The following is a 144,179-nucleotide window of genomic DNA, read 5'->3' as shown; positions in this document are numbered from 1 at the left end:
GTGAAAATACACACACACACAGACACAGACACAGACACACACACACACACACACACACACATCAGGAAAGAGGAAGAGAAACCCTCAGCGATCTCTACTACTGAGGGAGAAGAGAGGAAGCCAAAGGGGCCACACTGGAGTTGACTCAACAGGAAGGTGACCATCGTGCACTCATATCTGCCATTCATGATTGTACTTGCTGCTCTGGTTTACCGGCTTGGCCCTCAGCTCCTGGGGCAGGGCCAAGGACAACTATTTGTGAGCCTATAATGGACCATGTAAGAGGAAAAGACAGTACAAGTCCTCAATAAAAAGCACCAGCTTCCGTTTGACAAGCGTTCCAAATAGGGACCACGGGGTTGGGGATTTAGCTCAGTGGTAGAGCGCTTGCCTAGGAAGCGCAAGGCCCTGGGTTCGGTCCCCAGCTCCGGAAAAAAAAAAAAAAAGAACCAAAAAAAAAAAAAACCAAAACCAAATAGGGACCAGTGATAATAGCCCAGAGAGGCTGGCTGAACGATCAGACAGGAACAATCACCCTGACCACCATGAGCCCCAGTTCCTCTTTAGAGAGTTAGGAGAGGATGTTTGTTTTCTTTAGCCACATTGACCTCTCCCAAAAGAATCACGTCTTTATCATCTTGAAGAGTGGGAAGGAAGGGATTAGGACAGGGAGAACTGGCCGACTGGGGCTGTAGAAAGCTAAGAGCCAGTGTGCGAGCCAGCCCCCTAGCCTCTGAGAGTGTGTACGTCTCGTCCAGGCTCTGCTTTTGGTAACGTCATGTTGGTAGTTTGAAATGAACCACATGGGAGTGTTTACACCACGAACATTGGCAGATGCTACAAATCAGGATGCCCCTGACAAAGACCTAGGCAGTTAAATACTCCCCAGCTCACACATTGGCAATAGACCAACCACTAAAATAATCAACATCAGCCCATAAGGTCACTTTTCCCCATGCAGCTCAGTGGTACTCTAGGAGGGGAGAGGCTAAAGAAGGGTATCTGGGGACATGGAAGAGTAGACAACTGTTTTCTCTTTGGCTCTGCAGGCTCACACTCACAGTTAGAGCATTTGCCCTAGCTAGGATTACTAGGTCAGAACTGTAAGTAATGTCTTGAATCCTTTCAGCGGTTCCATTAGTCAGGCCTGCCACTCTTATACTATGTACTTTTATACTAAAGGAGACGCATGACTCCACTGGTTATGAAATGCCCCCCATACTATCTTGGAATGTGCTTAGTAATACAAGTACAAGGATAGTTATTACTGCTGTTTATCATAACGTCAAACCCAGCATTCTATAGTCAGGATGGATCTGTCCCCTAGAACGTTGGGTAAACATTAAAAAAAATCAAACAAAAATGTTTTCGTCCCGCATAGTAGCACATTCCTTTAATAACAGCATTCATGAGGCAGAAACTGGCAGATCTCTATGAGTTTGGGGCCAGCCTGGTCTATATAGCAAGTTTCGGGCTACATAGTGAGACTGTAACTCAAAAACAAATAAGCAAAACAAAACAACTATTTCTATTAGTTCTACCCCAATGTTGTATACTTTAAAAAAAATCCTTCAAGAATAATTCTTGCTGCCTAAATATTCTTGGATGGGTAGCCTTTCATTGGCCAGTAGGCTATTTATTAGGGCTTATACTCTTAGAGAAAACTGTCTTTCCCTCTCCCAGCAGCTTGCCAAAGTGTCATACCCTAGGGTGGGGTAGTATGTTAAATGCCCCTCTCCATGCTGGAGATTTAGTCTGTCTTAGGCTTGCACAGGTCTTATGCATGATGGCACAGCAAATATGAATTTGCATGTACAGTTTTCCTGCTGTGTCCTGAAGACTCCGTTTCCTTGTAGTAATCAGTTGCCTCTGGCTCTTAGGCTCTTTCCATCCTCTCAATGATCCCCGAGCCTGGAGGAGGCAGAGGTGGTACAGATGTTTCCTTTAGTGATGAGCATCCTGCAGTCTCTTGGTCTCTGCACAGTGGCTCGTTGTAGATCACCATGTTAATTTTAAGGAACATTTAAGGATGTGATGAACTGTGTCGTGATAGAATGGTATGTATTACAAGTGAGCTATACAAATTATGCACACGGTTGAAAAGAGAATGGGGCTATGACCAGGAGGCTAGATACGTAGCTCAATAATACAGTGCTTGCCCAGAAATCATGAGGTCCTAGGCTTAATGTCCAGCATTTGAAAAATGAATCTGCTCTCAAACGATGGACATAATTCATCAAACTGTGCTCTTGTAATATACAACATCATTGTGAATATGTGAATAGAGCTACAAAAAGGTTCAAAAATTACATGCACTGTAGAAGATAGAAAGAAAATGGAGTGGTTATTTCACAGTCTAGTGGGTGTGGTGGCACATTCCTGCTGTCCCAGTTACTCCAGTGACTGGGGCAGGGGAGTCCCCTAAGCCTATGAGTTACGAGCAGCATGAGCATCACAGTGAGATCCTGCGTGCCAAAATCAAACGGAGAGAGGGAGGAGGAGGAGGAAGAGGAGGAGATCCTGTGTGCCAAAACTAAAAGACCGAGAGAGGGAGAAGGAGGAACAGGAGGAAGAAAGGAAGAGGAGGAGGAGGAGGAGGAGGAGAAAGAAGGAAGGAAGGAAGGAAGGAAGGAAGGAAGGAAGGAAGGAAGGAAGGAAGGGGAAGAAATCCTGTGTGACAAAGTAAAAAAGGAGAAAGGGAGGAAGAGGAGGAGGAGGAGGAGGAGGAGGAGATCCTGTGTGCGGAAATCAAAAGACAGAGAAGAGAGGGAGGATGAGAAGGAGGAGAAAAAGAGGAAGGAGGAAGAGAAAGAAGAGGAAGAAGGAGGGGGAAGACAAAAGGAGGAAGTGGAGGAGATCCTGTGTGCCAAAATGAAAAGGAGAAAGGGAGGATGAGGAGAAGAGGAAGAAGGAGGAGGAAGAGAAGGAGAAGCAATTGACTGAGGGTGCTTAGCTCTGTGCTGCACTATCAATCTGGAGTCACATTTAGTGTATACCTATTCAAAAATGGCTTAATTCAGGCATGGGTAGCTGGCCAGCAGTTAGGAGCACATACTGCTCTTGGAGAGGACCTTACTTCAGTCCCAGGACCCTACTCAGACAAGTCACAGCTACCTGAAACTCCAGCTCCAAGAGCTCTGACGCCCTCTTCTGTCCCTGCGAGTACCTGCATTCTGATATGTATATAGCTGTACACAGACAAGCAGGTACACATGATTTTTTATAGAATCTTATTTAAGTGGTTTGTTTCCATTTTTAAAACATAAATATTAAACATACATGAATTAATTAACTTGAAAAATGTTCATTTCAAAAACTTTCTCCAGGGCTGGAGAGATGGCTCAGAGGTTATAAGAGCTGGCTACTCTTCCAGAGGTCCTGAGTTCAATTCCCAGCAACCACATGGTGGCTCACGACCATCTGTAATGAGATCTGATGCCCTCTTTTGGTGTGTCTACAAAAGGCTACAGTGTAGTCATATGCATAAAATAAATATATAATCCTTTTAAAAACTACTATGTCCAATTTACAGATGAGAGTGGAGGTTCGTGGAGCTGTAAGGAGAAGCCCAGAACCTTCAGCTGAAAATGGTTCTGACTCCGGGCCTATCCAGGGTAAACCACTAAGTGCATTTAGAGCTTTCACTTGGCAAATTACTGCTTGCCTGGAGAGTTCCCATTTGACCAACAAAGAAAGAGAGAATGTTCAAGTTTTGAACCCATATCTTCTGGCCCCCTGGGGACCCAGAGCCCGGGCTCCTGGCTTGCCATTCAAACATCTCTTCCACCACCACCCAACAAGTACTGTCCCCACAGTAGCCCCATAAGGCGGGGATGGCCTACACTGCTCCACAGGGACGAGACAAGGCAAGGTTTGCTCCAAGGCCTAGAGTCAATTGTACATCTCCCAGAAGACTGGAAGCGCAGGAAGCATACAGAAGCTTGGATGGGGAAGAGGGCTCTGTCAGAGGCTGGAGGCAGCATCTGGAACAGCTATGCCTCTGAAGGAGGCATGCAGTCATTAGCAGGGCTTTGACATGTTTTGGAGCCAATAATTGCATGTTGACTCCACATCCCGCTGTGAGCGGCCACTGCTCAGGATGTAATGAGTATCTTTCCTGTAGAGGCGGGGCATGTTCACGCTCCTCCCTGCCCTCCTGCCGGCCTGCACTGCTCTTACGCTGGCTGCTGGTCTGGTTGGCATTAGTCATGCCTGCTTTCCTATTTTTAGACTTATCCCATAGTCCTAGAACCAGCTGTTCCATGCCACTGTGGGTGAGGACTCTCTGAATGGGCCAAGGACCAGCCTGGTAGGAGAGAGAAGCATCCAATGCAGTCCTCTGCTGTGGCAAAACTCATTTTCTTTTCTCTTTCCAAGACTCCGCCAAGAGATTTTTCTGTCTCTTCCCATCCCCCCTCCAAGGAGCTAGGAAGAAAGAAAAGGAGGAATTAAAAAGATAAGAAAAGAGAAAGATCTGATAGAATACAGATGAACTTGTAGCTCCCACCTATTTGGGTTGTTTTGGGGGGGAGGGGTGGCTTGCTTTTTTTTTTTTTTTTTTTTTTTGCTTTTGTTTTTTGTTTATTTGCTTTGTTTCGTTTTTGAGATGAGGTTTCAAAACCTGTACAGCCTTGGCTATCCTGAAACTCACTGTGCAGACCAGGCTGGCCTCAAACTCAGAGATCTGCTCTCCTTTGCCTCCTGAGAGCTGGGATTAAAGGCATGCACCATCACACCTGGCCAGTTTTATCTGTCTTGCTTAATCTTCCCATTCTGCCTTCCTCAGGAAGCTTTCCTGACAGGGATAAGTCTCCTGACCTCTCCACAGTGCCCTCTCCGGCGGTTCCCTCGGTCACAGCTGTTGTCACATGAGGTATGGAGTCACATGAGGTATGGAGCTCAGCTCCCTCTCCTACATCCTGAGAATGGAGGGTGTGACTTCCTCCTCTAGCAAGATGCCTGGTGTCCAAGATTGGACCAGGGATAGAAAGATATGAGATAAATGCAGATTAAATGGCCAGCTGAAGGAAGAAAGTGATGGATGCTTTAATAGAGTATGAGGGATTAAAAGGGACATGGCAGGACCTTGTTATCCACATACAAGGAACCTGAGACATAGGGAAGGTTTTGTAGGGATGACAGTTCACAAGGGACAAAACACCAGCTCAAAGGAATGATGTTGAAAAGTGAGATAGGGACAGATATGGTACAGGATGGAAATGGCCTTAAGGGTGCGTGGGACGGAGCGCTCTCGTGAGTCCTCTTCATGAGTCTTCTTCACGCCTCTTTCACTCTCACAAAGCCTTGTTTCAGCGGGGGGGGGGGGGCTGGCCGTGCAGGCCTCCCTGTTCCCATCCCATTTCTGCAGCGAGAGGAGATGAAAAAGCTTCGCTTCAGAGAAAGGATCTGAGAGGTTCCCAGAGGAGCCCACACTCTCTACCGAGTAGGCACCAAAGACAGTGGCAGCTTCCAGCCAGCTGAGAAGCAGTTCTCAAAAACACATGGGGACAGCACAGACACAACCCTAGAGTAAGACCCGTGGGGACTGTGAAGCCGCCGCTAGGGTTCCTCACATTCTTGGTGCATTCTGTACTCATCAGCTACTTCCAGCCACACTGTCGTAAGTCTGTGAGGTGAGTGTCAGTTTTACCATTTTACAGATGGGGAAACCTCAAGTTTAGAGGATAAATAAAAGTCCCAGAGAATTATAGGCTCCAGCAGAACACTTAGTCCCATCTTCTTTGGATGTAAGTTAAGAAGCTACAGCTACGAGAGGGTGCGGGTATGCCTGGAGTCACAGAGTCGCTCAGCAGGATGGTCCAGGATTGGAAAGAGAATTCAGTGGTATCTGATTACAGGTGTGCAATAAATGTCTTCAGAGATCTACCCTGATCTTGCTTCTCTTGAACCCACCAACACATCTGTCCTACAACTGTGGGAATAGCTGTGTGTGCGTGTGTGTGTGTGTGTGTGTGTGTGTGTGTGTGTGTGTGTGCACATGATGGTATATAAATAGTCCAGACTACAAGTCAATGAGAAACTTCCCAGAGCCAAGAGACAGGGAACCAGAATCAGAGTCTTGTGTCTGCCACTCCTGACCCTAACTAAGTCATTCTAGCCCCAAGTCTCATGGTCATCAGAAGCCTGGAGACTTTGACGCCAATGATGTTGGGCCACAACAAGAATCAGTCTAATTTTCTGTCAAACGGTGTCCTCAGATGACCCTGATAATCTCTGCAGACTTGTAGTTTTACCGTAGGGTGGTTAGATGCGCTCCTCCTACTGTTCCCATACTGTTTCCAGTGAAGGGAGGCAGGATAGTGAAAGATTTCAGAAGAGAAAGGCACCACTAACAAGCTAGTTCACACATTACTGCCAGTTGCCAGCCCCAGTGACTGCTCCATTTGCTCCTCCCAACAGCAGGACGCACAGGCTTCCTCTTCCAGAAAAAGGAATAAGTGCTCTACCTCGGGGGTGCAGGTTCTGGAGGTGGCAGAGAGGTCAGCATACCCATTTTGTAGATGCACCTTTGGCACTGAGTCCTGCTGCTCCCTAAAAGGCCGAAGGGCAACCTGAGCTTCTCCAACACAGTTCTTCTCAAAGCCTCATAGTCTTTAGCCCTAAGCGCCCTCAGCTCCAAGCCTCTCACACAGAGCTTTCCAGAGCAACTTACAGGATGCCCCTGACCACAGTCAGACCCCTTTCACCGCACCTCTTACCTCTGTTCAGTGATGGTTGCAAATGCAGTTACCTTATCTTGTGGGTCACTGTCCTGTGATCTCTAAATCCCTGCTAATGACCCCATTGTTCTATAGCCAAGGTTTCCTTGCAACCTGTTCCCAAGAACCCCTATCATTGGTGTCCCCTACAGAGGCAGGGCAGATGAGTCCTGAAGTTCAGAGGAGACACCAGTTTCTGAGACAAATTCTGAGCTGAAGGATGGGAAAAGAAGTGAGGGGCATATGAATTGTCCCTACCTGTGTCATTCTTGAGGTCTGTGCATTCCATTGTGTGTGTGCATGCATGCATGTGTGTGTGTGTGTGTGTGTGTGTTTTTGATATCTGTCTGTCTGTGATGCTCAAGATTGAACCCAGGAGTGCATGTGCACTAAGGAAATACTCCATCACTGAACTATATCCCCAGCTCAACTATCAATTCTTTAAAAAAAAAAAACACTTTATTTTTTTATTTTTGATTGTGTGGTTCTATGCACATTGGTGAGGTATGCACAGAGGCTAAGGGAGGGCATTAGATCTTCTCCAGCTGTAGCTACAGGTGGTTGTGAGCCACTCCATCTGGGTCCTGAAAGTCAAACAATCCTGCGAGAGCAGGATGAGTTCCTAACCACTGAGCCATCTCTGCAGCCTCCCAACTATCAAATCCCAACACGGTGATCAGATACAATAAGAACCTTAATGCTTTTGGACTGCAATCATGTGGTGTCATTCTGTGTCAGTCTCCAGTGACCTCCTAGACTGGGACAAGGCAAATCCTCCAGTGCCCCTCATAGCTCTCCTTGCTCCCGCTGCACTGGCCTCCTGGGCTGCTCTAGGAAGACAGTAAGGATCATGCCCTTTTCCACTTCCTCCCTCTGAAGTAGATCCTCCCACCAACTGGAATACTTTCCCTCATATATCCATGTGGGCCCTGCCTTGACCCTTAGTGACCACCCCAAACAAACTTAGGCTGCCCTTTGTGACCCTTCGCTACTGTATTTCTGTTTGTAGTGCCCTTCTGAGACCTATCTGATATGGACAACATTTAAACTATCTCCAAGAAGCTCTTGTGTTTGAATACTTGGTCCCCAGATGGTAGCTATGCTTAAGGAGGTTGTGAGGCCTCTCTGTCGTGGTCTGCATGGATTCCCTCTCTGCTTCCTGGGCCACTGAGACGCAGGGAAGCCATGTTGTAAGCTTCTTATGTCACACATCTCCACTACACCTGTCATGAGGAACTGTATCCCCTGAACCAGGAGCCAAGTTAAACCTCTCCTCTTAAGTGGCTTCTTGTCAGGGATATGACCACAGAACAAGAACAGGAACTAATGTAACAGCATTACCATAAGACTCCCTTTGTTATCTCTGCCTCCTGTCTGTGTGCCCCCACTGGGAGGTAAGCTAAGCTCTAGGGGGCAGGAACTTTCAAGAGCCTCCCCCCATTTTCATGAGTCCTAACCCCACCCCTCTGTTTTATTCCAAACATCTAGCCCAGTGCAGAGCAAGTGCCCAGGAGTAACATTTGGAACTAACTCGCTCATGATGGCATTTATGTATAGGGGCCCATCTGTTCTTCCTGCCTTTTAGCTCAGATGTTACAAGAGGCCTCAGAGTTGGGTGTCTGCCCTGATGCCAAGGTTTCTTGGGGCCTTTGATTCACCTTCCTTTGGGCACACCAGTCGTAAAGGGGAGGAGCAAGTCTGGGGCGGGGGGAGAGCCCTGCCTGCAGTTTGGAACAATATTTGGCTGGGGTCAGGAACTCTGTGGGAAGAGTCCTGGGTTCCAAGGAGCCAAGGACAAAACAGGCCAAGAACTCTTTGCCTTAATTTGTTGCCTCTAAATTCCTCCCAGAAATGAGGCGTGTCAGTCTTCAAACTCTGGGTTTTATGAGGTAATTATAGCGATTACTATAAATCTCCTGTGTGTCGTTTTCAAAGGGGCAATTTAGCGGAGGGACCAGGCACCATTTTCGTTCCTCATTAAGTGATTAGGTTTGTTTGGCAAGTCCCGACACCAATGGCTGGAGGCAAAATCCGCTGGACTTGGTGAGGGCAATTCTGGAGCCTGCTCACAGCTCAGCATCCAGCGCTTACTGCCCCAGCCTCTCAGCCCGAAGGAACTGGGAAGTCCTTTCATTGAGCAAAGGAGGAGGAAACGAACTGCCCATATTACACTCCAGTAGAGCCAGACTGCCTCTCAGAGCTCTTCAGAGCCAAAGTAAACCTTGCCTCCTTTTAACTGTTTCTCGTTTACATTTGACCCTCAACAAAAAGTTGGACTAACACAGTGAGGTACAATGAAAGAGCCACAGTCCTTGCCCCTCAGCTACTACACAGGGCCTAGACATGGCTTCTGGACTTCATGGTAAGAAAACAGGAATAATGTCCCAGACGATCAAACCAATGTGGATTTGGTTTTCTGGGAAAGTTTAGAACAGGAGGCAAACAGGATTAGAGGAGGCTTCCTGGAAGGCATGAGACTTCAAGCAGACCTTGCAAGTCCACTTCAAATTGTCAGCCTTTCGCATCAGGCACTCTTTGGGTTTGTCCCATTTCAGCTGCTACTGTCATCGGTGAACCTTTAAATGAGTTAACCCCACAAACTCTGCCTCCCTCCTGTGTGAAGGAGAACACAACAGCTGCCTATGGCTTCGTAGAGGTGGAGGCTCACAGTAAGAGTTCATCCTGAGGAGGAAACGATGAGTAACCTGTAAATCTATTGTCTTTTTCTAACAACCCTGTTGTTCAATGCCAAGCAACCAGAGCTTCCAGGGACTAAGCCACTACCCAAAGACTATACATGGACTGACCCTGGCCTCTGACCTCATAGGTAGCAATGAATATCCTAGTAAGATCACCAGTGGAAGGGGAAGCCCTTGGTCCTGCCAAGACTGAACCCCCAGTGAACGGGATTGTTGGGGGGAGGGGGTAATGGGGGGGAGGATGGGGAGGGGAACACCCATATAGAAGGGGAGGGGGAGGGGTTAGGGGATGTTGGCCTGGAAACCGGGAAAGGAGTAACAATCAAATGTAAATAAGAAATACTCAAGTTAATAAAAAAAAAAAAAGAAAGAAATACTCAAGTTAATAAAGATTAAAACAAACAAACAAACAAACAAACAAAACCCTGTTGTTAATCGAGATGAGGGAGAGGAAGCTGACCTACTCTTTGGTTCCTGAGATTATGCTGGAATCCCTGGGGGGAAAGTATCCAGAAAATACTTTGTGAGAGACCCAACTGCATCTACATACCAAGTTCCCGTCCCTTAGAGGCTCAAGCAGGACTGGGGGAGTCGGGGGGGGGGGAAGGGTTGAGTAAGAGGAGTAGTTGAGCTGTCCATCACAGCTCAGAGATGAGGAAGACCTGTGCACCTGTGTCTGAGGCTGGATAGGATCCTAAAACATTAGCTTAGAGTGAGGAGCACCAGAGTTTGTGGACCAAAACTTCAGTTGTGGGCTAGTACAAGAAAACTACATAATGGACTGCTCCATAAAAACAGTGTTGACACACGCCTTTAATCCCAGCACTTGGGAAGCAGAGGCAGGCAGATATACAAGTTTGAGGTCAGCCTGGTCTACAGAGTGAGTTCCAGGATAGCCAGGGCTACACAAAGAAACCCTGTTTGAGAAAGAAAGAAAGAAAGAAAGAAAGAAAAGAAAGAAAGAAAGAAAGAAAAGAAAGAAAGAAAGAAAAAAGAAAGGAGGGAAGGAGGAGGGAGGGAGGAGGGAGGGAGGGAGGGAGGGAGGGAGGGAGAAAGGAAGCTAGCTAAGCATTACCGTGTGAGCAAGTAGAGAGCCAGGCAGCAGACAGTATTCCTCTGATTCCTCTGTGGTTCCTACTTCAAGCTCCAGCTTGAGTTTCCGCCCTGGCATCCCTCATAATGGACTGTCACCAGAACTGTAGACCAAATAAACCTTTTCTCTCTCCAAGTTGATTTTGGGCAGAATGTCTTAGGACAGCAACAGAAAAGAAGCTAGAACAGACAGCTACAAACTCACAGTGACCAAGACAGGGTGAGGGAGCGTTGGTAGACAAATCATTGTAAGAAATTTCAGGGCCACAGCAGCAGAAGGAACACTAGACTCCAGCAGGAACACTGGGGTGCCCATGCCTGCTGGGGACACAGAGACAGACAGAGGCAAGAAAGGGTTGTTTACCTCCCCTCGGCTGAGCCAGAATGCAACCTGAGTCTGCCCTGGGAAGATCTGCATGGGCTCTCCAGAGGGAGAGGCTGCGGGCTCCTGAGGAACACAAATGTCCATAGGAGACCATCCATGGGTGGGGAGAGTGGAAGGAAGTTATCTAGTGGCGGACAGGAAGTGCGGTATCAGCTCATACACTTTACACTTGAGTGTGAACTAGCAAAGGTTATTGGAGGAAACCCAGAGTAAGACAAACACCTCCAATGACCTCAGGAAACAATGCAAGAAGCAGAGAAGAGCTAAACATGGATTTTAAAAATTCTGTTAATATCCTCACAGAGGTTCAGTAAGAAACTGGACCCATCAAATAAGAACTATATGGCATGAAAGAAAAAAAAGAAGAAATATCCAAGAATACTCAAAAATAGACACATTTTAAAATTTAATTTAATTTAAAATTTAATACAATGTTTTAAAGGCTAAGTAACCTACCCATGAAACTTACTTTTAAACAGACGGAAGTAAAAGTGGGAGAAAAATAGCTGTATATGGTAATCAGAGATTGTCATCCCCTGCCTGGTGTAATAGTTTTCTATTGTTGCACAACAAATTTACCAGCTAGAAGCTCGAACAGCACTGTTTCGTTCCTCACAGCTCTGCCTGTCAGCATTTGGGCAAGAGCAGCTGGATTCTGCTCACTGGAACCCAGAGGCAGGCTCTTATCTGGAAGCTCGGGGGAAGAGTCCACCACCAGGGTCATGCAACTACTAGCAGAACTCAATTCCTTGGAGGTATGACCCTGCCACCCCTGAGTCCTCCCTGTCAACAGCAGGCCACTTTCTCTCTCCTTGGCACAAGGCCCTCTCCATCCTCAAAGCAAGCAACGGCAGGTCAAGTGCTTCCCATGCCTGGGCCTCCTTGGATTTCTTCTCTCCTGCCAGCCAGAGACCCTTTTTTTTTTTTTTTTTTTTAAAAAAACGGACTCTTACAGCTTGATTGACCACAGTCTGATAATTGACCTTTTGCCATAAAGCAGAATCACATGTTCAAAGGGGACAGGGCTGCATGAGGGTAAGAGCTCCCTGGGCAGAGTTCTGACTGCCACCCTAAGATAACTCCCTCCTTCGAGAACTACGAGGTAAAGGAGATTTAATAGCTGCAGCTGAGGAACAGACCAAACGACATAGGATGTGGAGAAACTCAGTCAAACCCAATGTTGTCTCCTGAGCCATTTAAGTCAAAGCTGAGAACTTTGCCCAGTTGACAATAGAGATGACAGATGCAAACCATGAGGAAGGTTCTGCCTCCTCTGCTGTGTTGAAGATGGAAGGGCAGGTGGGAAAGGCCCGAGAGTAGCCTCCAGCGCCACAGACACCTGATGAACAGCAGTCCGCAAGGAAATGAGGTCCTCTGCCTTTCTGTCAGAAAGAAGAAGCTTGGAGGTGAATTTTTCCAGAGCCTCCAGGAAGAGCCTGAACCAGATGACACCTTGATTTTAGGCTTTGGACACTGTGAAGGGGACCCAGCTGACTCTTCCCAGACTTCTGGCCTGCAGAACGCCAGACAATAAGCAGGTGTTTTAAGTCAATTGTGGTGACTTATTGTGAAGTCATAGAAACCAAATCCCCCAGGGATTTAGCCTTTGGCCTGTGAGTCTCAAGTTTGTCCTCTGCCTATGTCAATAAAAGCCATCCTGGACTGGTGGTTAAGCTCTCAGACCACAGACAGGCAGACCTGGGTCTATGAGGATTGACCAAACAAATACGAGGTTCAATCTTCAACTCTTCTTTCTTCCCACTTCTCTAGAAAGTTCCTCACAGCCGCCCTCTGCCCTGGGTCTGCTGCTGCCTGCCCTGTGGTGCACTGATCCCATGAGCACAGCAGACATCTTTGGAAGGGCATCAGTCTTTTGTCTCTGGAGTTGTGTAGGGCTCTGTCATAAGTGGACTGTGGGAATGTCTCTTAGAGAAGTCCGAGCTACTTAGTGGGGAGGAAGAAGGACTCCTGCCCAAGAATCTGAAAAGCAGAGGTGTCATGGCTTCTTGCCTTCCTGACCCCACCTCGTGTGGGGGTTTTTAAAACTCTTTTGTGTGTGTCTATGATATGCGTGAGTGCTGATGTATGTGTGGAGGTCAAGCAGCCTCACGTGTCCTTACCTTCTGCGTTGGTTTGAATATGCTTGGCCCAGGGAGTGTCACCGTTTGGAGGTGTGGCCTTGTTGGAGTTGGTGTGGCCTTGTCAGAGAAAGTGTGTATCGCTCTGAGTGTTGGCTTTGAGACCCTCGTCCTAGCTGTCTGCAAGTCAGGCTTCTCCTGTTTGCCTTTGGAACAAGATGTAGAACTCTCAGCTCGTCCTGCACCATGCCTGCCTGGAAGCTGTCATGCTCCCACCTTGATGATAATGGACTGAATCTCTGAACTTGTCAGGCAGCCCCAAATAAATGTTGTCATTTATAAGAGTTGCCTTGGTCATAGAGTCTTTTTACAGCAATGGAAACTCTAAGACACCTCCATCTTGTTTCACACAGGCTGTCTTTGTCGTTCATTGCTGTATATGCTGTGGGCCTTGTGCTTTGGGGGGGTTCTCCTGTCTCGATCTCCTTTCTCCCCACGGAGAGCTGGAATCGCGGGTGTGCGTGCTGTCTCGCTAGGCTTCTGTGTGGATTCTGCAGACTCGGATCCTCGGTCTTGCACAGTGAGTGGTTTACTTACTGAGCCATTCCCTCAGCCTCTACCGTGCGTTTAGAAACTGACATTTGTAACCCCGAATCACAGAAAGCCAGGAGGAGAGTGTTGAAGGCCAGAGACCTCTTCAGCTTGATCAGTTGGGGTGTAGCCTGTATTTTGGCTTGGTGTGAGCTTGTTTACTTCACTTCGTTAATGTGTATTAGTGATTCTGGCAGCTCTGCCCTGGAGGAGTCTGGGATAGCTGTTCCCAGACAAGGGTTAGGTAGGAGTCATGTGCTTATCAGGACCTGGTAAATGCATTCATGTAAGGTGCATTGTTCTGCTAGAGGAGACCTTGCTTCCGTGGCCTGTTACAGGAAGAAGATAAAAATACAGGGGACACTGGGAAAAAGTCAGGGTTGGGCGTACAGAGCTCTGTGCAAAAAAACAGAAGAGGAAGGTACAGGCTTGTGTATGCACAGAAACCGATCAGTTTCAGAAAGCGGAAGGTAGACAGACGCAGAATGGACCCTGGGCGCCCCCTCGTGACTACGTTGATAACTACAGCTACCGCAACCTAGACAGCCAGTGCCCAGCTAGCTGACAAAGTGCTTTGCGTATTTCCTATTGTGAGGACCATTCCCTTATCCAGGAAGAGCACCCATGTGATTTGGGGGGGGGGAAGATTTGTGTAAGTGCATTTGTGTTTGGTGTTGTGTGTCTGTGTGCTTTTGTCTGGTGTCTTGAGGGTGTTTTCAAATATGTGCATGCATGTATGTACCATTTACATTTGTACCTTGAGAGTCTATGTATAGGGGTGGTGTGTGAGCTGGGTGTGCAAACACACCCTAACTGCTAGTATGCAAACATGGATGTGTGCGTGCTGGTGCCAAACCCTGCGTGTGTATGGTGTATCCATGGGTCTGATTGCTCGTGGACTTATGTCTGAGTGCATGTGTTAATGTAACTTCTTGGGGCTTGGCTTTCTTTTCTGTTACACATTGAAACGGTTAAGCTCCATAATCTTATTGTTTGTTTAAAGTTTGGTCTTGGATGCAGGCCTGTTCTAGAATAACTAGCAGATGCAAAAAGCATCCATTATGTATTTTTGCAATTAGCCAAAAACCCAGAAACTTTTCTTAAATAACAGACACAATTCTGTGGGTTGCTTATTGCTGGGGACCCACCTCCTAGCCAGCTTGCCCTGGGCCCAGCCCCAACCTAGGCCAAGCCAGAGAGGGTTTTCAAAATGTCCCAAGTGAGATGGAAAAACCCATTAAGGGTTTCAGAATAGAACTCAGGGGAGCTTACAGGGAGGAGGAAGAGAGGGGAGGGGGTGGTGGTAGGGGGGCAGAGCGGGGAGAAGGGTGGAAGGAGATAAACAAGAGGGCAGGCTCAGAAATCCAAAGGGCTTTGTAGAACGGGCTCATATAGCTTAATGGTCACGCAGCTTTCAAGACTGGGCTCTGTCACTTAATCACAGGACACCATCTGTGCTCCTTAACCTCTCACTGAAGACTTTCTGCCGCACCTCCCCACTTACCTTGTGTGCCCCCTTTTCACACAGGGACCTTCCCTCTTGCTATCAGAAGGCTTTGCCATATCCTTCACTTCTGTCTTTTTTTTTGGGGGGGGGGTGCTGTTTCTCCATGGAAGCATACAGTTCCTCTTCTCCATTACAGAGTTACCTCCCAAGCACTAGTAGCAGCGCTCCCAGAAGCCTTTGCTGGGTAGCTGCCCCTGGGAAGCAGAAAGAGAAGCCAAGGGAACGTTTCAGCATTAGGGTTCTTATGAGATGGCACAAATTCATGTGGTACCCTGACCCTTTCCCTACACTTCTTTGGCAAGAGAACTCCTGCGTCCTGGGTCTCGAGAAAGCCTGAGAATATATCTGGGGTTCTGGGGTGGACCTCAGACTCCACTCCAACTCAAACACGATGGCCACTGAACCACAGAGCCTCCAAGCTGGAAGATGGCTTGCTTGTGTCCAGGGTAGAGGAACAAGTCCTTAAGAAGGACTTGAAGAAGCTCAACTGACTGTTGGGAAATCTTATCTTACGTCTTCCTTACACAGCTCATCTGCCCTCAAGCCATGCTCAACACATCCACTCCACCTCTCTTCAGAGTTTGGGGGTCCTCATGCTCTCCCAGCCTTTGGGGATCCTAGAAACTGCTGAATAAGATAAAGAGAGCAACCCGCCATCCCTTTGGCAACTCCTCTAACAAGAGACCATCAGGGGCCTTTCCCCCAGTCCTGGAGCTTCTGCAATGCAGACAAGGTAACAGTTTCGTTTGTGAGCTTTTATTAACTGCCTGCTGACAGCCAAGCCACTCGTTAAGGACCTGATGTACACCAGGCACTTGGTCCCTTGCCCACGAAGCTGCATGACTGTAGGTTTCTAGCATTTATCCCAATCGCCTTTAATATAGAGGCTCTCAGAGTACCAGTGTCACCTAAATGTTTGTAAAAGATGGTAATGCTAATGTGCTAGTAATTCCAGTGCAGGGAGGTGGAGACCAGTGGAGCTTTGGGCTCACCGGTAGCTAGTCTAGCCTTGGTGAGTAATAGGCCAATGGGATCCTTCTCAAAAAGCAAGGTAGACAGCACCTGAGGAAGGATGCCTGTCCTTTGTCCTTCACACATGTGAATCTGCATCACACTCATATATACACTCACACACAGAGACACAGACACATACACAAGAACAGACAGACAGACAGACAGACAGACAGACAGACAGAGCCACTGAGAGAGAGAAATATTTTTGACCATACACTAGATTGACGGTTCAGAAACCCACAGGGTGGGCCGCATTCTGGGTCTGACCATCCCTCACAAAGATTCCATTTGAGAACCACTGGTTGGATTCATCCAAGTAGCCTTAAAATTAAATTAGATTTTCTGGAGGTGGAGCCCAAGGCATTGGCTTTTGTTTTAAACGTGGTTTAAAATACATAAATTCAATAAATGTTCATGAAGTCCTTTTGCACAGTAACAGCGGTTCTGGAGCATCATGGGAAGACTGCTTCGCCTTTGCAAGTCCTTGACTGGAAGGTGGTAGACAAAGCACGCTGGTGCTGGAGGAAGAGCCAGGAGAGCAGGGTTCTCAGCCTAACTCTGCTTCCAACAGTCTGGAGAACCTCGAGGACACTTCTCTTTTCCATTACCCAAAGCTTAGCAGGAATTGTACTGACCCCCACCCGTCAGTAAGAGAATATGGAAAAAATATAACAAGTCTTTTAAAGCATCTTTCCACACTCAATAACTGATCAAGATCTAGCATTTTAGGCTGACTAAAGGGCTCGGCTGGTAAATGCACTTGGTATCAACCTGACAACCCAAATTCAGTCCTGAGGAGGCCCCACACAACAGAAAGAGGACAGCCATTCCCACAAGCTGTTCTCTGACCGCCAGTGTAGATGTAGTGCTCACCCCCACCCAATAACATAATTAATTAATTAATTAATTAATAATTACAAATTTAAAAAAAATCACAATGCTGAGTGCTAGGGAGATGGCTCGGTTCTGAAAAGCACTCCTTGCTCTTTCAGTGGACCTGAGTTCAGTTCCTAGCACCTACTTCAAGTGGCTCACAATCCTGTAAGTCCAGCCCCAGGGGCTCTAACCCCTTCTCTGCCTTCCTTGGACCCCTGCACACATGTAGCATACATGCAAACACATACCCATAAGTTTTTTTTAAAAAAAATTAAAAGAAGTGCCAGCTGAGCATGGTGGTGCATCCTTTGTTAATCCCAATACTCAGGATACGGAGGCAGGAGGATCACCGTGAGTTTGAAGCTATCGTGTTTGTGGTCTACATATGAGCTCCAGACCAGACAGGACTTCATAGCAAAATACTGTCTCAAAACAAAACAACAAAAAGCAAAACAAAACATCACAAAGGTCTAGAGAGAGAGCTCAGTAGGTGAAGGTACTTGCCACTGTCTGATGACCTGAGTTTGGTCAGCAGGACCCACATAGTGAGCTGACTCCATGTGTGCTCTGGCTTCCACACACGTAGCATGGCATGAGCATGCCTCCCTCCATATATTCAGTGTGATCAAAAACAACAGAAACACCACAATGGCCGGCTGCGGAGGGAGATCAGGCTGCCTAGTTTCAATAAATATAGTCATTGTTAAAGCCCTGAGGGTATACTATAATTTTATAAGGTTTCAAGCAGACATTCGCACTAAGTGGTTTCAAATCTAAAACATAAACCAGAAACTTGCCTTTTTATAGCAGAGATTTTCCAAGTCCTAACACAATAATGGTGAAATAGAGGGATGATGGGTCAAACCAAAGCTAGGGCCAGTGAGAAGGCGGGTCAAGCACTTGCCAGGAAAACCTGATGACCAGAGTTCAATCATCGGAACCCACATAAAGGTGGCAGGAGAGAACTGACTCCACAAAGCTATCTTTTGACAATAATAATAATAATAATAATAATAATAATAATAATAATAATATAATTTAAAAAATTAAGATCGATGCGATGTCTGCCAGAATGGAGTTTCCTGGTCATAGTCCCCTTTTCTTTTAACCACTGAGAGTCACATTTTAAGTCTTCCTGAATTGTATGCTAAAAGCAGAATGGAGCTGATGATGTACAAAGTCTGCCTCCCTTCCTATCCCTATATGTTCAACCACTCCCAACCTTCAGGGTCTTCTTTCCAACAAGTGTTTATGGAGGGCTTACTCTGCACTTGGGCCCTGGGAAACAGGGACCTCTAAACTGATGTGGGTTTGTGAGGTTGTTGTTGTTATTGTTATTACTATTATTATTGTTATTGTTACTATTATTATTATCATCATCATTATTGTTATTATCATTATCATTATTATTTTGAAGACAAGGTCTCACCATGTAGCCTTGGCTGGCATGGAATGCACTGTGTAGACCAGACTGTCCTACAACTCACAGAAACCCACCTGCCTCTGCCTCCCAAGTGCTGGAACTAAGGCATGCACCACCATGACTGGCCATAAAACTGATGGTTTTGATTGTTGTATAAACACATTGAACTTTCAAGGAATAAAGAGAACCAAATAAAAAATAAAGGACTAATAATTTTACTCTCCTGGCTCTTAAATCTAGCCAGAAGTTACACACACACACACACACACACACACACACACACACACAAGATCACATCTCACAATAACACAAGAAATGTAAGATCTTTCTTTCCAACAAGATGGGTCAGCAGCAGGCAAAGGCAGCTGCTTCCAAGAATGACCTGACTTGTTTAATCCCCAGGACCTACATGATGGAAGGATACACAGGGCTTCTACAAGTTCTCTGATGACCTATGCTATGGTAGTGTGTGTGTGTGTGTGTGTGTGTGTGTGTGTGTGTGTGTGTGTGTGTGTACACAGCACAACACATAAAAATGTAATAGCTTTTTTTTTTTGAGAGACGGGGTTTCACTATGTAGCCTTGGCTAGCCTCACACTCATAGAGATCTGTCTACCTCTGCCCCTTTCCCTTAAGTGCTGGTATCAAAGTCATGCAGTGCAATATTTTTCACACTTTTTATTCATTCTTTGTGAGTTTCACATCATGCACTCCAGTCCCACTCATCTCCCCATTCCCTTGAATCCACCTTCTGCCCTCGCCACTTCACCCCAGAAATAAAAGCCTGCAAGCAAAAAATGAACAAAACGAAGCATAGGAAATATGTCATCGTTGAAGCTGCAGCATGTCATAGTGTGTCCCATAGTGTACCCCTCCGTCCACACATCTTCACTTGTGAATGTTCCTTGCAATGAGTCATTGGTCTGGTTCGAGGTCTCTGACTTCTATGACACAATTAATACTGGACCCTCAGCAGACTCCTCCCAGTTATCCTGTTGTTGCCCTGTATCATGGAGGTCCTGCAGTTTGAGATCAGCAGCAGGACCAGCCATTTTCCATGCTCCAACAGTTCACAGATGCTGTAGATTTCCGAGTGGGACAACTCAAAGCCCTGGATCTGGGCCTGGGTGTAGCAGAGCTGGTCAGCCCAATTGCTCTCCCTTATCCACACCACCAGGGTGAGCGCTCCAGCACTGCTCTGGCTAGGCCACCCAATGCCACCATTGGCAATAGGAAGGGCCAGCTCTCCTGCTCTCCTGCTCTGGGGCCAGCTCACCCACACCTCCAGAGCCAGCTCCACTGGGCTGTCCAGTAGAGGTGCAGAGATTGGGGACACTCTCCCAAGTGCTTCAACAAGTGAGGGACTGGACCAGCTTTCTTGTGTTCATGCCTCTGGGCTGGCTCACTTGCATCGCCCCCACCATGGCTAGCTCTATCGTGCTGAGGTACAAAGCCTGCTCTCTCACCAGTGAGGGGCAGGGACTTCATGACCTCTGGGCCAGCTATCCTGACTACTACAGGTGGCCAGGGAGGAAAGGTTGCATCACCACTGCACCCACACCACCTCCTGGCAGACAAGTGGCGAGGCCAGCTCTCCAGCACCCACACCCACGGGGCTGGCTCACCTGTGTCTCCTTCACCAGGGACCACTTTCCTGAGTCCTGTAGCCAGTGAGGGGCAGGACTGCTCACCTGCTCTCATAATCCTGAAGTCAGCTCTCTCAACTGCCCCAGGTGAGGGGTGAGGGGGCAAAGGGTGCACCAGTGCCACCACACAGCAGACAAGTGGCAGAGTCAGCTCTCCCCCACTCATGTCCTTGGCGCAGCTCAGCCACACCACTAGGACCAGCCCCACTGTGCAGCCCAGGCAAGGTGCAGGGCCTGCTGTCCTGAGTGGTGCCACAGGTGAGAGGTGGGCCCAGCTGCTGCATGGCCACCAATCCAGATGTGGCCCTCAGTGGCAACACAGGCAGGTTACTCAGCAGTCTATTCCTCTCCTCTCTCGTGTCTGCAGTTCCATCTCCGTCACAACGCTTAGACTTTCTCCACCATACACCTGCACATTGTAGTGGCTCCTGCTGCAGGCGGGCCATGCTGACCTCTGCCCACACAACATAGAGTGGTGGCGAGAATATCTGCAGTGTAATATTAAAGGAAGGGAGGAAGGAAGGAAGGAAGGAAGGAAGGAAGGAAGGAAGGAAGGAAGGAAGGAAGGAAGGAAGGCAAGCAAGGAGCCAGGCATGGTAGCACAGGTCTATAATCCCAGCACTCAGAAAGTAGATGGTAGCATCAAGAAGATCAGAATTTTAAGGCCATCCTTAATGCTACAAAGGAGTTTGAGGCTGGCATAGGCTACATAAGACCCTGATTGTCAGTCAATCAGTCAATCAATCAGTCAATCTATGGGAAAAGGTGGAAGAATAGCAGAGGTATGTGAGGAGGTATAACATTGGCTGTAAGTAGGCAGCACGTAGTAAGATTGGAAGCAGACTAGATGACTTAGGGTTTTATTGCTGTGAAGGGACACCATGACCATGGTAACTCTTATAAAGAAAAACATTATATTGGGGCTGGCTTACAGTTTCAGAGGTTTAGTCCATTATCATCATGGTGGGAAACATGGTGGCACGCAGGCAGACATGGTGCTGGAAAATGAGCTGAGAGCTCTACATCTTGATGAGCAAGTAGCACGGAGACAGTGTGTCACACTGAGCATAGCTTGAACATATAAGACCTTAAAGGCTCCCACCCCACACAGGAACAGGCTTTCTCTAACAAGGTCACACCTACTCCAACAACCTCCTGATAGTGCCATTCACAGTGGACCAAGCATTTAAATACAGGAATCTATGGGGGAGGGGGGATTCCTATTCAAACCACCACACTGGATGAGGCTCAAGGTGAATGCATCAAGTGTATCAGTTCCAAACCCCAACTACTGCTTATAGAGCTCATTAGGCAATTGGCTTAGACTCTTTGGGCCTCACTTAAATCATCATGCAAAAGGAAAACAATTCCAAAGTGCCTCAGAATTGCTAGGAAAACAAAATGAGACCACAGAAGTAAAAGCCAGCCAGCATTAAAGGCATATATTGCTGACTGTGGTAGCTCACACTTGTAAATCCAGCAGGGTAAGACAGGAAGGAGGACTGCAGCACAGGGCGTGCAGGTCAATGCAGTTAGTTCCAGGCCAGCCTGGGCCAGAGTGAGAGCTTAGTTAAAAAACAAAAACACCAAAAACAAAAACAAAGAACTAAAGCAAAACGGCTAGTGGCTCAGTGGATAAAGCGCTTCACATGAGCATGGGTTCAGAGTCCCCAACCCTATGGAAAGCCAGGCATAGTGACAGCCTATGGTTTCAGCACTCCGGAGACCAAACCAGATGAGATCCCTGGGCAAGCTCTGAGTTCAGTAAATAGACTGAAAAATCAGATCAACTTCCAACCTTTACATGCATGTACACACACACATGTACAAGCATCCTCATACACATGAACCCCTCTCACATGGACATGTATAAAATATCCATACATATGGAGAAAAAAGGCATTTCACTCCAAGTGTGGTTAAGAAACCTCTAGACCTTAGTTTGGTAAACTTGTAATGACCGCATACATTTGACGGTTCTATCTTTGTCCCAGCAGCCATTTTGAAAGACCAATTTTTATAAGATTTTGGTGTTATTACCATCCTCTGGAACCAAGCCTCAGGACTGACACCCCTGAAAATTGGCTTGTGAGCTAAAGCTAAGAGGGTACACCCTGAGTGAATGTCATTAGCCTGAGACAATAAATCGAGTCCTATGTGTATATAGCTATTACTTTACCAATTATTTATATACACGTGGTCACATAAGGCAGTGACTTTCCTCTAATTAACTACTTTGAATCAAACTCGGAAATACCCATAAAACGACTCAAAACGCAAAGAGGAATGAAGATAGATGGTGTTAAGATGAAGTACATTCCTCATCCCATTTTTGTTTGGGACAGAACAAGAATGGTGTTTGATGAGTGACAGCAGGACAAGCCAGCCCCAGCAAGGACCATAATGTACATAGAGTGGAACGAAATCTCTCTTGCCCCATGCCATTCCACTCCCCCAGATTTTGTATTTTTCCATTAGCACACAGCAGTTAAGTCTCAAGCCCAAGCCCAGTATTTACCTTCCTTTCTGAAACAGCGCTTATCCACCCTAAGGCTCTAAACAGTGGACAAGGGAAATACTCTGCTCAGCCATGTTGGATAAAGCATGCAACACACCCCGGCTAGGTGAGATCGGGAGTTTCGAGGAAGCTGGTTTTATTGTCCAGATTGTCCTCCTGGGCGCATATGATCTTTTCCTCTTGCCTCAGCATCCTTAGTAGTCAGGATGATAGGCACCTGTCAAGGCACCAAGAGGAGATTGCTCTTTTAACTTGGTCAGTTTTTTATTTTAGTTCTTGTGGTGCTGGAAACTGAACCAGGGCGTAGAGCATGCTGAACAAATGCTCTACCATGGAGTTGTGTCCTGAGGTCAACCACTCAGTCACTCTAAAGTGGAAATACTCTCTCCCAATCTAAAAGCTAGCCAGTTAAATCTTATTTTTCCCCTTCTAAATAATGAAAAGAATCTGCTCATTTAACCCACCATCCCAAATAAGGACAAGGCAACGACAGTCTATGTACTGGTAGTGAGAAAACAGCCTGCCATCTTGGGGACACTTTTGATGCTGTCCTACCAGATCAGACACACAGCATGCCAACTCCTGGCAGCTTGTAAAAACCGCCTATAAACAACTCAGGGTGCGCGGGGCACAGAACTTTATGCTTTCTGTAATTCTGTGCTTTTTAAGTACTGATTGCTGAACCCAGCCAATAGCTTTGCCCTCCGGCCCAGGATGTTCTGAGAATTAGGCAGTTGGCAGGCGGCCAATTCTGCTGCATGCTTAGAGACAAAAGGGTTTAGAGCGCCCAACACAACTTACTGAATTAAGGCATTTTTGTGGAAAATCATCTTAAACTAAGATGTCAGGTGTGACGGTGCATACCTTTTATCCCAGCATTTACTTGGGAGGCCGAGAAAGGCAGTTCTCTTGTGAAATTGAGGCCAGCCAAGGCTACAATGGAGAGACACTGTCTAAGAAAATACTGTAAGAATAAATATTTCCAAAGCTCACAAACATGTTTTTGTTTGTTTGTTTAAGTTAATTCTTTGCTGGCCATTGACAGTGCATGCCTTTAATCCCAGCACTCAGGAGGCAGAGGTAGGTAGATCTGAGTTCAAGGCCAGCCTGGTCTACAGATTGAATTCCAGGACAAACAAGATGATTCTTATCTATATATCTCTGCACATGCAGGGCGGGGTATGTGTGTGTGTGTGTGTGTGTGTGTTAATGTATATCTATTCACACATGGAAGCCAAAGAGGGCACCAGATCCCTCAAGAGCTGGAATTGATCATATAGACAGGCACTGTGCTGGGATTCAAACTTATTATTATTCATGAAGTGCTCTTAATTAGTACTGTTCATGAACACACTACAGGCTAGAATGTGGTAATATATTTGGTAACTTAATCAAGAAAGGCCTCTTTGAAGACAGACTCAATAGAGGGTTTTGCTCTAATGGGCCAGCAGGCAGGGATCTGTAAAAGCTGGAGCCCAGCAGCCTGGAGCTAGTATGGTTAACCTTAGCTTAAAATTCAGTTTGAGTTTCCCTATCTCCCCACAAGAGGCAAGCTGGTGAAACACAGGCTTGGAAAGTACCCAGATCATTACATCATCATCAACAATTACACCTACACCTAACACACCAGCTCCAAGAATGAGAAAGGAAAGGGACAGGTGGTTAGGACCATTGTTTTCCTTTCTCTCTAGCACATAAGCTTCCCTTTTACTGAAAAATGATTAGAATTAGGGAATATTCGATTTAGATGGAGACACAAAGGTGTTAGTGATCACTGAAGTAGGGATAACTGAACCAGTCTGGGGTACACACCTAGGATCACAGCACCGAACAGGAGGGTGAGCTTGAACTACACAGTTAAAACCTGTCTCACAGGACAGGAAAAATAAATGAAATTAACTAACAGAAGATATCTGAATTTCCCTATTAGTGACTCAGAGAGAAAACCAGAAGGCAAAGAATGTGCTGGTGGCACAATTGCGTGTGTCAGTGGGTACCCTTTGAAAATGAATGCCCCAATCTCCAAGGAAGGAATGCTAACTTCCCATGGCCTAATCTTTCAATCAATTGCCATTGTCTCCAGGTACCTCTTGACTGCAAAGTCTAAAATGGCAAGGACATGGCCAGTCCACAAAAAGCCCACATTTGAAGACATTCCCTGCTGTTAATTTCCTTCCAAGAGACAAGCAAAGAATGCTTCCTACAGGTGGTGAAACAGGTTACATGTGCTCTGCCCAGACCAACTCTTGAAGAAATGAGATATTACACAGTTTAAGTCTAGACAGCCAAACACATGGCAGGGTGGGAGTTCTCCTGTCTGCACTCTGTTTGTGCTCAGCACTCGTGTGTTAAATATACTCTTTCATGTCTAATACACTTAAAGAGAACAGAAATCAGAACCAGCAAGGACAGCAAAGGCATCGATCGGCACAGCCTTTATTGGAATTATTTACTCAATAATCATATACACCCAAGACTAGACATGGATATAGCAAGATATAGCAAGGCTCAAGAGTAAAGTCCTTCAAGAATTGCAAAAGCTTCTTAATACTGCATCTTTGATAAACAGAACGACTAAACTAGCAAAGTCAGAAGCATCTCATCAACTCCAAAACTCAATACTGCTAACACATTATCCTTCTTAAAAGGCAAAGTCACTTGTAAGTTAGAAGTTACTGCGGGCTGTTTGTCTGCAAATGCCAGAGAGGTATTTGAGGACACCTAGTCCCCTAAAAACCTGAAGGGTGTTCTTGCAGTCATCAGCAAGAATATCTACATTTCCAGCTGGTGCATTTCTTCACTTTGCATGAACAGGAAGTCTGTAACCTCACTTCATTTCATAGCTGTGTTGATTAACCACAAACAAAACCTCTGCTCCACTGAATTGAAATACCAGACAAAAATTCACTATAATCTTCCAAGAACCAAGACAGACTGAATATAAGTGTGTGCTCAGTACACTACAGTAGAAGGGATACTTTGTTTTTTAATGACAAGTAGTGTTTTGAAAGACACACAGAAATGTATTATTTTTAAAAGTCCATTAACTTGTTACTACTCTCAATAAATTTAAATATAAAATTTAATTATATAAAGTCTGTGTTCTCTTTAACACTATGTACTAAACAGTGTAAGTGCTGAAATGAGGAACATTTAAAGAAATCTATAAGAACCTTAGACACAGGCTGAACAGACAGCTCACTCAAGGGTGAGAAGCATTTGCAGCTCTTGCACAGGACCTGGGTTGTTCCAAGCACCCACAAGGCAACTCACAATTTTCTGTAACTCTAGCAGCAGGAGCTCTGGCACCTTCTGACTTTTGTGGGCACTGGGCATGCACATGGTATGCAAACATACATGCAGACAAGACATTCATAAACATTGTTTAATAAAGAACCTTAGTTACCACTCGGTTTTAGGGATAGGAAATAAAGACCAAAGAAAAAAAGAAAACAAATTTTTAATTTTTTAGAGAAAGAAAATCACTTGGACTTTCAAACTTTATTGAAAAAGCAAGCAGGAAGGGAATCAAACATTTATAAGATATATTTATTATCTTTCTGACCAAAGTGCAATGATTTTTTAAAATCTTTTAAAACAAGTAACCATGAAAAACATATTCCAGAAAATAAAATACAAATGGGATTTTAACCATTAGATTGCTTTATCTAATTTATTCCAACTCTGTATTTAGTCTAAGAAACAAAACAAACAAAAAAAACCTTGAACAAATTATTATTAAAACAAGAACAAATTAGCATAAACTAGTGAATGCGTGTCAAGAGTCTACTTCTAGGAACTATGCTAACATCGGCTGAATGATGACTAGCTCTGTGTCCCAGAGCACAGGAACACAAGTCACTCCTTGTGACCCTTGCCCCACAGATGATGTCAGAAGACAGCTGACAATCCTGCCAGGCTCTGAAGCTCCTGTCCCGACTCAAACCTTGGAACAAAGCCTTTGCACAAGCTGTAGTAAATCAATCTCTACGTTTTAACTTTCGACAGGAAATGGTCAGTCATCTGATAAATAGAACATTGCTAGGAATCCATTTTCTGAGTTTGTTTACTAAACACCTTGAGCAAGAACCAGCTACACATAAAGTTCCTTTAAATTTGGTCCACAAATTCACTTAGCAGGTTGGAAATTTTAAATGTGCAGTAAGAGGAAGTGGAAATCCCAAATCCCAACACACTGCAATTACAAAAGGGATACACATGCATACTAAAAAGAAACTGTCTCCCAGAAGGCACAGACATAAAAGGGATTAAGGGGATAGTCTTTTAACACAGACAAGAATTAGCTGATACCCTTCTTCATTTTGTGAGCACCATAATACCTAAAATGATTTAAACCTGAATTCACTGTGCACTGTGACCACAAATTAAAAAACACATAATTTGTCTTACTATATATTTCTAGACATTAATTGAGATGTAATCTTAAAACTGCCTTAAAAGGGGGCTGTGATAGCAGCTATCAAAGCAATATTCAAGCATGATTTCAAAGATGTCCCAGGGTTAGTTAGCCTTCTTTGTCAAAAATCTTCATAACGTCACCAAAAACCTGTCGGGGAGAAAGACAATTTTAAAAGCAGATATTGTTAAAACACAGTGTAGCATGTTTGAGGTCCTAGGTTCAAGTCCCAACACCCAAATTAAAAATAAACGAAATACAGATAAAAGATTGTACAGCTAAGTTCCTGTTCAAAAACATCAATTTTGTACTGATTTTATTTTTTTTTTCTTTTCTTTTTTTAGGAGCTGGGGACCGAACCCAGGGCCTTGCGCTTGCTAGGCAAGCGCTCTACCACTGAGCTAAATCCCCAACCCCCTTGTACTGATTTTAAACATCATAATTTCTTCCACTCCTTTCACTCTATCAGTAAGTTAAACAAAGCACATAAAGCTGTGAGCTTCTGCCTTCCATTTTATTAAAATGCTTTTGGACTAAATGTGCTTCTTGATGGGCTGCCAGCAGTCTGCTAAAATACAAACTCCAACGACAGAGTCATCCTGACTCTAAATGGCCAAGTGCTCTCTCTCATGTACCGACCGACTCCCTGCTACAGGCAGAAAACAAGAAATCTGCAGGTGACAGATTTGCTCAGTGAGCCCTCCTCAGAGCCTTGCTTTGGCCAGTGATTTCAAGAGAAACGAGACTGAGGATTGGGGAAAGGGAGAGTAGATGAACTTAGAAAGCAGTAGGAGCATCTGCAGGCAGGGACTGACAGACACTGAGCTCTGAGCAAGACAGAGAGAGAAAGCTGCATCCTGGGAAACCTGTACCTCAGGAGCTCTGTGTTCTGTAAGAGAGACCAGCTGGGGCCCTTGGCTATGACGTGCCAGTTGTGCTACAGATTTTAACAATGAACAAGATCCAAATCATTGTACTGAAAATACCAATCTTTCCCTGTTTGAGGAAAGAGGTTTGGAATTAATAAACCACCCACTTCTTGTGAAAAACAGGTCTGATGTTATAAAACCCATTTTAGTCTTACTAAAAAAAAAAAGCACGTTTCACAGTTAGCCTCAAACGTCTTGAAAAGCTAAGTCCTATCGTTTAGAATATCTTTTCTTTATACCTACCCCAGTGATCACGTTTTTTATTTGCTGCAAGGACAAGGCAGATACACTTACTTCATCAACAGACTTAGAAGCGTCTATTTTCTTGACTTTGCCCATTTCTTCATATAGGTCAATAATTGGTTTTGTTGATTCAAGATAAGTCTGAATTCTGCAAAAGAAACAATTATTTCACAGTTGTAGATTAACTGTCCTCCCTCTTGCACACTATAGAAAGGTTGACAAGAGAGTCTGATGCTTTCTCTTTTTACCCAAGACACTGTGCCTATGTGAGAATGACATGTTCTTTTTCTCAACAAAATAGAACAGAACAGAACAACCCGTTCGCACGTGCACACCAGGAATGGGGTGGTAAGGCTGAGGTACCTCTTTTCCAAGCTCTCTCTGTTGTCATCACTCCTACCACTACTTTTTCCCCTTTCAAGACATCGGTCAATACAGATCTAAAGAGACAGAAGTAAAAAGTTATGCTTAAAAATAAGCAGAAAAGAAAATATTTTGAAGAGACTGAAACAGAAAAAAAACCACAAAACATTCTGCATTAAACTGAACGTGTCTAAGTCATTAATCAACATGCAAAATCTTTTTAAATTTAAACATGTGGTACAATTTATATAAACTAGGTTAAATAAGTACAGATCATAGTAAGAATTCATTCATGACTCAGTTTTTCCTGCTGTGTTTTTTTCAAATGGCAATAAAAAGAAGATCTGTGTGGGTATGGCTTCGTCTCTGACATATTATTAACTCATTAGGGATGAATTATGTGCCTCAAACTTTGTACCATTTTTGCTTACTTTACAATAATTCCATAAATATCCAAATATTTGAGTCAACATATTTGAATAAAGCATCTCTTGTTAATCGTGAATACACATTCCTTAGTTATAAAGCTGTGGTAACATTCTAAAGTTAACTTTGAAGAATAAGTGAAAACATATTTTTAAGAGTTGGGAGGAGAGAGCTCCATTTTAAAACAACTCAAAAGCCGTGGCAAGCCTTTAGGAGAGGCACATTTATAATTCAACCTAAGAACAGCCTACTTCCTTAAGGCACTACTTCAGATTCAGGCTGCTGGCGTCAATTGAATACAATTTATAGCATGGTGGTTGTCCAACACAGTCAGGCTTTTTAATTAATGATTCTGAGAAATTTGTTTACTTATTCAAAGGTATGTCTGGGTTTGCTATTAAAATTGTTGGGGGTAGGAATGGAGAATTTATTCTTGCTATTTTCCAAATCATTTTATTCTTGGACAACAAATTCCTCACAATAGTAGGCTTCTCCACTTTTCCAGATCTGTACCTTCTAGTAAACAACACACCATTCCGAGCAGCACACACTTAAGCAGCACTCCAGCTTCATAACCTAACATTACTATATATGATGTTTATCAAAACAAACAAAAAACCAACTTGACTTTTCTTCTATATAGAAAATAAAGCAAGCCTTAGGGTCACAAAGCTACCAATACTGATAGCCCTCAACATTCTATTAACAAGGTAATGCTGTTCTGCCCACCCAATCTAGTCATTCACTGGATATATATGCTGCTGCCAACAGAATATATAAATGAAAAAATCCTTATTTTTCTCTAACAGCTGACCACCTATAGCTGGAAGCCCATGAGGACAGATGAGTATGTGCATTACCTCATTATTACAGTCAAAAAACAGAACAAAAGATACATCTGCTTTCCCATCCATGGTCTTGTTCCAACCCTGAAGGTTGTCTTGATTTCTTGGAAAGCCATCAATCAAGAATTTATTCTTCTGAGCATTGGCAGCCATTGTTTGGTCCATTTCCTAAAAACAGAAAGACTTAGGCTCAATACTGCATCACCAAAGGGCAATTTCTTTCCCTTTATTTTTCTCTCTATGTAGTCCTAGCTGTCCTGGAACTCACTCTGTACACCATGCTTCTGCGTATCAAAGGCACGCACCACCACGCCCAGTTAAAAGACAATTTCTTAGGCAGAAGAGCAGGCAGGTGGCTATTTGCTACTTTCCCCTAAGCCACAAGCATGGACGGTACACAGGGAAACAGCCTAGGCAGAAATGACCAACTTCTTGACATGGCTGCTTCCTGGAGAGACTGTAGATATGTGTTCCCCTATTCTTCTTGTTCCCCCACTTCTGCAGTTTCCATATCTTATGAAATATATCCTGTAGTGTGCATACTGAATGTCCTCTGAAGATTCATGTGTTTGTTAAAAGCTTGGTCTCTGGGGTGGGCCTACCTTCAAGACAGTGGCCTCATTGCTCACTGGAATACACTTCTAAGGATGACTAGGGATCAACATGTCTAAACAGAAGCAGTGGCAGTGCCTCCCTCCCTGTCTTCTGTGCCTTAGCTTACGTGCAAGGCCATGTGCACCACTTATCTCAGAAGAGCATATCGCCCAATGGCATTGTAGTCATTTTAGTTTTTATAGATAGGCTTTATGGTGTTAACTCTGTAATGTTTCTGTTCTGTCCTTGTCCTTATAGCAAGTGTCACTTTATGATGGAGATAGGCAGTTTTGTTCAAACACCATAAGAGTGCACTTGCACAAAATCCTGGCCCTTTTATCTTTTTGCTTCCTGGCCAAGAGGTAGTCTTCTTTACTGTGAGTATCACTGACACCTAGCATCCCTACCAGTGGGCCACAACCATGTCTACTGAACTAAGATGCTAGGACAGTGACAGCTCATCAGCACAGCGCATATGCCTTCTCATACAAGCTAACCTCAGAGCTTTGCTGTAACATCCGTGCCGCTCACATCTCTCCCTCTCTAATCACTGTGCTATTGGAGGAAGCAGTTCTGGTTTTTTGTTTTTCAGATAGGGACTCACTATGTAACATGGTCTGGTTTCCAACTTGAAGAACTAGGGTTATGTGTGTGCACGACTGCTCACTGCTGAAAACACGCTCCTTCTATCGGGGCTCAAATTTACCATAATTCAAACCTAGTAGCTGCAAGCTGGGAAAGCACTCTATTACTGTGCAACATCCCAGTCTTTTTACTTTTTGTTTGTTTATTTATTTACTGAGCAGGATCCCACTGAATTCTCCAGGTTAGCCTTGAACTCAGCCATAGCTCAGGTCAGCCGTGACTAAGATTCCTCTGACCTTAGCTTCCCAAGCCTGTATTACCAGACCTGCCAACTTGTTAGCACTATTAGGACTCAATACCAAAATAAAAAACTAGGAGACAGAGATAGACAAATCTTTAAGTCTGAGACTGGCCTTGTCTACACAGAGAGCTACAGGACAGCCAGAGCTATATAAAGCTTGTCTCAAAAGCAAAATAAGATAAAATTATAAAAATCTCAAGTTAATCATACCTAAATGGCACTGGCTACCTCCGAACACAGACAGCACAAGTGCGACACATTCAGAAATAGTGCGAAAACATATCTCATCATCTTTTTCCAAAGCTAGAACTTATACAGAATATGGGAGTAATATGAACAGTAGATGTAATCTTTAATCTGTCTAAATCCTTGGCAGACTGTGTAAGAGTCATTCTACAACCCACGTGTCTCCAGTTACACCCAAGATTCAATATTGAGATCCATTTACTGCTTCCTTTTCCTAACAATGCAATTCTGTTTCACTAGTTTTGTTATGTCAAAATACCTGTTACGGATTAGTCCTAGGGACCTGCAGGAAAGCACTACCTACCAAGGTAGGGTGTGTGTGAGTGAGTGAGTGTGTGTGTGTGTGTGTGTGTGTGTGTGTGTGTGTGTGTGTGTGTGAGTGTGAGTGTGTGTGTGTGTGTGTGTGTGTGTGTGTGTGTGTGTGTGTGTGTATTTTCAATCTCACATTGAAAATAGCAATGCATTCATGAGGAAAATAAAGAGACTTTAAAACAGAAACGATGAGAACAAGCGTGAATGGGAGTCACAGCAGGAGAGAACACATTCCAGAGAAGGGAGGACAGAGCAGTGGAAGGGAGAGTAACCCCAGCGGGAGAGAACTGTCGCATGCTGGGAAGGATGGGTCCTGGAATCCGAAGAGGCAGATGCAGGGAGACCCCTTCCAGGCCAGCCTGGGATACATGAGGCTGTTTCAGAAACAAAACAACATATACCTATGTGTACGTTAGCTGGCCTTAGACCAAGGCAGAGCATCCTGGCTACTGTCAATTTCTTCACAGTGAAAGCACTTTCCTACACTGCCATTTTCAAAGACCACACTACCTTCCATAATCAAGAAATTTAATAGTCTGGTTTCTTATTATTCAAATGAAGTTGAATTTAGCTTCTTATGTCCCTGGTAGTTTGAACAAGTTGGTGTTTATGCTTCTTACCCTCTTTAATAAACTGATGGTTATCTCAACTGGTACAATCTTTCCTTCTTTAATGTACTTTTCAATAAGTTCGCCATACTGTGAATCTGGATTCTTCCTTTCATCACGAAGAAGCTCTCCTGCAGAAAGGTGTGTGTAGCCATATTTCTGGAACAAAAAACATATAGAAATATCAGCATTCATTCAACCCAGTGACAGGAATATACATAAATTTATGTTAATTTCTATTATAATTTTCTACAATAAAGTAGTTTTGCTTATAGGGTAAATAAATACTAAAAGAAAATTCAAGAGATTTTATATATTCCAGTTTGCTTATTAGTAAACAGACTTATCCTTTTATAACCACGTTTGCACAATGAAAGTACCTCAACATTCATCTAACTAGTCAAAACACTGACATCTCACAGTACTTTTTCACAAACACAATCCAAGTTTAAATGTAAGAATGAAAATATCTACCAAAAATCCGAAACTCAAAACAAAAAAGTCAGTATGTCTAAACTGACCCATATGTCATTTGGGTTTGTGCAAGCGCACTCTTATGGTGTTTGAACAAAACTGCCTATCTCCATCATAAAGTGGCACTTGCTATAAGGACAAGGACAGAACAGAAACATTACAGAGTTAACACCATAAACCTATCTATAAAAATTAAAATGACTACAATGCCATTGGCTGATACACTCTTCTGAGATAAGTGGTGCACATGGCCTTGCACTTACGCTAAGGCACAGAAGACAGGGAGGGAGGCACTGCCACTGCTTCAGTGCAGTAAGGAGACCACAGTCTCAAGGAAAGCCTGAATCATGAAAAGCTTCCCCATATGAATTTACATGTCTACTTCTACTAATGAAAAGAACGACACAACCCACTCTCAAATATTAGGATATTCATATTTAATACATATTCATACAACATACATCACTCTAAATTCTTAAGAGTCCTTCAACGCATTTTTATCTTGTATATATACTTTATAACTTAAGGTTAAGGTGTGAGGCAGCCCACACCATTACCCAACTCTTAAAACTGTTTCCTGGGGGGCTGGAGCGATGGCTCAGTGGTTAAGAGCACTGACTGCTCTTCCAGAGGTCCTGAGTTCAATTCCCAGCAACAACATGGTGGCTCACAACCATCTGTAATGGGATCTGATGCCCTCTTCTGGTGTGTCTGAAGACAGCTACAGTGTACTCATACACATAAAATAAATAAATCTTAAAAAAACAAAAAACAAGTGTTTCTCACCCAGTGTGGTAGTATGTATCGAGGGGCTGGGGCAGGAGAACTCTGAGTTTTAAGGCCATTAAAAACAAACAAACCAACCAACCCCAGGTACTTCAATTGAGTTTTTTAGAAAGCTCCAAATGATCAAAACTATAATGAGCTTTCTGCGGCATCTTCATCCCCATTCTACCTCCTGAAAGGACTGGTTATATTTGTTCCTGCTCATAAAATAGTAACGTAGCAATAATGCTATCAGCAGAGGAAATAAACTCTGAAAAGGTTATTTGCTGCCTGAACTTAGATATAAATTTGGATGAAAATAAAGAAACCGGGTTGGGGATTTAACTCAGTGGTAGAGCGCTTGCCTAGCAAGCGCAAGGCCCTGGGTTCACTCCCCAGCTCCAAAAAAAAAAAAGAAAAAAAAAAAGAAAATAAAGAAACCATAGCATAGCATCATCATGTTTCTATCTCATCCCTGTAAGTGCTTCTAGTAAGAGAATTTATCAGAAATGTTAAAATTGCCATCTGTTTAAAGAACTCCTGCTATTTATTTACAGAAAATAGAAATGTAAAATTGTTCAATCACTTCCACACTGGTTGCTAAATTGCCTGCTTCATCACTGAGCACAGGCAGATGTCTGAAAGTTGAGTACTAAAGGACTTTATGAAAAATGAGTGTGACCTACTCTCCCACTTACTATGTACACTTTTCAAAAGCATTTGCCACTACTGTCCACAAATGATGGCAGCTTCCTGTCACACCTTTTCTGCTGGCTCTTGCTTGGAAGCTCTGCTTGCTGCATGCTCGTCTCTGGCCAAGTGCTTACAGCATATAGTTAATATTGGACAATGCAGAGACAAACAGCTCTACTGACAGCACATGCGCTAGAGAGTGCTCTGTGGTCCTGCAATGTGAACCATACACAGTCAGAAACCTGGCAGGTAATTTACATTATGGTACTCACCATTTCCTGACATCAGAGGACTCAAACTAGCAAGATTATGTATTAGAAAATGGGATTAGATCACTTTCAGAAAAAAAAGAAAACTAGTTATAAATTGGACCTATAGACATATAATATACACATAAACGGTACTGTAAAAGCAACTTTTTAGAGTTTATTTTTTAATTTTATGTTTATATATATATGTGTGTGTATATATATATGAATGACAGTGTAGATCTGTGTATGTGAGTATTGTGCCTGCAAAGGTCACAAGAGTGTTGGTTCTTCTGTAGCTGAAGTTATAGGTGGCTACGAGACTGACAACATGAGTGCTGGGAGCCAACTTCTAGGAAAGCTTAAGCACTGCGGCCACCACCAATGTAAGACAACTTTACAGTCTGTCTGAGAAGCAAGTGGCATTGCCGACAAAGTCAAAGGAGTATATCTCAGCATAGCCATGTCAACACCCTGGGTCTATGTCCCACTTTCTCGTTGACATTCCATTTTTACAATCTCTTAACCAGGTTCATTTTTCTACTACATTCTTCATAAGGATTTTACTGAAGCCATGCTCTAAGAGAATTTCAACATCAAAAAAGTAACCATCATTTACAAACTAGTTACCATGGAACTGGGCTGTTATTAAGTGATGAGTGATGGCAAATCTCAAGAAAGCAAAAATAGATATTTCTGGCCTTAGCCAATTTTTTCTCACATTATTTTTTAGCAAGTAAAGCCTAGTGGTTCTCATATTCATAAGCACAGCAGCTTATAAATCCTATAAACTACAAGGACAATAGCAATTATTAGGTATTATTCAACTAAGATAGTTTTCTAGTGACTAATATCCAAGCCCAATATAGTGAGGGTATCTATCTAAGCTTTAAGATTTCATCTTTGTTCTTCTAGAGGTTGAAAAGAGCTGAAGAGATGTCTTGGTTGTTAAAAGCACTTGCTTCTCTCGTAAAGGACCTGGACTCAATCCCTGGCCCAAGATGGAGACTCGCAACTGTCTGACTCCAGCTCCAGGAGGTCGGATCCCTCTTCTGGCTCCACAGGCACTGCATGAATGCGGTCCACAGACATAACATGCAGGCAAGACATCCATATACACAACTTTTTAAAAAAATATTTATTTATTTATTTATTTATTTATTTATTTATTTATTTATTTATTATGTAAGTACACTGTAGCTGTCTTCAGACACACCAGAAGAAGGCATCAGACCTCACTACAGATGGTTGTGAGCCACCATGTGGTTGCTGGGAATTGAACTCAGGACCTCTGGAAGAGCAGTCAGTGCTCTTAACCACTGAGCCATCTCCAGCCCACACAACTGGGTTTTTTAATCAATTAAATTTTATTTTTAAAAAGCAAAAAAGCCAGGTATTACTTTAGGGTATAATAGCTAAGTTGGCAGAGTGTTTTCTACCATGTGTGAAGTCCATACATCTAACATACAACACGCCATTAAAAAGGCATACTAAAGCACGTGGTGGTGCACACCTTTAATCCCAGCACTGGGGAGGCAGAGATAAGTGGATCTCTGTGAGTTTGAGACCAGCCTGGTCTACAGAGTAAGTTCCAGGACAGCTAGGATGGCACAGAGAACTCTGTCTTAGGGGTGAAAAAGGTATAGTGATACAGGCTTCTAATCTCAGTGCTTAGAGGTGAAGGCAGGAGGATCAGAAGTTCAAGGTCATTCTCAGCTTCTAACAAGTTTGAGGTCAGCCTAAGATATATGGAACTCTGTCTCAAAAAACAAAACAAAACAAAACAAACACAAGGTCAGCTCATGACATGGCTCAGTGGGTAAAGATATTTGTCACCAATCTTGAAGACCTGAGTTTGATCACAGGATCCACAAAGTGGAAGAAGAGAACCAACTACCACAAGCTGTGCTCTGACCTCCACGTGTGGATCGCTGCATGAGCAGGAGTATGTGCAGATACACACGTAAGAAAAAATAAAAAGAAAAAATACATAATTGGGTATAGTGGCACTTACAGTCTCAGCACTCAGGAGGCAGTGGCAGGAGAACCATTCCATGTTTGAGGCTGGCAAGGGCACACAGCAAGACCCTGTCTCAAAAAGAATGACGACAGCCAGGTGCACGCCTTTAATCGAGACAGAGGCAAAAACAAGGATTTCCCAGTTTGAACCAGACGGGTCTACAGAATGAATTCCAGGATAGCCAGGGATACAGAGAGAAACCCTGTCTGTGGAAAAAAAAGGTGGGGGAGGGAGAAAGGGAGGAAAGAGTTTTGAAAAAGAAGTCAGAGAGAAGGAAGAGGAAGAGAAGAAACCAAAGAAAATGAGTTGTAAAGCAACACTTATGAACCAAGCATGACGGTTCAATTTGGAGGATGACAAGTCACCATGGTCTCAGTAAGAACAAAGCAGTACTCTTTAGCACAAGCAGGCAGATGTCAATTTAATCTACTCCAACCACTGAGGCTTAGTCACTGTTTTACTGCTGCGAAGAGACACCATGACTAAGGCAATTCTTATAGAGAAAGCATTTAATTGGGGGTTGTTTTAAAGTTTCAGACGGTCGGTACATAATCAAGACAGGAAGCAGAGAGGCATGGCACTGGAACAGTAGCTGAGGGCTTTATGTCCTGAACCACAGTGAAACCTCAAACTCCTCTCCGCCCCAGTGATACACCTCCTCCAGCAAGACCATACCTCCCAATCCTTCCCTCACAGTCTACCAAGGAACAAGACATTCAAATATAGAGATTATGGATGACACAGTCATTTAAACCACCACACATTTAAAAAAATTTCACTTTTTAAGCAACTGCCTTTTCTTCCTTTCAAATTTTAGATAATGCTGGGATCTGGGACATTCCTCAGTGGTACAATACTTCACCTGGCAGGTGAAAGGCTGTGGGCTCAACCCTTAATACTAAAACCACACACAAAACTTTAAAAATTAGATGTGGTCCTATATAAAAAAAATCAAAATTAAAAAAAAAATTAGGAGAGTTGGTATAGACTTGTAATCTCAGAACCCAGGAACCAGAAGCAGGAGGGATCAGGAGTTTGAAACAAACCTTGGCTCAGTAAAACCCTCTCTAAAAGGGAAAAGAAGAAGAAAAAGCAGAGTTCAAGACACAAATGTTATACCAATACAAGGACTGTGAAAGCAGGAGTATTCCAATGCCTAGTGCCTCCTCTTTCTGTTAATGTAGAGTTTAGAAAGTGACATTAGACTGCTGTGTGAAATGAATCTCCTTAATCTCACAGAAGGAAGACAGCAGGAATATATGCTACACATACAGCTTTAAAGCAGTTGAGCAAATAAAATTACTCAGCATCTAAAAACAAAACCAACACTTCTTGCTGGATATGGTAGCACTTCCCTTTACTTGAAAGGCAGAAGTGTGCTAACTAACCTCTGTGAGTTCAAGGCCAATCTGGGCTACAAAGAGAGAGAGACCCTGTCTCAAAAAACTCCTTCATTATTCCTGTGTAGATGTATGTGGGCGCTTGTGGAGGTCACAGGACAACTTGTGAAAGTTGGTTCTCTTCTCTTCTACCATGTACCATGTACATTCTAAGGATCCAACTTTGGCTAGTCTTGCTAGCAAGCACTTTACCTACTAAGCCCTCTCTGGCCCTCAAAGTCCTTACTATTTGGGGGTCTGGAGAGATGGCTCAGTGAGTAAGTGCTTGTCTTACAAGCAAGAGGACCTGAGTTTGGATCCAAGTACTTAAATAAAAGTGGGGCATAACCATACACAATCTACAATCCTAGCATGGGGACCAGAGAGCAGTCACAGTCTAGCCAAAATGGCAAGCCCCAGGTTCAATAAGAAATCACCTGGAAAACAGTCTTGCACAGGGCATGGTGGCACACATCTTTAATTCAGCACTTGGGGGGCAAATGCAAGAGGATTCTCTGAATTCCAGACAGCTTGGGCTACACATTGAGACCCTGCCCAAAACCAAAACCAAAGCTAAGTCTACCAAAGTCTGCAAAAAGCCTTAAATACTGAGGTTCCAAAAAACTGGCAATACAAATATTTCTGTGCATAACAACAAAAACAAACAAAAACCCCAAAAAACATGAGACACAATAAGAATTTATTTCTCTTGTTTGTTCATATTTTCTGCTTACTCTTTTTTAAATCAACCAGCAGTGACTAGTCAGGAAATATTCATTTGGGAGGGGGACAGTAAGTAGGTCTAAAGCATTCGCTGCACAACCGGATTCAATCCCCAAAGCCCATGGTGCAAGGAGACAACTGATCCCAAAGGTTATCCTTTGATCGCCACAATCAGTCTATGATTCATACGTGGATACTTGTCTTCCTACCACACAGACACACACACACACACACACACACACACACACACACACACACACACACACTAGTAAAGACAGGTGACAGGTGAGATGGCCCAGAGAGTAAAGGTGTTTGCTGCTAAGCCTCAGGACCTAAGTTCAATCCCTAGAACCCATTTAGTGGAAGAAAAAAATCAACTCCAGCAAGTGGTCCTCTGATTTCTGCACACAAGTATATACAAACACATGTAAATTTTAAAATGTAATAAAAATAGTGATAAAACAAATTTAGGAATAAACTTAAAATGCACTGTGTAAGAATTATATGAAGAAACGAAAAGAGAGGGGGCATAAAGCTGGGAGAAAGATATACCCAGGGAATACCTCAGGAAGCTGAAAGGAAGGAGTCAGATACAGTGTATACATGTATGAAATTTTCAGAGAATAGTAAAAAAGTATTGAAACCTATGAAAGATTCCTACTGAAACATTTGTGTTTTTACACATTAGTCTAAAAATATACCTCCTACTGGGTGGAGGCAAAGGGGATGGATCAATGTGAGTTCCAGGCCAGTGAGAGCTACAGTTAGACCCGATAGATAGATAGATAGATAGATAGATAGATAGATAGATAGATAGATAGATAGATAGATAGATAGATAGACAGACATTGAAAATGATTGGAATTTGTCTGTTTATTTTGTAGTGTTGGGGATCAAACCCAAAGCTTCTGAAAATGGTAGGCAAGGGGCTCTGCCACTGAACTACCCACACACCAAACATGTTTGTTTGCTTAAAAAACAAACAAAAAATACTTGATGAATTTATTGACAAGTTTCTAAGAAATAAGCATAAATAGTCAAAATTGGAAATAATATTTACAATTACAAATGAGGACTTGCCTAACTATAAACGAAACATTTTAAAACAGGCACTAACAAAGCAGTTCTGAAACAGAATATATAAACAGTCCAAATGGGAATTCAATGATAGTAACATTAAAACTTAGTGAAGACGGACTGGAGAGATGGCTCAGAGGTTAAAAGCACTGACTGCTCTTCCAGATGCCCTGAGTTCAATCCCAGCAACCACAGGGCGGCTCACAACCATCTGTAATGGGATCTGATGTCCTCTTCTGTAGTATGTCTGAAGACAGTGGCAGTGTACTCACATATATTAAATAAATAAACCTTTAAAAATAAATGTCTCAGTGAAGAAGCAGGTGCAGTGACACGCCCTGTAACCCTAGCACTTGGGACGTGAGAAGAGCCAAGAGGATCAGACTCAGCTTCCTAGTGAGTTTGAGGTCACTCTGGGCTATATGAGACCTGGATCCAAAACAAAACAAAACCCTTACGAATCAGTGAAGAAAATGAGTGATATGTGTTCACCATTTCAATGAGTATCAATTCATAGAAAAATCAGATCCTTATCTCATCACAGGCAAATGTCCAGTTACTTAAAGCTCTAAAACAAAAAGCAAGCAGTACTAAAGAAAAAGAATTCTGAGATATAGACAGGTGTTGCTAAGCAAAGTCAAATAACTTGGGTTTATATTTGATCACATAAAAACTTCTGAACAGAGAAAGGCTTCAGAACTATAAAGGAGTTACCAGGGAAACTGAGGCAGAAAGATCTGAAGTTTAAGGCCAGCTTGGGCTACATAGCAAGACTATGTCTCAAAAAGGCAAAGTGAGTTTGATGTGCCAGCTCATAACTATAATCCTAGACCCAAGGAGGCTGAGGCAGGAGGACTATCTTTAGTTTGAGACTAGCCTGTGTTACCTAGTAGTTCAAGGTAAGACTGGGCTAAAATGTGAGACCTATCTCAAAATATAAGGAAAAAAATCCAAAAACCCAAAAGAACCAAAACCAACAACAAAGGCTAGGCAACAGCTTAGAAGAAACTATTTTTACAGCCAGGCAGTGATGGTGCACACCTTTAATCTCAGCACTTGGAAGGCAGAAGCAGGTAGAGATCTTAGTTTAAGGTCAGCCTGGTCTACAGAGTGAGTTCCAGGATAGCCAGGGCTACACAGGAAGTTGGGGAGAGGAGGGGAGGGGACGGGAGTTGTCAGTAAATCTAAGTTTTAGTTTGCACATCTTTTGACTCAATTCAATTTCTAGGTTGGTGAGATGGCTCAAGAGTCACTTTCTACCAAGCCTGGTGACCTGTATTCATCCCTAGCCACAGCAAGCTAGAAGGAAAGAACCAACTCCCGCAAATTGTCCTTTGACTTCTATATACCCATATGCAATAAATAAATGGTTTTGAAGATTAACAATTTTAACAGGACCATAAACTCACTTCACTATTGTCCAATGGTAGCGCTTATAACCACCTTGTATCTCCCCAAATCTGATTCCAAGAGAAAGGGAAACTGAACCTGTACCATCAACACTTGCTTCGAATGTGAAAGGGGATCATTTAGGAAATGACAGCTTAAGGGCTGGAGATGGCTCAGCAGTGAAACACTGTCTGCTCTGGGAGAGGACCTAGGCTTAGATCCTAGGTACCCACATGGTGGCTCAGGACTTTCTTTAACTCCAGTATCAGGGAATCTGACATCCTCTTCGGACGTCCACAGGCACAAGGCATGCACATGGCACACGTGTATATATGTAACAAAAACACTTACAAACTTAAAATAAAAAAAACTTAAAAGAAAATAACAGCTTTAGAGGAAAGTCTCCATGAACTTCCCCCAAACCGAAAAATCAACTCAAATGTTTAGATAAAATTTTCTCTGAAAAGTGATCCATCCCATAAACAAAGGAGAAACCAAAGTACAATACAGCAACACACCACATGGGCATGGAGTCAAGAGTTATAGACGAGACAGAAAACAGTCCAGTTTCACATCCTAGAAACAGATGCAAATTTAGAATTCATGAGATTACCCAAAGGTTTAAAAGGAAACATATTCAATGAGGCCTGGCTCCAGACATTAGAGTTCAAAATTATAAACAAAACATTTGAAAAATACCATGTGTATAGATATAGTGGACAACATACACACACCATCTTAAGCTCTGAAATGACCTATCAGAACTGCTCTGCTAAGCAACCTTTCTCAATAACAAAATAATCAAATACTGCTTATAGAAAAGAATCACCTTCATTTTTAGTTCAATAACCTATCTTACCAGAAAATATAAGTAAAATCATTTGCTTTTGAGAATTTGTGCATATTATATTTTGGTTTAAAATTTACCTTCATAAATATATATACTCATTTTAAAAGTCAATCTAGGAATATATATTTTGTTTTGATGGGGCCTCACTTTATAGCCCTGGCTATCCTGGAACTCTCTATGTAGATCAGGGTGGACTGAACTCACAGAGATTCACCTGCCTTTGCTTCCAGAATGCTGGGATTAAAGATGTGTACCACCATGTTCAGCCCAAGAATATATGTTTTTGATTAAATAGCAATCAATCCTAATCCAGCCTAAGATCTAATGTTGAATATGGATAACTATGTCTACTTTTAGACTGCAGAGCAACAAGTTCTTGATTGAAGTGTTCATCAAGGGAAATGCCATAAAAAGGGACAAACTCATAGAAAATATTTTCTTTTCCTACCACAGCTACACACTGAAAATGGGCACCTTCTCCCATCAAACTAATCTGATCTAACTAACTAGAACCTATGCTACCTCTCCTTTTCTTTCTATTATTATCCCTTCTCTATCTGTCCTCAACTCCAATATAGTTATCAGTTATTGTCTCTGTAGTCCTGGACTAACTTACCAAGTTTTTAATTCTCTGCATCACAAGCATGAAAAAGTACACTGTGAGTAAATATTCAAGATACATTATTACCTGGTCATTAAAACTTCCTTTCCAAGGACATTACAAAAATAAAAATAAAAGGGCCCACAGGATGAGATTATGTTTTACAATTTAAAACTTTAGGTGCAAGGCTGGAGAGATGGCTCAGTGATGAAGAACATTGGCTGCTCTTCTGGAGGACCCAGTTCTATTCCCACCACCCACATGACAGCTCCCAATTTCCACAACTCCAGTTCCAGGGTAAACTGAAATGTGCTGACTTCCTACCTAATACAGAGAAAACTTGGTCCAGGTCTCCTGAGCCCCACTGAAAATTAGTCCTTAATGGGCCTTAGTAATTAGACCTTGACACACCTTGGTGACGAATGCAGACATGTAGTTTTAGCCTTCAAGTTTCTGTAAGGTCTGAGTGGGAGAGTTGATGGAAGGAGGGAAGGATATTTACTGAAAGAGAAATCCCAGGAGGAAACCTTCCATATACGAAATTAGAGTTTATGAAGATTGTATCCTTCCTGTGCTTGGATGACGCCTTTGGAATAAGTGCTAATGATGGCTTTAGCACCTAACAATGAGTTCCCTAGTCACAAAAAAGGAATTGGGGCAAATTAACTTCAGAGTAGTTCAGGGACTGTTCTAGAACTCCATTATACAACTTACCTTTCCAAGGAATTGCATCCTTATCATTAGCGTTGTACTCACACCTGTAGTGCACAGGTAAGTCCAGCATATACTCTGTATTAGTACAGTTAAGCAATAACTGTCTGAAAGAAGGTGATCACCTCCTAGCAGCCAGGCTGAGTATATGTACTACTCAAGTTTGGCTAGGTTATGGAATAGCGATCCCCCAAACCCAACGGCATAATATAGCAAGTTTTATTTCTTACTTATGCTGCCTACTTATTAAGGATACATGGCCTGCTATGACCTTTGACTCACAAAATCTGCTGGTGTACATTTAAAAGGGGACTCAAAGTCAACAGGGATGTGTAACACAGGGATGTACTTGAAAACTTCATCCCCACACAAAGAACCAGGTGTATCTGACCATCTTGATCCTGCCAGATTCTGGCCATTTGCTTGTTTCATTTGCTTCAGAAACACTGCCATTTCTATTTGTGTTGCCCAACAGTCACTAAATGAATAACAAAGATAATCTTCGACCATCTGAAAACCTAAATTAACCATTAAGTCAATCACACGATCCAAACTTATAAAGTGCATCTATGCTCTCAGTAGACACCAAGAAAATGGAAATTCATGTTATGATCCACCTAAACAGTATGTAACTATATAGGTAACTATACTGTGTGTTTAAACACAAGTGCTTTCCAATAGCAAACACCAATGACTAATACATTCTGGAAGCTCCAAACAGGAAGTGGGCAGGAAGCAGTCTTTCACATACCCAAAAATGAGTATATCTACTTCTTAGTATGTGGCATACTCCAAAGATGAATGGAACCAACTTACAGGTCTTTTAAAAAAGACTGACAGAAACCAGGCACAGAGACTATGTTTCACAGGACCTTTGTGAGAGTAGTAAGTTACAACTAGTGCTTTTTCCTTTATCCAACTGATATTTTGTTAACTTTCTTCATCAAGCAGAACAAAACTGTCAGCAGAGTCTCTCCAGCTACACCTGTTCTCTATTAACTTCTAAATGCTCTTATCACATGTTTAGTCTGTAAAAACATTCTTGATTTGACAGGTTAAAGCAACTGAAATGTTACAGCAAATACACTCTCATGCAGCAACTGAATTAAGGTATTAGCTTAAAAGTAACAAGACCTGGAACATGGCATAAAAACAAGAGAGCAAGCCTCTGTACGCGCTCACTTTTGTTCTCTCTCTCTCTCTCTCTCTCTCTCTCTCTCTCTCTCTCTCTCTCTCTCTCTCTCTCTGCACGCGCTCACTTTTGTTCTCTCTCTCTCTCTCTCTCTCTCTCTCTCACACACACACACACACACACACACATACATACATGGTGGGATAGGAGTGCCCATGCAAAGCCTCCCTAGCATGATTTTTCCTTTTTAAAAACAATTACTTTTATTTCAGCTGCCTGTAAGTACACCAAGTATGTGCCTGGTACCCATCAGAGGGCATCCAATGCTTTGAAACTGGGGTTACATACAGATGGCTGTGAGTCACCTTGTGGGTGCTGGGAACTGATCCCAGGTCCCCTGTAAGAGCAGCCAGCACTCTTAATGCTAAGCCACCTCTCCAGACCCTGAAGTCATTTTTTAGAAATGCTCTGATTTCGATTCAAAACCAACTGTTAGACTGTACTTGTGTGTGACTTTGAGGTCTTCCACAAACACAGTTTTAATAGCATTTGAACTGGAACACATCTAGATTAACCAAATATGGTCCGTGGAACTTCAATCTAAAGGGAATAAATCAAGATTTCAAAGAGAATAAGGATGTGGAAATAACTGATATTAAAGAAGAACAATTTAGGGTGGACTGAGGAAGAGACTAATTTTAATGTTTTGTTTTGGTTTTTTAACTGTTAGATCCAGACACGATCCGGCAGGCCTTTGGTCCCAGCACTCTAGGTAGAGGCAAGTAGTTCTCTGAGCTCAAAGCCAGCCTAGTCTACAGAACTAGTTCCAGGACAACCAGAGCTATAAAAAAAAATCCCATCTTGGAAAAAAAATTACTATTAGCTCCCTTAACCCAGAGGAGCTGGAGGTTATTTTGGAATCCTGGTCTGAGATTCACAAAGGCCATGAACTCTGATATTGTGAATTTCCCATTGCTAGGCCCACATATGACAAAAAGCAATTTAAAGGAGGGTTTACATGGGCTCACAGTTTAAGGGAATAGTCAATAATGGGAGAAGGGCAGGACAGCAAGAGGATTCCCAGATGTTATAAAAATCCAGGAAACTAGAACAGCTCTCCTCAGCTCACCATCCAATCTGATGAGAGTTTTTATAACAAAAGGTGGAAAAATAGAAAAATTGTTCTCCTAGAAAACTTAAGGTTCTCTGGTCTTTGAATTCTAAGTACCACCAGCTTCTTTGATTCTCCTGTTTACATACGGCCTCTCATGGCCTCTCAGCATTTAAAAGTGTGAGAGAGTTCTCCAAATATAAACCCTTTTACATGTTTTAATTACATCTCTTAATAGCTGTGTTCCTCTGGAAAACTCAATTTTTTCCCAAGTAATCGTAAGTAATTATCAATTAAAATAAAATGCAGATACTATGAGGCACCAATCCACTTTTATGAATCCAATAAACAAAATATCCATACACAAAGTTACATTTACAAGAAAGCTCACTGAAGCACAATTAACAGCAAAAATACCCATAGAAACTGTTCTGAATAGCCATCAAGTGAAATGGTACAACTGTGCTATGACAATACCCAGAATACTCTGCAGCTACAATAAAAATCTATCAAGTATATAGAAAGCCCTAAAAGACTAAATGAACATGATTAATTTAGTTTTGGGGGAAAGTGAATAACCTATTAGATGTAAAGGTTTTAAATATTTCCAGCCGATGGCTTGGCTCATTTGCTGCTCTTATGTAGAGAAGTGCAGTTTGGTTCCAGTACCCACATGGCAGCTCACAACTGTATATAACTCTAGTTCCAGGAGAGCTACACATTCTTCTGCCCTCAGAGGCAGCAGGCATTTATGCAGTACATGCAGGCAAACACTCATCACACACATAAAATTAAAACAGGAAGTCTGCTTTGTTTTTTTTAGATACAGATAGGAAAGCAGTAAATAATGGTAACCTCTAGATGGAAAGAAAGAAACTGATCTTGTCTCTGACATGTACTTTTGCAATTTAAAATAGAAAAATATAGTAGAAGTTCTTCTCACCTCTCCTAAAAAATGAACATAAAAAACCTTATGTTAACTTGGAAGGCAGAAGCAAGCCGACCTCTGTGAGTTTGAGGCCAGACTGGTCTACAAAGCCAGTTCGAGGACAGCCAGGACTGTTACCAGAGAATCCTTCTCCAAAACCAAAACCAAAAAGGAAACAAAACAAAAAGCAAAAGCAAACAAAAAAACCACTACCACTAAAACAAAACAAAAAAACCTTACCTTATAACAAGCACTCTTAAATAGTGTTTCTCCAACAGAGTCAAATTTTGTTGCCTTTTTAAACATGCCTGGGTTTTTGCCTGCATGTATGTATGTGTGCCATGTGAAAGTCTGGTGCCTGTGAAAGTCAAAAGCCTGGAACTGAAGTTACAGGCGGAGTGAGCGCCATGTGGGTGCTACCAATCTAACTAAGTGCTCTTAAGAACAAAGCCATCTCTAGCTCCCAAAGGCAAGTGTTTTGTAAACCATTTCTTTTATAGACTCTTTATAGCTTTTAATTTTTTTTAAAAAAATCATCCTTTAAACCCTATCCTACCAAGAAAAAAAAAGTCCAACTCTTAAAGGACTAGAGTAAAACTAAAGGTCTACCAGATTTTTCTTTAGCTCCTTATGAATGTGTGTGATGAGTTCTGGATTTTGAAATGAAAAGCTTTTAAAATTCTGCTCAGTGTAGTTTCCATTCATTCACTCGGAGTAAACAAAAACATCTCAAAGACAGGTCTTATTCATGTTAGTCCAGAAAGCTACTTGGGTGCCCCCTAGAGACCAAATTTTTAAAATGCATACAGCTTCATGATATATTAATGTCTTCTGCCATCACTTTTAATCACCAAGTACCTACTGTGTGCTAGGTACAATGCTCAACAACAGAGACAAAAAGATAAATAAAAATCAAGTTCTGACTTCTACATGCCTAAATTCAATCTCATCCAAAACTTTTCTAACCATAGTATGCGTCATCCATTCAAGAAGGCTCTTAAGGAAGTTATGACACAGATGATAAACATAAGCTTTACTCACTACTTATGTAAACAAAATGTTCATAGTGTGTGAAAAAGAAATTAAATATTCTTTCCAACCAACCCATACAAAATTGGGGATGCTATTTTCAAAAGTAACTTTCGGTCACAGTTCTCTAATTTATTTTTGACCAAAACAAATATAAAGCTTAATTTTTAAAAATGAACAAGTGAGGCCTGATGACCTGACTTCCATCCCTGAGCTCACGTAAAGGTGAAAGGAGGGAACCAACTCCACAAAGCTGTCCTCTACACATGTACCGTAGTATGTGCACATACACTTATACACACACAACATATTAAGTAAGAAATTTAAATGATACAACATCCCTCTGAATCTTAGGAAAACATCATTATATAATAATTTCACTGAATAACTTAGTTGAAATAAAAGTATTAGAGACTTAGAAAATAGTATAAAAGAACAAAGATTTGGAAATAATTAGAAAATAAAATTAAACTGAAAGGACAACTATAAATAAATGAGTGAAGTCAATTCCTAAAGCTCTCTCAAAACTTCTTGCTCCAGGAGGAGACACAGTAAAAGGCTCTCTCTCCATCTGACCTGCCCTCCCCTCCCCATGGAGCAATTACCAAAGTAGAGTGTGACTCCAGAAAACTTCAGCTTCCCTACCCCTTACCTAACTCCAATTCTCCAGAGCCTGAGGGTCAAGTACCCTCCAGTTCTGTATCCCGGAAACCAAGGTGCACTTCTGACAGCACATGGTAGCATACACTTCCAGTCCTAGCACTTGGGAGACTGAGGCAGGAAAAGAGAGTTTGAGGCCAGTCTGAGTGAGGGTAAGGAGACCATACCTCAAAACAAACAACACAACACAACTTCTGGCAGCCTGAAGCTCTCTCCAAAGAAACAATTCTGTAATCAACCACATTTCAGGTACCCTGTAAACTAAATTTGCTTTGATGACAGTTGGCAAATTTAACATTAAGTTATATAACATTTTCCCTACAGGAAAAAATTAATTTTAAAACTTGCCATCTTTGGGGATTATGCTCACAGCTGCCTGCCTGCATAATGAAATATTGAGCCAAAATGCAGACTCACAAAGGGTTTGGGAAATGCCTGACTTACCTGACTCCAGACATCCCAGTGTTTATTTAAGCAGCTGAAGAACAGTCATTGTTAAATTATACATCTGAAACAGGAGAGTATCCGACGGATGTTTATGGCAACTGGAATCAACAGCAAACAGTTCAAAACAATCTATTCTAGATGGCCTGGTGAGACAGGCCTAGAATCACAACTTTTTATGACATTGTGCCAAAAGAACCACAAGTTTAAGGCCTGCCTTAGTTACAGAGTAAATGATGGGACAACTTATTAAGAATTTTAAAGTAAAAAGAACAAAGGGAGATGCTCTGTCACAGAGTGCATGCCTTTCACATTTGAGACCCTGGGCTTCACTGTCAGTGCAACCAGAAAAATGAACAAAAACAGAACCAACAACCCACGGCTTAAGTTCATATAACTGCTAAAGTCTTAAATAGTAAGTAAAAGAATAGATCTCAAAAAAAACCCAAAACATCATGGATTCTGATAATTAACAAGTATTATCAACTACTACTTCACAAAGTAGAAATACTAGTCACTGACCACAGAGATTTTTAATCCAGTGGAGTAACAGGTATTATTAGATTGAGTACAGACATTTAAGGAGATAAATTCAGAAAGTATTTGGGTGCACTCAAATATGAATGCACCTTTAGGGGCTACAGAGTTTGGCTCAGAGGTTAAGAACACTCACTGACTACTCTTCCAGAGGTCCTGAGTTCAATTCACCACAACCACATGGTGGCTCACAACCATCTGTAATGGGATAAGATGCCCTCTTCTGGTATGTAAAGAGTAGGACAGTGTACTCTTTTTTTTTAAGTTTGTTTATTTGTTTGTTTATTTATTTATTTATTTATTTATTTATTTATTTAATGCATATGAGTATACTGTCCCTGTCTTCAGACAGGCCAGAAGAAGGCATCAGATCCCATTACAGATGGTTGTGAGCCACCCTGTGGTTGCTGGGAATTGAACTCAGGACGGCTGGAAGAGCAGTCAGTGCTCTTAACCACTGAGCCATCTCTCCAGCCCGACAGTGTACTCTCTTAAAAATAAAAAGTACTGCATCTTTAAAATAAAAATGACCAGTTTCAGATAGTAATCTTATAGTGATCTTATACCAGCCTGCTGTTCTTTACAATACATTAAATAAACCTGCTGTCTTTCCAAAAATAAATTAAATGACTGATAAAATAAAACCAGGAAGCTTAAACATTTGCATCTATGTGCCAGGTGTGCGACCTCATTTAACAGTCACAAATACAAAACAGACATTTCTATTTTCTTCCTTCTTACAAAGGAACTTAAACTAAAAGAAACTTCTCTGGGGCTAGAAAAAAACAATACCAGAGTCAGGTCTTGAAGCGCTTACCTGTTTTTATTCTAAATCCCTACTCCTTCCTTTACCATGCTATCTATATTTTAATCATTTTACTTATAAAATAAACCTGAAACCATCCACTTGGCATTTGGCTTTTTTTTTTTAAAGATTTATTTCATATATTGAGTACACTATAGTTGTCTTCAGATACACCAGAAGAGGACATCGGATCCCATTACAGACAGTTGTGAGCCATCATGTGGTTACTGGGAATTGAACTCAGAACCTCAGGAAGAGCAGTCAGCGCTCTTAACCACTGAGCCATCTCTCCAGCCTGGCATTTGGCTTTTTAAAAGGTAAAACAAACAGAAGTAAAAATAAGGAGAAAAATTATACGTTCTTTGTGATTAACTGGTTTTCAAAAGTCATCTGTCATTCTAAATACAACTGTAAAACATTTAACTTTAAGAACACATTATTTTATATATTGTGGGTGTTCTTTAGATAATAGAATATAGGACAGGAGTTGAATGTATGAATGTGGAAAACATCCAAAGCAAATATAGGCCACAGCCTATAGGAAAAGAAATTATTTATCAAGTTCTGGGTCAAAACTTTTTACCAAGCACTCAATTCAATGGTGAAAGTTGGATGTTTTACCCCAACTCTGATTGCCTTTTCTTTCTGATTGTCTTGTTTCCTTTAAAACACTGCCCAAGACAGTCCGTTAAGCCTTCCTCACCACATCATAACAGCTCAGAGGGGTTAGAAAATCGGGGTGTGTACCCATACCTGCTTGAATTAGAAGTCTGCCTCTCTCCTTGTACATGCCATCCCTGACCTCAAATACTAAAAGAATGGAACTGGTAAACTTATGTCAAAACTTCCATTGTATACAGATATTTGTGTGGGCAAACATTCTAGCCACAGCTCGAGAGTGAACATCAGAGGACAACTCGCGGGGGGGAGGGGGGACTGGTTCTCTCTATGTGGGTCTCAGGGATGGAACTTAGCGGCAGGCGCCCTAACCCGTTCAGCCATCTCTCCAGCCCTAAAGTAAACATTCATTTTAAATAAAAGTATTTTATAGTTGGGTGGTGCTTTACTTTCTCGGAGAGCAGAGTTTCTTATTTGCTTAGACAACTGAGGTTCAGTGAGAGTGAGTGACTCACTCGTCCAAGGAAAAGGCGTTGAGTTGGCAGCTGGGCCAAAGGTTAGTGCCTGGGCTCTCACGGCTCCGGTACTTTAACTACCACAAGATCCGGGTCAGGTTCCACAAGGCGGATTAGCCGAGGACTGACAGCCAGGGATGTAGCGAGAAGAAAAGACCCCGATCCCAGAGGGGAAGCAAGGGCGCGCGGAAACAAAGCGGACACCGCGGCGCGCACTCGCAGACTCGACGCCCCTCGGCCTGGGCGCGCGGTGGCCGTCGGGACTCGTAGTCCGCTCCCCACGGCGGGGGGCGCGGCCGCCAGCGCGGCTGCTCCCTCTGGCCCCGGCCCGCTCAACCCGGGAGCTCTCCGCCGCCCTCCCACACGTCCTCACCTCAACAATGCGCGCGCACTGGGTCCCCTTGCCCGCACCGGGCCCGCCCAAAACGAACACGACCAACGGCTTCATGAGTTGGAGAGGGAAGAACCGCAGTCCGCGGGTTAGCGGCGGGAAGCTCGGGACCAGGACGTGCAGCAGCCAGCGACGACAGCTGCTCAGCATACAACGCGCCTCTGACAGCGGCCGGCGCGGTGGCGCGGGCGGGGCGGCAGGGAGGGGGCGGGCTGAGCGGGCGCCCGGCCCCGCCGCCAGCTGCGGGCCGCAGCGACAGGAAGGGGCGGGGCCTCTGTGCGCGCCGACAGCTTCCGCTCGCGATTCCGGTTCTTCCTAGCGTTGCTAGAGACCCAAGGCTTTTTGTTATCAGAGTCTGGGTTGATGCTTAGCCAAACCAGTGGTTCAGTCTCCCGGATTTCCCTCACCCAAGAGAAGTGGCCGAACTGAAAAGGCAAACACAGGAATCAATAGGAACAACGGCATTGTAGGGAAGGAAACCAAGGGAAAACAAGAACAGTTTGGTTGAGGTTTGCAGAGAAGGCCTCTAAAGAAATGACCTTGGAACCAAGACGTGAGGACTGAAGAGAGCAGAGACTGGGATGCAATGACCCACCGAGAGAGGAGGGCATGCTGGAAAGTTAGGGCTGGATAAGGGGAATGAAAAGTCATAAATGGAGAGTTGAGGTGGTTATGGAAAAAACACTTAGGTTATATTCTAACAGCCGGGAAAGCCTTTAAGGGTAGCTCTGTTAACCCTGACTCGGGCCATTAGGGAAAAATCTGAACAGAGGAGAAAAAAAGTGAACTGAGCCTGGATGAACACAAACCTTTGAAAGTTGGAGACGACAATTTTCATGGAGTTTTTATAGTAACAGAACAAAGTTATGCATCAGGGCAAATTTTTTCAGGTAAGTTGGTGGAAATGGTTTCTAGCAAAGCCGGAACTGCTGTTGGCCCCAGATGCTAAATGATGATGAAAGGTATGAGACACAAACTGGTCCAAAGGTAATAAGTTATCTCAATTGACTGTTCACAATCAGTTACAAATTGAACTCCTGTTCTATACTTCCCTCCCTTCTCACTACTGCACTTGACAAGAGATAGGGTAAAACAAAGTCCACCTACCCCAGAACTCTCCTAAGGTGCTTTATAAATTGGGCCTGCAAGCTCACTCTGAGGTCTCTACAATATATAATGGGAGACCGAAGCATGCTGGACTTCTACAGAATAAAACACTCTTTGCGTTTGCATACTATTTGAGTCCCAGGTGTCATTCTTTGGTGAATCATGGACCCTTACAGTGACGTTTCTTAGCCTGTGGGTTTGGAAGCTAGGGTTCTGTTTGTATATTACAAATGGACTTACCTAAGACTGTTAGGTTACATAGAAGTGAGCAAGAAGTCGTTGTTTGGGGCTAAGATAAATAATTTGGCTCTGGACCTATAATATTCCAACTTTCCAAATAAACCTAAGTCAAAGGCTGAAGCAGGAGGATGATGGGTTTGAAGCCTGACTCTATTCCCAGCATTTGGGAGGCAGAGGCAGATGGATCTCTGAATTTGAGGGCACCCTCATCTGGTTTACCAGTCGGAGCTACATAGACTCCCATCTCCAAAACAATAACAAAACCCAAACAACTTGATACACAATTATAATTGCAGCAGCTTGTAGGTGGAGGTAAGAAAAGAAGTACTTCACAGCCAGCTTCAACTTCACATTGTTTCAAGTTAGCCTGGGCCACATGAGATCCTGCTTTTTAAAAATCCAAAGCAAAATTGGCCCAAGAATATTTAGCAATGAGAAGCAAGGAGCTTCCAAGTCTGTGTTTTTGCTCATGGAAAAGCAGAGCATGAGAGACTTGAAAGAAACAAAACCAATCCTGACTCCTTGTATTGTAGGAAGGAAGTACCTTGTCTGGGGCAGTGCCCCATTTTTGTACTGATATTAGGGCAGGGAGGATGGAGCATGTACCACAAGTACACAGGCCTTTCTTGAAGTCTTATTGCTACTAATTAGTCGTTCTGGCCTTAGAGAACTACTACAAATCCTTACACTTTAAACTCAGAAAAAAGTAAAATGAAAATGTGTCAAAGATCATCAAGGCTCAGTGGGTAATTGGACAGTGATGGTAGATGCCTTTAATACCAGGACTCCAGAGGCAGAAATAGATCTCTGGTCTACAGAACAGGTTCCAGGATACCAGGATACCCAGGACTACACAGAGAAACTCTTGAAAGGCCAAAAAAAAAAAAAAAAAAAAAAAAAAAAAAACCCAACAACCAATTCTTAGCTTACAAGTTATGGTTTGCTGACCACCTGTGACCCAGAACAACTGATGGTAACCCAGTAACCCAAGCTCAAAAGGTTCCAAGCCCCCAGCTAGGACAGTAGCATATGAGAATAAGGAGAACCAGTCATACTAGGAAGAGGTGGTAGGAATATGAAATAGGCCATACTGAGCTAGGCATGGTGAGCCATGCTTGTAATCCCAGCACTCAGGGTAGACGTAGCAGCTATATGTGACTCCTACAGGCTTGCAAGATGGCCTTGCGGATAAAAGTTCTTAACTGTGCAGGCCTGACGACCTGAATTCATTCGTTGTGGAGCCCACGGTGGAAGGAGAAAAAGTTTCAAAAAATGGTTATAGCCCCGGCTGGCCTAGAACTTGCTATGTAGATTAGGCTGGCTGATCTCTAGCTCACAGAGATCTGCCTGGCTCTGGCTCTGGATTGCCTTTTTACAAAGAAACTATTTAGGGCCAGTTAGTGCTTCAGCAAGTTAAGCTACTTGCTTTCAAACCTGGAGACCTCAGTTCAATCTCTGGAGCCCACCTAGTAGAAACACATACAATTAAGAAAAGTTTCAAAGAATATTTAAAATAGAAATTAAAAAGGTCATATCCAAGTAAACGTGCCTTATTCTCTTATGTGCATACTCCCCTGGTAACCACTATATCTTCTCTGGCCAATAGAGCTATAAGATCTTAAGGGTGTGAGGTCTGTGGGAAGAGTCTATGCTCTTGGCTAACTTTAAGGAAGTTTATGTTTGAGGCAAACACAAAAAGACACTCTGTTGCTTCCACTGTAGAGCACCAGAACAGAGAATTCCACCCAAGGGTCTAAGTCCAAAACTTTCTGGAATACTTACATGTCTGTGTCCCCCTGGATAACTGACCACAATAAATTGAGTACTTGTTTTCCATCCCATCCATCGCCTGCCAAGTATGCTAAGCGACAAAAGGAAATAATAATTTTATGTTGAAAGATATAAAAGAGAAACCCCAATTCCTGTCTCTGACAGGGATTTTATGAGGAGTCATTTCTAGGAAGGATCAGGATGTGCAAAGAAACACTTCCTTTCTAGTTGGCTCTTGGAGCATATTATTACCCATTGCTATTTACCAAAGGTTAATGGGTTAAACTACAAGAAACAGTTTCCTTAGCACATACAGTTTGGGTTATAGGTCATCTTTATTCCATACAATATCAGCTAACTTTTTCCAAAAAATTCCCCTTCACATAACTGGTAATTTTACGTTGGCTTTGGGCCGGTTGCTCCGTAGAACTATGGGTTTCACCAAGAATTGCTTGGATGTCTTCCTGTCTCCTGACGGCTCGTTCTGATAGTAAACATTCTAAGAGGTGGAGAAAGAAAACTACACATGTCTAAAACGTGGACTCAGAAACGATCACAGTGACACTTCTACCATATTCCAGTCAACCAGGCACGGAACCCTCAAAGAGAGAGGGTACATAGGCACTACTCACTGATAAAATACTATCAGAGAGTCTCAAGCTATGTTTTTTCCTTACTCTGTGCATGTGTGTGAGCCAGAGGTTGACATCATAGTGTGTGTGTGTGTGTGTGTGTGTGTGTGTGTGTGTGTGTGTGCGTGCGTGCGCGCGCGTGTGTGCGCGCCACAAGGTGATGTCAGGGATCTTCCCCAATCACTCTTATTTACATGTTCATCTATTTTTTAGGTCCTGGATATCTTGAAACTCTATGTAGATCAGGCTGGCCTCGAACTCACAGAGATTTGCTTTCTTCTGCTGCGATCAGTGGTGTGTGCTACTCTACCTAGTGTTACAGTCAGCTTTGAGTAAGAGTCTCACCAAACCTTAAGCTCCACTGGCTGGCCATTGAGCCCCAGAGAGTCTCTCCCAGTGCTGGTACCTGGCTCTTTTCCCCCCCTTTAAAAAAGAATGGATGTGGGTTGGGGATTTGGCTCAGTGGTAGAGCGCTTGCCTAGCAAGCGCAAGGCCCTGGGTTCGGTTCCCAGCTTCCAAAAAAAAAAAAAAAGTGCAAAAAAAAAAGAATGGATGTTAGCAGTTGGACTCAAGTCCTTGTGCTTATGTAGTAAGCACTTTAATGCCTGGGCCATCTCCCTCATCACGAGCCAAGTTTATTAAAGCTGCTACAGGTTCCAGAACTCCTGTGTGGTACTCTAGCTTCAGTAAGCTGTGCTAGAGGCCACAGCGCTTAAACAGATTCCATCCGTTAAACAAGCCAAAGAGGCTAGGATTTATGAGACACCAGGACACACTGGTGCTTAACATTTAAGCCTGCTGCTGAGCAAAAGGTTAACCTCGGCACCTTAGTCCTAATTCGTCCCAAGGAATCCATATTCTCTTAGTTACAGATCCATCTTGTCTTGGTATCTTGGAGTAAGTAATGAGGTTCACCTAAATGCAAGCAATTAGATGTGCAGTAATGCTACGTAAAAGATAGAGACTTGGTGAATGTCACTTCCTAAAGGGCCATTCCCTATCTAAACTCATAGAATAATCCACAAGCTGACATGATACACTTCATGCATTCATAGGCATATTCATTATTCTGAATGCCCATTATGTGCCAGCTACTTTGCTTATGTTAATTATTTTGGGGTGACATTAGAACATAGAATACTAAAACAATTGGGATTCTTTAGCTGTTTCTTTGACTGGATTCCTCTGTACCAGATGTCCTTTTACTCCCAGGTCACAGGGAGACCCAAAATACACAGAGATGGTGGTGTATTGGCAGTGTTCAGGGTGTCCTGGCCCACGGAGGCCCCTTGAGTTGGAATGAGAGGTGGTTGTGATCAACCCTGTTTGCATTGGTCCTTTGGAATAGCAGGAAACACTCTGAGAGCTGAGCCATCTCCCCAGCCCATTTTGGGAGCCCATACTCAGTGCAGAAGCAGTGTACTCAGAGAATATCTGTTACTAGTATACTCTCTCAGGGCTTAAGAAATTGTGGCTTGTCACCATTTTTCCATCCTTCTTGTAAGAGCTGTCCTTCAGAGGCAAATGATTGTTCCCATTCTTTTCCTTCCACTTGGCTGCATGTGTTCTGTTAATTTTCCATGATTCAGCTCAAATGTTACCACCTTTAGGAAGCTTTCTCTGCATTTCCCCAGACTAGGTTAGCTGTACCTTTTTTGTGTCCCCATTCCCCCAATCAAATCCCATGTTATTTCCGTCTTTCTGTTCTGCATTGGGTACCTTCAACCTAGACGCGAAAGCTGCTTGCAAGACTGTTTACACAGAAAAAAGCATGTTATTGAGACATGGGTCATTCATTACATGATTACAAATGTAGGCTGCATAGTTTGTAAACAGGTTTTCATAACCATCAAGTTCACTGAAAGCTATTATTTCCTGGAGGTGTTGCCGGGTGGATTTTGGTTGTAGGTATAACTGGTCTCTCAGGTTTCTTGCTTATCATGTTCTAAAAGAAGAAACTGGGATACTAAAAATTAATAAAGGAAAGCGGGCCTGTCACAGCTGTGGGCAGAACTGGAGCTAAAAAAGCTGCTAATTTCTCTCCATCATTCCCATGGCACCCTTGCAATTTATAGAAACCATTACACAAAAGCCAGGGAGTAGTCAGAGTTAGACATGAGACAGCTTCGTCTGTATTTTCCTGGGGAGGACAACTCATTGCCGATGCCCCCGGTTGCCTCCATCCACAGCAGGCTGCCTCCATCCTCAGATGGAAAATACGTTATATTGCAAAGGAGAACTAATTTATCCATTGCATAATCGTAACAGAGAACTCAAAATTCAGGAGGTGGTGAGTTGCAAAGTCAAAGCCCTAGCAGATTTAGTGTCTGGTGAGGGTCTACAATCTGTTTCACAGTTCCTGCTCTTTATAATTCTGGGTACTGCTGAAAGGTTTTAATATTTTAACAGTTTTTACAATGTCATGTGACTAGAGAGATAGATGGCTTGGGGTTAAGAGCACTTGCTGCTATTGCAGAAGACCCAGGTTCAATTCCCAGTGCCCAAATGATGGCTCACAAGCATCTGTAACTTCAATTCCAGTTCCTTCTTCTTCTGGCAGATGCACATGTGGTATGTAGACAAAATACTCATATATATAAGCATTTTAAAAACATATTTTTAAAAAAGAATTTTACACATGGGGACTACATTTACATAATTTTTATCCCTTCTGCACACTTCAGTTCCTCCCGTGTCCTCCTCATTCTCAAAGTCATGCTCCTTTCTTATTATTACATATATATACATATATATATATATAGTGTGTGTGTGTGTGTGTATACACACACACATGTATATGTAAATGCAGCCTCTTGAGTTCACTTAGTGTTGCTTGTATATGTGTGTTTAGGGCTTACTCCTCAGGACTGGAAAATCTAGGCTTGTCCCTAAAGAAGACTAATACACCCCACCTCAGCAACCATTAATTGCCTGTAGCTGTCTCAATTTGTGTTCCATTTCTGTGAAGAGACGCCGTAACACAGCGACTTTAATAAAGGACAGCATTTATAATGGGGCTGACTTACAGTCTCAGAGGTTTAATAGTCCATTATCAAATTGGTGAGGATCATAGGCAGAAATGGTTTTGGAGAAGTAGCTGAGAGTTCTACATCTAGATCCTTAGGCAACAGGAAGAGACTGGCTTGGGCTTCCAACACCTCAAAAACCACCCCTAGTAACATACTTCCTCTAACAAGGCCTCATGTAATCCCTGATCTTTCCCATGTAGTGCCACTCTCTGATGACAAAGCATTCAAATGACCATTTCCATTCAAACCACCATGCTCTTCATCTAGGGATGGGCCCTGTGAGACCTTTTTATCACACATATATCAACTGGTGTTATCATTGTGCTAGCTCTTGCTTAGAAGACCTGGTTTTTGAGATTGCATTGGTGTTGAGCCTTGTGTAGAGTTGTGTTATAGGCGTTTCAGTGTTGGGCACCCCATAGTTGGTTTTCTCTGTATGTTGACAAGTTAAGGATTCTTGTAAAGGCCTCTGCAGAGAGAAAAGCTTCTTTGATGAGAGTAACACTTATATGTGGGTATAAGAAAAAGTATTCAGATGTAGTTATAAAATATATTGGTTCAGAAAGGGAGAAACTCCTATTCCTGAGAGGTTTTATCAGAGATTCTTGGAACAGCATGTGTCTAGCTATAATCTCAGTACTTGAGAGGTGGAGGCAGGAGGATGAAGAGATCAGGCCAAGCCAAAAGGACTCTGCCTATAAAATATTTTAAAAGAGCAATATAGAAGTTGCTTTTTTTATTACAGTGTGTGTATATGAGAGCTCGCGTCACAGGTATATCACAGGACAACTTATAGGAGTCATCTCTCTCCTCCCAACATCTGGGATCAACTTAAGTCCTTAGGCTTGGTAGCAGGTGTCGGCCCACAGAGTCATCTCTAAAGCACAAGTATTTTTTTTTCCCCTAAAAGTAGGAGTAAAACTTATCTCAGAAGTCATAACCAAAACGTGAAAGTTGGGTGTTTGGAAATTTTAGAACAGTGAGTAAGAGAACACAAAAGAAGAAAAACAATGGATTCTAACTTCCTGGTTCCTGATAGCAATCGCCCTTTAATTCTCACAGATACCATCAGATATAACATTGAAGACTTGCCTGGTCTAATCATGAAGACCATGTTACAGATATGCATGTTTAAGGCTGACCACTTGGAACCAATACCTGTCCTAGTTTGTGTCTCTATTGCTTGATAAATGCCAGAACCAAAAGCAACTTGGGGAGGAAAGGATTAAATGTGGTGGCACAAGCCTTCCTTCCAAGAAAGCAGAGGCAAGTGCATATCTATAAGTTTCATGCCAGCCAGGAAAACATAGTTAGACCCTGATAGACAGACAGACACACAGACAAACAGACAGAGGACTTCAGGGCTTACAGGATACATCCTTTTTTTTTTTTTTTAAAGATTTATTCATTATTATATATAAGTACACAGTAGCTGTCTTCAGACACACCAGAAGAGGGCATCGGATCTCTTTACAGATGGTTGTGAGCCACCATGTGGTTGCTGGGAATTGAAGACCTCTGGAAGAGCAGTCAGTGCTCTTAACCGCTCAGCCATCTCTCCAGCCCTACAGGATACATCCTTACATCCATGATCAAGTGAAGTTGGAGGAAGGACTCTAAACAAATCTAGAGCAGAGTGGATGAGGAATGCTTCTTATGAACACTGCTTATTGACTTGCTCAGCTACCTTCCAACCCAGCTCACCTGCCTAGGGATGGTGCTACCCACGGTGGCCTGGGCCCTCCTATATCAATAGGAATTAATAAAATCCCACAGAGACATGGCCTCTGGCCAAACTGATCTGGAAAATTAATGAGTTTCCCTCTCTGCAGGTGACTAGTTTTATGTTAACAGCTGAAGCTAACTATGACAGGATAAAAAGAGAATAAGGAGGGAAAAAAATCCAAGCCAAGGAGCCGGATGTAGATCGCTCCTGAGAGACACAGCCAGAATACAGCAAATACAGAGGCGAATGCCAGCAGCAAACCACTGAACTGAGAATAGGACCCCTGTTGAAGGAATCAGAGAAAGAACTGGAAGAGCTCGAAGGGGCTCGAGACCCCTTATGAACAACAATGCCAAGCAACCAGAGCTTCCAGGGACTAAGCCACTACCTAAAGACTATACATGGACTGACCCTGGACTCTGACCTCATAGGTAGCAATGAATAGCCTAGTAAGATCACCAGTGGAAGGGGAAGCCCTTGGTCCTGCAAAGACTGAACCCCCAGGGAACGTGATTGTGGGGGGGAGGGGGGGAAGGGGGGAGGATGGGGAGGGGAACACCCATAGAGAAGGGGAGGGGGAGGGATTAGGGGGATGTTTACCCAGAAACCGGGAAAGGGAATAAGAAATTCTCAAGTTAATAAAAAAAAAAAAAAAAAAAATCCAAGCCAGGCATGGTGGCACATGCTTTTAATCCCAGCCCTGAGAAGGATCTCTTTGTGTCAGCCTGATCTACACAGTGTTTCACAACAGCTAGGGCAACATAGACCCTGTCTCAAAATAAAAATTAAAAAAGGAAGAAAGAAAAAAGAAAAAGAAAAGAAAAAAGGAGGAGGAGTAGGAAAAGAAGAAGAAGAAAGAAAACTCCATTCTCCAAAACTAATTGACCTTAGTGTCTTTTTCCACTTGGGCCAGTATAACAGAATACCACAGACTGGGTAGACTTTAAATAACAAAATTTCCTGTAGGTATGAAGTGATGAGACCTAATATAAAGGTACTGGCCAATTTAGTATCAGGTGAGAGCCAGCTTCCATGTTCACATGACATCAAGGGTGGAAAGGAAGAAGAAAGTGCTCTGGGGACCTCGTCCATGAGCAGGACTCCTACGCAGAAGCACTGTTGTTCATGATCCGCTCATCCGGTCACCCACTTTCTACCGTCCCACTGGAAGGTACGATTTCGAGCCTTCATGTCAGCTCTTAGGATGAAGAGGCAGGCAGATACCTGTGACTTTCAGATCAGCAGGGGTACATAGTGAGATCCTGCTCAAAAAACTGTTTCCAACTTGAACACACAGTCACTGGGACACGGCTACTCTACAGCAATTAGGATATAGAATTGTGGATGAATTTTCCCCTCTATAATTGGCTTTATTTATATTATATATTTATATAACACATATATGTATAATATATAATACTAAATATATATATTTAAATATATATTTACATAATTATATAATTTAGTATACTTGTACATTTTGTAATTGTAATACATTATATACTGTACCACTAAACTATACACATGGCCCCAAATAATATTTCTTTTAAAAAAAAAGTATGATACAGTTGAAATGGTTCTCTGTGAAACAAATTAGAGCAAGACTGCTAGCAGTCTTTCTCTGTAAAGGTCAGCAGCCATAGAAACTCCAGTGTCTTGATATACAATATATATATATAAACAAGAATCAAAGAACAGCACAGTATGAAGTCAGTCTATTTAACCTAGCAGGCAATCTACCAATAGTTCATATTGGGTTTGGATAATTGCCTCTTATTACCTAGCCTGTAAAACAGTACCTTCCTTGTTTTATGCTTGCCACACTATTTAAACTTCCCCTGCCATTTAACACAAAGCTCAGTGTGTAACAGGTCCCAGGTAGCATTTGCAGCTCTTATTTCATTATACTTTAGCCTTCTCTGACTTCACAAATCAGTTCTTTAATCTCTTCAAATATGGGATCATGTTGCTCCTTTATTAGTGATGTTAACTATAGAATACCTAGCATAGCAATAGTTGACAGCCTTTTAACAAACACACACACTCATTCATGACAGTGTTCAATATGTAGATAAGGAAAATTAACTTCAGAGGGACTAGAGGACACACTTGGGGCTTGTTCCACTACACTATTACTCAAAGAAAATATTTAAAGATACATGAAAATACAAGCTTTCTTTAAAATGAGCCGTCTTTCTAATTTTAAAATAAAGCCATTAAAGTTTTCATTTTTCAGAAGCCTTTTATTGAGCCTCATGTTGCAACACTAGGGGGCAGCACAGAAGAGTACTTCCCACCTGATTTAAAACATGAGGTAATAGCTTGGTTATATAGCTATTCACTGTGTGGATGTCGAATGCAAATGAAGAATTGTATTTGCATGAGTCATAGCAGTATTTCTAGTTCCACCAATCACAGGCCTTGTTTTGCATCAATATAAGCTTTCTGTTGAGCCATAGGGGAAATGCCTACCCATATGACCTAGATAAGCCAAGTCCTCTGGTATTCTCTAAGGCTCATCTTAAATGGTATCCCCCCAGAAATAGTGCAAGTTCTCTGTGCAGTCATGCTGGAGAAGAGCTCTCTGTGGAGTGTTGTGCAGTGGCAGTAAAGAATCTATAGGTGGGCCAGTTAGGCAGGACGGAATATGCCTGTAACCCTAGCTACTCAGGAGGATGGGGTGAGACTGCAAGTTCCTGGCCAGCCTAAGGACTTTTCCAAGACCTTGACTCAGAAGACAAAAAAGGGTTTGGGGCTGGAGAGATGGCTCAGCAGTTAAGAGGACTGACTGCTCCTCCAAAGGTCCTGAGTTCAATACCAGTAACCACGTGGTGGCTCACAACCATCTGTAATGGGATCTGATGCCCTCTTCTGGTGTGTCTGAGGACAGCTACAGTGTACACACATACTTTAAAAAAAGAAGGGGTTGGGGGCGCTCAGGATGTAGCTCAGTAACAGAGCACTTACTTAGCATGCCAATCCCAATACTGAGAAACTAAGTAAAAATGAACAGCCGGCTGTCTTCAGGGCAGTCTTGTTTGCCATTTGGTAGAAAGTATTTCTGCACTGAAGCGGGGATGTGGCTTAGCTGGCAGGATGCTTATACAACATGCACAATGGCTGTGGGTTCAAGCCCCAGGATGGCAAAAACCAGGTGTGGAGGCCCATGCCTATAATCCCAACTCTTGAAGGGCAGAGGTAGGAAGATCTGGGTCATCCTTACCTACATAGTTCAAGATCAACCTAGACTATATGAGACCCTGTCTCAAAACAAACATTTATGCATAACATTACATATACATTCTGCTTAGAAGTCCAGTGTCAGAAAAACGTTTTAACTCACAATTTGCTGACATTTGAGTTCTCATGCTGTTTTAGTTGTTCAAAAGTTAATATACACTTCAGCTTTTCCTTTGTTTGCTCTTGCTTTTCCTTTTTTGTTTTGTTTTAAGACAGGGATCTCCAAGGCAGCCTTGGCTCTGTAGACCAAGCTGGCATTGAACTCAGAGATCCTCTACCTCTCCACTGGTGGGATTAACAGTGTGCACCACCACCAGTACTGGGTTTCATAACCTTTTATTTAAAGATCTATTAATAGGTGTGTGTGGCGCAAGGGGATGGGTGTGCCCAAGGAGGCCAGAAGACAACTGTGATCTATCCAATCAGGATGCTGGCAACCAAGACCATAGGAAAGATCAGCAAGTGCTCTTAACCACTGAGCTATCTCTACAGCCCCAGATTTTACCTGTTAAAGTATTTACTTACTGTGTAAATACTCCCAGAACAGTCTCGGATATACAGAAATAAACGAAGACACAGCACCTCCCACTCACTTCCCCTTATTTTTAACATCTTTTATAAGTATGTAATTTGTTTCTCTCTCTCTCTCTCTCTTTTTTTTTTTTTTTTGTTCTTTTTTTTGGAGCTGGGGACCGAACCCAGGGCCTTAGCGCTTCCTAGGCAAGCACTCTACCACTGAGCTAAATCCCCAACCCCGTAATTTGTTTCTCTTAACCCAACATTGATACATTACTAACTAGGCTTTAATGCATTTAGATTTTTACCTGCCTTTTTAAAAATACACAAAGTTTAATGTAACAGGAACTAATCGTAAGAACACGTTTGCTACCTCCCCCTAACATTATAGATGTGCTTCCTTTTTAATTTTTAAAAGTCTTTTTTTTTTTAATTACAACGAATACCTAATCATCTCAAAGATATCCAACACGGACCTCTGGCTACACAAGCACACAAATCACACACTACAACTATTCCCAATATTAGTACCGGAAATAAGTATAAATGGTCACTGTTTTCTGTTTAACGAGAAAAATTTTTTTCCCAAGATTGATAAGATCCTACTTAAGAAACAAAAACAAAATTAATCTCCTCTAGCTCTGATCACTCAAGGGCTTGAAAACTTTTTATCCCCGAGACAGGGTCTCATGTAGACCAAGTTGCTCTGTAATTTTCTACGTAGCTTAGAAGACCTAGAACTGCAGAGCTCTCTGATTCCACCCACCTCTTCAAAGTTGGGACTAAGGCGGTGCACAACCACACCCAACTATAGTCTTTTTGAGAAAAGGTTTCTAAACAATTCCAGCTTGTCTCCAACTCGCGGCGAGCCTCCTGTCACAGCACCTGCCTAGGGAGTGCGCACGAATTACAAGGGAGAACCACCAAAGTCGGCTGAGACGATCCCAGGAGTCAGACGACTATCAGTAGGTGAAGCACTTCCGGCTAGTTAGCTCGGTTGGGTTTTTTTTTTGTGTTCTTTTTTTTCCACTGCGCATGCGTTTTGCTAACTCCAGCCAAACCGGAACTTAACGGTTGACGAAATGAAGGTTTAAATCCTCGGAGTAATGACACACTGAGCTGCGGTGGCGCCCTCGGTTCTCTAAAAAACCTTGGGATAGGGCGAGCGCTAATCCCAGGCCGGGCTCCGATTGGTTGTCACAGCAGTATGTAGCTGAGTCGTTGCGTGACACTCTTAGTACCGCCCCTGCAGCGGGACTGGCCGGGCTTCTGGCCAATCAGCAGGCGCGGCGCGCCCTTCGTTTTCCTCCTGCCGGGGCTTACCGCCTCAGTTCCCGCGACCCCAACGTCCCAGAGGCGGGGCCGCAGTTATCTGAGACGCTACTTGGAGCCTTCTTCTGCGTGCCCAACAAACGGGCCCAACAACCAAAACCCTAGCTTGGCGGCGGCCGTGACAATAGCGCCGGTGGATCTTCGTGCTCCTGGTTCCCCGAGGCGCCCTCCGGGCCCGGGAAGCACCGTGAGTAACAAGCGGCCTGTAAAGTCGAGTTAGCCGGTGAGACCGATGACCACAGGGCAGCCAGGGGAGAAAGAAGGCGGACCTCAGAACATTGCTTGTTGTCTGTTGAAGAATGGGGAAGAAGTTTACATCGTGACGTGCCTCAGATTGATTTCACTGTAGGAATTTCTTGGAGACTGAAACCCTGATCCTCGTTCCTGCATTCTTTCTGTCTGGCCCAAGCTGTGTAAGGAATCTATTAAGTGTTCATAGTCGGTGATCTACAGGAAGTAGACCTATGTCAGAAGCGAGGCGTGAACGTACTGTGTCTGAACACAAAGACAGTAACGTCACCGTGAGAGATTGCACATTCGAGTTGGAGACTGGACGATAGGATTTAGTAGGAAATTCCAAAGGAAAAGGAGGACAGCCTGTGCAGTCCTACCAGTGACTGCAGATAGTTGAGTTAGGGCTGCAGGATGAGTGACCAGGGGTTATGTTTGCAGTGAAGGGTTTTTATTTTGTATATGAAGAAAAGCCATTGCCTTTCTAAGCAGGGGGAACAACTCGTTCTTAGACACATTTGTGTCCGGCAGGGCTGAGGAGGTCAGCTAAAGTGGAAGGGCAGAAAGAACTTAATATGTGTAAGAGGGAGAAGAGGTGACTTGATGGTCCCTGTTTGCTTCACAATGAAGACATTACCTGAGGAGAGTTTTTTTGTTAGGTATATGTTTGTATAGCTTTGACCCCATTAGTTTTATGTAATATTGTCAAGATGAACTAGTTATCAAATCTCAGTTTGTGGTTTTCAAGTGAGAAAGACTTAATGCATTAAAGGAGAGACAGGGTATTTAAAAATACTCCTGTTGGTGAGGAAAACTTTGCATACTTTGTGGAGGTAGAGTTATCAGTGTGATTACTGATACCATAACAACCAAGTGCTAAAGAGCCCGAATTTCAAGAAGTCCCATATCTCTGGGAGATTTTTTAGTTGATCCTCAAAGGTTATATCCAGTAGAACTTCATTCTCCCAAATAGTTCTAGTCTTGGACTATATAGAAAAGGTCTCTTCTAAATGACTTACACCTTTGTTAGTAATCCTTTATCTTGAGTCAGATGATTCATTTTTAAAAATTTCCTTAGAGTTTAAACTGTTCATGTGTGTGCATGTGCACATGCATGCTACGGTGCACATGTAGAGATCTGAGGATAACTTTCAGGAGTTGGTTCTCCTTCCACGAGTAGGTCCTAGGAATAAAACTCAGGTTATTAGTTTTGGCAGCAAGCATTTTTATCCTCTGAGCCATCTTACTGGTCCTAGATTTTTATCTATTGTTTTTATTGCTGTTGTGCTCTGTGAGTGATGTATGTGAGAGCAGAAGTCTGTCTCACTGTGTGCATGTGGAGGTCAAAGGACAACTTTCCAGATTCTGTTCTTTGTTTCCACCTTGCATTCAGGGAATCGAATCACTAGCCTTGCAACAGCAAGTACTAAGCCTCATCTACCTCAGATAATAACTTGTTGCTAAAATCGAAACAATGCACAGAAGGTAAAATATTAAGGCTTAAAAAGTTCAATAAATGCTGGCTGGGCTTGGTAGTGCACACCTGTATCCCAGCACTTAGTGGGCAAGCCTCATGATCCCCAGAAAGCCCAAACAGGAAAATTTATGATACAATTTTATAAACAACTATAATAAACATATTTGTCAACAAGCTCACTCTTGTGACAATAAATGGGAAGGTCTCTGTCCCTGCAAACTGATTATGAGATAATCTGTGGTTTTGGTTTGGATCCACAGTCACACTTACTGGGTGTTCTCACTACCGTTTTGTACACCTTTAGTTTCCAGTCCATAGCGCTAATTTCCAATTGCATAGGCTCATTCAGTACTAATGAAGCAAAGTACCGGCTGTATAGTCCTTGTCTACAGGTCAGCATTCAGTCTTTCGTTTTCATTTGTTTTTAAGACAGGGTCTCTCTACAGAACCCTGGCTGAAATCACTGTGTTGATCAGGTTGGCCTCAAACTCAGAGATTCATCACCTGCCTCTGCTTCTGGAGTGCTGGGATTAAAGTTCTGTGCCACAAAACCTTGTATTTACAAAATAAAAGGTGGAAGGAAAAAGATTTGTGGGAAGCATGTGTGCTTCCTTTAATGAATAGGTATACTTGTTGCTAAATTAAATATTAAGGTTACTTTATAGGTAGAATGACCCTGGAGTATAAAAGCAATCAAAATCTATTAACATCTCTTTTATTTTTCTCTGTATTGGACATTGAACATAGTAGGGCCTTACACAGAGTAGGCAGGTATGCTGCATCCTGAGATTCACATGCATTTAATCTTATTGATCTGTAGCTACTTTTCATATAAGCAACTTAATTTTGCTAATTCTTTTGTTACTATATGGTTAAGAATGGTCTTCATTTGCTATACAATGTCCTTCTATGTTTAACAATATTTCTTTATTTCTGTAAGGTACTGAGGATTACAGAGTGAATAAATCATTCACCAAATATAGAGCCTGTAGTTCCTCCAGCCTGCAGTCCCAGATGAATACCAGGTACAGAAATTTTATTTTTTTTGAGTGTATATATTTAGATATTTGATTATGTGTATAAGTGTTTTGCCTATATGTATTAGTAACATATATAATATAATATATACATGTATATTATATCATATATGCATATATATATATATATTTATATATTTCTGGTGCCCAAGAAGGCCAGAAGAAAGTGTCTGGTCCCTTGGAATTGGAGCTCTAGCTGGTTGTGAGTTGCCTGTGAGTGCCAGGAGATAAACCTGGTCCTCTGCTAGAGCAGCAAGTACGCTCAATCACGGAGCCATGGAGCCATCTCTCTTTCCAGGCCCTGTTTTCGTGTTTTGAGTCAAAAGCTATGTAGTCCTGACTGGCTTCACACTCACTCCCTCAGTTCTTCTGCCTCACCCTCCCAGTGGCTAGGGTAATAGGCACGGGCCATTGTGCCTAGCTGTTTTTTTAGTTATTGGAGGTGGAGGTCTTGCCATGTTGCTGAGGCCGGTCTTAAAACTTTATTTAAATACTCCTTCCTCAGCCTCTGCAGCTTGGGACCTCAGGAATATGATCCCATGCCTAGCTTCAAAATATTTTCATGCCGTGTTTTTTTACAGCTATGCACATTAGCTTGAGAAGGAATACTGGGAGGGAAGAAAGGACACCGTCTTGAGAACAAACAATCTCCTGCTCCCTCTGTCTAGTTCATTCGCTATGCCCCTCACTGTATGAGGAGGATGGTGATCACTTTCTAATTGATTATTGGGAAGGCATATTAGACGAAAAGCGAGGGCGTATGTACGCACTTAGTAAATACTAGCCCCCTTTCCTCTTACACTTCATGACATAGGTGTTTGTGCTGATAGGAAATTACCTGAACTGAGGCTGCGAATTAGAAGATTGCTCAGTGCTACCCTAGAGGAATGGAAAGGTTTTGGAGTTCCTTCTTTCTAGGCACTGAGTCCTTGGTGGTAATCATCTCACATTGGCCTCCCCAAGATTCTCCATGTTTTCTGAAGTAGTGGGAGGAGCTGGCCACCTGTCCCTGCTTTTCTTAGTCTCTTATCCCGTGGAGGCCCTGTCAACCTGGCTTAGCTGAGTTAGTCCTTTGGACCATTATTTGCCCCTAGAGAAGAACAATTAATGCTGGCATATGGGTTTGTTTTTTTCTTCTTCTAAACTACAGTTATACCCATGGGGAGCATTTATATTCTCTGTCTCGTCCTTGTGCCAGATGTTTTTGTTGAAGACAATAGGAAACATGGCCCAGGGAGGCTATCATATTTCTTATACTTTAATCTTGACCCTTCTGTTGGATCATACTGCTGTAGGTTTTTCTTTTTTTAATTTGTTTGTTTTGAGACAGGGTCTTTCTGCATAGCCCTGGCTGTCCTGAAACTCACTATGTAGACAAGATCGGCTTCAGACTCAGAGACCTGCTTCCCTTTCCTCCCAAGTGCTGGGATTAAAGATGTGTGCCACCATGCCTGGCCCCATGTAGTTTGTTTTTTTTTTTAATGAATATAAAATACAGCATAGAAGTATTGATCAATCTGTTGTCATATAGTTAGTAAGTGGTATAGTTAGGTTTCAGCTGACATGACTATTGTGCTAAGGAAATAAACCCAAAGTATTATTGTTAATTGATCTTTTTTTTTTAAGATTTACTTATCTGTTATATATACACTGTAGCTGTCTTCAGACACAGCAGAAGATGGCATCAGATCCCATTACAGATGGTTGTGAGCCACCATGTAGTTGCTGGGAATTGAACTCAGGACCTCTGGAAGAGCAGTCAGTGCTCTTAACTGCTGAGCCATCTCTCCAGCTCATTGATCTTTAAAGGTACTATGGACTGTGGAAAATGAGGGGGAAAAAAAGACAGCATTGAACACTTAACAGTGAATTAGAGGTCATTTAAAGGCATTTTACATGTGTATTCAATACTCACCACAACTTCAGGAAAGCATTGGTGGTCTTTTTTTTTTTTTTTTTTTTTTTCTTAACCCCTTAACTTTTTTTTTTTTTTGGCCTGGAATTCCTGGTCATGGCCTACTAAGGACTTGGAATACCTGGCAAAGAGAATTAACTTTCTTATAAAATGTATACTTTTTTGCTTTTCTTTGTACTTTAATTGTTTGTTTGTTTGTTTGTTAAAGGTTTCCTTCAAGCAAGATGGTACCTTTCCACTTTCCTCCATCAAAATTGGCACTTTGGAACCCAATGCCAATTGGAGAGTGTATCTACCTACATCTCAGCTACTACAGGTGTGTTTCTCTCTCCAAATCAAACCAGCCAAAGGTTATGTCCGGTGTTTTCTCCTATTGCTCCTATTGTGCTTGTGCGGCAGGAACCATTTCCCCAGATTTTAACATTTGAAGGTTGAACTGGCAAGATGACTGAACAGATAAAGACATGCCCTCAAAGTCTGAAACTTGTTGACTGTGAACAGATACTGTAAAGTAGGCAATTCTACATTTTATCTAAATACAAACTATAGTTATATAAAAATGACCTTCTGACTATATATATAAGGTATTTGTAAACATCAGTGAACTTAAATGTTTACAAGTAGTCTCAAGTATTTCAGGAAAACGATGCTCAACCTCTTCATTTTTTTTTTAAACTTTCTTACTTAAAGTTTGTATCAGATAAAAATTCCATCTGTTTATTAGATCTTCCTTATGCTTTTGAGAAATAATCTTAATTTCACAGGTAAATATTTCACATATCTAAGGTTCTAAGTAGGGTAGAAATATCTCTTGTACTTCAGCATGGTATCTGTGTGGAACCTTGAGAAGACAGAACAGACATGGAATCCATCAAGTTAGAAGGCAAACAAGACTGCAGTTCTGTGTAGGGTCTTTTCAAAGAAGTTTATAGACTTAAAGTAATGATAATCAATTGCTGTTGTCTTAGGACTTACTTGCTAAAAGGAATATTCTGCAGAGAATAGATATACTGCAGAGAGCCAAGTCAGTCTGTAAGGTACTTATCTGTAACCAGATATTGGCCATAGTGACTTTAAGGTACTCTTAACTGGAGTCAGACTGTCTGAGCCCTCAACCGTAGAGCCTACCAATTCTTACTTAAACAGCTTCAATAAAGTAGTCAAAAACCAGTTCCCTTACTTGTAAAATAAACGGAAAACTGCCATGAGAAGGCTAGTTATGTACGTACATACATACGTGTCTGTGTGTGTGTGTGTGTGTGTGTGTGTGTGTGTGTGTGTGTGTGTTTATGTATGTAGCCCCTAGAGTGTTCCATGTACTTCTACATGCTAAGCAAACACTCTGCTACAGGGGCAACATGATCCTTTGCTGGTACTTTAAAAGTTTTCCAGGTAAGATCTTACTACATAGCTCTGGGTAGCCTGAAATTCACTATGCAGACCAGACTAGCCTTAATCTCACAGACATCTGCCCATCTCTGGGTGTGTTGTTTTTTTTTTGTTTGTTTGTTTTTTGTTTTTTTTTAATTTTTTATTATATATTTCTTTACTTATATTTCAAAGGTTATTCCCTTCCCGGTTTCCTATCCATAAGCTCCTATTCCCCTCCCCTCCCCCTCCCTCATACAGGTATTCCCCCTAAACACCCCCTTATTGCCCTCCCCCATATTCCCCTGCACTGGAGGTTCAACCTTGGCAGGACCAAGGGATTCCCCTTCCACTGGTGCCCCAACAAGGTTATTCTCTGCTACATATGCAGTTGGAGCCCTGGGTCAGTCCATGCATAGTCTTTCGGTAGTGGCTTAGTCCCTGGAAGCTCTGGTTGATTGGCATTGTTGTTCATATGGGGTCTCGAGCCCCTTAAAGCTCTTCCAGTCCTTTCTCTGATTCCTTCAACGGGGGTCCTGTTCTCGTTCAGTGGTTTGCTCCTGGCATTCGCCTCTGTATTTGCTGTATTCTGGCTGTGTCTCTCAGGAGCGATCTACATCCGGTTCCTGTCGGCCTGCACTTTTTTGCTTCATCCATCTTGTCTAATTGGGTGGCTGTATATGTATCGGTCACATGTGGGGCAGGCTCTGAATGGGTGTTCTTTCTGCCTCTGTTTTAATCTTTGCCTCCCTGTTCCCTGCCAAGGGTATTCTTGTTCCCCTTCTAGAGAAGGAGTGAAGCATTCGCATTTTGATCATCTGTCTTGAGTTTCATGTGTTCTGTGCATCTAGGGCAATTCAAGCATTTGGGCTAATAGCCACTTATCAATGAGTGCATATCATGTGTGTTTTTCTGTGATTGGGTTACCTCACTCAGGATGATATTTTCCAGTTCCCTCCATTTGCCTATGAATTTCATAAAGTCATTGTTTTTGATAGCTGAGTAATATTCCATTGTGTAGATAGATGTACCACATTTTCTGTATCCATTCCTCTAATGAAAGGCATCTGGGTTCTTTCCAGCTTCTGGTTATTATAAATAACGCTGCTATGAACATAGTGGAGCACGTGTCTTTTTTATATGTTGGGGTATCTTTTGGTTATAGGCCCAAGAGAGGTATAGCTGGGTCCTCAGGTAGTTCAATGTCCAGTTTTCTGAGGAACCTTCAGACTGATTTCCAGACTAGTTGTGCCAGTCTGCAATCCCACCAACAATGGAGGATTGCTCCTCTTTCTCCACATCCTCGCCAGCATTTGCTGTCACCTGAGTTTTTGATCTTAGCCATTCTCACTGGTGTGAGGTGAAATCTCAGGGTTGTTTTGATTTGCATTTCCCTTATGACTAACGATGTTGAACATTTCTTCAGGGGTTTCTCAGCTATTCGGCATTCCTCAGCTGTGAATTCTTTGCTTAGCTCTGAACCCCATTTTTAATAGGGTTATTTGTCTCCCTGTGGTCTAACTTCTTGAGTTCTTTGTATATTTTGGATATAAGGCCTCTATCTGTTGTAGGATTGGTAAAGATCTTTTCCCAATCTGTTGGTTGCCGTTTGTCCTAACCACAGTGTCCTTTGCCTTACAGAAGCTTTGCAGTTTTATGAGATCCCATTTGTCGATTCTTGATCTTAGAGCATAAGCCATTGGTGTTTTGTTCAGGAAATTTTTTCCAGTGCCCATGTGTTCCAGATGCTTCCCTAGTTTTTCTTCTATTAGTTTGAGTGTATCTGGTTTGATGTGGAGGTCCTTGATCCACTTGGACTTAAGCTTTGTACAGGGTGATAAGCATGGCTCGATCTGCATTCTTCTACATGCTGACCTCCAGTTGAACCAGCACCATTTGCTGAAAATGCTATCTTTTTTCCATTGGATGGTTTTGGCTCCTTTGTCAAAGATCAAGTGACCATAAGTGTGTGGGTCCATTTCTGGGTCTTCAATTCTGTTCCATTGGTCTATCTGTCTGTCTCTGTGCAGTTTTTATCACTATTGCTCTGTAATACTGCTTGAGTTTAGGGATAGTGATTCTCCCAGAAGTCCTTTTATTGTTGAGGATAGTTTTAGCTATCCTGGGTTTTTTGTTATTCCAAGTGAATTTGCAAATTGTTCTGTCTAACTCTTTGAAGAATTGGATTGGTACTTTGATGGGAATTGCATTGAATCTGTAGGTCCCTTTTGGTAAAATGGCCAATTTTACTATATTAATCCTGCCAATCCATGAGCATGGGAGATCTTTCCATCTTCTGAGGTCTTCTTCAATTTCTTTCTTCAGAGGCTTGAAGTTCTTATTGTACAGATCTTTTACTTGCTTGGTTAAAGTCACACCGAGGTATTTTATATCATTTGGGACTATTATGAAGGGTGTCGTTTCCCTAATTTCTTTCTCGGCTTCTTTCTCTTTTGTGTAGAGGAAGGCTACTGATTTATTTGAGTTAATTTTATACCCAGCCACTTTGCTGAAGTTGTTTATCAGGTTTAGTAGTTCTCTGGTGGAACTTTTGGGATCACTTAAATATACTGTCATATCATCTGCAAATAGTGATATTTTGACTTCTTCTTTTCCAATATGTATCCCCTTGATCTCCTTTTGTTGTGTGATTGCTCTGGCTAGAACTTCAAGAACTATATTGAATAAGTAGGGAGAGAGTGGGCAGCCTTGTCTAGTCCCTGATTTTAGTGGTATTGTTTCAAGTTTCTCTCCATTTAGTTTAATGTTAGCGACTGGTTTGCTGTATATGGCTTTTACTATGTTTAGGTATGGGCCTTGAATTCCTATTCTTTCCAGGACTTTTATCATGAAGGGGTGTTGAATTTTGTCAAATGCTTTCTCAGCATCTTAATGAAATGATCATGTGTTTTTGTTCTTTCAGTTTGTTTATATAATGGATCACGTTGATGGTTTTCCGTATATTAAACCATCCCTACATGCCTGGGATGAAGCCTACTTGATCATTGTGGATGATTGTTTTTATGTGCTCTTGGATTCGGTTTGCCAGAATTTTATTGAATATTTTTGCGTCGATATTCATAAGGGAAATTGGTCTGAAGTTCTCTTTCTTCGTTGGGTCTTTGTGTGGTTTAGGTATAAGAGTAATTGTGCCTTTATAGAAGGAAGTTGGTAGCGCTCCATCTGTTTCAATTTTGTGGAATAGTTTGGATAATATTGGTTTGAGGTCTTCTAAGAAGGTCTGATAGAATTCTGTACTAAACCTGTCTGGACCTGGGCTCTTTTTGGTTGGGAGACCTGTAATGACTGCTTCTATTTCGTTAGGAGTTATGGGGTTATTTAAATGGTTTATCTGTTCCTGATTTAACTTCAGTACCTGGTATCTGGCTAGGAAATTGTCCATTTCCTGCAGATTTTCAAGTTTTGTTGAATATAGGTTTTTGTAGTAGGATCTGATGGTTTTTTGAATTTCCTCTGATTCTGTAGTTATGTCTCCCTTTTCATTTCTGATTTTGTTAATTTGGACACACTCTCTGTGTCCTCTTGTTAGTCTGGCTAAGGGTTTATCTATCTTGTTGATTTTCTCAAAGAACCAACTTTTGGTTCTGTTGATTCTTTCTATGGTCCTTTTTGTTTCTACTTGGTTGATTTCAGCCCTGAGTTTGATTATTTCCTGCCTTCTCCTCCTCCTGGGTGTATTTGCTTCTTTTTGTTCTAGAGCTTTTAGGTGTGCTGTCAAGCTGCTGACATATGCTCTCTCCTGTTTCTTTCTGCAGGCACTCAGAGCAATGAGTTTTCCTCTTAGCACAGCTTTCATTGTGTCCCATATGTTTGGGTATGTTGTACCTTTATTTTCATTAAATTCTAAGATGTCTTTAATTTCTTTATTTCTTCCTTGACCAGGTTATCATTGAGTAGAGTATTGTTCAACTTCCATGTATATGTGGGCATTCTTCCCTTATTGTTATTGAAGACCAGCTTTAGCCCGTGGTGGTCTGATAGGACACATGGGATTATTTCTATCTTTCTGTATTTGTTGAGGCCTGTCTTATGATCAATTATATGGTCAATTTTGGAGAAAGTACCATGAGGTGGTGAGAAGAATGTATATCCTTTTGCTTTGGGATAGAATGTTCTATAAATATCTGTTAAATCCAATCATAACTTCTGTTAGTTTCTCTATGTCTCTGTTTAATTTCTGTTTCCATGACCTGTCCAGTGATGAGAGTGGGGTGTTGAAATCTCCCACTATTATCGTGTTTGGTGCAATGCATGCTTTGAGCTTTTTGAATGTAGGTGTCCTTGCATTTGGAGCATAGACATTTAGAATTGAGAGTTCATCTTGTTAATTTTTCCTTTGATGAATAGGAAGTGTCCTTCCTTATCTTTTTTCATGACTTTTAGTTGAAAATTGATTTTATTCGATATTAGAATGGCTACTCCAGCTTGTTTCTTCCGACCATTTGCTTGGAAAGGTGTTTTCCAGCCTTTGACTCTGAGGTAGTGTCTGTCTTTGTCTCTGAGGTGTGTTTCCTGTAGGCAGCAGAATGCAGGGTCCTCATTGCGTATCCAGTTTGTTAATCTATGTCTTTTTATTGGGTAATTGAGTTCATTGATATTGAGAGATATTAAGGAATAGTGATTATTGCTTCCTGTTATATTCATATTTGGATGTGAGGTTATGTTTGTGTGCTTTTCTTCTCTTTGTTTTGTTGCCAAGACGATTAGTTTCTTGCTTTTTCTAGGGTGTAGCCTGACTCCTTATGTTGGGCTTTACCAGTTATTATCCTTTGTAGCGCTGGATTTGTAGAAAGATATTGTGTAATTTTGGTTTTGTCATGGAATATCTTGGTTTCTCCATCTATGTTAATTGATTGTTTTGCAGGATACAGTAACCTGGGATGGCATTTTTGTTCTCTTAGGGTCTGTATGACATCTGTCTAGGATCTCCTGGCTTTCATAGTCTCTGGCGAGAAGTCTGGTGTGATTCTGATAGGTCTACTTTTTTTTTTTTCTTTTCTTTTTTTTCGGAGCTGGGGACCGAACCCAGGGCCTTGCGCTTACTAGGCAAGCGCTCTTCCACTGAGCCAAATCCCCAACCCGATAGGTCTACCTTTATATGTTCCTTGACCCTTACTGTTTTTAATATTCTTTCTTTATTTTGTGCATTTGGTGTTTTGACTATTATGTGATGGGAGGAGTTTCTTTTCTGGTCCAATCTATTTGGAGTTCTGTAGACTTCTTGTATACTTATGGGCATCTCTTTCTTTAGGTTAGGGAAGTTTTCTTCTATGATTTTGTTGAAGATATTTACTGGTCCTTTGAGGTGGGAGTCTTCACTCTCTTCTATACCTATTATCCTTAGGTTTGATCTTCTCACTGAGTCCTGGATTTCCTGTATGTTTTGGAACAGTAACTTTTTCCATTTTCCATTATCTTTGACAGTTGTGTCGATGATTTCTATGGAATCTTCTTCTCCTGAGATTCTCTCTTCTATCACTTGAATTCTGTTGATGATGCTTATATCTACGGCTCCTTGTCTCTTCCTTTGGTTTTCTATATCCAGGGTTGTTTCCCTGTGTTCTTTCTTCATTGCTTCCATTTCTATTTTTAATTCCTTCAACTGTTTGATTGTGTTTTCCTGGAATTCTTTCAGGGATTTTTGTGATTCCTCTCTATAGGCTTCTACTTGTTTATTTATGTTTTCATGTGTTTCTCTAAGGGAGTTCTTCATGTCTTTTTTGAAATCCTCCAGCATCATGATCAAATGTGATTTTAAATCTAGATCTTGCTTTTCTGGTGTGTTTGGATATTCATTGTTTGCTTTGGTGGGAGAATTGGGCTCCTATGATGCCATGTAGTCTTGGTTTCTATCGCTTGGGTTCCTGCGCTTGCCTCTCGTCATCAGATTATCTCTAGTGTTACTTTGTTCTGCTATTTCTGACAGTGGCTAGACTGTCCTATAAGCCTGTGTGTCAGGAGTGCTGTAGACCTGTTTTCCTGTTTTCTTTCAGCCAGTTATGGGAACAGAGTGTTCTGCTTTTGGGCGTGTAGTCTTTCCTGTCTACTGGTCTTCAGCTGTTCCTGTGGGCCTGTGTCCTGAGTTCACCAGGCAGGTTGCTTGGAGAAAAAAAGTTGGTCTTACCTGTGGTCCTGCGGCTCAAGTTTGCTCGTGGGGTGTTGCTTTTGAGCCCTTCGTGAGGGCAGCAACCAGGAGGACCTGCCCTGCCTTTTCCAGGAGCCCCTGTGCACTGGGGTCCCAGATGGCGTTAGGTGTTTTCCTCTGGAGTCAGAAATGTGGGCAGAGTGTAGTCTCTTCTGGCTTCCCAGGCACGTCTGCCTCTCTGAAGGTTTAGCTCACCCTCCCATGGGATTTGGGGGCAGAGAACTGTTGATCCGGTCCCTTCAGGTCCCGGTGGTGTCTGGAGCACAGGGGACCTGCACCTCCAGTGTCCCTATCTTCTGGTTCCCAGAGGCCGTATACAGTTTCCTCTTGGGCCAGGGACCTGGGCAGGGGTGGGCAGTATTGGTGGTCTCTTCCGCTTTGCAGTCTCAGGAGTGCCCACCTGTCCGGGTGGTGAGCTCTCTCTCCCTCAGGGTTTGGGAGCAGTGAGCTGTTGGCGGGGATCAGCGGAGGTTGGGAATCCAGCTAAAAACCGGAAGTGTCCGGTCCCAGAGGAACTTTGACTCTGTGTGTCCTAAGACCACCAGTCAGGTCGCTGGTGGTCAGGCCGCTTTGATTGTGTCCTATAAGTTTGGGAATATTGTATCTTTACTTTCATTAAATTCTAATTTTTTTTCTTTATTTCTTCCTTGACCAAGTTGTCATTGAGTAGAGCCTTGTTCACCTTCCATGTATATGTGGGCTTTCTGTTGTTTTTGTTGTTATTGAAGACCAGTCTTAGTGCGTGGTGATCTGATAGGATGCATGGTATTATTTCTATCTTCCTCTATCTGTTGAGGCCTGATTATATGGTCAATATTGGAGAAGGTTCCATGAGGTGCTGAGAAGAAAGTGTATTCTTTTGTTTTAGGATGGAATGTTCTATAAATATCTGTTAAATCCAATCATAACTTCTGTTAGTTTCTCTATGTCTCTGTTTAATTTCTGTTTCCATGACCTGTCCAGTGATGAGAGTGGGGTGTTGAAATCTCCAACTATTTTTGTATGAGCTTCAATGTGTGCTTTGAGCTTTAGTAAGGTTTCTTTTATGAATGTAGGCGCCCTTGCATTTGGAGCATAGATATTTAGAATTGAGAGTTCATCTTGGTGGATTTTTCCTTTGATGAATAGGAAGTGTCCTTCCTTATCTTTTTTCATGACTTTTAGTTGAAAATTGATTTTATTCGATATTAGAATGGCTACTCCAGCTTGTTTCTTCCGACCATTTGCTTGGAAAGGTGTTTTCCAGCCTTTGACTCTGAGGTAGTGTCTGTCTTTGTCTCTGAGGTGTGTTTCCTGCATGCAGCAAAATGCTGGGTCCTCTTTACGTATCCAGTCTGTTAGTCTTTGTCTTTTTATTGGGGAATTGAGTTCATTGATATTGAGAGATATTAAGGAATAGTGATTGTCGCTTCCTGTTATTTTCGTTGTTAGAGGTGGAATTATATTTGTCTCTCTTTTGGTTTCATTGCAAGGAAATTATATTCTTGCTTTCTGTATGGTGTAGTTTCTCTCCTTGTGTTGGAGTTTTCCATCTATTATCCTTTGTAGGGCTGGGTTTGTAGAAAGATATTGTGTAAATTTGGTTTTGTCATGGAATATCTTGGTTTCTCCATCTATGTTAATTGAAAGTTTTGCTGGATACAGTAACTTGGGCAGCATTTGTGTTCTCTTAGTGTCTGTATGACATCTGCCCAGGATCTTCTGGCTTTCATAGTCTCTGGTGAGAAGTCTTGTGTAATTCTTATAGGTCTGCCTTTATATGTCACTTGACCTTTTTTCCTTACTGCTTTTAATATTCTTTCTTTGACCAGAACTTCAGGTACCGGCAGCTTTCTGTTCTATTTCCCTCTGTCCAGAGGCACTGTGCATTTTCCCCTTGGACTAGGGATGTGGACCAAGGTGTGCAGAGGTGGCAGATGTCCTGCAGCCTCGGGATGTCTGCACTCCTGGGAGGTCCGCTCTCTTCCCCACGGGATTTGGGTCATGTTTTGTTTTATTTTGGTTTTTTTTTTTTTTTGTTTTGTTATGCTAAGAATATTTTCTTTTTAATTATCTGGTCTTTCTGGTTTCTTGTTCCTTGTACATATTACACTTCCCTCTTACATTTCTTTAATCTTTCTTTAAAAGATTTATTTTATTTTTTAAAAAATTACTTATTTTATGTATATGAGCACACTGTAGCTGTGTTTAGACACACCAGAAGAGAACATCAGATCCCATTACAGATGGTTGGGAGCCACCAAGTGGTTTCTTGGAATTGAACTCAGGACCTCTTGAAGAACAGTCAGTGTTCTTTTTTTTTTTTTTTTTTTGGAGCTGGGGGCCGAACCCAGGGCTTTTCGCTTGCTAGGCAAGCGCTCTACCCCCGAGCTAAATCCCCAACCCCACAGTCAGTGTTCTTAACCACTGAGCCGTTTCTCTATCCTGATTCATTTTATTTTTAATCACATTAGTACAGGTGGGAGAAGAGGCCAGATCCCCTTTAACTAGAATTACAGGTGACTGTGAGCTATGTGACAGTGCTGCGATTGAACTCAGGTCTTCTGGAAGGGCAGTATGAGTTCTTAACTACCAAGCCATCTCCTCAGCCTCCACTCCTAGCCTATTCCCCCTTTTAAAAGATAGGATCTTGCTACATAGTTCTAGTTGGCTTGAATCTGATTACTATGTAGATCAGATTAGTCTTGAATTCTGAGATGCCTGCACCTCCTGAGTTCTGAGATTAAGGGTTCATGCCATCATGACTAGCTTTTTTGTTTAAAATATATTTATATATGTTTTGTATTCAAGAGTGCTTGGATCAGACATAATATTATGTAAAGAAATGAATGTAACTATTTTTGTTAAAATTATTTACAGAAACATATCAGCCTTTTAGTTGATCAGTTTGTATTCTGGCCCAGGTTAGGCAAGAACCTGGGGGACCATTTGTACCTTTTTTGTCAGCTCGTGGCCAGTCTGGTTTCCAGGTGACCTTGTCTACCTTTTGCATTTTATAGGATTTCTTGCCTAGGGATCTCCAATGATAGCCTTTGTACATTTTGTAAACTCTTTGTTACATTTTAGTCTGTCCTTTATAGAAGGTTTTTGTTTAATGTGGACATTTCCTAGTGTGGACATCAGGTCTACCACATTCATAAAAGAATTTTCTTATTTTTCAGAAAGCCAAAGCTTATGGTAACTGAAAAGGCTATCCGCCTGGCTTACCGCCATGCTAAGCAGAGCAAAAAAAATGTGCCGTGCTTCCTACTTGGCTCTCTCACAGTGGATGAAGGTAGTATAATGGCTGTTACAGAATATACACTTGTTTCAGCCAGCTATTGCATGCGCTTTTGCTAATTTCTTTGCTGTACATCATCATGAGTGTAAACGTAAATAAAAGTACCCATTACAGAATTCATGGTGCAGTCACCGGGTAGACTATATAAGCTATCGTTTTCTTAATGTAAGATTTTAGTATGATAAAAATATTTTGCTGAAATGTAGTTCTGCTTGGTGGTTTTATGTTTTTAATTAGCCTGCTATATAATAGAAATATTTTTGTCCTGCAGACGAAGAAGGGGTGACCTTGACCATAGACCGCTTTGATCCTGGTAGAGAATCCCCTGAATGCTTAGAAAGAACTCCTACTGCTGCTCTTCCTGGAGATTTTTTGATCCCCTGCAAAGTTCATACTCAAGGACTTTGTTCAAGAGATACGAAAGTTCATAATGCAGATGACTTCAGTTCAGCTTTAAAGGTGAAATTTATTGATAACGTTCTTTTTTATAATAGTTTTTAGTTTTTGAAATTCTGACAATTGCATCACTTCCTCCTGTCCTCCCTCCAGCCCCTCTCATGTATATCATCCCCACTTGCTCTCACACTTATAGCCGATCCAAAGCTGTTGTAGGGATACACACACACATAAGTTCAGCCTACTCCGTGTAATGTCACCTTAGCACCTACTGCTTCATGTCGGGTAACCAATTAATGCACAGTTCCCTAGGGAAGACTGTCTGACACTCTCAACCTTTCCCAGTTGCCCATAGCTCTTGTGTAAGGTTGAGACCTCATAAAATTTCTCCCTGCCATGTTAGCATGTCTGTGGGTGTTGTCACCTTTTGGGACTTATTTAGGCAGCCACGTTAATAAGACTTCATTTATGCAGCCTCTCTGACATTTCTGTAGAAACAGTCTCACATGAAATGTCCTATTCTCTGGCTCTTAACAACTTTTCTGTTCAGCAATGATTCCCGAGCCTCAGGCGCAGGAGTTATGTTTTAGGTGTTCCAGTTGGGACTTAATCTGTCTGCATTTTGATCAGTTGTGGTTTTCTATAATGGTCTCCTTCTGTTACAAAGAGAAGTTTCTTTGATAAGGTGTAAGAGTACATGTAACTGTATATAGAGGATAAATATTTAGAAAGTACTTAGTTTAGAAATTATGCAGTTCCGTAAACTTGCAGTTGAAAGTTTTCCAAAACCCATGTCTTTTCTAGCCCTGGGCATTTGGCCAGGTTTGTAGTTCCAGGCATGAGTTCCCTCTTGAGTGAGCCTGAAGTCCGTCCAGTTAGAAAGCTGTGTGCGCTGTTCCTGCGCCCTTAGGGTTACTGTGCCATGCTTGTCCTTGTGGTTCCTAGGTGGCATACCTGGGTAGGACTGTTCGCTTGCCTTCCTTGGAAGTTTGCATGGCACCTTGTGGTGCTGTGAAAACTCGTCCTTAGGTAGGATGCTTTGGGTCAGATCCAACTCTGGTCCTCAGAGTCCTGAGTCTGAAGTGTGGATGACATTATTTTTAATTATATATGAGAATCATAGTGTGTGTGGCTTATAGTATTTTGATAAATCATACAGATTTGAGAATTATTTGTAATGATGTATGATTGAGTCATCGTGGACTTAAAAATCAAAGATACTGTGGTTTCTTGAGGCTAGAGATGGGTAATATTCCAGAAGATGAAGCAGTGGGACCAAGGCAGGAAAGAAAGTTGAGGCAGTGCTTAGGATTGCTAATGGTCTATAGACGTTCCCTAAGGGCAATTAGACTGCAGTATTAATTTAGTCAAATCGTAGAGAGCTTTATTGGATGAAACATTTCTGAAAAGAAGCAGTTCTGTCAGATCTGATGAAGCTGCTCACTGTCAGAGAATGATTGACTAGGTCGGATGTATATTAGATGGTGTGTGTGTGTGTGTGTGTGTGTGTGTACACACAGTGGTAACTATCAGAATAAAAAGGGCGCAAGAGATATGGCTAAATATGGAAGAAGAGCTACCCCAATTTGGATAATGAGAAAGGAACCACAAAGGAGTGAGATTCCCTACAGCTGAGCCATAATTGCGGTGCAGACCGCACCACCCCGATGTGGTGAAACTTATTGGGATGATAATTGCCCAGCATGAGTTTAAAGAGCTACTAGGACCTTCAAGTTGGAAATTTATGATGAAGCTGAGGACTTGCTTTGATTAAATTATTCACATAATCTTTGATCATGTGGAAGAAATGAGAATTGAAATGTTGTGAATTAGAATTAATTTTGTTAATGTAAGATATCACAGAGATATATGTAGCAATGTTAAATGAACTTTAAAGATATGAATGCATTTCAGAGTTGTAAAATATTTCTACACTACTGATCCCTCAGGCTTTACAGCACCATGTGTGCAGCAAAGACCTCTTGGACTGTGGGAAGCTGCTTTCCTTACGAGCCCAAATCACCCCCAGGGAGAGTTTGGGCGGTGTGGATCTTAACTTGCAGTGGACAGCAGTGACTCTAGCAAATCCTTTCAAGTGTGTACCTGTGAAACCCATCCCCATTATTCCTACAGCACTGGCAAGAAACTTAAGTAGTAGTCTGAATATTTCTCAAGTTCAGAGAACCTGTAAGCACGGGTAAGTAACAGATCCATTAGTCTAAACCTATAAATATTGATTGAATTAATATATTTTTCAATAATACTAATTACTGTAGTCAGTTTACCTGTCAGAGATCCATGTCCTTTTAGGGAAATGGGTTTTGTGTTTTGTTTTCGTACTCTTTGGCAGTGGTCGGAAGAATGTCGTGTGTAGCGGATTAGTTATCCTTCCCATAATGCAGTCTCTTCCACTGAAACGTCACATTTGCCTATCAAGTTACCTGGGCACGTGCATGCTTCTAGTAATAGAACATTCACTTTGTCAGTAGCATAATTGGTTCTGACGTTGTCCTCTCTAGTACTAACACTATTTACAAGTAATCCGTAAGTAAAGTTGAGTATGTAACCCTAAATGACTATTTTAATAGGTTAAGACATTTTACATGCTGTCTTTGGGGCCTCTTTTTCATCCACTAACTAAAATAGAGTTTTACTTGCATAAAATTGAGTTTCAAGACTCAGTTTGCATTTTGGGGGTTGAAAGCACGTACTTAAAATTATTCTTACTTAAGTTTCTTCTGTTTAGATATATTACTATGGATGAAACACGCAAATTGTTACTTTTGCTGGAATCAGATCCCAAGGTTTATTCTCTACCATTAGTGGGAATGTAAGTATTATCCTGCTTAAGAAAACCTTCAGCTTGTTTTTTGAGGCTGAATTTCTCAAGGTAGCCCTTGCTGTCCTGGACCTCGCACTGTAGACCAGGTTGGCCCCAAACTCAGATCTGCCTGCCTCTGCCTCCTAAGTGCTGGGACTAAAGGCATGTGCCACCACCTGGCAATCGTGGGCATTTTCTTGTAAGGTGTCTCTATATTTTGGGAGATATATATATATATATGCTTTTTAACCTTTAAATATTCCTAGTTTCAGGCCACAAACTTTTGTTTCCTCGGATTTTGTTCCTTTCCATTCCATGCTAATTTATTCTGATACCTGTTTTTCCCTCCATAAACCATTTTCCTCTCCCACATCCAAATGGAAGAGAATAAATACCATGCACATCTCTTTATTTGTAGATGCGATATATTTATATTGCTGTAGATATCGATGTAGTCTGCCTCTGAATTGGCAGTGTGGTTTTTTTATTTGTCAAGTTTTTAATGTACTGCTGTTGAGCATCAAGGACCAGTCTTGGAAAGGATGTGATCCAAAGTGTGTTCATTTTTAAACGACTGTAGGGGTTTTCCTTTTTATTTTGAGGTAAGATCTCCCTGTGTAGCCCCTGGTACCCTAGAATTTGCCTCAACCTCCAGCAGTTGGGATTATAGGTGCATGCCACCATACTTGACTGATGATGTACTTTCTGTCCGTTTCCTTTAGCTGGCTGTCTGGAATTATACATATCTATAGCCCTCAGGTATGGGCTTGCTGCTTGAGATACATATTCAGTTCTTCTATTCAGGAAAGGCAAGTGATATTTTATTCTATAATATTTGTGTTTGATTGCTTCTGGTTATAGTGTATTGACTTCGGTTAAAATTCTTACACTGCTTTAATCTTTTATAATACATAATAGATGTACACTTTTAAGGAAAATAAACCTCATATTAAATGAGACTAAGTAGTAAGAAGGTAAGCTTTTTTTTTTTTTTCGGAGCTGAGGACTGAACCCAGTGCCTTGCACTTGCTAGGCAAGTGCTCTACCACTGAGCTAAATCCCCAACCCTAGAAGGTAAGCTTTTAACTATCATGAGTAGGCATAGAATGTATTAACTTCAGAGGCACTGAGTGAAAGACCACACAGTAAGGATGCTGGTATGACTGTACAGAAAGACAGAGGCAGGATGTTAGCTCAAGACAGATGAGTGGGAAGTCTTTGCTTATTCTTCTGTCTTTTGAGACGGGGTCTTAATCTGTAGCCAGGAGAGTTTTGAACTCACTGTGTGGCCCAGATTGACTTTGAACTCAAGGGAATCTCACTGCTCTAGCCTCTTTGAGTATTAGAACCTTTGCTGATCTGATAAAGGAAGCATGCTCTTTTCCAGCATTTATGACATTTCCATTTCTGGGTGTTGTCTTTGCTATTGTCTCTGTATGATGCTTCTTTCTCATATTAGTTTATAAAGTCATGCACTTCCCTCCTTTCTCTCTCTCCCTATTTCTCTCTGCACATATAAATACTTGGAGCGAAACTTTCTCCCCTTGGATTGTCATTTCCTTTAATTTTTAGTTAATGGTCTTTTTTCCAGACTATTTTCTTTTTCCTGATGGTGCTGGGTTTCCAAGCCAAAGCTTCGTACAGCTCTGACCTATACCCCAAGCTTTTTTCCCCTCACAATGTACACAATATACATTATGTTTTGCTTGCATGTATGTCTGCGTGAGGATGTTTGATCTTTGAACCAGACCTATAGACAGTCATGAGCTGACATGTGGATGCTGGGAACTGAACTTGAGTCCTTTGGAAAAGCAGCCTGCTGAGGCATCTCTCTAGCCCCAACCCCAAAGTTATTTTGTTTGTTTTGCTTTTTGTTTTTTGTTTTTTTAGTCAAATTCACCACTTTTCTTTCTTGCTTAGGCATTTCATATTCTAGGAGTATAAATAAAAGAATCTCTGTATTTTTTCAAATCCTTTTATAGTTATACTTTTATAGTTTATTCGACTTTCCAAGTGAATTTTATTTATTTGTACTAAAATAAGCCAGATATAATGAGGCTGCCTTACCTGTGGTCCTAGCACTAGGAGGCTGAGGCAGAAGGACCAATTTGAAGCTAGCCTGGGCTGCATAACAAGTTCCAAGCCAGCCTGCATTATCTAAGTCCTTGTTTCAGAAACAAAAGGAGAAAAAGGATGTTGAATGTTTTCTTTATTTTTAAATTTTTATCATTTAATTTATGTGTATGGGTGTTTTGTCTACGTCTATGTCTGCATCACATGCATTCCTGGTGTTCATGGAGAAGAGGACATTAGTGCCATGGGACTGGAGTTACAGGTGGTTGGGAACTAACCTGTGGGTGCTGGGTATTGAACTCAGTCCTCTAGAAGAAGACTGAGGGCTCTTAACCACTGAGCCATCCCTTCAGGGTGCTAAATGTTAATTGTTGGTTCTTTTCTATGATCTAGTACACTTGTTTCATTACCAATTATTCATCTTGTTTTAAATTTCTGTAGATAGTAGATATTCAGTAAAGGCTCAGGCGGGTGGGTTTTGAACTCCGGATCTCAAGTGATCCTTTTTACACTTGCAAGTAGCTAGAGATGCATACCATTGTGTGTGCATTCTTGAGATTTTCTCTCCCTCTCTCTCTGTCTCTCTGTCTCTCTGTCTCTCTCTGTCACTCTCTGTCTCTCTCTCTCTCTCTCTGTCTCTCTCTCTGAAGTTGAGGGTGGGTAGGTAAATTTTCATTTTCCATTTTATATATTCCTCTTTTCTTTGATGTTTTGCAAGAAGTGTTTCTATATTGTATTCTATTACGTTTTTTATTGTGGGCTGAAGAGCTGTCTCAGTGGTTAAGAGCACTGACTACACTTGCAGAGGACTCCGGTCTGATCCCCAGTACTGGCTCTCTGCCTCCAAGGGCATCAGGCCTGCACATCGTGCAGGTACACAATGCAGATTAGCATTTATATACATAAAACAAGTAAGTTTATTTTTTAATTGTTAACATTAAAGGTAAGCATGCATACTTTAAATAATCTACTGACTAGATTGGGAAACTTACCAAGGAGATCTTTCAGTATAATGTTATTATCACAAAAATTTAATTCAATACTATTTTTTTGTTCAGGGTTTTTTCAGAATCTGGAAATTTCATCATAGTTCTTTATTCATTGACACATAAGGAACCTGAGTTTTATGAGTGCCTGCCTTGTGACAGTAGGACACCCGAGCTGCAGTTTCAGTTACTGACCAACAAGGAGACTTTCCATCTTTTCAATGTAAGTGCTCATACTACCTGCGTGAGTTATTTTTCTCATCACTCAGACCAAAATATCTGATATAAACCAGGAAGGGGAGGTTTATCACAGCTCAGGGACTCCAATCCACGCAGGTTTGGCTGGCTGCATGTGCTAAAGCAGAACATCATGGTAGCAGGGCTGTGTAGTAGGAGAGAGCCACTCACTTCATGGCAACCTGGAAGCAGCGCTGCCGGAGTATAGACACCCACTGTCTCTGCCTCATTCATCAGGGCTTCAGCAATGGGGTGACACCGAGTGTGCTCTGGGTGCACATCTCAGTCAGTCAGTCCTCTCTGGAAACTTGCTATTCACCAATAGCAAGCAGAGATGCCCCACCCACCGAGGTGAATCAACTGAAGATTTACCATCAGTTCTTGTTCTTGTAGCCGCTGTTTTTCAATAGCTTATACATTTTCCAGTTGCTCATACACTTACACTTGCACTATTTGGTACTGTTGAGGATTTGTTGTTGTTTTTGTTTTTCAAGACAGGGTCACTCAGTGTAAACAGTCCAGACTACTGTCCTGGACTCACTCTATAGACCAGGCTGGCCTCAAACTCACTGAGATCTACCTGCTTCTGCCTTCCGAGTGCTAGGATTAAAGGCGTGCACCATCATGCCCAGCTGAGGATTCATTTTTGATGTTAGTGGTTTCCTTGTTACCACTTATGTTTTAAAATATGTGGGTGTAATTAATAATATATAAACTATGTTGTGGGAGCCAGTGACATGGCTCAGTGGTTAAGAGCATTGACTGCTTTCCACAGGATCTGGGTTCAGTTTCCCAGCAACCACATGGTGGCTCACAACCACCTGTAGTTCCAGTCCTAGGAGATCCAATAAAGTATATAAAGATGCATCTAGAAGCCAAGCCTACTGTCTCAGGCTTTTAATCCCAGTACTCAGTAGGCAAAAAGTAGGTGGATCTCTTAGTTCAAAGGCTAGCCTGTGTTCTAGAAGAGCCAAGCATTCATTTTAAGACCTTGTCTCTAAAAATAAAATGATATAAAATAAAATAAATGATGCATCTAGGTGGTCGGTACAGAGAAGTAGGTCTTTGAAACTGTCATATAAAAACTAAATTTAAAGGCTAAGCCAGGTGCGGTGGTACATGCCTTTAATCCCAGCACTTTAATCTACTTGGGAGTTAGAGACAAGACTGATCTCTATGAGTTTGAGACCAGCCTGGTCTACATAATGAGTTCCAGGGTAGTTAGGGTTATGTAGAGGAGACCTGTATCAAAAAAGCAAAACAAATAATAATAATTAAAACATAAAGGACACCCTCTCCTTTTTGCCCACACTAGGTTCAAACTCTTTGGCTCAAATAATCCTCCTGTCTCAGACTCCTTTAGTACCTAGGGTTACATGTGTCTACCGTTGTTTCTGGCCCTAACTACTTTTTTTGTTAAATTACTATTTATCTTAGGTCTCAAAATAAGCAATAACATCTAAAGGATTTTATTATAAGAATTATTTTATTATAAGAATATTGAATAACTTCAAATTAATCATGTGGTTCCACTCAACTCACCTTGTTTTCTTTGAATTACGGATTGTGTCATTTCATGAATACATTTTTATATTTGTATATCATTGTATTCACTGAATGCCTGGATACTGAACGAGTTTCACAATACAGGGTTAAGTTCTTATTTTCACTTACAAAGCAGTAAGCCAGGCATTTTGCAGAAGCACGTTACAGAAATCAGGAGTGCTCCCGTCAGTGATCGAGAGCTACTGCTCGGATAAATAGGATTCTTGGCTGTTTTAAGTCAAATCTCAAAAGTATGACCTACTTCGTTTCAGAATGTTGAACCTTCTAGCAAAAATCTAATGCATTTTGAACTCAGTGCTGAGAGTCAAGATGCTGAAGCGGAGGCCGAGCTTTTTAGCAAGATTTCCAAGGATCTGTCAGTTAAGAGGTAAGTATTTACTACCATGTGTTTCCTTTACTAGTTATTTTCATTGAGTAATTAAAATAATTTTTGGGGCAGTAAGGTATCTTTTTTCTTTTTTTCCTTTTTTTCGGAGCTGGGGACCAAACCCAGACAGTAAGGTATCTTAATTAACCTGCCAGCCAGTCTATCCACTTGAGTTTGATCTCTGGAAGCCAAGTGTAGGTGGAAGGAAGGGGAGAAGCAGCTCCAGAGTTACGAGAGGCATGCATTCCCCCACCCAAAATAAGGAAGCATAATTTTCGGTTTAAGAGTTCCAGTTCTTTCGGGAAAACTTACTTGATAGACTCAGTTCTAAGTTGTCTTTGAATGCTAGGGTTGTTTTTGTTTTGTCTTATCTTTTGCTTACTTGTTTGTTTGAAGAAATCTTAGTTTGCCCTTTGACTCTTCAGATAGAAACTATTTTTATTTTAGATAATCCTGGCAGGTGCCTTGGCTGTCTCTGGTGTTTTATTCATTTGTTTAGCAGGAGTATAAAGTAATGGGATGTGTTCCGATGTTCTCACACATACACTTTGTGCTTTGTGCATATTTACACTCCTCTACTTGTGTCTTCCCTCCCCTCTTCCTCTTAAGTTGTTCCCACTCGGTTCTCTCTCTCTCTCTGTCTCTCTCTCTCTCTCTGTCTCTCTCTCTCTCTCTCTCTCACACACACACACAGAGAGAGAGAGAGAGAGAGAGAGAGAGAGAGAGAGAGAGAGAGAGAGAGAGAGAGAGAGAGAGAGAGAGAGAGCGAGCTAAATCTATATCCAATATCAGGGAAAGCAATGACATTAATCGTTTTGAATGTGGTTTATTTCAGTTAAACTACCTTTGAGCCATCCATTTTCCCGAGATTGTCATTACACCACTGTCATGGCTGAGGAAACTCATTTTCTTTATTCTGTCTTTGGTCTATGGGCATTTAGGGTGGTTCCTATGGTCACTGTTGTTAACAGTGCTACAGTAAGTTTTGGTTAATATTGTTATTACTTTTTGCAGTGCCAGGGATCAAACCTGGGGCCTCTCAGATGCTAGGCAAGTAGTATACTATTGAGCCATCTTTTTAAACTTTTTATTTTAATTTAGAAGACTCATTTATCATATATATATATATATATATGAGTGTTTTGCCTGCATGTATTTATGTGTACCATGTGTACATAGTGCCTTCAGAGGGCAGAAGAGGGCCTCGGATCTCCTGAGGCTGGAGCTGTAATGGTTGTGAGCTGCCCTGTGAGGGCTAGGATCCTGTGAGTGTTAGAGCTCTGCACATAACCTCAGCGCCATCTCTCCAGCCCCTTGGCCTTTTAAAATACAGCCTGGACCTTCCTTTCCGTGCTCCTTAGTGTTAAATATTTAGAATATTACAAGAGAAATAAGCAGATATAAAGAAATTTTTATTGATTATTGGAATGCTTTGGTTTTACTGAGAAAATGGCTGGTATCAGATATATCTGCCTTCAAGTCTTTATTCAAGGTCAGAAATTAAAAATGTTTGAATCTCAAGATTAGAATATTGGCAGGCTATGATCATTCTGAGTTTTGTTTTTGTTTTGTTTTGTTTTGCCTTTTTTAGCTTGTAGAAACCATCTGTATTCCTTATCTCAAAGCTGCTTACACTATTTTCAAAGCCAATAGCCTATCATCTTCAAGTCTCCCACTGCCTCTCCGTTTCCTTCTCATCCTCTCTCCACTGAAGCTTTCATCCTCACATGCTCTCTCACCCTAACCTTTCTGACTGTGCTGGCTCAGCAGGCATGGGTGCGCGTGCCTTTAATCCCAGCACTGGAGAAGCAGAGGCAAGCAGATCTTTAGGTTCCCACCTAGCCTGGTCTACAGAGGGAGTTTCAGGACAGCCAGGGTCATGCAGAGAAATGTGATCTTGGGTGGAGGCAGAGAGGATTGTTTTAAGTTTACTTGAGGAGCCCATATAGGAACCCATATAGTCACTCAGTCTGGAGTCTTAGGCCCACAGCTTGCCTTGCACATTTAGGCACTGACAGGCTCTACAGTTGGAGGAGTGTCTGAAGCGCTTCTTCCCATCTTTATGGGCACAAAGTTATTCTCAAACAGATTAGGTCACCAAAATCTAGTGCTTCTAGTCTATGGCGGTAATAACTTTCTAAATCGTAGGCTTTACTTGCCATTTTATTTAATATTTATGAAAGAACAGGCCATGTTAAGGGAGCAGAATGTTAAGAGATAGATGTGTGCCTTAGTGTAGGGGCTTGCCTAACATTTGCAAAGCTCTGGGTTTGATCCCAGCACTATCAAAACAACAACAGAGTCGTTGAAAACTTTTAAACTTTTTTGTTTTCAACTCTGAATGAAGTGTTAATGAGGATCTGCCACTTTAGGATTTAGTAAATTTTGCCTAAAAAATTGATAACAATTTTAAGTTTTTCCTTTTTGGTTTGGGTGTTTTAAAAAAGGTGAGTTTATCATTTGACTTCATCATTTTTGGCTCTGTAGTATGTTGCACACATGTGCGAGAGATGAAGAAATGTAGCAGTATTCAACAAAATAACTCAAATGCACAGTATGTACTGTCTTCCTCCGTATTTGACTGTCTACCTTAAGCCTCTATCCTACTTGTTCTTTAATTCTGTTGAGATTACAGTCAATTCACCATCTTTCTATCCCCTTTCCTCTGAGATTTTATGTAGAAGGGATTAATTGTCTATCATTACTGGTAATAAAAGGCAGCATGACTCTCATCTGTCTGTGCTGCTGTCTGCTGAGATGTATCCATTTGTATCTAATATTTGACTTTGAGGAGTTGACACAAGTTTTTTGAGCCTGTTGGGGCACTGCCTTTCTGTGTCATGAGAGGCCTGCACTGAGCACATGGGATATACTTGTGTAGTCTTCCTGTCCTTGTATGTCTCAGGAGAGCTGGATGGGACTGGTACAGACCCTGCCTATCTACTCAAAACACATTGTGAGGATGCTGTCATTGCTTTATTGCACTGCCTTGCAATCATTCTTTTCCCTTCTAGGAAGAGGTCAGCTTATGTACAGCAGCACATAGGGTGTGTTTTCAGGAGCACGTTCTAAGCTCTCAGCTTCCTCATTGCTTACCTTTCCCCTATAGCATCCCGATGAGATTTTGTCCATTTACTAGGATGAAAGAAACAACAAAAAACCTTTACGCACATATTTCAAATCTTTAGTCTCCCCCCACACACCCAAAACATTTTTCTTTTCATTTTTTTTTCCTTTTTTTCCGGAGCTGGGGACCGAACCCAGGGCCTTGCGGTTGCTAGTCAAGTGCTCTACCACTGAGCTAAATCCCCAACCCTTTTTTTTTTTTTCATTTTTAATCTTAAACCTCAGTTTTAGCTTTTGGAACTCAATACCAGCATTAACATTTTTCTTTCCTCCTTCTCAGTGCTAGGGATTGAACCCAGGGCTTTGCATGTACTAATCAACCCACTACCACTGTACTATAACCCCAACTTTGTTAAAGAGTCCTGTTTTCAGGTGGAGCATGCTCTCTGGGATACAGTGACTACAGCTGACTAAATGTGAGGTAATTTTAAAAAGTACTTAGGAGCCAGTGAGATTACTCAGTGGCTGAAGCACTTGTTGCTGAGTCTGATGTGTGAGTCTGATCTCCAGGACCCACTTAGTGTAAGAGAAAACCAGCATCTGAAAGTTGTTCTCTGACTTCACAAACATAGCACAAAATAGGTTGTTTGTTCAAGACAGGGTTTCTTTGTATAACCCTGGCTGACCTGGAACTTACTCTTTGGACCAAGCTGGCTTTGTACTCAGAGCTCCACTTGCCTCTGCAGCCCGACGGCTGGGATTGAAGGCATATGCCACTGCTGTATGGCAAAATAGGATTTGTTTTTTTTTTTCTTGTTTTCAGAGCTGGGGACCGAATCCAGGGCCTTGCGCTTGCTAGGCAAGCACTCTACCACTGAGCTAAATCCCCAACCCCTCGATTTTTTTTTTTTTTTTTAAAGGTAATGATACTATTTTTTCTTTTCCTTTGAGACAGAGCCTTACTTTGTAACCTTTGTTGGCCTGAAAGTCTTTGTAGAGCACAGAGATCTGCCTGCTGTGCGGGAATTAAAGAGGTACACCATCACACATAGCCATGTTTTTTTAAAGCTGTGATGAAAACAAAACAGAAAGTATATAAAAGTCCACCTCAGTGATTTTCGGTTTTCCCAGTGGATGTTAAATACGATGCGCTGAGTGTTGTTGGCGTGTGTTGTGGCTCACTGCTGTAAGGGTGTCTGAAGGAAAGGTCATCCTGGCTCACTGTTCAGAGAGGTTTCAGACCTGGTGGGGAGGCCTAGAGAAGGAAGCCACTCCCCCCGGTGGCAGGGGACTTGAGTGGAGGCAGTTTCTTCACATGGTGGGGACCGGGACGTAAAGCAGGATGGAAGCAGAAGCAAGTATCACACTAAAATCCACTCTGACTGACCGGGCTCCCACTGTCAGGCCCTACCTGCCTCCTAAACGGTCCATGACCTTCCAGCAGGGTTATAAGCCGGGGTCCTAAGCCTATGGAGTACATTAAAGATTCAAACCATTGCAGGGTGCGTGTCGGTCACACTATACTATACATTTCCAGTAAGCACTAAGCTTGCTCTCTACTTTGTTCAGTGTGGTCAACCAGAAGGTGTTCAATGACTATTGAGGTACTGTAGCAGTTAAGTAGGGTTAAACTTCCCAGGATCAAGTAAATGGGGTTAGCTAAGCCCCAGTAGATCACCTTTCCTGCTAAATTAACACTGGTCTAATCATTTAGTACCTGTGGCTGTCAGGTACTAAATTAAATATTTCTATATTTACTAAATGACATCACACTTCAAAACAGAAAAAAACAGCCCTGGTTTGTTGAAGGTGTCTCTTGTCTTCTTTTCTACTCTTTAGAGCCTCCCAAAAAGTATCTCCTGGGAAAATACCAATAAATAAGTGTGACACTGACCTTGAAGATGAAGACTTTTCTCCAAGACCGATTCCCAGTCCTCATCCAGTGAGTCAGAAGGTAATGCCGTGACAGCTGAGCTCACGTCCAGCTAGGAAGCTCGAAGTCTACAGTAGTGCACTTAAGTACCACCTCATCCCTATATGAGGGTTGTTCTGACTATTATAAGATTATATCTTTATGTAGAAATATATTATACATCTCGCAGGTGCATACAATTAAAGTAATAATATATATGTTCGTATATAGGTAATAGTGCATACCTAAGTGTAAGGAAACTGAGGTTTCAGCTGGCCGGCTGTCCATGCTCACATAACTAGTAAGCAGTAAAGCTGGGATTCCAAGTCTGGGGCTTTCACTTAGGAATTTGGTGCTCAGTCAACCATGAAGACCCAGCATTCTGTGTCACCAGTGCCTGACAGTATTGTTACTGTTCTCAGAGAAAACATCCTACTTGCATTTAGAGGTTAGATGCCAATAACCCTTGATTGTCACACTGCTTTTTAATTGCTACCAAGTAGTGAACTGTTTTAGAAATGCTTACCTTAATTGAACTTAATTGAGAGGAAAGGAAAATTAATATAGTTGGCAGCTCTCCCTTAAGAAGTTCACGCCCACACTTTTGGGCATCTTAAATTTCCTCTCTTTCTCTTAACCCTCAAGCTTAAAATCTGTATTAAAATCTCCAACACTGCTTCCAAAAATTATAGTATAACAGATTTAATGTTTTCTCCCATCTCTTATTTAATATTAGTAGAAGAAATACTTGAGTGACTTTAACAGAGAAATATTCTGAGGTATTTTTTTTTTCTGGTTTCGTTTCGTTTGGTTTGGTTTTCCAAAGTTTCTCTGTATAGTCTTGGCTCTCCTGGAATTTGGTTTGTAGACCAAGCAGGTGGTCCTCCTTCCTTTGCCTTGAAAGTGCTGGGTTTAAAGGAGCACCACCACCGCCTGGCTGGAGTGTTACTCCTTAAGGAATATTAACATAGCAGAGTGAGGGTAAGAAACTATAGTATAATACTCTTTTTTGTTGTTCTGTAATCTAGATAATATTTATCAGTGTCATAATAAAAGGGGTTCCATTTTAAATAGTCAAAGAGCCAGGGGATGGTGGCACATACCTTTAAAATCTCAACACTTGCGAGGCAGAGGCAGAAGCAGAGGCAGAGGCAGAGGCAGGTGGATCTTTGAGTTTGAGGCCAGGCTGATAGTGAGTTCCAAGACAGCCAGAACTACATAGAGAGACCTGATCTCAAAAAAACTAAATAAGTAGGGGGAATGTTTATATGTATATGTTAGGTTTAGATTTTTTAAGCCAATTTTAATAAGGTTCTTAAACACTTCAACTTCCCTTCTAGCCTACCTACCAGAGGTTAAGAAAGGTTAGTAGGAAATGGGGATGTGAACCTGTTTTGAAGTAGTTTTGGGGAGCAATTCCAACCTTCCTTGTTAGGATATCAGCATTTCAGTTGGGTCAGCAAACACCAAACACAGAAATCAGTAATATTGGCTAGATCCAGAATAAACCACGAGACTGCTGAATTGGACAGAGTATGAGGAAGCAGCCAGAAGCAGCCGGAATAATACAAGAAGGGGAAGTTCTCTGGTGCGTTGTTCTCTCTACCAAGTCATGACAAGCGAAGGTTAGCAAAGACCAGCAAAGTGTTGTAAGGCAAACCAGTGCGAGAGTGTGCACTCTCTGTAGGGTTATGTTTATATTCTTTCTGAACGTCAACATGCCCTCTCAAGTGTCCACTCCAGCGAAACATTACATACCCCGTCACAAAACAGCTTCCAGGACCACTGATCTGTTTGCAGCAAAACATCCTCTCATAAGACAGCTTCAAAAAAAAAAAAAAAAAAAATCACACGACAGAACTGAATCTCCAAAAATCCCCCAAATTTTCACTTTATATGAAACAACGCTGTATATTGTATTCCTGACTGCCATGTACCAAGGATAATGATTGATGGTCTAACTGGTGAACAAATATCAATATGTAACTGAATATTATTTGGCAAATAATTTCCTTTTTGCTTCTCTTTATAGATTTCTAAGATCCAGCCATCTGTTCCTGAACTTTCGCTTGTATTAGACAACAACTTCACAGAATCAAGTAACCAGTCTAAGCCAGTGGAAGTGATGGCTGTGGAGAATCCTTTGTTGATTAAGTCCTCACAGCCTGAGCTTTGTGATGACAAACACAGCTCAGAGGCTAACACTGGGGGGCCTTTCCTGCAGGGACTGCCAAATCAGTTAAGCCAGGACACGGCTTTAAGACAGTGCAGAGGAAAGCAGTCATCTACCTGTACGAAAGAGAGCCTCCCGTTCAGGAGCACTAATGCTAAGCCTTCTCTCAATGCGCCATCTCCTGATGTAGCTGAGAAACTCCAAGCAGTGTCTGCAGGGAGCCTGTCAAAGGAAGACTACCCCGGGAGACCGTCCTCACTGGACTCTAGGCAGCCCTCTCTTGCTCCACAGGCCCACCCACACAATCTTGTTTTTTCACCCCATAATTCAACAAGACCAATGGAGCTTCAAGTACCCACTCCTTCATTACCATCCTACTATTCCACAAACGTCTGCAGCTGTTGTCAGCATCATGGCCATATTCAGTTTAGTACAATAAATTCTTGGCAGGGAAATACAGTAGGGTCCGTTCAAGACCTCCGACCTGAAGCCCTTCCAAAACATGCATTCTTCCACTCAAGTGGATGTCCATCTCTGTGTCCTAATGCCATCTACTCATCAAGTAGCCCTGTTACCATGAAGCCTCAAGGAGGGGTGGACACCTATTCTCCCCACAGCAATGGAGAACCGTCCCCTGTGGCAGGACCTTCACATGTGGACTCGTGTGTGCCACATCCCTGTGCCGTGTGCATGCGCACACCCACTACAGCCCCAGACAATGGCATGATGGGACTGTCTCCTGATGCGTACCGCTTTGTCACAGAACAGGACCGGCAGCTGAGACTACTTCAGGCACAGGTCTGTGTGGGGCTTTACTGGTGCTCTTAAATTCTTAGTGTATTTCCTTGATATTTGGCAACTCTGCAGTGGTTATGCTTTATAAAACGGTAGAGTACTGAACTAGAAAAACCTTAGAGCTGAATTCTAGTCCCTCCTGTTTTATGGATAAAGTGAAGGTTAGAGGATAGTGTAGCCTTGTTCCATAATTGCTGGTTAGTAGGGCAAGGACCAGAGAGCAAGCCTTTTATCTCTGTATCCTAACCTACAACATAGTCGTGTTTTCTTCCAGTTTTCTCTAAACTTTTATATACAGCTAAATACAAAGGCTCGCATGTCTCTAGTTTTTCAGCCTTTGTGTTTACTCATCTGAGCCAATGAGTCTTTAGGATGTTCCTTGCTACTATATTTGAGACCAGTTACTAATAAGAGGCCAATTAAGAACCTCTATGTATCTGCTTTTTTTGTTTGTTTTGGGTTTTTTTGAGACATGGCCTCATGAGTCCTAGACCTTGAACCTGTGATCCAAAAGCCTAGGTCTTTACTGTTCAATACTCCTTCCCCTACCTATCACATACTGGGATTATAGATGTGTACCACTGTATCTAAGTGTCCATCTTGTATTTATCATCATCACCACCATCATCATCATTATCATCATCATCATTGACTGAGAAGGATAAGAAATATTTTGTAGATAATAATTTCAGAGTAATACTTATTCTGAATGGATTAAAGCTTTATATAAATGTCTAGATATGAATGAAAGAACAGGCATGGAAGAAACATGGAACTACTGATACTAGTTTCCACTAGAAAAAGGAGTTGAGATGTCTGAAGAGGATAATGAGATAGGGAATAAATATACTTTGGTGTTATTGATGCATAGTTCAGATATGACACAGTTTACCTATTAACAATGTACAGACCATTGGTGCTTTGTTCAGAGTCAGGGTTTTTGTTTTGTTTTAAGATTTATTTATATGAATCCATTGTAGCTGTCTTCAGAAGAGGGCATCGGATCCCATTACAGATGGTTGTGAGTCACCATGTGGTTGCTGGGAATTGAACTCAGAACCTCTGGAAGAGCAGTCTATGCTCTTAACCATCTCTCCAGCCCCTCCTGTGTATGTTTTAAGTGTTTTTGAGACCGTCTCTGCGTGGGACTTGGGTGTAGGCTAGGCTGACTGGTCAGAGAGCCTGAGGATCTGCCTGTCTCCACCTGCATGGTGCTCCCATTGCAGTTACACCTGCCTTTTACTTGGTGCTGGAGATCAAAGTCGGGTCCTCATGTTTGAAGGGCAAGCTATTTCCCCAGCCCCAGGTATCTTTCAGACATGTCCATTTTGAGTACATAAAGAACTTATTGTATTGGGTCATTTTCTAAGAGTACACATGGATTTTCTAATTGTCATGTCTGTTTTGTCAACAATTTGAACTGTTTTATTGCAGTCAGTATACCAGTGACTACTATACTTACAGATTATTTTCAGTGTTTGCCACTGCTGCTGTTTTTGAGACAGGGTTTCTCTGATACCCAGGCTGTCCTAGAATTCTCTGTAGACCAGTCTGACCTCGAACTTAGTTATCTGCCTGCCTCTGCCCTCTGCTCTCTGCCCTCTGCCTCCTGAGTGCTGGGATTAAAGTGGTACGCTACTACTGCCCGGCTCAGTACATTTATTTTTATGTTATTTATTCATTTATCTATTTATCTATTATTTGCATCTTTCAGTTGTGAGCTTTTAGGCTTAAACAGCTGAGCCATCTTTCCAGCTCATTTATTTACATCTCTCATTTACATTTTAGTTGCATATGTGCTAATAAGTCCAGAGACACTCAGGCTTGGGCTAGGCCTATACCTCAGTGGTGGAGCACTTGCCTCATATTAAGAAGGTATTGCTCCTATTCTAGTACTCACAGTCTTTTGTTTATTTGTTTGTTTGTTTGTCTAATACTTAATGAAGTGGGCAGATGAACTGACAGATTTCTTAGATTCTAATTCATTTTCCAGCCTTGGAAAAGCAACCTGATCGATAATTATATTAATCCACTAAAATTAACTAGTTAATCATAATACCATTTATAGGGAAATAAAGATATCTTTTTAAAAAATCAACAACAAAACAAAGGGGGCTATTCCTCACTTCGGTATGTATTCAAGAAAAGTTAAAACCCTGTACATCAGCTGCTATGGTGGTGCAGCAGGAGTTGGAGGGAGTGGGAGTCAATCTGGGAGGGCAGCCTGAGCAACAAAGCGAGGTTTAGATCACCCCAGACTACAGCAAGACCCTAGCTTAAAACAACAAAACGAAATCAAAACAACAGCCCCTTGTATATGAATGTCCATAGCAATATTCATAGTAGGTCACACTATAAACAATATGGGTGTCTGTCAGCTTGATTGATGGATAACCTCAGTGAACATATTCATACAGTGGAGTATTCAGCAGTCTAAAGCATTGAGAAATGCTCTGATTAATCTTGAAAGCTTTATGTAAAGAGAAAGAAGCCAGGCACAAGCTTAGCTCTGTGTATATGAAATGCCCAAAATCAGCAAACGCAGAGAGCTAGAAGGTGTGTTAGTGGGTCCAAAGGTCAGGAGAGAGGAGTGGTAAGGAATGACAGTGAATGGATATAGAGGCTTTTGGGGTTTGAAAATGTTCTGGAATAAATGATTATTGTTTCACATTTTGTGAATATACTGTGAGCTTCAGAATTGGTTAATTCTAAGGAATGTAAATTACATCTCCACTTGAGGAGGAGGAGGGAAGGTTCATGGAATTGTAAAGCTCACACATAAGATCTGGGACGTAAGGCAGAGAGATGGCTCAGTGGCTGAGAGCACTGGTCCTCTTCCAGACACGTGGGTTTAATTCCCAGTATCCACATGGCGGCTCACAGCTGCTTGTAACTCAAGCCCCAGGGGATCCAATGCTCTCTTCTGGTCTTCATGGACACCAGGCTTGTAAGTGATGCAGACAAAACACCCATCCACCTAAAATAAACAATTTGTGGTACAAGTGTCTTGCAGACGAGAAAGAGCCAGTCAGTGTTAGCTATTGTTTGTTACTATTTTGTTTCAGTGTGGCCAAACATGAGCAATTTTGACTAAAGTTTATAAAAGGAATCTTGTGTAAAATCCTCAGTTTTTGGTACATGAAGCTCAAGGTATGCCTCCTTTTCCATTCTTAATTGATTTGTAAATGAAGTAGGAATAAAATATATTGGTTTGAGGTTTTTGAATAAAAATTCAACTTATGAATACTAATCTAACCACCTGTAAGTTTCACTTTAAAATTTATACTTAGTCAAAGTGGTGGGCCTTAGTAGCTAATGGTAATGGCTCTCTGCGCTAAGTCTCATGGTATGATTTAGTTGTATTGTGAGAAGTTATAAAGTCAGCTCCGTAATGACTAGAGTGTTTGTGCTTTGTTACTAAACTCTGCGGCCAGTTTTGTTGATTGCTGTGTTGATTGCCTGGCCAATGCATGTTTTTAATTGATACAGATTCAGCGCTTATTAGAAGCACAGTCTCTAGATCCTGGCTCCCATAAGTCAGTAGCCACTGAGGAAGACTCTGTGAAAGCGGCACGACAGATGGAGCTGGTTTCCGTGGAAGCACAGTCTTCACCTGGCTTGCACATGAGAAAAAGTGTAAGCATTGCTGTGAGCACAGGTAACTTCTTATTAATTGTAAGAAATTAGTATTTGTGCTTCTCACGTTTGCCTTTTGAAAGAAGGGAATGGAGGAAGAGATAAGGAGAAGGCTTAGCGTGGTGCCTGCCACCCAAGCGTGAGGATCTGAGTTCAGATCTGTAGCACCCGGGTGAAAAGCCAGGTGCAGTAGTTAATGTCATCTATAGTCCTAGCACTGGGGAGGCTTAAGGACCTCTGGGGCTCTCTGGCTAGCGAGTCCTGCCCAGCCTATGAGCGCTAGGTTCAGTTCTCAAAATACTGGGTAGAGAGTGGTGGGAAGACTCAGCATTGACCTTGATATCCATATCCTCTTGTATGTGTGCTCACACTTACACACGTTCACACGGAACTCACACCAAAGAAAGAGAAAAAAGTGTAGGGTTTTTATGTCTTATAAAACTCTGTATTTACTATATTGTAGCTTCTTCTTTGTTTTGGTTTGGTTGGTTTAGTGGGGAGGGTTTTAAGACTGGGCATCTCTGTGTAGCCTTGACTGTCCTGGAACTCACTCTAGACCAGGCTGACCTCAAACTTAGATCCCCCTGCTTCTACCTCCCAAGTGCGAGGATTAAAGATGTGTGCCCCCACTGCCCAGCTACTGTAGTTTCTCATCACTGTATCTATCACTAGACCACTTCGTAGGACTTAGAAATGGCTTACCCACTTCTGTGGGTAATTTAAAGTGACAAGTGAAATCATTCACATGTTTTGGGGTTTGGTTTGGTTTGGTTGACTTGTTTGAGTTTTGGGTTTCTCTGTGTAATCCTGGCTGTCCTGGAACTTGCTCTACAAACCAGGCTGCCATAGAACTCACAGAGACCCTCTTACCTCTGCTTCCCAAGTGCTGGAAGTAAAGGCCTGTGATACCGTGGCCCGTTCCAAAACAAATTGTTAACAGTCATTGTAACTAAGAGACTTTTAGAGCATATTGATTTTACATGTACTTAACATTCTCTAAAGGTATCAAGTAAGCAGGACCTATTGCAACTTTTCACATTTTTTCTAAAAAATATGAATGCAGATTTAAACCTGGATGTTAATTGTGACTTATTTTCATAAAGCCACTCTAAGTGAAAATGTTTTCATAATGGTCCATGTCTATAGTTCAAGTGCTCTGGAGGGTCTTGAGTTTGTGTCCAGATTGGGCTCTATACCTTGGCTCAAAAACAAAATGAAAGGAAAAAAGAGACCATTTTGACTTAATTTTTTTTTGCTTCTTCAAACCACTGCATTAGCAGTGTTTCCCAGATTGGAAAATGTACATAGGTCATGGCATAAGAGATTACTGGAGGTAGAGTACAGGTGATTCTTACTTTTGTAAATCTGTTTTTCTTTTTAGATTGACTTTTTGGGTATGAGTATATGAATGTATGTTCACCAGCCGTATGTCTGATGCTAGCAGAGGTTAGATGAGGTCGTTAGATCCTGTAGAAGGTTGGTTATAAATCACCATGTGAGTGCTGAAAACCAAACTCAGGTCTTCTGTAAGAACAAGTGCTCTTAACCATTGAGCCTTCTTTCCAGACCCAATTGTTTATTCTTATGTGTAATAGAAAAGGTATGACTAGCATATCAAACCTGAGACTTCACAGAAGTGGTGAAGCTAAGTAAAAATGAACTGAATTTATGTAACAGAAAGTAGAAATATGGTACGTAGATAGGCTCTAAAAGCACTTACAAATGACTCGTTGCATTAGAGAAGCACTGGGCTGTTTTTTAAGTGTGTATGTGTTTTATGTACATGCGTACACATAATGTGTGCAGGTGTGCTCAACCTTGTAGGTGTGAGTAGATGCCAGAACTGATATCAGTCTATCTTCTCATTTGCTGTTCTGCTCTGCTCTGTCCTGTCCGTCTGTCTGTCTGTCTGTTTTGGTTTTTCAAGACAGGATTTCTCTGTGTAGTGTTGCCTGTCCTGGAACTCACTTTATTGACCAGGCTAGCCTCGAACTCAGAGATCCTCATGCCTCTGCCTCCTGAGTGCTGGGATTAAAGGTGTATACCACCACCACCCCCCAGTTGCTTTCATTAAACCTGGAACTCGCTGTTTCAGTGAGGCTGCTGGCCAGCTGGTGATTTTTACATGGTGCTTTGGGTCCTCATGCAAGCAGTTGACACTGAGATGTTTCCTTATCCCCCAAGCACTTGATTTGTAAATACCTGCCTCACAGTATGTGTGCCTTGCGCCCCTCTAACACCGTTATTTAGAACAAAACCAGAGAGCCTATGAATTTACAGGTTTTTTTTCTCATGTATATTTTTTCTCCTGAGGTATTTTCATTTTATTTTGAGACAGACTCTTATTAATGTAGCCCAGATTGGCCTTAACTCCCTACACATCCCAGGCTATCCTCCCGTTCAGAATCCTCCTGCCTCAGCTTGTTGAGTGTTGGAGTTCCAGCCCTGCCACTGGACCTTAATCTGAGAAGCAGAGCCTCCTTGAGCAGGCAGGACACGGATGTCCCCTTTCCCTTTGCCACTGGTTTCTTGTCTTCCTGCCTTTCACCTACTTCTCTTTGCGGCATTTTTAAAGGTAATTTGAAACAGTGGGATTTTGTTAAGGTAATGTAGATGTTCTCTACAAGCTTTTAAGTTCATCCTTTCTCTGGTTGAATATTTGTTCTAGTATCTGACTGATTTAACCCCTTAGGTGCTAGCTTGTTTTGGAATGCAGCAGGTGATGATCAAGAGCGTGATGCACAGCTGAAGCAAGACGATACCAAGATTTCCAGTGAAGACATGAATTTTTCTGTAGATATTAATAATGAAGCGACAAGTCCTCCAGGCAGTGCATCTTCCTTAAAAGCAGTTGACATTCCTAGTTTTGAAGAAAGCAACCCTGCTGTGGAAGAATTTAATCAACCACTTCCTGAATCCAAGTAAGAACCTTCCATTCACTGTTTCAGGTTATTTAAAAACAAACAACAACAACAACAAAAAACCATTTTCTTTCTTTGCAGTGCTATGGGTTGAATATATTTTATATTCAGGGATTGGTTTTGTTTTGTTGGGTAGGTGTGGTGCCTGTTTATTGGAGACCAAGTCTTTCTATGTATCCCTGGCTGTCCTAGAACTCACTATGTATAGAGTAGCCCTGAATTCACAAGGGATTTGCCTGCCTCTACCTCATAAGTGCTAGAACTAAAGGCATTTACCTCTTTGCCCTGCTTAGATTGAGATAGATAGATAGATAGATAGATAGATAGATAGATAGATAGATAGATAGATAGATATAGATATAGATACACACACACACACACACACACACACACACATATGTATATTAGAGAGTAATTAAATCTGGCAATCAAAATTATGACCTCATACCCTTTTGTGGTGAAAATTTAAATTCTGCTCTGCAATTCTGAAATATGCCATGGACTATTCTTTATTACTGTCACCAATATGTTAATTTCTTCCTTTTTGAGCTATTGATAAGCTTAGTGCATTTTCACTGACATCTTTACATAGCAAGTGTCAGCATAACAGAAAATCTCAAAGAAAACTTTCTTCAGCTATTCCCATGTGTCAGCTACTGGGTTTCTAATCTGTGTACTCAGACCTCACCTTAGAGATTCTAATAATACAGAGTCCCAAAGGACAGTACGATTATATTTGAAAAGGACAACAAATAAAATGTCATTTTATATGTTTGTTTCAAAACAATAGGCAATGAACTGACAAAACAGAAACAAAGCCCGGCAGTGGTGGCACAAACCTTTAATCCCAGCACTCAGGAGGCAGAGGCAGGCAAGTGGGTCTTTGAGTTCGAGACCAGCCTGGTCTACAGAGTGAGTTCCAGGGCAGCAGGGCTACACAGAGAAACCCTGTCTTGCCAAAGCTCGAGGCAAGTGGGGTGCAGCAGGACACAGAACCTGAGCTCAGGAGTGTGCTTTGGCCTGACTTTGTTCACCCTCTCCCCCGCTGATTAGATGGTGCTGCTCACATTTAGGGCTGCTGCTCCTCTCTGAAAATGCCCTCACACACACCCGCAGTGTGCTTTAGGAGCTGGACTGCCAGGGGTCCATCAGCCAGTTGGCAGGCAAGACTTGGTCATCACAGTATTTAATCATGATGGCCATTAATTAAAAATGGAATAAGCCAAGTTTGGTAACTGGCATGGACTCTTCCTAGAATAGAAACAGTGTGGCCCAGAATGTCCTACAAAGTACATGTAGGCCAGGCCATGCTTGTAGTTGTGGCAGGTGTGAGTTACCATGCCTGCCTTTTGAATGACAGTGGGGTTTGGTAGTTGTTTTTCGAGACAGGGTTTCTCTGCATAGTCCTGGCTGTCCTGGAGCTGGCTGTGTAGACCTGGCCTTGAACTCCCAGAAATCCACTTGCCCCTGCCTCCCAAGTTAAAGGTGTGACCATCACTAACTGGCTGGATGACACTATATTTTGGAGAGGTAAACAAACCTTGACGGCAGCATTAGAGTTCCTACACTAAGGTGAAGAACTACTGAATGGGGTGGAAGATAAGGAGAAATCTGGTGTGTTTGGAGCACAGTGGGAGGAAGAGGAGTAGAAGAAGAAAACTCAGTTACAGACTTCCCACTGTGTATCTCTGTGCTAGCAAGGCCTTAAAACTTTCTGTAAGTGACCCCTTGAACCTGAGAAATTTTAACATGACCCTGTATATATGAATATAAAGTAGTATGTGAAATATTTAATAATACAGAGACAAAAGATACTTATAGTAATGGGATGGGTCTGATTGTTGAGTTTTACGTGAAGAATTAAATCTTGGCTAAATAGTTGGAACTGTAAGAGATGGCACCTTCAACTTTTTTTTCCTTTGAGACAGGATTTGTGTAGCCCTGGCTGTCTTACAATTCAATTTGTAGACCAGACTGGCCTCGAACTCAGATCCACTGGGATTAGAGGCATGCACCCATTATGTTTCTATAAGAACAGAAAAATGTATTTATTTTATAAATATTAATATATATTAATTATTGTCAATTAATATTTTATAAACATATAATAAACGCTGTCATTCATAACATGCAGAAATCTTTGATCTGAGCCACAGCATAGGTAGCTTTCAGTGAGTATCAGGGTACTGGTGAGCACGTGCAGTGCAAAGTGTGTGCTATGTTCAGAACAATGGTTGCAGTGACGTCACGTGTTGCAATATGAATAACACTGCCAGAAACAACTCTTGATTTTATCTTGGGAAGATTATTAGAACTCTAGATTCTCCAACCTCTGCCTCCCGAGGGGTACACTCACTGTGGTTGGAGAGACAGTTGAGTATTTAAGAATGCTTACTGCTTTCGAGGATCTGAGTTTGGTTCCCAGCACCCATATCAGGTGGCTCACAACTGCCTATAAGTCGAGGCCCAGGAAGACTCAATGCCTCTGGCCTCCACAGGTACCCATACACACATGCACCTCCCAACACACACATGTACACGTAATGTAAAAATGAAATAAATCTTTGGAGGTTGGAGAGAGATGGCGCAGGGGTTAAGAGCACTAACTATTCTGGTAGAGAACCCTGGTTCTTTTCCGAGCTTAGACATGTAACAAACACCTGCAACTTCAGTTGTGGGAGCCTGACTGAGCCCTTGCATGTACATGGTACACATAAACTTACACAGGCACACAGACACATAAATAACTAAAAGAGTCATGTGCCACCATACCTTGCCACTTTCTCTGTTTCCTGTAAGCCACAGATTCGTGTTCTAACAAGAAACAGCGTATAATGCTGCTTCTCCCAGTCACTTTATCTTCTTTAATTTTGAACGTAATAAAAGCTCTAAATAAAGTTGAAAAAGAAACCAAAAACATAAAGAAGAAATACCAACTAACTAATATGATAATTGTGGCTTATGAACCTTGAGTTGACAAGGATCTTTTCTATTTTAGAACTTCAAATGAGCAAATTATATATTTAAAATGTTTAGATATCCTAAAAGTTTTTTCTCCGTCAGATGTAGACAGTATCAGTAGCTTGTTTCTAGCCTTCAGTGAACGTAGTCTTCAAAGGGACAATAGATGACTTAAAACAGTACCGTGGTCTGGAGAGTTGAGTTGAAGATCAAAGCAAAGTGCTGCTTGGGTTTGACCCCTTTCTTCCACAAGTACTGCACTTCGAGTGTGTGTCTGTGTGTGTCTCTCTGTGTGTGTGTCTGTGTCTGTGTCTCTGTGTATGTGTCTGTCTGTGTCTGTGACTCTGTGTGTGTGGGTGTGTGTGTCTGTGTCTGTGACTCTGTGACTCTGTGTGTGTGTCTGTTAAAATATCCGTTAAAAGTATTTTGATGTCTCTGAACCTTTCAAACAGCTCTTCAGAACAGAGCAAAGAGCCGGATGTTCCTGTGTTCTTCCCAAATGCTTTGCTGGCTGAAAGTGTGAGCATGTGCTTACAGACTGCGCCAGCAGAGGGAGCCAGGAACAGCACTGAATCACCACAGGGAACAAAAGTTGAGCCCTTTGGGCCATCTGATAACAAAATTTACCAGGACTTGTTGGTAAGTAGACCATTTTGTCTTTTGTGATGTGGTTATTTAACATAGGAAATACTAGTTAAGTTTTCCCTAGATTTAAACGGAATGAAACCTTGAAATAGAATCATCTTTGACCACTAACAATTACAATATGTAATTGTTTAGATTTTCATAAATTTTGATAATGTAAATTATAAGCTTTCTAGTCATCATATACTTAGCAAGAACAAACAGTTGCTCTTGAAATTTAGTCTCTAAAAAAAGAGAAAAAACCCTGTATAATTACAAGTATACTAGATACTTTATGGAATCTGACAAGATAATATTTAGCCTTCCTTGTGGAATTTTCCTAAAATCTTAAGGTTGTGTGCTTGAAGGCGGGAAGTTTACAAAGCTTGCTCTCTATTCGAGGACTCCCAATCAGGTGGCTCACAACCACTTACATTCCACCTACAAAGGCACACACACTCACATAAATAAATAATGAGCAAGTCTTTTTAAAAAATAATCTCCAGAATGTTAGTGATTTGTAGGTGCATTCTTTTTCTTTCCACAGGGTCAGGTGAACCACCTCCTGAGTAACTCCTCCCAGGAAACGGATCAACCACCTACCAGAGCAGTAGTTATCAACCACGAATGCACCAAGACCCAAAATGCTCACCATGCAAGGAAAAAAAGACACACTTCAGGACCGGTGGACACAGATTGTGTACTCAGTGCAACTATTAAACAGCTAAGGAGCCTAGGAGTGAAAATTGATTCTCCCACTAAAGTGAAGAAAAGTGCCCAGAAGGTGGATCATGCCAGGTAACTAGGCTTTGCTTCAGGAGATGCATAAGTGTCGGGCGTGTTGCAGCGTTCCCGGAAAGTGTGTGCTCACATCTCAGGCCTGCTGGTGCGTGTGGGGTGCAAATATGACCATCTTTCCATTGCCAGTCTTCCAGTGGGAGGAGCTCACAGAGAAAAGCTGCCCGAGGGCGGTGCTTCTATTGATTTGTCCTTTTATTGGTATCTTTCCAAGTTTCTAACAAAATATTAGAAAAGAGAAATGAGTTTTATTGGCAGTGTCTGAGCATTTCCCTAGAGGTGGTGGAGTGTCACACCAGTTCCTGGTGGCAGTGTGCAGCCAACGGTTAGACCCTTCTGCTTAGATTCCTCTCACCAAAGACAAGCTCAGCATATATACACCTCTAAAAAGAGGATAAAACCTGGCAAGGATATTATTAAGCTAGCTAGTAAGTTTTCTGAAAATTGTTTTTTGTTATTAGAAAATTAACAAAACTTCCTAGTTTAAAAAAACAAGAACATGAGACAATATAAGAAAATGCAAAGCTCTCCTTCCCTCAAACACTTCAGTCTGTCACATTCATGGTATAGAAATGTTATTTGGGTGGTGCTGGGAACTGAACGAGATCCCTAGAAGAGAAGCAAACGCTCTTGACCACTGAGCCATCTTCCCAGGCCCTTTCATGCCTTTCCTAGCTGTGTTATATTCTGTTGTAGCCATGCTGTATATAATATGTTGAGCCCCCATACTCTCTGAACTTTTATGTACTATTTAAATCAGTGCTAAGTATATGCCATTCTGCAAGCACTTGTTCAAATTAAAGTTATAGTAGGCCAAATATTTATACTCATTTTAATCTCTATCAATAGTACAGGAGAACGAGGCTAACACTTTTGAATATTTTCTCTTTTTAAAAATATATTTATTTGTTTGTTCCTGTGTGAGTGTGCGTGTGTGTGTGTGTGTGTGTATGAGTGTGAGTGTGTGACTGTGCATGTGCCTCACCAAATGAGCCATCTCAGAAGCCCTGACATTTTTTCATTTCTGTACTGAGAGACTCAGACATCTGTGACCACACAGTGATTTCTTCAGTTCCAAGGGATCCAGGGCTCTCTTCTAGTGCTCAGGTACCAGGCACATACAGGATGCACATATGTGCACACAAGCAAAACATTCATATACATAAAATAAATGTTTAAGAAAAAAGCGTGAGAACAAACTCAGTATACCTGTTTGAACTCACAATTTCCCCGTGCTTTCTATGCAGAACTGAGTTTGTTTGTGTAGACCAGGATCACAGTTCTCTTGCCTCAGCTTTTTATTACAGGCATGATCAAGACGACTCCCATTAGGGAGTAAATAGTGGATAATGTAATGTTTTGGGTTTTAGGTTTTTTATGGGTTTGTTTTGTTTTTGTTTTTTGCTTTCTGTTCTATTGTACTTTGTGTTTGGATGGGGGGTTGGGTTTTTTGGTTTTTTTTTGTTTGTTTGGTTGGTTGGTTGGTTGGTTGGTTTTTTGGGTTTCTTTGTTGCTTTGGGAAGGGGAGTGGTTTGGCTTTATTGTGCTTCTTAACAGGTTTTGCGTACCTAGGTCTTCCACTGGTTAACCTGCCCCGGACTGGGGTAGTAGGCCTGCAGCACCACACCTATCTTGGTAATGTGTTTCTTCACAATAGCCATCCTGTGTCCATGCTGTAGTGTGAAACATGGAAACTGGCAGGCCAGTCAGTAATCTGCATTCAGACCGTGAATATGGGCTACCTCCCGGTTATCATGTCTACTCTGAATGTGTGTCTGCACCATGAGGGCTTACGTCTGGGTAGTCAGTTTAAAAGCCTCCGTAAGCTTAAAGTGGAAACTTTTGTTATTTTGCAGAATGAAACTCTTGCTATTTAGAGTAAGGTAAAAGCTGCCTCACTTTCCCATGTCTTTCAGTGTTTTGGCATGCATCAGCCCAGAAGCAGTGATCTCTGGATTAAACTACATGTCGTTTGGTAACGTTGGCATGAGCAGCTTAAGTCCCACTGGTGTGGATTTGAGCATGGAAGCAAATGCCATAGCTCTGAAGTACTTGAGTGAAAATCAGCTGTCACAACTGTCCCTTGCTCGATCAAACCAGAATCACTGTGACTCGTCTTTCGGCCTTCTACATATTAATTCAGACAAAAGCTCAATGGGGCTTAGCTTAGTTTCACCAAGCAACATGTCATTTGCAACCAAAAAATACATGAAGAGATACGGACTCTTACAAAGCAGTGACAATAGCGAGGATGAGGATGAAGAGGAGCCTCCCGGCCATGCGGACAGTGAGAGCAACCGTGTGTTGAACAGAAACCCAGCGTGCAAACCAGCACAGTGTGGTCCTGAGAGAGCGCCTTCTCGGAATGCCTGTGAGACAGCTCAGTGCTCTAACGGTGGCTCTGAGGACACGCACACAGATGTGCCAGTATTGAGAAACATCACAAACCAAGCTCTGCAGCCGAGAGCAGCAGAGCACCTGACTCAAGACCCTGCTGTCTCATTGAGGAATCTTAAGCCACACCCAGCAGTGAACCTCCGAACTGGAAAAGCAGAATTTACTCGTCATCCCGAGAAGGAAAATGAAAGAGACATTGCCGTTTTTCCTGAACTCTCGCAGTCTCCTGAGACTTTAAAGCAAATGAATAGCATGAATTCCGTGGGCACCTTCTTAGATGTAAAGCGTCTCAGACAGTTACCAAAGTTATTCTAACTCTTCATTTCTCTTCTGTGGTGTGTGTGAGGACTAACCCTGTACTGATAGCACTTAAGGAGGCCAGACCTTGGGATTTGTTTGTTTTTCAAGATAGGGTTTCTCTGTGTAACCCTGGCTGTCCTGAAACTCACTCCAGAGACCAGGGTGGCCTCAAACTCACAGAGATCCACCTGCCTCTGCCTTCCAGGTGCTAGGTAGGATTAAGGTTAAAGGCTTGCGTCATCATTGCCTGGCCATGACCTTTGTATGACCTTTGGGATTTCTAATACCTCTGAGAGTCTTTTCCCTGTTAGTAGCTGATTAACATTGGTTTGAGGGGGTTTGACCCAGTTGTGAGGTGGCTGATTAGAGGGAAAGCTGGGTTCATTCAGCATCACTGAACCTAAAACAGAGGCAAAACAACTCAGAAGATCAGGTGCTGCAGCCAATCAGGTTCAGATGTATTTCCCTATACCCCAGGGCCTTGCGTGTGCTAACGGGCTCTATTACTGAGCCTGACCACTGAGCTACATTCTCAACTGTAGGTTTTTTTAAGAAGGTCTCAGGTCAATCTCGCAGCCTAGGCTGGCTTCAGACTTAGAATTCTGCCCTCCTCATCTAGCTCAGATATGCACTTTACCCTGTGTTGCCCAAAAACAATTTTTTACATAATCATAGTTTGTTTCCAGACTGAGAAATTACACTAGACACCATATTGAATAAACTTTCCCTCGCCGTGGGTTGTTATTTGGTGGGATAAGGCTGTACTGGAGTTGAACCCAGGGACCTCACATGAAGTGCTATGTCCATCCATGAGGTGTTATGTGCACTCATTGAATCGCATGTTTTGTGTATAGATACATGAAATTATATTACATGGCTTCCACTTACCTAAGACACGCCCTCTCTCCATCCCTATCCTGACAGCCCATGGTCTTTTTACCAATTTTTATTTAGCATTCTACCTTTTGAAATGTACTTTCCTACTCCAAATAATATCCTGAGATCTACCCAAGTGTTGAGTGTGTTGGTAATTAATTCTTTTCTTATTCTTTACTACCACTCCCTCCAAGTTGTTTCAAATTGTTGTTTCCAAAGAAAAAAGGAAAAAAAAATCCTCATTCACGTGAAAGATGTAGGTGTCTGCTGAATGTGGTTGCCCTGTATTAAAGCTTGTCTCAACTGAAAGAAACCTACTTCTGTTCTCTGAATGGTTTCCTTGTTTTGTTTTGTTGATACAGGATTCATGTAGTTAATCCTAGCTTTCCTAGACTTGCTCTGTGACCAGGCTGACCTCAAACTCACAGAGATCCTCCTGCCTCTGCCTCAAAAATGCTGGGATTAAAAGTGCATTGTCAACCCAGTCCAGCTCTCTGGATGTTTCTTTAACTCAGCTGTGACTTCCTGCAATGATATAAGGATTGCTAATAGAGAACAATATATTGTTGGTTATCAAGGTTAGGGAGCACATTGCTAGCACAGCTTTCCCATTTTCCTTCGGTTTCAAGTCAAACCGATGACAGTGGTGTTTCCCTCTGTTTCTACTTGGGATTTCCAGTAAGCAGATGTCTCAGTGCCACTTAGACATATGTGCTTTCACCGGTTTCACCCAAAAAAAGTGAATGTGGGTGCCATTTGTACTGCACTATCAAAAACAGAATATTAACCAGGTATGGTGGGTGACACACGCCTTTAATCCCAGCAGGCAAAGGCAGGCTGATCTCTAGATTTTAAGCCAGCCTGATCTACAAAGCAAGTCCCAAAACAGTGAGAGCTATAAGAGAGACTTTGTCTTTAAGAAAAGGGGGGAGAGAGGAGGGATTAATAGTTTGATCAAAACACCTTCAGCAACTATCTTACTCTTGCTATGAATCCTCTAATCTTTAAGCTAAACAGGAAGCTGTTTGTCTGGACAATACAAACTACCAGAGTTAGGAAGAATTTAATTTCATCACCTGTCATCACATCTGATTGAATGCTTCTGATAAGATGTTTAAGACAGGGGTTGGGGATTTAGCTCAGTGGTAGAGCGCTTGCCTAGCAAGCACAAGGCCCTGGGTTCGGTCCTCAGCTCTGGAAAAAACAAAAAAACAAAAAACAAAAAAAAAGATGTTTAAGACATTTTCAAAACTGAGTTCAGACCAGACCACAGATTAATTCAACAAAACATCCTTTTTCTATTTAGTGCTAAGAAGGACCACCAATAAGGCCTAGTCTAGAAAGTTCTGTAGGAACTGTGGGAACTTAGGTGTCTTTGGCAGAAGTGTTAGTACAGGGGAAGTGGGACTAACAGACTTTGGGGATATTCAACCATCTAGTTGCATTTCTCACAATTTGTCTCTTAGTCCCTTACTCCTCATAAGATCTTGGGTGCTATTTCAATTGGAATAGGAAAATGGTGGAATTTATATTTCCAGGCTCTGGGAAATAAGCCTATTAGCCTGGGTTCTGGCCATTGTTGCACTGTTTCTCCTGTTTCAAATGTCTCTCTCAGCATCTAAAGTGCCCTGCTTGTTGACTTTGTTGTAGCTGCTTGTCTTCTCCGTTACCCTACCCAGTGCTCAGTCCTATGTAAGTAGGTAGACCTGGTAAGTAAGCCTCGAAAAAGCTGCAAAGATTTAAAGAAAAAGGTTTTGTCATCAGAGTATATGTGGAAAAGCTACTGAGGCCGCTTCTGTCCTTTTAGGACCTGCTGTGTGCTGGGGCCTCTGCATCAATACTTAGCACACACTAGTTCTTTGAAGCTTCCTGACCTACCCCCACTCACCCATGTAAATTACTTTCAAACTCTAGGTGCCTTGAAGCCATTGAAAAAGACAGCCTTCCTGAGGCCAGAGAAATCCAGGAAGAACTAGCTTCCTACTGGACATGGTTCTGGAGCTGGATTCAGATACTACTGACTAACAATGCACTGTTCAAGCTGCCCCACTTCTCTTTCCTGCTGGAAGGATTTCTTACCCTTAGCCAAGAGCAGGAACCACCCTTTACTGAGTGTCCCATAGGTGGCACTGCCAGCTTTGGTCAAGGGTTTCACTAATAACTTAGCAGTGTAGAGCTAGCACTGAGTGCTGTAAGGGCCTAGATTAGCAGTCTGCCCTGCCCCTTCTCCGCTGGTGATACTCACAGGGGCAGGACTTTTACTAACCTCCCAGATTGAGGGGCTTTTATGTCTGAGCAATAAATCTCCAGATAATGCTGTGTACCTGCAGACCTTCTGCTTTCAAAGTGTTTTCTCAGGTATCACACCCTCCCCACCCCCATAGTCTTAAAAGCCTTACCAAAACCTGTACAGCAGGTAAATTTAATTCTCTACAGAAAGTAGAATTCGTCAACTGGAACTGAGCCAAAGTCAGAAGCCTCATGCCCATCCCAGTAGCAACTAACCCAGTAGCAACTGCCCCCTCTGCCCTTCCGCCACACAAGGACCCTTTTTATCCCCTGGTATTCAACAGGTCTGTTGATCCTGCTGGGTACTGACCAAGATGAACTTAGTGTTGACCAAGGCAGCCATGTTCTGCCAGAGCTCCATGAGGGAGTGATGCGCTACTATCAGTGTCAAGTGAGCACAGTAGGACTTGTCAGCAGTCACTGGGCTGCTGTTGTATCAGTACCCCAAACTCAGTACTAGATAGGTAGCTTAGAGGTTTTAGCTCCTCGATTTTGGAGCCGATGGAGTAATCCTGTGCATGAAATGTTGGTACAGAAATAAGACGGGAACCAGGTGGGATAGAGCACGCATTGAATCCCAGCACCTGGGGGGCAGAGGCAGGTGGATGGGTCTCTGAGTTTGAGGCTAACCTAGTCTACACAGAGTTCCAGGACAGCCAGAACGACTTACTAGACAGACCCTGTCTAACCCAGTCTACACATAGAGTTCCAGGACAACCAAAACGACTTACTAGACAGACCCTGTCTCAAAACAACAACAACAACAAAACAAAAACAAAAAGGGAGGGGGAGGGGGAAAGACATGAGCAGAGCTGTGAAAGTCCAGAGGGAGGAAAGACTTTCTATACTAGCACTGGTGTCCAGCTTCACCCTGAAAGATCCCAAAGGACTTCCAGGTAGATAAGGAAAGGGTTCCCTCTTTTTTTTTTTTTTTTTTAACTAGCATTTTGTATACTTCACACACACAAAGATACTTCCCCCAACAAAAACAGCTGGGGAGGAGGGATGCTGACTGAAAGGAGACCATTATGTTGTTTCTGCCTCTGGCTTACACATTACCCTCTAAGTGAAAGAAAGCCCCACTAACAGGTGGGAGTGTGGAAGCCTAGGAGATACCCCCTGTATCTCCAACACCTTCCCTAACCAGACCGTCTGGGTCATGGGGGAACATCCTCACAGGAAATCCTGCTTTCCCACTTCCTGGCCAGAGGCTGAACTCCAGGAAAAGGATGGATTTGGGGAGAGCTGTGTCCTGCTTCTTCATGGGAGGTCTGGGGCCAGCACAAGGGTGCTCCTTACATGGGAAGGTGATATCAGGCATCCAAGAGAATCAAAGTTGTGGGATCCTAAAAAGCCACTTGGCCTCCACCTAAGAACCCAGCCAGAGGAGAGAAGGGACGTGGTCTGGTTCATCATGCAGGTATATGACTGACTGGAGCGGCCTCCAGAGCATGCCATCTGTCTCAGGGTTTTAGCAAGCTAGCAATCAAGTAGTCAAACCCGGGTCCTCAGCCGGACATGCCTGAACTTAGGCTCCCTTAAAGCTCATGGCTTGCTTACCTTGGTAAGGGGGCAACAGGTCTTAGCTGAGGGTGGGAGTGTGCCACAGTTGAGTCACTGTAGAGGAGTGATTCCAGATTTCCCACCCCTGACTGAGGGATTGTGCTGTTTGCCCTGCCCCCACCAGCACAAGACTGATTTAAGCCAGCTTGGTGACTCTGCATGGAAACCTGCATTTCCCCACTGCACCAGATGAGGGCACCACTCAGAGTAAGTGTGACGGCAACCAGGGATCCATTTCTCTCTTTCCTGGCCAGACAGGAATGCCCTGGCAAACTCCTCTGTGACTGGTTTTAGAGCCAAGACTACCAAGCAGTTCCACTTCCTCCAAGTGAAGCTCAGGTTCCAGCTGAATGTTGGCTCTCCATTTCTCTCCAGCTGCATCAGTCTCCCCCTGATTTCTTAATATATGGTCTGTGGATTAAGACAAGCCAGGGACATGATGCTATCTTTGGAAGGTCTTTGTGACCATCGCATGCTGGGGATGAGCAAGGGACACAGGGATTTCTGTTCTGTAGGGAGTCACAGGGCAGCCACATTTCTGCTGCCCATCTTCTGTCCTAGAGAAATTGCTTTGTGCTTACCATCCCCTCCCTGCTCCCACCACCAATTCCCTCAAGGCCTGAGGAAACAAGATAATGTTGGGATAGCCTAGAAGAAGCAAAATGCCCACTCATACATCACAATTTCCCTGAAGCCTGTAGTGAGCAGAAACCATAATGGTCCCCTGAGATCAGATGGGCTCAGTCCTCTCCTACTCCTGACAGTCAGCACAAGGGCCCACACAACTGCTCCAAATGAACCAGCAGCCAGAAGCCGTGCCTGCTGTGCAGATGTGGAAACAGTTTCCAGACAGGGTCAGAGCTTTGCTTTCCTCTACCACTGGTGTCAAGATTGGGAGAAAACTGGAATTTGTTTTGTTTTGTTTCTTTTTTCATGTACACTGGGTCTATAACCCAGGCCGGCCTCAAATTTGCATTTAGCTGAGGACAACCTTGCGCTTCTGATCCTCCTGCCTTCACTTCCCTGGTGTTAGCATCAGAAAATGTTCTATCATTCTTTATGGGTTGCTGGACATCAAACCCAAGGATTCAGCATGCCAACTACTTTACCGAGTTATTTCCCAGCCCCTACCAGAGACTTCTTACTTTCCTACACAGCCTACCACCACAGAAAGGGAAGCCTTCATTTCTGATGTTCAGGCCACCAGGATAGTGTCTGGCACATGCCAGGCCTGTAGTAAATGGAACACATGAATGACCAGAGCTGGGTTTGTCTTCTTCATCCAGGGCCACCATCTTCACAAACCCACTTTGTACAATCTGAGCCATAGTCTCACTGAGTTTCTCATCATCCTCAAATGTGCCTTCCGCTTCCCACTGCTGGGTCTTCCCACTTACTCCTGATCTTCCCTTCTCTGTCCATTACACTCCGAAGCAAAGGGCACCAGTATAAAGCCCTGTCTGATATACAGGATTCCTGCATATCAGGATTCCTTTCCTGGATTCCCAATGCTTTTTAGCAGCCCTCTCTAACATATAAGGCTACACAGTAACTCTCGGCTTCTGCTTCTGTTTCCTTCTGCTTCTGTCTCTACACCTAAATACAGGGTCTGAACAGAGTAAGGCGTACACACACACACACACACACACACACACACACACACACACACACACCACTTCTGTTCTTTAAATGACCTAGACATGGTGTTTTCCCCACAAGTATAAGCTGGTCTTTTCACAACCCTGTGAGTCATGGTGTTTTTAGAGAGGAAGAAACTGAGGCACAGAGCAGTTAAGGAGAGTCTCTTCTAGCTCAGGGTGCCCTGGTGATCAGTTATTTACCCTTAACTATTAAGGGGTCATGTCCTGGGGTGTGGGTTCAGGGCCAGGTACCCAGGGCTACAGAAAGATAGATGTCTTCTGCCACAGCTTTTCCTGGTGACCCAAAGCTGCCTGGCAGAGTCCAGTCTGCCTAACACCTATGAGTCTCCTTAGAGATACTTTAAAAAGCATATCCTTCCTTCTACACATTTTTTCACTTCCTGTTCTTCTCCACCCCATTCAGCTGACAACTGTCCCCATCTGTGGGGAGTGTGAAGAGGGGATACGGATGCTTTTCCACAGGTGCCTCTGCACAAAGAGTTCTGGCTGAGCGGGAGCAGAGGCTACGGAGGAAGGAAGCAGAAATGACAGATTAAAGACAGACGCAGGGACAAGGCCTTTATACAGGAAGGAGGAGCAGATTCAGAGTTTGCAGAGGACAGAGACTGGAGAAGTGAAAGGCACAGAATGAGCCAGATAAGAGATGAAAGGGAGAGACCCCGGGGTTCCCCCACTGCATCCTGGTGCAGATAGGAAGGCGGAAGGTCATAGGAAGAAGTGGTCCTCCTTCCTACGGATGTGTCCCCCCCCCGCCCCCACCGCGGCACTCTTGCAAATACCATTGGGTCAGGTCCTCTCCTCCAGCACTTTCCTCTTGTCCTTGTGCACTAGGACTGAGCAACACAAGTGACCCCCAGTGGAAGGCTCCTGGACAAGTCAACCAGGAAGAGGGAGAGAGGAGACGGTGTAGACAAAACAGGTTGACAGGGAAGTTTTTCTGGACCAGGAAAGCTTGAAGAAGGACACGAAGAATGTAAACAACTGTACCGAAGCACGATTTATGTGCAGTCAGCTGCACCACCTCAGTACCCAGTTAGCCGAGGCCTGACACACACATACACGTTTATAGTCATTACCATAACCAATGTATGGAATATGTCTTTGATAGAATGTTCCTTTGGATCCACTCCCCTATTGCTTCTTATCCTTCTGAACTCTACCATTGTAGATTCATTTTTGCTAGAGTTTCATGTAAATATTCTACTACAGACACTGATCGCTTTCACTCTGCACGCATTGGAGGTTTTCTATGCTTTTACATATATCTGGTTATTTTTATTGCTCAGCAGTATTCAGTTGCATGTCTGAACCAATATAAGTCTCATCTGTTGATATGCATTTGAGTTATTTCTACTTTTTTGTTTTTATTTTTTTTAGTCAGACCTTCACTATGTAGCTCTGGCTGTCCTGGAACTCACAACATAGGCCAGGCTGGTGTCAAACTCACAGAGTTTCGCCTGTTTCTGCCTCTCAGATGCTGGGATTAAGGTGTGCAGCATTATACCCTGATTATTTATTTTAATTATTTATTCATGTGCATATGTTCCTGTGGGTATGTTTTTATGTTTCTCAGTAGTATGTATGTATTAACCATATGATTAAAGGGGCTACCTATGCACGTATTATTCTCCAAGAAGGCTGAATAATGTTTGCATTCCCTTCACTGTTCAAGAATACCAGTTGACCTTCATTCCTATCAACACTTGGTATTGTCGGTTTTCACATTTTAGCCATTTTGACAGACTTGTCATGGTAGCTCATTGTCGCTTGAATTTCTGTTTCTCTGGCCTAACTTTCTTTTCATGCAAGTTTTGTTTTTTAAATTCATAAGGAATTTAAACTCAGACATAGTACAATGATACTCATTGTTCAGCTGAAGATTTAAAGTAGTTCTCACATAGGAAGAAATGTCATATAGCCAAGAGGAGTGGAGGGAACAAGAGGCCATGTTGTTCTAGGTTACATAACAGTTAAGTGACCAAGAGTGAGCCTGCTTTCTCACCTCCAAAGTAGCATCACCCAGGCAACATGACAAGGTCATTGTCTACAATTGGGAGAGGTGGAGACAAGGGCAGAAGAGGTACACACAATAGATAGATGCTCAATGCATACATGTACAGGGCCTGGAGGCATATCTACTGTCTTCATGTGTGTCATGAACCTGGCCACTGTCCTGGTGACCACCAGCAGCTATTCGCTACAGAGTTGGTCATGCATGTATTGTCTTTGAATGGCTTGAGCAAGCAAATCATTGATGGCTGAATGCTCTCTCCTGAGGACAGACAAGCTTGGGAACACAAATTGGGAGTACAGCTTTGGCCTTCTGTACACTTCTCGAAGATGCATAGGTTGGGCAAGGAAGCTAGAAGGTTAGAAATACTGGAGAGTCCACTGCCTTCTACAGCTACTCATTCATTTTGCTTTGGGTTTTTTTCCTTCCTTCCTTCCTTTCCCTTCCCTTCCCTTTCCCTCTCCCTTTCCCTTCCCCTCCCCTCCATTTCCTTCCCTCCCTCCCTCCCTCCCTCCCTCCCTCCTTCCTTCCCTCCTTCTTTTCTTTCTTTCTCTTAAAAAATGGGGGAGGATTGCTCTGGTTCTCTACCACTGAGCTAAATCCCCAACCCCTATTGCTCTGGTTCTTAAGCCGGGTGCTGCAGACATCACCCGGGAGGCTGGTGAAACACTCCTGGCCTCACTTCCAGAGGAACGTAGCGTCCTCTTCCAGAACTGACTTTTCTAAGGAGCGCATGAAGACACCAACCGCCCCTCTGACAGCCACACATTAGAGCAAAGCCCTTTCCATGCCTGCAAATACTGATGACTGATGGGATAAGAAAGTGGAAATGATTTTATACATGGGATTCTGGGCTCTGTCTTGCAAACTGGAGTAGCGGGGGCTCTTCCCTAGTAAGGAACAGAAGCAAAACTGGAGTACAGTTATATGGAAGTGAATTGGAACAGGTTATGGCATCTCCTTAAACGGGCGTGTTTATCATCAATAATTTTTATAAAACCCACTCTCAGGTATGGGCAGTTATCACCTCCTCTTTATAGAGGAGGAAAATGGAAGGGGCTGTCTTGCCCAGACTCATGCAGCCCACCAGTGAGGAAGCAGGAACGAGGGCTCGGGCGCGCTAGCCAATGACTTTTGCTCTGTTGCATGGAGGCATCAGCTTGTCCCGGCTGGGAATTCTGCCTCCACCATTTTCCAGTTGGGCATTCGCAGCAAGTTGCTTAGATGTCTGAGCTATCTACTAAATGGAAGTCCCGACCTCTCCTACCTCTTTGAGCTGTTGTAAAATGAACAGAATGGATATTATGAAGTCTTTAGGACTGGCACGATACGAACTTGCTGGAGATAAACCCATCTGCCCATCGGAGTGCTGGCAGAACAAACTCCTCCGGGGTTAGAAGCTCAGACACAGTGCAAGCACCTGAAAACACTGCAAATCCTGGACTCTGGAGGGCGGACACTGTAGGCCCTGGCAGTAAGGGAGTCCTCCCTGCTCCTGCCTACCCGGGACCAGACTCCAGACTCACTCCCTGGTTCCTCACCTCCCCACCCCCGCACCACCCCCACAGAGGCGCTCCGAATTTCCTGCCCGACCGAGGCCGGGCTCAGGGAGGGTGGAGGAGGGCTGGCATTTCCTGGCCGCCGCGTCACTGGCTCAGCAGCGCTCGGACAAAGCGCTGACCGACAGGCACCAGATGCTATTTCAGGCGGCGCCCGGCTTAGCGCGCAGTTTCCGTTTTTCCACAGTCGGAAACAGGGAACCGGGAGCCTGCAGACGTCACAAACACCCAGTCTCAGGCGGGGGTCCAGGGTCCAGGAGAGGCAAGGCCCATGTAGAAACAGGGTAGGGTCAGATGCTGCCCCTGCACCTTCTATCTGACCCTACTCCTTTACCGTCCCCGGAAGCACCGGACAGGCCATTTCACACACAGGAACATGATCCAGCCATCATTGGTCAAGACAAATGCATAACCTCTCAAAGCCTATAAACCTCTAGACATCCTCACCCCATTCCCTCTCCTGGAGTAACCAATCTGCCCCAGAAATCCAAGATGGCCTGGATTCTTCGATTTACCTTACTCTCTGTCATAGTTCTTCAAACTCAATCTTATGTACCATGCGCTAAACATCTACCCCAGAACACTCAACCTTCACCTTCCTGCTCCCCACCAACCACAGCCCCATTTCGACCCAGGGGTTTTCTAAAAAAGCAAATCTGATCTCACATAGGACACCAAGCCCTTATGTAAACAAAGTGGTAAAAACAAAACCTTCAATTCCTCCACCAATGCTGTACCCATTTTCTGTTTCTTATATTAATTAACTCTCCCCTTTCTGCTTCAGCCCTTGGTCCAAGAGGTCTGGCTTTCCCGGGAAGCACACCCAGCTAGTTCACAAGTCTAGTGACTTGTCCCTGAAGCACAGGGGAGTGGGTTCACTCTCATAACCGCATGCCTTTCACTCTTTCTAAACCCAGCAAAGGCAAGGGCGATGTGGGTGGGGGTGGGGAGTCTTTTTCTCAGGTCATGGGTGGCCCTTTCAGGAGGAGATTCAGTGGAAGTTACCTGTACATACAGCACAGCTGGACTGTCATCAAAGGACACAGGAACAGACAGGTGTGCTGAACTACAATCCGCTATTGGTCCTGAAATCTAGGAGGAACAGAATTCAAACAGGAAGCCCTCTCTGGAATCAACCCTTGACTGGGTCTCAGCCTGCGGCTGAGTCCAGAGCTACTGGAAGGTCAGTGCAGTTTGGGGTGCTTAGCGGGGCTGTGGATTGGAGATTGGACCACAGAGCTTAGCTTTACTCTAGCTATAAGGTTAGCCAAGTTGCATCTCTCTGCCCCTTAATTTCCTTTAATGTCCTTAATGTCCCTTCATTTCTGTATGGCAAATGGACCAATGCCTACGATATATTATTAGCTCCCTACCACTCACTTTTAAAATATTATTTCATGTATATAAAACTTTGTAATTTTAAAATATTTATTATTATTCATTTAGGCTTTCTGAGGAAGGGTTTCTCTGTGTGGTCTTGGCTGGTCTGAAACTCCACATGTAGATTAGGCTGGCCTCGAACTCGCAGAGATCTGCCTGCCCACCTCATCGAGAGCTGTGATGAAAGGCATGTGTGCCTTGTATTCTGAGAATTTCGTAAAATGTATTTTGATCATATTCATCTCCCATTGCTGCCCATCCCCTCCTATCCTAGTGTCTTCTTCTAAAAAAACAACAACAACAACAACAACAAAACAAAACAAAACGACACCGAGGGGCTAGAGAGAGCCATGCCTAAGAGCATTGGCTGCTCTTCTAGAGGACCTGGGCTTGATTTCCAGTGCCCATCTGTTGGCTCTCAAACTCCTGTTCCAGGGGAGCTAATGTGTCTGTCGTCTTCTAGTCTCTGGAGAAGTATTTAACTGTCAATAGCTCTTCAGTTAGTGTCGGAAGCTCATGAGCCCCCTCACCTCTTCTTGCTGGAATCTTGACTGGTTCGATCCTGAGCAGGCAGCCACAGATGTGCGTTATCAGTGCCGTGGGCCTGTTTGACCAGAAGATAGAGTTTCACTCTGGTCCGCCTTAACTGGCTCACGCTATCTTGTCCCTTCATTTCTTCTCTTCTGCTTCAAAGCAGGGTCTCACTATGTAATGGTGGCTGGTGGCTGATCTGGAGCTCTATATTGTAAACCAGACTGTCCTTGAACTCACGGATAGCTAGCTACCTCCCTCTGCTTCCTATGGTCTCAGTCATGTAGCCCAAAACGACTAAGAAGTCTGACATTTTTGCCCTTATCTTCTGGGTGGTAGGGTTTCAGCAGTCAGTCTCCACCATCATAAAAGAAAAACCCAGATACTCTTCATTCAGCCCACCGGGTTCCTACAATGAGCTGTACCTATGGATTTCAAAGCAGGCATCTGTCCCTCACATTGAAATTTAACATTGAGTTCCTTTAACACAGCCTTGCCACCCACTCCCCCAACTCAGTTTTCTCACCTGTAAATTGGGAATAATAAAAGCACCAATGGGGAGAAGTTGGATGAAGGGGGAGGAGTATCACTAATGCACACTTTATTCAATTGTATGGTAATTAAAAAAATAAAAGCACCAGGAAACTGGGTGTGGTGGTGCATGCCTTTAATCCCAGCACTCCAGAGGCAGAGACAGGTGGATGCCTGAGTTCAAAGACAGCCTGGTCTACAGAAGAAGTTCCAGGACAGCCAAGGCCACACAGACAAACTCCATCTCCGGCAGGGGTGGGGAGAGAGAAAGGAAAGAGCCAATTTACAATGTGCTAATTTATACACTTGGTTATTTTTATTTTTGCAGTGCTGATAATTGAATCCTTGGCCTGGCACAGGATAGGCAAGCCCTCAAACTCCAATGTATCTCCAGTCCTTAGGGATGTTTAATGAAAACCAAACTGTAGAGTGAGGGGAGAAACAATGCTTCAGCACCAAGATTAAAGAGTGTGTTAAGGAACATGGGGGGGGGCTCGGGGTGGGGGTAGGGGCTGTTTCATAGGTTCTGCTTTCATCCTGAAACCGAGCTGAAGAGACATTTTCATCTATTGACATCTGTTCTGTCCCTCCATAGAGCTTCTTATCTTTGAGCAATTCCAGTTTTAGAGCAGTCAGGGGCCAACACTGTTGAGGGTCAGCGAGGAGCTGGGTGGAATATGGGAATAAGAGGAACAGACACTGGTTTTGGAGAAGACAGGAGAAAGAATGAAGAAGGGGAGGTTGGAAATGGTTCGGGAGACACGGTGGTCTTAAGAGGCTAGACAACGGCCAAAGCCGCTGAAGGAGCATCTGGAAGGCGGAGATCCGAGTAGAGTCGTTTGTAGGGAGCCTGAATCCCGAGAGGCCAGGGGTGGGGAATGGGCTGGACCCGCTGGGTCCCAGCGAACGCGCTCAACCCACTCCTCTGCGAATTTCTGGGCCAGCCCAGCGCTGCAACCAGTCCCCGCTCCCTCCGGAGAAATTGCCAAATTAAAATGAATCATTTGGCCCATAATGGCCGAGGCGCTTATCGCGGACGGGCGGGCCCGCAGCGGCGCCTTATCTCCGCGGCGCACACGGCCGGAGCTAACGAGGCCGCGGGCGGGAGCGGGATTAGAGCGCGCGGCGAGGCGCGGGCGGGGGCTGCCCAACATGGCCACGCGCGCCCCCAGGGCGTAAAACGTGAGCATCCCGGCCTTCTTCCCAGGGACAGGCGACAGCCGTCTCTCGTGGAATTGCCCGTCCGTTTCCTCCGTCCTTCCCCAAGCGCGCCACAGCCTCGGCTCCCTCTCCTCGGTTTCTTCCCGGGGGGGCACTTTCCACGACGCCCCTCCGCTGCCCCTCCCGCCGGGGAGACTCTCTTCCTTCCTTCCCCTTTTCCCTTTGCGCAATAGACAGAAAATCGCAAGGCGCTGGCGGCTTCCATTGCTTCTGGGCGGTGTGTGCGGGCGGCCGGGTTGAGAGTGCTTGCGTGAGCGGCAGGCTGCGGTGGATACTCCCCGCGCGGGCTTTTAGCGATAGGTCGTGTGCGGGCGTGTGAAACCCTGCGCTGTTTGGGTGTGGAGATTCCGAGCCCTCTGCGTTTTATTCGTTGTATGTAAATTGCCCCGTTTCTTTTCTCTCCGAGGTCGGTCTGGTGTGTCGCGGTGTGTGGCCTTGGACAAAGTGTTTGGCTGGCTTCGTAATGTCGGGCGGGTGCGATCCCCACCCAGTGAGGTTGTGTGTCTGTGAGCGTTTGCGTGTGACTGATGGTACAGTGTCATGTTGGACAGTATGCCGGTCTGCCTACGCCGGCTTGTGGGACAGAGCTGGCGTGTGTTCATCGCTTCCCTCCTCTGGGGCTGGACCATGTGTGGTCCTGTCCACCACGAGTCCTGTGCCTGTGTGCCTGTGTCCTTTAGAGGTGCGTTTGCAAATCGCTGGGGGCGGGAGTGGGGGGAGGGCGAGCGAGAGATCGCGGCGCTGGTGGGGGCGTCCACATGGGGGCGGGGAGCGGGATTTCACATTTTATTCCAAATTATGATGTATTCGGGAGCCAGTGTTGGCTCGGATGGACGGACAGAGCCGAGTAGGCGGCAGCTCTGTCCAGAGGCCGTCTGTGCCTTGCTGTTGCGGGGTCCCCTGATGTGTGCGTGGGGGCTTCTTCTCATCTGGAAGATGAACCGCGCTCGCTGAGGCCAGCGTCTTCCCGCCCGCAGCGCCGGGCCTGGATTCGCGCTGCGCCCAGGTTTCGCTTATTTCTGGTCAGTTTCGCGGGTGCGTCCGCGGCGGTTGGGAAAGAGGCCGGGAAGGACAATGGGCACACTTTCCAGGTCTGGTGCCAAGGGTGGGGGTCCTCCGGATCATCCCGGGAGACATTTTCTCAGTCCCTCCTACCAGTCCAGACCCCCTACCGGGATTAGCTGCCCTAGGAGTCGGCTGACGTTGGAAGGGCCGGTCAGGGCCACCTTAGCAGGACAAGAAAGGATCGCGTTTTTCTCTTTACTGCGATTGTTAATACCTTCGTCATCATCACCATTAACACCCGCTTTTAATTAAAACAGTCGAACAAAAAGCTCACCAGCTCGACCCTTTAGCGTCTTTGGAGGAAGAACAAAGCAGTCCTGTCTTAACGCCCCTCCCTAGCTGTTTTTCTTTTCTTTTTTTCCTTCCCTAACCTGCCAGGTTTGGGGTAGGGAAAGAAAATGAAGAGGTAGTGGGAATAGAGATTCACTTCATAAAACGAACATTAACCTCAGGTAACACCGGGAACGAGTGGACTCCCCGTGTCTCCCCTCCCCTCCTTCTCTGGGTTAGAAAGGAGAAAGAAAACCTCCCGCACTGAATTGAAACCCAGGGAGGTGGCAGTTCTGAGCTTCCGCCAAAGCCGCAGCAGAGAGAAGGAAGCCTTCGTAATTAACCCAAGACTTCGATGTGCCATTGGATGGTGGACATCTCAGGCAAAACAATTAAAAAAAAAAAAAAAAAAAAGGAGGCGAAAAAATAAAAGCAAACGAAATCCGGCTACCACTCTCTCGGAAGCGGTGTCGGGTCTGCTTTGATCCATCTTCCCCTTTGCTTTGTTCATCTCTGCAAAACACCTTCTGCTAGTCAAAACCCCGAAAAATCGAAAATCTTTTTGCAAAGGTGGTGGAGGAAAAGGTGTAGGAATGCCCTCTTTTATATCTCTTCCTCCATTAGAAAGAAAACAAGGGACCCAACTAAAACAGATATAGCCCTCTCCCTTTCATCCCTGCAGGGAACTAGGACCTTTGGAAGCGGATTCTGCCTTCGTTCTGGGCAGGAACTTGATAGATGGGGTCACGGAGAAAATAGGATCAGGGTTCCCAGGTTCTGATCCAGCAACCGAGGCCTGAAGATTCTTTTTTTTTTTTTTTTCTTTTCTCCCCATCCCGTCCTCTCCATCCGTATCAAATAGGGAATTACACTTTCGTGCTTTGTGGGCAACCGGAGCAACCCGCATAGAAATGTCCATGCTTGGAAAACAAATTCGGCCATACTGAATTAGACAGATCCGTTAGAGGGCTCGAACGTGTTCTGGGCAGCCTGCCGGGAGAGGCTGTTGTTGTTGGACTAGTAGTTATTCCTGATTGGTCAGGTATAGGGTTCATTTTTTTTTTTTTAAATCGGGATGTGTTTGGGGGAGGGGGGCTCCAAACACCTGCAAGTTGGAGGCGGAAGGCCGTTTGCTATTCTTTGGGAGGGCGGGGCACACGAGGTAATCCCCGGCCATTGACCCCCCATTTTCTCTCTCGCCCTCCCTCTTTCTCTCCACCCCCATCTTTCCTGGAAACTCGCTTTGGGCGCGGCAGACCGCGTAGGACCTCACGGCAAGCTAAGTAACTGTTGGTCTCTCAGCGAGAGCCTGGAAAACACAGCTCCGGGGTCCTACCTCGCTCTCCAGCGGAGGAGTGGAGGTCGTAACCAGCCCGGTCGGTCTCTCTAAATATGCCCCAGGTTAGTTGCGGCCTGGAGTCCTGGGGCGGGGTGGGGTGAGTTTGGGAGGGGGCAGTGTCTGTGGAAACAACAGTATTCTGGGTTGTGGACTGGGGTCGGGGAGGCTCAGAACTGAGAAGATTGTCGGGGGTGGGGGTGGGGGAACCAACTTAGGCCAAGAACCCGCTATCTGACTGCCACTAAACTGCCTCAGGCCTCCAGCAGGGCCTTTTCCTTTTTCCGGCCTTGGATAAAACCATCTGGTTGGATTATGTCCTCCAGGCCGCTCCCATGGTCCCGGTTCCGAGCACATTTCACAAGGCCGGTAACTTTATTGTGGCCATATCCGGGTGGCGCGGGGGCTGCGCTTGGAGCTCCAGGCAGGAAAAATGGCCAAGACCATCCCGCTCAGGCCTAAGGCCTTAGCTGTGCTGGACCGCATCTCCACTGCCGTGGTGGCAAAGATAGTGCGTTGCTTACTGGCGGATTAGGTTTTGGTGCAGGCTTTGTGTTTCTCCACCATGTCTTGCGCATATGAGTGTGGAGGGATGGGAGGCCAGCCAAGTCTAAGGCCGACGCTATTTCTTTTAAAAATGAGTAGATTTAAAAGAAATCTCCGAGCTATGGTTTGGGGTATTAGGAGTTGCTGGAGACGATGCCGCCCAGAAAGGAGCTTTCTGATCCCGGTGTTCAGGTGAATATTGTCACCTGCTGGCATTGGGGCAACTGGAAGGTGAAGATGAGGTTGAGGCTGCAACCTGGGTCTCTGCAGCACAAAGAGCTGTGATGGTCGAGTGCTCCAGTCTAGCCCGAGCCCCCTCCCCTTTCCATTCTCCCTTAATAAAAACAATTGCATAAATGCCGTTAGTGTTAACCCCTGGGCTGCTGGGGTGATCCTGGCCTTAGGAGGTTTACCTGAGGTCCAGGAGTTTAGCATGGAGAATTCTACTGGAAGCCTTGAATATCTATAGCATCTGGAGGGTCAACTCATCTGGAATGTGTGTCTCCTTTGGCCATGGGGAACCTGCTTCTGTCATTGCAGCAGAATTAATCAGGGAGTCAGAGGGAATCTGGGGCTCAGTGCAGTGTATGTTTGTCACTTAGAAGCTGGGACTAAAGCACTGGTCATTGAAAACACACAGATGGTGGTGGCCTCCAGGTAGGGGGACAGCATCTCTGCCATGTGTATTTCACCAGGAGATGGTTTATTTCTGGTGCACTTCGCCAGCAGGGAGGGAAACCAGGATGGCTACTATACATCTTGTTCATTTCCGGTGGTTGTGGTATTCTCTGTATATAGATCTTTTTGTCTCCAGTCTAGTTGTGAGTTCAATTCCAGTGAAGCATCACAGACTCATATTGACTTTGTAGCTTGTGTATAACAAGTGTTGGGGGGTTTGTTGTTTCCTGACTGGGTTAACCCAGAACAGCCAGTGTAGCCTGAATTGCAGACCTTGGTCCCCATTTTGTGTCTGGCTATAGAACTGAGTTTTGGAGAAGGCTGAAGAAGGTCCAGTTTCCTGGAGGATGGAATCAGTTCCCTGGATAACTCTAGTTCAGAGCAATGCAGTGGCTAAACAGGTGCTCTATGTTGGTGATTAAATGGCCTCTTGTCTGGAACCGACTTGGACTTTCTTGTATTTATTTTCTGTTTTAAAACACCCCAGTTCTGGCCAGTGAGCTGACTTGACGGGTTAGGCTGTTGCTGTCAACCCTGACAGCTTGAGTTTGATCTCCAGAACCCAGGTGAAAGGAAATCACTACTTCCTGAAAATTGTCCTCTAAGTTTTAGTGGCTGTGGCATGTGCACTCTCATATACAAATAAATGGTAAACGTAATAAAAATTAAAATGCAACAAAATAACCCAGTTATGTAATCCTGGGGGCAGAAATCTGAGTTTGAACAATTTATAAAGCCTGTTAAGGTGGTGATATATGCTTGTACATATATGTTCACATAAATATGCAAATGTATACATTGAGGAGATAGGATCGTGTGTAGCCTAGGCTAACTTCAAACTCAGAGTTTCTCAACCCTCTTCTCAGGGCTGCAGTTATAAGCACGAGCCATCACAGATGGTGAGCTCATTATATTTTTATTTTAAAAAGTAAAGCAACTCACAAGTCCAACCCAACCATTGAGTCTTACAGTGTATCAAGGGCCATCTGAATGAAGCCAGGTGGTGCAAGAACTCTCAAACTGGTGGGAAATGGGGTGGCCATACTCATCTTGGGAGTATGGATAGTTGGAGCCCAGGAAGTCTCTGGGCTCCAGGGTCTATGTGAGACAGTGCGGTCTGAGTTCCATGTGTGGAGAACACCAAGGTGTATGGGTGAGGGGGGAACTTCATTGGAATAATTCAAGGAAGGTCCTACTTTCTATTTTCTCCATCGGGAGGGGATCCCAGATTCTAGTGACTTCAGGAGTACTTTCCAGTGTCTTGTTAGTCAGGTTTCCCTTCCAGACCTTAGCTTACTTTTAGGTCCAGCTGAGCAAATGTGGTGGAGGGTGAAAGGTAGTAGGGCCAGAATCCAGAATCAACTTCATTCCTTGACTCATAGTAAGTAGCTACCCTACCATATCACTTGCCCAATGGTGGATTTGTTTAGTGTGGACACCCTTCCTCCTGGTCAGGAGAATATTGGTGGAAAGTGGCTGGTTCCTCTGGAATATTTCTGACCTCTAAACAGAGCACAGTTCTTGCAGCCTCCACACCCTACTTCACCACCATAATGTTTCTGGGTGTATGTTTGCGGCGCATGTGTGTAGCGGTAGATCGGGAGAGGTTCCTACAGCAGATCCCCCGCCAAAAACCAAAAAGGGGGGCGGGAAGAACACGCTTGCTCGGGGGATTTGTTCCCTCCCCTTCCCCTGTGGCCTAAGAAGGAGGGACTGGGTGATCTTTCTTTCTCTTCTCTGTGCATTTCCTTCCTCCTTTTTTCCCTTCGATTTTTGTTTCGCTGTCTGTATTCCTTTTCTTCAATGTTTCTGCCATCTTTCTCTAGCTCGATTCCTACCCTTGAACACTGTGCCTCCCGGGCTTGCCCCATCCTTTCCCCCCCAATCTAGAGACACCGGCACATTGCTCCAGCCCTAAGGCCCGCAGGCCCTTCACGCCAGCAGGGTTGGGGTGTGCGTCCACGTGGCGCTGAGTTTGTCCGCTTTTCAGGTTTCAGTGCGTGATCTCTTCTCTGTCCCCTACCCTGTTACAGGATGACGGAGCGGCCGCCGAGCGAGGCGGCACGCAGTGACCCTCAACTAGAGGGGCAGGAGGCGGCCGAGGCCCGCATGGCCCCCCCGCACCTAGTCCTGCTCAACGGCGTCACCAAGGAAACGAGCCGCGTAGCCCCGGCTGAGACCCCAGTCATCGAGCTAGGCGCGCGCAGCAGCGCGGGGGGCGGCCCCGCCGGTGGGGGCGGTGCCGCGAGGGACTTAAAGGGCCGCGACGCGGTAGCAACTGAAGCTCGCCATCGGGTGCCCACCACCGAGCTGTGCAGACCTCCCGGACCCGCCCCAGCGCCCGCGCCCGCCTCGGCTCCTGCAGAGCTGCCCGGAGACGGCCGCATGGTGCAGCTGAGCCCGCCCGCGCTGGCAGCCCCCGCCGGCCCCGGCCGAGCGCTGCTCTATAGCCTTAGCCAGCCGCTCGCCTCACTAGGCAGGTGAGCATCCCGGTCCCCTGCTGCGTTCTGGGTGCAGGCAACGGTCTAGAGGAAGGGCGATGGCTTAAGACTCCAGGACCAAAGAGCCTAGAGACCAGAGTTCCCTCACCCCCTCCCGCTAGTGGGAAAGCCCCCCCACCCCCCACCCGGGTGAGACAGACTGTCTGGAAGAGCCAGTGGTACTTAGAAGTCGGCAGTTTTGTCGAAACCGGGGTTGGTCGCCTGCACTTTCGAGGGTATAGGCCTATGGGTAGGTGTAAAAAGCCGCGGAGATTGCTGACTACTGTTAGGTAGGAGGGGTTCTTTGAATATGAGTTCTGGGCCAGTGTCTGAATGCCCCTCGGCAGCAGAGGTGAGGTTTGCCACAAAGGGTGAATTCCTCTGGAAGCTGCAGTGGCGGGGGAGACAGGCTGGAGAGAAGGATCTACAAGCGGCTGCTGAGGGCAGCTCTTCTCAACCTCTGCTAGGATGCGGTGAGCAACACTGCTATCCGCTCCTAGCCTTTCTGCCCCATACCTGCGTTGTTGGGACCAGGCGGGTATAATTGGTGGGAGAAGTCGGTCTCCTTGCTGGGCGCCTGTGGTGAGGGAAGCTAAGAGGACGGCAGAGTGTAGGACCAGGCGGTAGGAAAGAATTATAGGACAATGCAGGACGGTAGAGCAGCAGGGGAGCGCTGTCAAGGGTTGGTGAGTGGGGGGCGGGGTGGGTTTCGATCTGTGATCAGAGAGTGATGGTGGGTGAGGTCTGTAGAAGGGGAGACTGTGAAACTCTTTGTGGTGTGGGTATTGCCTGCTGTTCACTGCCATCCCCGTGTTCACCTGTGTAGGTATTTGTCCCTGAGAAAAAGTCTACCAGGATTGAATGGTTGGGGGGGGGTGTTTGTGGTATGTGTGAGTACACTTGAGCACAGAATATGCCGCCCCCCCCACATTTATGTTTTGTTCTATATGTTCACCCTCTTCCTTTCTGTGAATGCTGTATACTCAATTCAATCTGCATTCTAAGTGTGCAGGGGCAGGGGCGCCTTAGAGAGGGGACTGGAGCCACGCAGGGAGAATCCGTCCAAAGAGTCTTTTTGTCTTCTCCCTCATTGTGATCTACCTTCTCTTGTCACAGTGGGTTCTTCGGGGAACCGGATGCCTTCCCCATGTTCACCAACAACAACCGGGTGAAGAGGAGGCCCTCCCCATATGAGATGGAGATAACGGATGGTGAGTCCGTACCCACCCCTCGCCTGCCTCATTAGAGCCATCTGCAGTGGAGAGCAGTGAGGGGATCTCACAGGGTTGAGAATGCCAGCCTGAAACCCCAAACTGCCAGGACGGTTCACCCTGGAGCTGAACTAGGACTGGCCCTCAAGCCGCACCTGCAGTCAGCCACATGAATTCCTACTCTAGGCTTGATCCAGGAAGGGTAGAAACACTTCATGTCCCCAACACCAATGCCTGACCCACAGAAAGTCTCTGAACTGCATCTTGAATCCACTTTGGAATTTCTGACTACTACGCTTGTGCCCATTAAGAGTTTTTTTTTTCCAGGTCACTCTATTATGAGATCCCTCCATCCGTCTTCCACAGTCTGGGCTGAGACGAAGAGTGGCTTATAATGTCGTGGAATATATATATATATATACAGTGCAGCGGCCCCCAGTATAGGTCTGCCCAGTAGATCTGTGATGTTTTTTCCCAGTCTGGAGTTTACCCTTTCAAAACTTCAGGGAACTGCAGGGATGGCAAGGGATGAAACATGGAGTGTGGATGTGGGGATATATATACATATATATATATATATATATATATATATATATATATATATATATATATCTCCAGGGGGACTCAGCACTTTGGGGAACTCTCTGAATATTCTTTGCCTTGGATGACTGGAAATTTAGAGCCCCACCTACTCCAAAAGTTGACTTGATGGTATCTGGGCAGGAGGGTGGTCTCTGGAGGCCCAGGGACTCTGACTGAAGGTGGGGATCCTCACCATCTGTCTGGGGTCCCAGTAGGAAGTGAGTTGAGACGTGTAGAGAGCCAGGACCAAGCCTGGGAGCCTGTAGAGGGTGCATGTATGGGACTTGAACTTCTAGAGAAGATTCTAGAGAGGAAGGGGCTGGTTCTGACAGTACAGAGGAGACACAAGGAACCACAGTAACCCAGAATACAGACGTACAGGACCAAGAGGAAGGGCGAAGGGTGCTTCTGGATGAGAGAGGGTTCTCCAGCTACTGGTAGGTTCTGTAGTAGGTGCTTCTCACTCCTTTCTCTGCCTGTCAGAAAGCTGTCAGGGAACAGTAAAGTGTCCACCCAACACTGAGGTCTCCTCCACACAGGAGTTGGGTGTCTCATCACAGCTCGACTCCCAGCACCAACACATTGCTAACAGCCATCAGCCACCTCAAGGGTGTGAAGTAAGGTGGTGACAGCTATCATTGCTGCCATTTGTGGGACGCTTATTCATGTATCAGATGACTCTTTTGTGTCTTGGTCTTTTTATAATTCTCAACACAAACCCATGAGGTTAATTTTGCTTATATTTCTCAGATGAAGAGATTGAATCTCAGAGAGGTTAGATAGCCCACTCAAAGTCACAGAACCAAGTCCTAGGCTGTAATTATAGGTCTTATACTTTGGAATAAGTTCTGAATTCCTCCCTACCCTCTAGAGTCAGTCAGTCAGTCAGTCTGTCTGTCTGTCTTTCTCTCATTTTGACAAAGATTCGAATGTCCCCTGTCTACTTAGGAGCTCTGATTAGCTCACAAGCATTAGCCATGATGCAAAGGACTGTTCCTCCTATGTTACTGTCGAGTGACTCCCTCTTTAGTCTAGGGGTCTGGGGATACCAACTTGCTTTCTGTGCAGCGGCCCAGTATAGGTTTGTGATGTTTTTCCCAGTCTGGAGTTTACCCTTTCACAACTTCAGAGGACTGCAGGGATGACAAGGGATGAAACGGAGTGTGGGCATAGGCACACACAAATGAGAAAAAGGGACCATCAAGAATCATATGTCCACTTGGTCACGTAAGTCCCAGACTGAGCCATAAACTAACCAGTAGACTCAGACGGCTTCTTAGCCGGCCTGTTCCTTCTCTCTCCCCTTACCCACTTTCCAAGTTTCCATTCCTAGCCCTGGACCCAGAGGTTACTAGAGGAAGGTAAACAGGATCCTCAGGCTGGGCTATTTCTTCTGTACACTAACTTCCCTCATGAGGCCTGGGGCTTTGTGGTGTCAGGGAAACGTTAACCTTAGCCCAGGGCTCGGGAACACTGGCGGAAGCACTTGTGTCTCTTGTGTCTCTGAGAATCCCAGTCATGCTTGGGTACTTGGCTCAGAGCTCTGCACAGGTTCAGTGCTGCACAGAAGTGCATTTGTGTCTCCCGCTGCCTGGCAGTCTCGGTATCAGTGTGACCCTGAGTATCTGGTCCAGCGGCAGTCCTTAGAATCCTTTGCTGGGGCCAGGCATGGCTGTGCATGTCTGTCTTTCTATTTTCTTTCCTGGGGTTGGGGGCCTAGAGGTCTTTCCTTTCCCTTCTGTTCTCTACCCTCCTCTCCATTCTCCCACCTGCGTTCGTGAAAGGCCACTTAAGAAACATATACTGCTTCTGTTACCCCTAGAACCAGATTTCCGCCCTTCTTACCGTAGAGACTATGATATATGGACACTGTCTCCTCTCCTCTTATGCCCATCACTCCACTCAGGCTGCTTCCCTTCCTGTGTCTGGATGGCCTCACTTCAGCCTGAAGTGTCGTTTTTAAAATAAATGCTGCTGCTGAGAAAAGTCTTTGCCAGCTACCTTAGCTAAGCTTGGTAGTTTTGTCACATCATGTACTTGTCAGCTTGCCTTTGGTTGTTTTTCATTGGTTTGTTCCCTGTTCATCATCTCCCATCTCCATTAAAATGTAAACTCCACGAGGGGAAAGACCCTCCCTGAGCCAGGCACACCTTAAACCCAGCACTCAAGAGGAAGTGGCAGGCAGATCTTGAGATCAGAGTTCGAGGCCAGCCTGTTCTATAGAGAGAGAATTCTCGGACAGTGAGGGCTACACAGAGAAACCCTGTCTTGAAAACACACACACACACACACACACACACACACAGAGAGAGAGAGAGAGAGAGAGAGAGAGAGAGAGAGAGAGAGAGAGAGAGAGAGAGAGGAAAAACAAGACATGTTAAATGCTGCACAGCTCATAGGAGGGCCCAGCATGCTCAGACACATGTCATTTATGGAAGGTGATGGAGAGGAAGTGGGTAGAGCTGTGTGAGGTTGGTAACATAGGGCTGGAGAGATATAGATCTCACAGATGATGTGTCAACTGGACTTATGAGATGAGTACTCCTTGCTTTTCGAGCCTTTTGGAGATCTTTACTTGCCTCTAACCCATGTCCTTCTACCCTCAGGTCCCCACACCAAGGTAGTGCGGCGAATCTTCACCAACAGCCGGGAGCGATGGAGGCAGCAGAATGTGAATGGGGCATTTGCTGAGCTCCGAAAGCTGATCCCCACCCATCCACCAGACAAGAAGCTAAGCAAGAATGAGATCCTCCGCCTCGCCATGAAGTACATCAATTTCCTGGCCAAGTTGCTCAACGACCAGGAGGAGGAAGGCACCCAGCGTGCCAAGCCTGGCAAGGACCCTGTGGTGGGAGCTGGTGGGGGTGGGGCAGGGGGTGGCATACCCCCTGAAGACCTTCTACAGGATGTGCTTTCCCCCAACTCCAGCTGTGGCAGCTCCCTGGATGGGGCAGCCAGCCCGGACAGTTATACAGAGGAGCCAACGCCCAAGCACACTCCCCGCAGCCTCCATCCTGCCCTGCTGCCTGCTGCTGATGGGGCTGGCCCTCGGTGATGTGTCTAGGGCTGCCCAGGGCCAGCAGGCAGAGGGGCCTTTAGGCCCCTGGGTTGCTGGGCTTCAGGGCAGGTGGGATGAGAAGCAGGGCGATGGACTTAATGAACTTCCCTTATGGTCTGAACTTTGGGAAGTCCCAACTGACCCTGGGCTGGCATTTCTGTTTCCTGCCTGGAAACAGAAGAAGAAAACAGAGTGAGGTAGTAGGTACTTTTTCTGAAGATGGCACGGTCTTCTCCCTTTCCCAAGCCCCAAGATTTCCCCAATGACGAGGCTCAAGGGTCACTATTTTTTTTGTCTCAAGTTTGTGAGCCTTTTTTTGGACAAGATCTGGGGTTGTCACCTGTTACCCAAGGCATCCAGTTGGCTTCTGCCTTGCCTTTATCCCATCCCGAGCTGGCTGGGGTGGCTTTTGTGGCAGCTTCTGTTCAAATACATAGGTACCCAAGAGCTGACCATTTCTTGAGCCCCATCTTCACCCAGTTCTCTGTTGGTCCAACCAGCTTGCCAGCTGCTGTGGAGAGTCAAGGTGCCTTCTTCAGGGCCTGGTTGGAAATGATGGCCAGTAACCAGACAAGCTGCTCTCGACTAGCTGGGGCAGAAAACCCAATCACCCTTTATGCTCCAGGGAATCAGAGCTCTGATTTTCTACCCAGTGAGACTTGCCTTCCTCTACGGTGACTGTGAGGACCAAGTCAGCAGCCTTGAACATGCTCTGTTGGGCTGTGTGCTGGCACTGAAAGGGAAAGTGACATTAGGGTGAGCCAAGCAAGAGTGTTTGGGCCACTGGGTTTCAACTCCTGCACATCACTGTGCAGGAGAGCAAATGATCGTGTGCTGGTGTGTTGCATGTTGGTGCTGGGGCTATGCAGCCCATCGGCTTCCCCAGGAAGCTTAAAGGGAGCTTCCGGTTGCAAGATGTCTGTTGGCTGACAGTCTGGACTTCCAAATGGAGTACAAACTGTCCTGTAAATACTCTATTTGGGATTCTGCCTGACCAGTTGTTGGTGGCAACTCTTGGCCATGATACAACCCGAGATGCAGCCTGATGCTAAGGCAAGGCGTCCAGTCAGAGCAAGGAAGGCCCTGGCTGAGACCTGAGCACGCATATTTGCTCAGCTTAAACTTTAAGTACTCTCCCTTCACACAACTGCAGTCCCCACGTGTGTGCATAGTAGGTTGGTTTAACATGAAGTGAGTGCCCCCTCTAAAAACTGTACATGAAATTTTTGTAAAGCAAATCCTTCTTCTCCATCTTTTAAAGACATAACTCCTGCAGGTCATTTTGTAAAGTGGAGAATCCTTTTGTAGTATGGACAACTACCCCATTGTTTGTCCCCTGTGTCAATTCAGGTGGTGGGACCGATTTTTCCTGAAGCTAGGCCTCTAATGAAGTTCAAGCTCATGGAACAAAGTGCACAGAAGCCCTGTGTATCTGTTGTAGTATTGGTGTCACTCAGCTCTCACTGCAGGCTTTGCCTTCGAGCTAGAGAGAAAATATCCAAAGGCCCCATTGTGTAATGTGTGAGCCCATCTCTTCTCTGTTGGAGTTTCAGCACCATGGCTTGTTGGCCCCATGGTAAGGCCTGAGCATAGACTTAGGTGGACAGAGATGGATCCTTCTACCTTCTCCTTCCTATTAAGCACTGAGGACCCTCAGGTGTAGGGACAATTTGGTCAGCTACTAAGGCTCTGTGATTCTTTGTCTCATATCGCATTCTGCCAACACACGTACTGCCATGAACATTAAGGTTGGTTCCTTCCCATCGCTTGGGAGTTAGTTCAAGGAGTTGGAGCCATGGAACTGCTGTCCTGGCCTCTAAGGCTATTTGCGTCTTAGTGGAATGATGACTTGGGAATGAAAAATGTGGATCTGTAGGTGGATATGGTTCTGTGCTCTATACCCAGTACAGACACAAAAGAAGCTTCGTTACCCTTAGTACTGACCATGCTGTGAGGTTCCAGCCAGAGTTCAGGACCTGGGCAGTTGATGTTTGTATCATTTAGATTATAAAATATTTTCCATTGAGTTATCTAGATGCCCATTTCTCAAGATTAATATCAATTTCTTCCTGATTCCAAGGCAAGAGACAGGAGTAAGAAAGGGAGAGAGATAGCTACAGTTTCTAATGGGGGCTGGGCAGGTAAGATCTAAGGAAGACCCCGAATTCTGTTCTCATACTCCACACCCCATATCTTTCTTCCTTTACTTCCTCCTTGCCCTTGAGAAGTAGCAGCATCCCAAGAACAATATCTGTACAAAGGGGGGAAAATGTAAGCATGAGAAAACATTGAAAAAAAAAACCAGTGAGGAATATAAGTACAGAGAGAGTCCCGCCCTTCAAGAATAATCCATGTTCATTTGTGGTGGCAAGTGACAAGATGGTACAACCTTTATCCTTTTCCAGAAACAAAAATAAAGGGCACAGCAACTGTAGTGAGCCAACAGCTATTTTGGCCTTTTGGGTGGGTCTAGCAGTACTTGGGATCCCAGTGGTACATGACCCTCTGCCTAAGGCTTGCCTCAGCCTGTGTACATAGCACGCCGTGTCTGTGGGCAAGCCCAGCACTTTCCGTCAGTGTCGTACTGTATGTGATGAACTGTGTTGGTCTCTGTGTGTTTCTGCAGAAGAGGAGTAACTACTCCGGGTACCTTGATATTTGTACAGCCTAGAGACCAACACTGCGGGCGTGTGACTCTTTATTGGGAAAAAAAAAAGGACAAAAACAAAACAAAACAAAAATACCAGTGTGGTGACAATAGTGTGTGTATATATATATAAGGTTATATGGGAAGATTTCTAAATAAAAGTTTTACAAAGGGGCCTGGACTTTGTACTTGGACTTCGCCCCCCTAGAGCCTGCGAATGGGAACATTAAGGGAAAAGGCTGGCAGGGGTTGGCTCTACTGCTCTTAGGAAGTAGGATCTAGCTTCTAGTCTCAGAAAGAGCCCGAAGGGAGGAAGGAGGCTACCCTTGGGTGGGGGGTGTTCCCTTTTCCCCTTCTGCAGGGCTCCACAGGTCTTCAGTATCTAGGCCTTGTGTTTACAGCCCTAGACAGTCTGGCCCTCTCTATGTTGGGTCAGCTTTCTCCTTCTTAGGTCAGTTTTCCAGGTTGGGGCCATAGCTCCCAGTGAGAGCTTAGGATAGACAAATGAAGCTGTTAGCCACCATTGGTGTCTATGAATTTCCTGATGACTCAATGGGGCCTGAATCTTTTACACTTGGCGTCTGTCTGTCTGTCTGTCTTTCTTTCTTTCTTTCTTTCTTTCTCTCTCTCTCTCTCTCTTTCTCTCTCTCTCTCTTTCTTTCTTTCTTCCTTTCTTTCTTCTTTCTTTTTTTAAAGATTAAAAGAATACTTTATGTATAAAGGTGTTTTATGTGTATAGGTGCAGTGCCCACACAGGCCAGAAGAGGGAGTCAGATTCCCTGGACCTGAAGTTGCAAACAGTTTGAGTTGCCCTGTAGGTGCTGGAGTTTCATGAATGGAATTTGAGACAGAGACTGTGGGTCTTGGGGAGGTCATTATCCATGGACGTCTGGTCTCTTGGGAGTCTGTAGGCTGGGCACTCTTCTGTTTTCGCATTTGACAAGCATTTGCTGAGCACCTGCTCTGGGCAGATGCTGTTCTGTTGGTGAGGGTTCAGCATTGAATGAAGCAAACATGGATGCTCTCCACTGCAGTTAACGTTTCAGCAGGGCGATGTTGAATGTGCAAACACACACAACTAGAGTTAAATGGCAAGAAAGCAATTAGTATTAACCCACAGTGAGTTTCATTCAGGCTAGCCTGGGCTACATGAAACAGTCTCAAAAACCAAAGGCAAGAAGAGTGGTAAGGAACAAAAATGGACAGAGCAACAGGGATAGCTCAGGGAAGGCCCTAGGTGCCATCTTTTACATTCAGGGTCAGATGATTCCTAGTATCAGAGACAGTACTGTCCTAGGGACAGGATGGGGTCTTTCTCTTTCTGTCTACCTGTTACGTAGGCTAAGAAGCACTGCAAAGGACTTTTTCTTTTTCTCTGAACTAAGGTACTCAAGCCCAAATCTAGAGGCATGGACTAGCTCAGATTCAATAATTGGGAATTCAGTAGTCTCTCTCTTAATCCCCATCCGGTCTGTCTCTATTCTCAGCAGCATTTTGTCCTCTTGGCTTCTATCCATCTCCTACAGGACAGGGTAGGATTCAGCCTGAGTGTCAGTATCTGACCCAGCTACTGGGAAGCTCCTCAGATATGCACCTCCCTGGCCCAGGGCAAGGATGGTAGGATTTGGCTGTGGGGAGCACAGAAAAATGGGTTTTAGGATTATAGACCTGAGAGACTACCATGATAGGAGAGAAAGAGGGCAGGGAAGGAAGAATAGTGTTTGGGGTGGAGGAAGTGGCCAGCCATATTCAGTATAACTGAGGGGTCATGTGGAAAGGCTGAGTTATTGAGTTCAGCAACGTTGAGGAAAGAGCTAAAAGGGATTGGAGTGGCAACCCGAGGGCTTAGGGATGCCGTTCCCCATCTTACAAGAATTTTCCTCAGGAGAAATGCAGTTTTCCACCTGATGGTGACAGAGAGAGCCCAAGGACTCTGGCCACCGAGAGGACAAACCGGCCTTTGGAGGTCATCGATGGGGACAGAGACCCAGAGAGAAAAATGTTTTTCCAAGCCTGTATCTCATAGTGATGTGTAGGCAGGCCCATTCTTCCTGTCTGAGACAATGTTGTCCCTCAAGCCCAGAATCCCCGACTCCAGAAGCAAACAAAAGTGCCCTGAGACTTTGCTTGAGGTATTTTGCTGATCTCACTCCATTGTGTGTGTGTGTGTGTGTGTGTGTGTGTGTGTGTGTGTGTGTGTGTGTGTGTTTCTGAGACAGGGTCTCACGTAGCCTAGGCTGGTCTCGAACCACTGAGTAGCTGAGGATGACCTTCCTGCCTCTATCTCTGGATTACAGGTGTGCACTACAAATAGCAGGTTTAGTCAGTGACAGGGTAAGTCCAGGGCTTTGGACATGTCAGGCAAGCACTCTACAACCAGACCACACCCCCACCCCACCCCTCACTCTTTTGTGCCTACTGTACTATCTTTCTTCCTTCCTGTTGACTACTTTATTGTTTTATGACCTCCCAGATGTTGAGTTTTGGGTTTTCACAGGACAGCCTGTCTTCCTCTCTGCCCACTCTCATCTCATCCCTGAAGTCCAGGATGCTTTCCTGAGTCCATGAGACTGGGTGCCTCCTTTGCATCCCTATGGGACCCCCTGTATGCTGGTCCCTCTCACCCTAACATCTCCTTATTTATTTGCTTCTGCACTGAAACACGAATCCTTAGGCTACAGACATCCAGATCCTTTTCCTACTGGCCGTGAAGAACCCTTCTACTCCCACAGGCTCTTTTCCCTCATGTCTGACAGCAGCAAGAACCCGAAAGGCTGGTAAGGATAAAGACCAGGGGTGGGGGCTGTGAATCCAGTCAGCAGTCTGGTTTCCTCATGCCGGTCCCTACCTGCTTCCTTTTTTAGAAAACAAGTATATGTTCCTCAGAAGCCATCACTGTGTCATGACCTGCCTGCCACACACACAGCCCCCTGCCCGTGTGAACCAGGTCACCTAGCCATAGAGCCTAATTAGCGTGAATCTGAGTACAGGAGGGTATATCTGGATCACCCAGGGAAAGACACGAAGCCCTGAGCTGGAAGGGGCTTGAGCAAGGTGAACTAGATGGAAATTCAGGGCTACACCCAATGTTAGCGCTCCAGACCCTTAGGGAGGTCAGGAGAGAGCAAAGATAGCCACAGACAGAGTTTGTAGAGAAGATGGCTCTACTTTCCTTGTGGGCAAGATGGCTACAGATTTAGGACCAGGACCGGAAATGATCTGTGTGGAGGTAGTGAAGAGCTGGCTGGTTGGAGGATAGGCTTCATGGAGACCGTGAGGACGCTGAGTAAGGACAGTTGTATGGTACAATTGGTGTAAGGGGAGTCACCAGGGCTTGGATGGAAGTGAGCGGGGGGTGGGGGAAGCAGCCAGGCTCTGGAAGAGCTTAGCCTGGGTCAGAATCACTGGGGGGCACGAGGGGGGGTGTTAAGGGCTAGCATTGCTACGGGGTGTACTGGCTTGTGACTCTGGGTGAGTCGTTATCATTCTGAGGTTTGGTTTCTTTATCTGTTAAATGGAGATGTTAACACTCATCTTCAAGGACTGTCATGGGACTTCAAAATAATATACGCAAAGTATCTTGTGTTTCATAAAAATGACTCTATAGAAAGGTCTATAAGAAAGCATTGTTTTCCCAAGAAACAGGACTGGGATGGGACTGTCCTGACAGGAGAGGGCATGTGTGCGAAGGAATATTAATCACCCCTCAGCAGCAGAACTTTGGTGGGCCGGTCTCATGTCAGGTAAGGCTGTGCAGCCAGCAAGGACCACCCATTTCAGAGACAAATGAGCAGAGTGGAAGGTGGAGTAGGAAAGAAACCCTGGAGGCAAGTGTTATGGGAGGAGTTGGTGGTGTGGGCAGCCTGGGTCTGACAGTAAGGTCAGAGGAGTCTGCTGAACTGAAAGGTTCTGGCGGGAAGGTTGGAAGGAGGTTTCACTTCCTGTCCTGAGCATTACCTATTCTTCTGCAGAAGTGGAGCAGGCTGGTCTAGGAATGCTGCCTTCCTCCTGGGCCCCATACTCAGGCCCAGGCTACCTGGGGTAAGGCAATGCTCCCACTTCACTTGGGCTTCCAGCTCTTAAGCTCTCCCCACTGGCTTGCTCTGAGGCCTGCCCCTCCCCAGCTCCTGGGCCTTTCTCTCCACACAATAACAGGATGTGATCTTCGAAGGGAGGAAGTGGGGGAGGACTGCTGTGCTGATAGCAGGGAAGGAGGGGGGCGCTTCTGACTCTCCCCTCTCTGGCCCTTCTTTGCTCTGTAGGCCAGCGCCTGCAGTTCCTTTTCCCCAAGCCCCACCCCAAGTTTCTGAGACAAGTAAGGATGAAGGGTCTTCAGGCCCATGGAGGACTGTTGCCTATGGAGAGACATGCCTCGGCCACACCTTTTGCAGGACCTACCTTCTGTGGAGACTTGCTGACCTAGCTTTAGATGCTGGGCTGTTTCCTGGCTGGAGCTGCTGGAGTCTAAGGGGAGGCAGGTGTCTCATTCAGCAGGCTCCATCTGTCCAGTGTCTTCCCAAGTCCACATGAGCATGATTCAGTGCAGTGGGTGATAGAATCAATCAAAAGCCCTTGTCAAATTCTGGTTTGGCTTGGCTTTGTATAGGGCCAGGCTGCAAAAATGGACAGTGAAGTCTTTAGAAAGACAAGGAGCATGGAGTTGAGCTAGGCTGAGCTGGGAGCCAGCACTAGGCCATCGAGTTACTGCCTCTTTAGGCCAGGGCTGTCCTTAGAACTTCCAAAGCAGGGGTTGGGGATTTAGCTCAGTGGTAGAGCGCTTGCCTAGCAAGCGCAAGGCCCTGGGTTCGGTCCCCAGCTCCGAAAAAAAGAAAAGAAAAGAAAAAAAGAACTTCCAAAGCAGATGGAAAGGTTTTAATCTTTCCTGTCCAGTAAGACAGACATTAAACACATACAGTGTTTGAAGGATGACTAACACACCAGGTAACTGACCTTGTCATTTTGTTTAATTTGAATTAACTTAAATGCAAAGGGCCACGTGTAGCCATTGGTTACTGACCAGTAAAGCTTTAGATCTTCCTCCATTGGATCACTGACGACTTGCCAGCTCTTTTGCTGAACCAGACCATGCTGAGTACACAGATCAGTAGAAGCCATGCATTAAGGATTGTCCTAGACACCCCCCAGATAACTGTGTCTCACTTAGTGGTCATGGAAGGTTTCCCAGAGAATGCTAGCTCTAGAGGGACGGGTGGGAGTTTATCAGGGGTGTAGAGAGGAAGTTGGGCAGCAGGTGTGACTGCAGGGTCATCACTGGAAAGAATGGAATGTGCTTTGGAGATTGTAGTCTTTGCTGAGAGGGTCAGTGTACACGGTTGGAAGTGTTGGGCCAGAGAAGCCTTGGAGTCTAGTCACCAGAAATTGGAAGTCCCTTGAGAGCAATGGGAGCCGTAGTGAGGATTGTAAGCAGGTAGGGGGCAGGTCAGAACATGTTTTAGGGACTTTGTAGATAGCCATAGTGGAGAATAGCTGCTGGCAGGGACATAAATAAGGATTCAGAGAGTCCCAGTATCCATAGCACAGGGTGACGGCCCGCTGGACTCAGGGAGCCCCGGCATCCATAGCACAGGGGATGATGACCTCTGGACTCAGGGAGCCCCGGCATCCATAGCACAGGGGATGATGACCTCTGGACTCAGGGAGCCCCGGCATCCATAGCACAGGGGATGGTGGCTGGACCTCTGGAGCCTCAGCTGGACCCCGGCATCCATAGGGGAGGCTGGACTCGGGGAGCCACGGCATCCATAGCACAGGGGATGGACGGCTGGACTCAGGGAGCCCCAGCATCCATAGCACAGGCGATGGTGACCTCTGGACTCAGGGAGCCCCGGCATCCATAGCACAGGGGGTGGATGGCTGGACTCAGGGAGCCCCAGCATCCACAGCACAGGGGATGGACGGCTGGACTCAGGGAGCCCCAGCATCCATAGCACAGGGGATGGTGACCTCTGGACTCAGGGAGCCCCAGCATCCATAGCACAGGTGATGGACGGCTGGACTCAGGGAGCCCCGGCATCCATAGCACAGGGGGTGGATGGCTGGACTCAGGGAGCC

General features: G+C 43.8%; 3 protein-coding genes across 3 annotated transcripts; 2 read left to right on the top strand and 1 right to left on the bottom strand.

Moving 5' to 3' along the window:
- Nucleotides 1-24,968: 24,968 nt before the first annotated feature.
- Nucleotides 24,969-51,758, bottom strand: Cmpk1 (cytidine/uridine monophosphate kinase 1). The gene is made up of 6 exons (XM_032900164.1): nucleotides 51,500-51,758; nucleotides 32,430-32,576; nucleotides 29,787-29,939; nucleotides 28,501-28,577; nucleotides 28,189-28,285; nucleotides 24,969-27,115 (listed from the first exon to the last, which is right to left on the bottom strand). Exons 1-6 carry the CDS (start codon nucleotides 51,665-51,667, stop codon nucleotides 27,074-27,076), a joined length of 684 nt encoding a protein of 227 aa, XP_032756055.1. The 5' UTR covers nucleotides 51,668-51,758; the 3' UTR covers nucleotides 24,969-27,073.
- A 13,355-nt stretch (nucleotides 51,759-65,113) lies between these two features.
- Stil (STIL centriolar assembly protein) lies at nucleotides 65,114-111,805 on the top strand. Its single transcript, XM_032900153.1, has 17 exons — nucleotides 65,114-65,296; nucleotides 67,758-67,842; nucleotides 69,978-70,085; nucleotides 80,465-80,577; nucleotides 80,855-81,042; nucleotides 82,929-83,176; nucleotides 83,726-83,809; nucleotides 84,523-84,609; nucleotides 86,932-87,082; nucleotides 88,914-89,029; nucleotides 93,935-94,049; nucleotides 96,040-96,978; nucleotides 100,465-100,633; nucleotides 103,304-103,532; nucleotides 106,946-107,132; nucleotides 107,665-107,915; nucleotides 109,832-111,805. Exons 2-17 carry the CDS (start codon nucleotides 67,832-67,834, stop codon nucleotides 110,625-110,627), a joined length of 3,792 nt encoding a protein of 1,263 aa, XP_032756044.1. The 5' UTR covers nucleotides 65,114-65,296; nucleotides 67,758-67,831; the 3' UTR covers nucleotides 110,628-111,805.
- An 18,357-nt stretch (nucleotides 111,806-130,162) lies between these two features.
- Tal1 (TAL bHLH transcription factor 1, erythroid differentiation factor) lies at nucleotides 130,163-138,281 on the top strand. The gene is made up of 3 exons (XM_032900141.1): nucleotides 130,163-130,609; nucleotides 131,726-131,820; nucleotides 135,009-138,281. The coding sequence occupies exons 1-3, from the start codon at nucleotides 130,164-130,166 to the stop codon at nucleotides 135,455-135,457; spliced, it is 990 nt and encodes a 329-aa protein (XP_032756032.1). The 5' UTR covers nucleotide 130,163; the 3' UTR covers nucleotides 135,458-138,281.
- The last annotated feature ends 5,898 nt before the right edge of the window (nucleotides 138,282-144,179 follow it).

The sequence above is a fragment of the Rattus rattus genome, chromosome 1 (genome assembly GCF_011064425.1).
Source record: "Rattus rattus isolate New Zealand chromosome 1, Rrattus_CSIRO_v1, whole genome shotgun sequence".
Lineage (NCBI taxonomy): Eukaryota > Metazoa > Chordata > Mammalia > Rodentia > Muridae > Rattus > Rattus rattus.
This window is presented reverse-complemented; position numbering and strand designations above follow the sequence as displayed.

Bases quoted from the DNA above. Each gene is read 5' to 3' on its own strand.
- Cmpk1 (XM_032900164.1), bottom strand. From the start codon at position 51,667: ATGCTGAGCAGCTGTCGTCGCTGGCTGCTGCACGTCCTGGTCCCGAGC. The intron at 29,940-32,429 runs GTAAGAAGCATA...TTCTGTTTTTAG, and splicing joins CCATCAGTTTATTAAAGAGG to GAAATGGACCAAACAATGGC. The intron at 28,578-29,786 runs GTAATGCACATA...CTGTCTCTTTAG, and splicing joins TTTTTGACTGTAATAATGAG to ATCTGTATTGACCGATGTCT.
- Stil (XM_032900153.1), top strand. The intron at 89,030-93,934 runs GTAAGTATTTAC...TCTACTCTTTAG, and splicing joins AAGGATCTGTCAGTTAAGAG to AGCCTCCCAAAAAGTATCTC. The intron at 107,133-107,664 runs GTAAGTAGACCA...TTCTTTCCACAG, and splicing joins AAATTTACCAGGACTTGTTG to GGTCAGGTGAACCACCTCCT.
- Tal1 (XM_032900141.1), top strand. From the start codon at position 130,164: ATGACGGAGCGGCCGCCGAGCGAGGCGGCACGCAGTGACCCTCAACTA. The intron at 130,610-131,725 runs GTGAGCATCCCG...CTCTTGTCACAG, and splicing joins CCGCTCGCCTCACTAGGCAG to TGGGTTCTTCGGGGAACCGG. The intron at 131,821-135,008 runs GTGAGTCCGTAC...TTCTACCCTCAG, and splicing joins TGAGATGGAGATAACGGATG to GTCCCCACACCAAGGTAGTG.